The sequence below is a fragment of the Schistocerca cancellata genome, chromosome 9, assembly GCF_023864275.1.
Source record: "Schistocerca cancellata isolate TAMUIC-IGC-003103 chromosome 9, iqSchCanc2.1, whole genome shotgun sequence".
Taxonomy (NCBI): Eukaryota; Metazoa; Arthropoda; class Insecta; order Orthoptera; family Acrididae; genus Schistocerca; species Schistocerca cancellata.
The window spans coordinates 443830021-443974199 of NC_064634.1; positions in this window are offsets into that span (position 1 = coordinate 443830021).

Sequence of the window (144179 nt, forward strand, 5' to 3'; positions counted from 1 at the left end):
TCCTACTACTTACCCAGTAAACATAAAATCATCATCAAATTGAAAACCCTTTTTTGTACATAACCTATATATCAACAAACACATCACATACTAGAGTCTTAGCATCCAAAGAAAATGTCAACATTTGGTTTTCTTAACCTAGTTATATTGTCAAAATATGAAATACAAAAAAAATCATTTATTTGTCATGATTAAAAAAAAAGTATTGTTAATAAAAAGCTGTTTCTTACACTAAATTCTTCAAAAATTAAATATTTTTAAACAATAACAAACTCTGTGTGTCCATAAATTTTTCTCAGTTTAACCAGATACATGTTATTCTGTCACAGACGGTCTTTACTCATATATCTTCAATGTAGTTCATTGAATTCGTCATTCTCATGTTCATGCACCTCAACTTGTCTTGAGCATGGAATGACAGTCGGCAGAGAGAAAGATTGCAGAAAGTTTGAGTGAATTGCGAAATTATATTGGAGATCTAAAAACTTATATTCTTCGTCAATTCTCAAATCTTTAGTCGAATCCTTCGTTGGTTAATTCGTCTGCCATTTCATGTATGAATAGTCGTCTCTCATCTCTCGGTGTGAGATTTGAAAGTGTTGCAATTTTCCATAAGGAATATACTGGACATTTTGATTTCTAGAACAGTTACAATGGACTTTTTGTTGGTAGGTAGATGCAATAATGGTCTTGTATAGGAAGGGATCTAGATAGTTTTCTTGGTTTCTTCTGGTCCAGGTCTTCTTTCGTCCTAATCTTCTGCATTGTATGTTCTTTTTCTATTGAATATTGGTACCATCTGATTTTTGTCTGCGTTCTTCCCTGGACTGGGAATATGGGTCTAAGACCTGCTTAACCTCGCTATTGTATAGTCCATTCATATAGTATTTTCATTCAAATCGTTGTGTATCCTTTACTGTACCAGGTTGTTCTTGAGGATAAAATGGACATCCTTCCATCGTTCTCTTGCTAACTCCCATGAGTGTTCAGGGAATGTTCCGCAATTGCTGGATTACGTACGGTACGACGATAATTTCAGGCGTTCCGTATCTTGGGTTACAGAAACGTGCCTCTTGCCTCTTCTTCTTCCGCTGAATTCAAACATTTGTTTGTCATTGATGTACCATGTTCGGCTCCAATCCGGTTTAGTGGGCATCCATCATATCTCCTAATGCTGCTCTAAACAGTTTGCACCCGAAGTGGTAAGTATCTATCACTTTACCAAAACTGGTGTTATGAAGATCGCTTATGACTTCCACATGAATAAAGACCGCGCGCCATGTCACATGTCGACTCTATCCAAGCTTCGTCGTAGATCTCCATAATTTTCCACAGTGGTGCTGTGCTCTAGGACCATTGCTTCTTCAAAGGCATTTCCTTTCGTCGTCTTGAAAGCTGACATACCAGGCACACACACTCAGTGTTCCTTCCTCTCATGCCTAACCGCTCTACTCAGTTCTGCCATCGATATGACTGTGATGACGGTGCATTGTTCTTGATGACTTCGTGTATAATGCAACATTGTGCACACCTTTGCCCATCTTACACCCCTAAATTTCTCTCATTTACATATTATTACCACCTATCAAAGTTTTTATGTTGCACTACTAATCGTTATCAAATCAAAATGATTATCAAAAACCCCTTCTCCCTCAAGAAAAATTACTACTAAGAGACTTTACAAAAATTCTGTATTAAAAACTATACATATGTTTCTCCTTATTAAAACTCTTCATAACTTTACATCTATTTTAACAAGTCAAACTTCTTTTATCCCCATTCTATACATACTTTCTTTTTTCTTTTCACTATTAATATAACGGTAATGCTCTCTTCCTCGTCATCACGATGAATAGTAAGAGAAAAATTCACATGTATACATGTTATATAAGTGGAATCCAAGCCCACTTTTATAGTGTTTTCTGTCCTCCCTAGATCCGATGATGGCGGCTTTAGTTTCGCCGAAACCGGTAATCATGGAATAAAAAGAAATCCTGCGATCTTGGCAACCAGTTGATTGTTTTACAAGGATCTAGATCGCTCCCACATGAGCACAATGTGCTCCCTATACAATAGTAACTGATTACTGCCCCGTCCACAATCGTAACCGAAAACTGCCTTCCCGAATACTATATATGTATGCAAAGCATGCAGTGAACAAAGATAATAAAAGACAAAAAAAATACCAAGGGTACACATTTTAATTAATACTTATTACAAATTTACGTACAACAGGAAATAATTTCCACTTACGTCGACATGTATTTTGAGACATTTCTATGAAAATAAAATTTCTGCATAATTACTCTGAAAATAATTGTTTTATAGATAAAGAACGATAAACTAAAAACAAATGCACTTACCTGCATAAGTTCCACCACAGAATGGTACAAACAAACCAACAGCTAAATCGCAACCTACGTTCAATGCAGAGTGCCGGGGTACGGACTGAAGCAAATACGATCCACACAATAAACAAAACGTAGCTAGACTGCGCCGATAGAACAAGCTAGGCGTGGCGTCGGCCACCTGCCCTTCCCAGAGCTACCAAGCCTTGAAGGGTGCAGGTACTGAACATGTTAATAGCATTCTTTAAATTTTTCTATGTTGTTGTCGTTGTGGTCTTCAGTCCTGAGACTAGTTTGATGCAGCTCTCCGTGCTACTCCATCCTGTGCAAGCTTCTTCATTTCCCAGTACCTACTGCAGCCTACATCCTTCTGAATCTGCTTAGTGTATTCATCTCTTGGTCTCCCTCTACGATTTTTACCCTCCACGCTGCCCTCCAATACTAAATTGGTGATCCCTTGCTGCCTCAGAACATGTCCTACCAACCGATCCCTTCTTCTAGTCAAGTTGTGCCACAAACTTCTCTTCTCCCCAATCCTATTCAATACCTCTCATTAGTTATGTGATCTACCCATCTAAGCTTCAGCAGTCTTCTGTAGCACCACATTTCGAAAGCTTCTATTCTCTTCTTGTCTAAACTATTTATTGTCCATGTCTCACTTCCATACATGGTTACACTCCATACAAAAACTTTCAGAAATGACTTCCTGACACTTAAATCTATAGTCGATGTTAACAAATTTATCTTCTTGAGAAAGGTTTTCCTTGCCATTGCCAGTTTACATTTTATATCCTCTCGACTTCGATCATCATCAGTTATTTTGCTCCCCAAATAGCATAAATCCTTTACTTTTTAATTGTCTCATTTCCTAATCTAATTCCCTCAGCATCACCCGACTTAATTCGATTACATTCCATTATCCTCGTTTTGCTTTTGTTGATGTTCATCTTATATCCTCCCTTCAAGACACCATCCATTCCGTTCAACTGCTCTTCCACGTCCTTTGCTGTCTCTGACAGAATTACGATGTCATCGGCGAACCTCAAAGTTTTTATTTCTTCTCCATGGATTTTAATTCCTACTCCAAATTTTTCTTTTGTTTCCTTCACTGCTTGCTCAATATACAGATTGAATAACATCGGGAAGAGGCTACAACCCTGTCTCACTCCCTTCCCAACCACTGCTTCCCTTTCATGTCCCTCGACTCTTATAACTGCCATCTGATTTCTGTACAAATTGTAAATAGCCTTTCGCTCCCTGTATTTTACCCCTGCCACCTTCAGAATTTTTAAAGAGAGTATTCCAGTCAACATTGTCAAAAGCTTTCTCTAAGTCTACAAATGCTAGAAACGTTGGTTTGCCTTTCCTTAATCTAGCTTCTAAGACAAGTCGTAGGGTCAGTATTGCCACACGTGTTCCAATATTTTTACGGAATCCAAACTGATCTTCCCCGAGGTCGGCTTCTACTAGTTTTTCCATTCGTCTGTAAACAATTCGCGTTAGTATTTTGCAGCAGTGACTTATTAATCTGATAGTTCGGTAATTTTCACATCTGTCAACACCGGCTTTCTTTGGGATTGGAATTATTACATTCTTCTTGAAGTCTGAGAGTATTTCACCTGTCTCATACATCTTGCTCACAAGATGGTAGAGTTTTGTCAGGACTGGCTCTCCCAAGGCCGTCAGTAGTTCTAATGGAATGTTGTCTACTTCCGGGGCCTTGTTTCGACGCAGGTCTTTCAGTGCTCTGTCGAACTCTTCACGCAATATCATATCTCCCATTTCATCTTCATCTACATCCTCTTCCATTTCCATAATATTGTTCTCAAGTACATCGCCCTTGTATAGACCCTCTATATACTCCTTCCACCTTTCTGCTTTCCCTTCTTTGCTTATAACTGGGTTTCCATCTGAGCTCTTGATATTCATACAAATGGTTCTGTTTTCTCCAAAGGTCTCTTTAATTTTCCTGTAGGCAGTATCTATCTTACCCCTAGTGAGATAAGCCTCTACATCTTTACATTTACCCTCTAGCCATCCCTGCTTAGCCATTTTTTGCACTTCCTGTCGATCTCATTTTTGAGATTTTTGTATTACTTTTCGCCTGCTTCATTTACTGCGTTTTTATATTTTCTCCTTTCATCAATTAAATTCAATATTTCTTCTGTTACCCAAGGATCTCTACTAGCCCTCGTCTTTTTGCCTACTTGATCCTCTGCTGCCTTCACTACTTCATCCCTCAAAGCTACCCATTCTTCTTCTGCTGTTTTTCGTTCCCCCATTCCTGTCAGTTGTTCCCTTATGCTCTCCCTGAAACTCTGTACAACCTCTGGTTTAGTCAGTTTATGCAGGTCCCATCTCCTTAAATTCCCACCTTTTTGCAGTTTCTTCAGTTTTAATCTACAGTTCATAACTAATAGATTGTGGTCAGAGTCCACATCTGCCCCTGGAAATGTCTTACAATTTAAAACCTGGTTCCTAAATCTTACCATTATATATTCTATCTGAAACCTGTCAGTATCTCCAGGCTTCTTCCATGTATACAACCTTCTTTTATGATTCTTGAACCAAGTGTTAGCTATGATTAAGTTGTGCTCTGTGCAAAATTCTACCAGGCGGCTTCCTCTTTCATTTCTTACCCCCAATCCATAGTCACCTACTACGTTTCCTTCTCTCCCTTTTCCTACTAGCGAATTCCAGTCACCCATGACTATTAAATTTTTGTCTCCCTTCACTATCTGAATAATTTCGTTTATTTCATCATACATTTCTCCAATTTCTTCGTCATCGGCAGAGTTAGTTGGCATATAAACTAGTACTACTGTAGTAGGCGTGGGCTTTGTGTCTATCTTGGCCACAATAATGCGTTCATTATGCTGTTTGTAGTAGCTTACCCGCACTCTTATTTTTTTTTATTCATTATTAAACTAACTCCTGCATTACCCCTATTTGATTTTGTATTTATAACCCTGTATTCACCTGACCAAAAGTCTTGTTCCTCCTGCCACCGAACTTCACTAATTCCCACTATATCTAACTTTAACCTATCCATTTCCCTTTTTAAATTTTCTAACCTACCTGCCCGATTAAGGGATCTGACATTCCACGCTCCGATGCGTAGAACGCCAGTTTTCTTTCTCCTGATAATGAAGTCCTCTTGAGTAGTCCCCACCCGGAGATCCGAATGGGGGACTATTTTACCTCCAGAATATTTTACCCAAGAGGACGCGATCATCATTTAACCATACAGTAAAGCTGCATGCCCTCAGGAAAAATTACGGCCGTAGGTTCTCCTTGCTTTCAACCGTTCGCAGTACCAGCACAGCAAGGCCGTTTTGGTTAGTGTTACAAGGCCAGATCAGTCAATCATCCAGACTGTTGCCCCTGCAACTACTGAAAAGGCTGCTGCCCCTCTTCAGGAACCACACGTTTGTCTACCCTCTCAACAGATACCCCTCCGTTGTGGTTGCGCCTTCGGTACGGCTATCTGTATCGCTGAGGCAGGCAAATTTTTCTATAAGGAACCGAAGTACGTGACACTGTAAGTAGGCCGTTTAGGATTTTATGCTGGTAACGCCACGTAGAACTCTGTATGAAAATTGCTGACTTGGACTCATTGCTGGAATATTCGCTTGTGTAGTGCTGGCCAGTTGGATGTGAACAGCACATAGCGTTGGGGACTTGGATGTGAAGTGGTTCATGGACTTGCTGTATTATACGCAAGACTCTTCGATGGTGATTGTGCACCGGCACAGTCGCAACGGATAGCTGCTAGCCATCTCTACAAGGACTACAGTGGGTCTGCATCTTTGGTGGCCCACCAATACCATTATCTCTACAAGAAAAACTGTGAGTCTTCTCTGTGATGACCTACCTACCAAGTTTCTTCTAAACTTCGATTGACTCTGCTGTGGGTTTGCTCTGTTGTGGCCCCTTACCTGTTTGCATGTCAAGAGTCAGCACTGGCTTTCCGTTGGAAGGACAACACTAATTCTTCAAGACTGCATGGAAATCCACTATTTCCGTGTGCATTTTCTTTTACTGCCCAAACTTTGTGCATAAAACCGCAATTATTGAAAGTCAGATTGCATTGTGCTAAAATACTGTGTGTCAGTTTAGTGATGATCAGAATAAGTAAAGAGAGAACTGTCTGAATACGTTCAGTTTTGCTCAGCTGTTGGAAAATCAAATAACATAAGAGTTTTTCCAGCACTGTCATTCTTTACATACAAAGGGGAAGAATCAACATTTTTCACTCCATTATGTGGTGAGAAATCATTCCTCTTCCTGTAAACATAAGCAAATATATTCTTCATTAAGTAGAACGAATAATTTATTAATTTAAAGAGATTCACTTCAGTTGTACTAATTACTAATTCAAAGCCCGCCTTAAGGTGTCTAAAATAACTGTAAGGAAACAAAAGAAACACCGTCCGAACAGGCCTTGAATAACCAACAGTTCCAACCGTCTGAGTGTCGTTGACAACCCTAAGACGTCACCGAGTGTGGATACAGCGGAACATGTGGTCAGCACACCGCTCTCCTTGTCGTTCTAAGTTTTCGTGGTCAGTGCCGCTACTTCTCAATCAAGTAGCTCCACGAGGACTGAGTGCACCCCGCTTGCTAATAACACTCAGCAGGCCCGGACGGTGATCCAACCAAGTGCTAGCCGAGCCCGGTAGTGTTTAACATGCGCGATCTGACGGGAGCAGGTGTTACCCCTGCGGCAAGGGCGTTGGCTAAAATTTTTGTATTTGGTAACATGCGGTTGGGCCAGTGAGTGGTGGCATCGGGCAGCTACACAGTATGAACACCAACCATGGCTAGTGAAGGGTCCCATCCGTTAACTCTCCACCAGTTAGCTTCAGCCATCATTGGATTTCAGTTATGCATTGTTGTATCAAAGTATTATAAAGAAGACACTGGTCATATGCACGACAACTACTGCAACAATCTAAAACAAAGTAAGTGAATGTTACTCTACTGATTTCCTAGATTCAGTCTAATTGTCATGTGCGTTATTTTAGACGTACGAAACTACAGCTGCATCTACATGGATACTGTACAAATCACATTTAAGTGCTTGGCAGAGGGTTCATTGAACCACCTTCACAATTCTCTGTTATTCCAATCTCGCACAGTTCAAATGGCTCTAAGCACTATGGGACTTAACATCGGATGTCATCAGTCCCCTAGACTTCTTAGAACTACTTAAACCTAACCAACTTAAGGACATCACACACATCCATGCCCGAGGCAGGATTCGAACCTGCGAGCGTAGCAGAAGCGCGGTTCCGGACTGAAGCGCCTAGAACCGTTCGGCCACCGCAGCCGGCTCCATTCTCGTATAGAATGAACACCTATATCTTTCCGTACGAGTTCTGATTTCCCTAATTTTATCGGTGTCAATAAAATATTTTCGCATTCGGGGGAGAAAGCTGATGATTGGAATTTTGTGAGAAGATTCCGTCGCAACGTAAAACGCCTTTCTTTGAATGATGTCCAGCCCAAATCCAGTATCATTTCTGTGACACATTCTCACATATTTCGCGATAATACAAAACGTGCTGCCTTTCTTTGAACTTTTTTGATGTACTCCGTCAGTCTGATCCGGTAAGGATGCTACATCGCGCAGCAGTATTCTAAAAGAGGACGGACAATTGCAGTGTAGGCAGTGTCCTTAGTAGGCCTGTTACATTTTCTAAGTGTCCTCCCAACAAAACGCAGTCTTTGGGTATCCTTCCCACAACATTTTCTATGTGTTCCTTCCAATTTAAGTTGTTCATAATTGTAATACCTAGGTATTTTGTTGAATCTACGGCTTTTAGATTAGACTGATTTATCATGTAACCGAAGTTTAACGAGTTCCTTTCAGCAGTCATGTGGATGACCTCACACTTTTCGTTATTTAGGGTCAACTGCCAATTTTCGCACCATTCAGGTATCTTTTCTAAATCGTTTTGCAGTTTGTTTCGATCTTCTGATGACTTTATTAGTAGATAAACGACAGCATCATCTACAAACAACCTAAGAGGACTGCTCTGATTGTCTCCCACATCGTTTATATAAATAAGGAACAGCAAACGACCTACAGTTAATTTGCTTTTAACCTTGAATATTTACCTGCGTTGTTACGATTAGCTGGTCGAACACCTCGCCTATAGCTAAATATGTGTAATGATAAATAAACTGTTTTAACAAGTTCATAACATCTGGCTACATTGGTAGACCAACATGCCTGTCAAAGATCCTTCTCTGTTCTCCAAGACCAGCCCTAAAACAATCAAACTTTTCTTCCTCTCGATTACAAAGGTTAATTAGAAGGAAACACAACGAACAATATTGTCGTCAACGTCCTGATTTCTCCACGCAGGCCACACCAAATCTATATTGATAACGATACGCAGTGCAGCACTATAATTTTCCCCCTTCCCATTCCATTTACTGCTGGTACGCGGGAAAAAAGACTGCGTGTACATCTCGGAATGAATCCAAATGTATCTGATTTTAGCGTCCCTATCATGTTGCGAGATCTGTGTTGGAATAACTAGCATGTCTCTCGCCTTATTTCGGAGCGTGAATGCTCGGAATTCTATCTGTAAAGCTCCCCGAGATGCTAACGATGTCCCTGTAGCGTTTCTAAACAGTAATATGTTGCGAATCTCTGTAACACTTTCGCGCTCACCAAACAAACAAGTGACGAATCGCAGGTCTGTTCTCTAAACGCTTTCTCTCTCTTCCGTTAATATACGAGGGTTGGAACTGTTCTGTTGATGGTGCGAATGGAGCGGTCTACTGCCTGTCGAATCTCTGGAACAGTTCTGAAGCGAATGCCACGAAGTGGTTCCTTCATCTTCGGAATTAAATCAAAGTCACAAGGACTTAAGTCCGGGGAGTATGGTGGATCGTACAGTACTTCCCAGTCCGATCGACCGAACAGAGCAGGCACAGCCTGCGCTGTATGCGCCCGCGCGTTGTCGTCCAAAATGATGGGTGGGTTGCGCAGAAAGTGTCGCCGCTTCTTTCGCAAAGCTGTTCGCAGGTGATGCTCCAAAAACGAAGAGTAATACTGTGCACTGATGGTCTGCCGTGGAGGAACGTAATGCGTTACGATAACACCATCACAGTCGTACACGAGAATCACCATAACTTTCACCATACTGGGGCTCTGACGCACTTTCGACTTTCGCGGCGACCCACAGTGACGTCATTCGTTGGACTGGCGTTTCAGTTTTGGCTCGTACGATGTGGCCCATGTCTCATACAGCGCTACGATAAGAAAGCCTCTCACAAATGGTTCAAATGGCTCTGAGCACTATGGGACTCAACTGCTGTGATCATAAGTCCCCTAGAGCTTAGAACTACTTAAACCTAACTAACCTAAGGACATCACACACATCCATGCCCGAGGCAGGATTCGAACCTGCGACCGTAGCGGTCGTGTGGTTCCAGACTGTAGCGCCTTTAACCGCTCGGCCACTCCGGCCGGCCAAGAAAACCTCTCCTTCGCGCTCCAAGTGCGCCTGAGCAGCTTCGTAACGCATCCATTTCTGCATTTCCGTCAAGTCATGCGGAACCCATGGTAATGAGATTTTTCGCATGCCCAGGCGTTCCTTCAGGATGCGAAGCACAGTCGTATGCACTAATCCGGTTTCGTGGATGAGCTCCCGAATCGCATGGTGTCGGGCACTGTCCACTAACGCGGCAACAGAATGCACTTCTTCTTCAGAGACGCTAGGACGACCTGCCAGATGCATGTCTGCCACGGTTTGCCGACCTTCATTGAAGGCTTTCACACAACGTGCCACTGTTCTGTACGGCAACGCCTCTTGAAAACCTTGATGACACTGTCGTGCTGTACGACCTCTGGCACATTCAATCTTGATCCAACTCCGTTGTTCCTGTTTCGAAAACATAGTGACACCGTTACGTTAGACCGCTCGCTCACAAGTGACTGTGTTTCCCTCGATTGTGGGCACACCGGTGACGTGGGACGGGCGAGTCCATTTGCTCGGAGGTAACAGCAACGTGTGCTATCAGCGACAGTAGTAGATTCCATTGCATAGTGTCTCCACAGCAGTGTTGTCACTATTTAAGTTCCAACCTACGTAATTTGGTAAGGATTCCACACTGAAAACAATATTCAAGAGTTTGTCGACTGAGACCTCTTACATGCTTGAACTCCACTTACTGTACGATTCTTCCGACAAGTTTCCGTGTGAATTAGGGCTTTCTCACCGGTAGTCTTATTTCGTCAGTTAACCTTAAATCGCTCTGGACAAATACTCGTAGATACTTCAAGGTCCTGACGGATTCTTGTTTCGTAGTCAAACGAAATAGGGTATCTTCAAGTTACGCGCATTACATTACATTTATTTGCGTTCAGAGTCAGCCGTACAGATCAACCCAAGTTGCTGTCTGCAAGTCTCTTTGCATTTCGTGATAATTTTTAACGATGTGGTCTTGTGCAAAACTGCTCCTTCTACTTATACCGTCGCAGTGCTATACGTGTTATCCGCGAAATCATTTATTTTTATATCTTACCTTCCCTCTAACGATGAATCCCAATGAAGGACGACATACTGTTTGCTGGGATGTCTTCAGTGTAATTCAGCACCTTTTCCGGTATTCCGTATGCACTTATTTCGCTTTTCAGACGACTGTGTGGAACTGAATCGGAAGCTTACGCCTCTTTGCTCTAACTATCGACACCGATGCAAGCGATACGTGATGTTTACTACATTTTTGACAGAGTGGGGAATGGCGTACACTACCGGCCGGAGAGCCATTCAAACGGTCGTAACAACAGCACAAAAAATTTCCACATTCGACGTAATTTCTTGTCTCATCTGCATGTAGTTACATCACTGAATTTTTCTCTTACATTTTTTCCGTTCTAACGCAAAAATATCATAGGTCCAATTTTTAAAATGTCTGCTTTCGTAGCAAAGCGGTCGCAGGCACGGTAGCTCAGCATGTTCGGCCAGAGAGCTTGCTGGCTGGTCTCTATAGTAAAAAAAACTGTGTGAAGGGATCAACAACGAACTTCAGTGGATATCATGCGACGTCCGCTACGACCAAATAGAACGAAAAAAAGCGGTTACTGCGGCAGACTTTCATGGGGAGGACCCGGGTTCGATTCTTGGCACTGTCAGTAATTTTTCCTTGTTGGAAAGACTGGAACGGGGTTCACTAAGTCTAAAGATGCAAACTGAAGAGCTACTTGAGCGAACAGCAGTGGCTTCAGGTAATGAAAAGTGACAACGGGTGGGAGAGCGGTGTGCTTCAAACTGCACCCAAAGACACCGTTGGTATAGGATGATACGATGGTCGGTCGGTACCGTTGGGTCCACCAGGGCCTGTGGTCGGAGAGATTTTATTTAAAAGAATTGGCTACTGACTGTTACATTTTTTAGAATGTGTCGTTGAAGTAATTTTCGGTACAGTAATCAGACGGGTTTTAGAGCCAAACAAACGCTGAACCATTCTCACATCAAAAACGACGTAATTATTGCAGATGCAGCCTATTTAGGGTGTACTATAATTAATATGGAAACTTGCACGACTAAAAGTACAGGATGAAATAAGCAAAAAAGTTGCAGTAAACAAGAATCTGTGAATGAGCCGCTTACGAAATAACGCAAAAGTATGGTTACGAGCCTCCGTTCAGTTCACTAAAATGCATCGTCGTAGTCAGTACAAATATATTTGAAACGTAAACTTGCAGATTGAGTTCACACGTAACTGGGCTGAAATTTCACCCATTGTCAGTGGCTAGGCAATGTGGTACGTGCAAGATTGGGCCCGGCACATTTTGTGCTGATGTAAGACGATACCTAACGCGAGAATATGGACAAGATGGATAGGTCTTGCATGGATTATTTCTTGGCTTCCAACATTACCTAACCTCAGTCTTCTGGTTTTTAATGTCTGGGGTCACATCAAAAGTGAAATGTGCAACAGTCCCATTGATAACATTGAAGAACTGGCGCAATGATTTGTACAATCTTGATAACATTTTCGACACGATCCGGAGCTGTTACAAAGAATTCGTAACCCACTGCAGAGACTAATGCAGAATTTCATCGAAATGCGTTGGCTACATTTTGAACACTCATTTAACTAGTACGACCGTACAGAAAATAGTAAGATTCTGAAGCACTATTGCATATATCGTGAAGGTAGGGCACAGATGAAATTTGAGCACAATTAGATGCGCCTTCAGCAAAAAGCTAACACTTCAAATACATTTGTATTAAGTAGGAGAGTATGTCGTACTGAAGTTAATGGAGGCTCCTAACTGTGCATCTCATTTAACTGGCAAAATGCTCGTTTGCGGACCTGTGGAACGTTTCTGCTTTTGCTGTCGTATAGTTTCATCCATGTCACTTTTTGCTGTTTATTATGATACACTCTGTACATTCCAAGATTATACAAGAAACTACCGTCAGTGAGAAAGGTCTTTGGTTATTCGTATCGGTCTTTGTGACCCTACTTATGCAGATATTGGACAAAAAATATGGAAACATGAAAAACACTGTACATTACCACATCAAATACGGTGAGGAAACTAGTTGGCACTGCAGATAGTTTCCAGCCGTCTCGGAATGGATAGACACATGTCCTGTAATCTTTTACTTTTTCCCTTCAAAATAGTGGCAAGGTGAGTCACAGTAATGGAGGTGGATAGAGATTACGTACAGTTCTCTCCAAAGTAGACCACAAAGACTCAATAACATTAGGATCTGATGACTGTGGTGGCCAGGGAGATACGACAATTGATCGTCGTGCTCACAAAATCATTTCTGAGCGATGCAAGTTGTGTGAACAGGACTTCAGCGGCCTTGGTGCACAGCAACACAATTCGGGCACAAAAATGATAAAATGAGATGGAGTTGATCAGCCCAAACGTTCACATAATCCTTAGCAGTAATGCTACCTTGCAGAGTAACCACGCGGCTCGTGAAATACCACGGTATGGCTACCCAAAACGTCATCGAGCCCACGACATGTTTCACTCTTCTACATCTACATTTATACTCCGCAAGCCACCCAAGGGTGTGTGGCGGAGGGCACTTTACATGCCACTGTCATTACCTCCCTTTTCTGTTCGAGTCGCGTATGGTTCGCGGGAAGAACGACTGTCTGAAAGCGTCCGTGCGCGCTCGAATCTCTCTAATTTTACATTCGTGATCTCCTCGGGAGGTATAAGTAGGGGGAAGCAATATATTCGATACCTCATCCAGAAACGCACCCTCTCGAAACCTGGCGAGCAAGCTACACCGCGATGCAGAGCGCCTCTCTTGCAGAGTCTGCCACTTGAGTTTGCTAAACATCTCCGTAACGCTATCACGCTTACCAAATAAGCCTGTGACGAAACGCGCCGCTCTTCTTTGGATCTTCTCTATCTCCTCCGTCAACCCGATCTGGTACGGATCCCACACTGATGAGCAATACTCAAGTATAGGTCGAACGAGTGTTTTGTAAGCCATCTCCTTTGTTGATGGACTACATTTTCTAAGGACTCTCCCAATGAATCTCAACCTGGTACCCGCCTTACCAACAATTAATTTTATGTGATCATTCCACGTCAAATCGTTCCGCACGCATACTCCCAGATATTTTACAGAAGTAACTGCTGCCAGTGTTTGTTCCGTTATCATATAATCATACAATAAAAGGTCCTTCTTTCTATGTATTCGCAATACATTACATTTGTCTATGTTAAGGGTCAGTTGCCACTCCCTGCACCAAGTGCCTATCCGCTGCAGATCTTCCTGCATTTCGCTACACTTTTCTAATGCTGCAACTTCTCTGTATACTACAGCATCATCCGTGAAAAGCCGCATGGAACTTCCGACACTATCTACTAGGTCATTTATATATATTGTGAAAAGCAATGGTCCCATAACACTCCCCTGTGGCACGCCAGAGGTTACCTTAACGTCTGTAGACGTCTCTCCAATGATAACAACATGCTGTGTTCTGTTTGCTAAAAACTCTTCAATCCAGCCACACAGCTGGTCTGATATTCCGTAGGCTCTTATTTTGTTTATCAGGCGACAGTGCGGAACTGTATGGAACGCCTTCCGGAAGTCAAGGAAAATAGCATCTACCTGGGAGCCTGTATCTAATATTTTCTGGGTCTCATGAACAAATAAAGCGAGTTGGGTCTCACACGATCGCTGTTTCCGGAATCCATGTTGATTCCTACATACTAGATTCTGAGTTTCCAAAAACGACATGATACTCGAGCAAAAGACATGTTCTAAAATTCTACAACAGATCGACGTCAGAGATATAGGTCTATAGTTTTGCGCATCTGCTCGACGACCCTTCTTGAAGACTGGGACTACCTGTGCTCTTTTCCAATCATTTGGAACCTTCCGTTCCTCTAGAGACTTGCGGTACGCGGCTGTTAGAAGGGGGGCAAGTTCTTTTGCGTACTCTGTGTAGAATCGAATTGGTATCCCGTCAGGTCCAGTGGACTTTCCTCTGTTGAGTGATTCCAGTTGCTTTTCTATTCCTTGGACACTTATTTCGATGTCAGCCATTTTTCGTTTGTGCGAGGATTTAGAGAAGGAACTGCCGTGCGGTCTTCCTGTGTGAAACAGCTTTGGAAAAAGGTGTTTAGTATTTCAGCTTTACGCTTGTCATCCTCTGTTTCAATGCCAGCATCATATGCTGTTTCGAGCCACTTACTGATTCAACGTAAGACCAGAACTTCCTAGGATTTTCTGTCAAGTCGGTACATAGAATTTTACTTTCGCATTCACTGAACGCTTCACGCATAACCCTCCTTACGCTAACTTGGACATTGTTTAGCTTCTGTTTGTCTGAGAGGTTTTGGCTGCGTTTAAACTTGGAGTGAAGCTCTCTTTGCTTTCGCAGTAGTTTCCTAACTTTGTTGTTGAACCACGGTGGGTTTTTCCCGTCTCTCACAGCTTTACTCGGCACGTACCTGTCTAAAACACATTTTACAATTGCCTTGAACTTTTTCCATAAACACTCAACATTGTCAGTGTCGGAAGAGAAATTTTCGTTTTGATCTGTTAGGTAGTCTGAAATCTGCCTTCTATTACTCTTGCTAAACAGATAAACTTTCCTCCCTTTTTTTATATTCCTATTAACTTCCATATTCAGGGATGCTGCAACGGCCTTATGATCACTGATTCCCTGTTCTACACTTACAGAGTCGAAAAGTTCGGATGTAAACACGGCCAAAAGCTGGAAACAACGTGAAACACGACTTATAAGACCAAATGACATATTTCCATTGCTCCATAGTCTAGGTTTTATGGCTTCGGTATACGTCTCGGATTTTTTGATGAATGATGAGTGTTTTTGGAATTCCAGCTCCCCGTACAGTTCCAGGCTCATGGAACCCTCTTCGAGCAATTTGGGTGCTGTCAGGATCCACAAGTGCGATGTTCAATTATGCAGTGACTTTTCCACTTGTTCTTCTCTTATTTTGCGTCACAATCGTCTTCAGTGACCGTCTGTCAGGATCATTCAACAGCCGGCCGGAGTGGCCGAGTGGTTCTAGGCGCTACAGTCTGGAACCGCGCGACCGCTACGGTCGCAGGTTAGAATCCTGCCTCGGGTATGGATGTGTGTGATGTCCTTAGGTTAGGTTTAAGTAGTTCTGAGTTCTAGGGGACTGATGACCTTCGAAGTTAAGTCCCATAGTGCTCAGAGCCATTTGATCATTCAACATACTCTTCAGTAAGCGTTGTGATTAGCGGATGACGTTCCTCCACTTTCCTGTTGTTGTCCGGTTTAATGCAGCTCTCTATGCTACTCTATCCAGTGCAAGCCTCTTCATCTCCGAGTAACTGCTGCAACCTACATCCTTCTGAATTCGCTTACTGAATTCACCTCTTGGCCTCTCTCTAAAATTTTGCCCCCCACCCCCCCTTGATGTATCAGAATGTGTCCTACCAACCGATCACTTTTTCTAGTCAGGTTGTGCCAAAAATTTATTTTCACCCCTATTCTATTCAGTACCTCCTCATTAGATACATGGTCTGCCAAATTAACCTTCAGCATTCTTCTGGAGCACCACGTTTCAAAAGCTTCTATTCTCTTCTTGCCTAACTGTTTATCGTCTATGTTTACTTCCATACATGGCTACACTCCTGACTCTTAAATCTATGTTGAATGTTAACAAAATTTACTTCTTCAGAAACACTTGTCTTGTCATTGCCAGTCTACATTTTATATCTTCTCTACCTCGGGTATCGTGTGTTGTTTCTCTGCCTAAGTAGTAAAACTCATCTACTACTTTAATTGTCTCATTAATCAAATTCCCTCAGCATCACCTGATTTTATTCGACCATATTCCACTATCCTTGGTTTTCTTTGGTTGCTGTTCATCTTATACCCTTCTTTCAAGTCACTGTCCGTTCTATTCAACTGCTCTTCCAAGTCCTCTGCTGTCTCTGACAGAATTAAAGTATCGTCAGCAAACTCAAAGTTTTTATTTCATGCGATATGGTTCAAATGGCTCTGAGCACTATGGGACTTGACATCTGAGGTCATCAGTCCCCTAGAACTTAGAACTACTTAAACTTATCTAACCCAAGGACATCACACACATCCATGCCCGAGGCAGGATTCGAACTTGCGACCGCAGCGGTCGCGCGGTTCCAGACTGTAGCGCCTAGGACCGCTCGGCCACCCCGGTCGGCTCATGCGATATAAATCTTCGATACTTCGTGAAATACCAAATACTTCCGCTCCCTTGGTTACGGAAGCACCAACCATTTGCCCACTTCCGAATTTTCTTAGCCCCGACACACAGTTAATGCACTCATACCTACACAGAACACTGTTCTGACCCCGACTGACACCTGCAAGTATTGAGGACATTGCACAGGTTTACTTTGTGGTCAAATAACACAGCGCATCCCGAAGGTTTGCCTATCACCTGCATTTATGTTCAAGCATGCACCTCCGGGTGTGTCTACATTTGAGACGATCTGCACCTTTTTCCATCCACTTGAATTTTCCGTTGTTCCAGCATCCTACGACCTACTGTACACTCCTGTTAACAGAGGTGCCATTTCCTCCGTGTATTCAATAAATCATTCCGATTTCACTTTCACGTAAGTAATATGTTTTCAAAAGTGGCCACGGTATGACCTTTTATCACTGTGAAATCGAATCACTTACCGTTAATTCCGACGCTACAGTGTAATTTTTCACCACATTACGTAAGTATTCAATTTCAGAATTACTATCATATCGTAATAAAATTAATGTGATCATCTTTGTGCTATTACAAGCAAAACAATGAACTTTCCATCTAAAAAGACATATGTGAAGGTATATTGATGTAATTGTGGACATACGTGATTTTGTACTATGACCTAACAGTCGGACAAAGAAGTGCAAAGGGAATTCCCTCACTGTATTCTCCTGAATGGACAATACACACATCAAAAAAAGTTTTGTATCACCTCGGTTCCGAGAGTTCCGGAACCCGTACAGAAAACAGGAATCGAGATCAACATAAACATCATTTACACCATTTTTATTGCTCATGAACACCACACATTACATGCTGTACCACCATACAGCGAGACCATTAGAGGTGGTTGTCCAGATTGCTGTACACACCGGTACCTATAAATACCCAGTAGCACGTCCTCTTGCGTTGATGCATGCCTGTATTCGTTGTGGTATATTATCCACAAGTTCATGAAGGCACTGTTGGTCCAGATTGCCCACTCCTCAACGGCGATTCGGCGTAGACCCCTCAGAGTGGTTGGTGGGTCACGCCGTCCATAAACAGACTTTTTCAATCTATCCGTCAGGTTCGATAGGGTTGTCTGGAGAACAAGCTGGCCATTCCATTCGAGCGATTTCGCTTTCCTGAAGGAAGTCATTCACAAGATGTGCACGATGGGGGCGTGAATTGTCGTCCAGGAAGACGAATGCCTCACCAATATGCTGCCGATATGGTTGCACTATCGGTCGAGAGATGGCATTCACGTATCGTACAGCCGTTACGGCGAATTCCATGACCACCAGCGGCGTACGTCGGCCACACTTAATGCCACCCGAAAACAACAGTGAACCTCCACCTTGCTGCACTCGCTGGACAGTGTGTCTAAGGCGTTCAGCTTCTCGGGGTTGCCTTGCCTCCAAACACGTTTCCGACGATTGTCTGGTTGAAGGAATATGCGACACTCATGAGTGAAGGGAACGTGATGCCAATCCAGAGCGGTCCATTCAGCATGTTGTTTGACCCATATGTACCGCGATGCACGGTTTCGTGGTTGCAAAGATGGACCTCGCCATGGGCGTCGGGAGTGAAGTTGCGCATCATGCAGCCTATTGTGTATACACTCCTGGAAATGGAAAAAAGAACACATTGACACCGGTGTGTCAGACCCACCATACTTGCTCCGGACACTGCGAGAGGGCTGTACAAGCAATGATCACACGCACGGCACAGCGGACACACCAGGAACCGCAGTGTTGGCCGTCGAATGGCGCTAGCTGCGCAGCATTTGTGCACCGCTGCCGTCAGTGTCAGCCAGTTTGCCGTGGCATACGGAGCTCCATCGCAGTCTTTAACACTGGTAGCATGCCGCGACAGCGTGGACGTGAACCGTATGTGCAGTTGACGGACTTTGAGCGAGGGCGTATAGTGGGCATGCGGGAGGCCGGGTGGGCGTACCGCCGAATTGCTCAACACGTGCGGCGTGAGGTCTCCACAGTACATCGATGTTGTCGCCAGTGGTCGGCGGAAGGTGCACGTGCCCGTCGACCTGGGACCGGACCGCAGCGACGCACGGATGCACGCCAAGACCGTAGGATCCTACGCAGTGCCGTAGGGGACCGCACCGCCACTTCCCAGCAAATTAGGGACACTGTTGCTCCTGGGGTATCGACGAGGACCATTCGCAACCGTCTCCATGAAGCTGGGCTACGGTCCCGCACACCGTTAGGCCGTCTCCCGCTCACGCCCCAACATCGTGCAGCCCGCCTCCAGTGGTGTCGCGACAGGCGTGAATGGAGGGACGAATGGAGACGTGTCGTCTTCAGCGATGAGAGTCGCTTCTGCCTTGGTGCCAATGATGGTCGTATGCGTGTTTGGCGCCGTGCAGGTGAGCGCCACAATCAGGACTGCATACGACCGAGGCACACAGGGCCAACACCCGGCATCATGGTGTGGGGAGCGATCTCCTACACTGGCCGTACACCACTGGTGATCGTCGTGGGGACACTGAATAGTGCACGGTACATCCAAACCGTCATCGAACCCATCGTTCTACCATTCCTAGACCGGCAAGGGAACTTGCTGTTCCAACAGGACAATGCACGTCCGCATGTATCCCGTGCCACCCAACGTGCTCTAGAAGGTGTAAGTCAACTACCCTGGCCAGCAAGATCTCCAGATCTGTCCCCCATTGAGCATGTTTGGGACAGGATGAAGCGTCGTCTCACGCGGTCTGCACGTCCAGCACGAACGCTGGTCCAACTGAGGCGCCAGGTGGAAATGGCATGGCAAGCCGTTCCACAGGACTACATCCAGCATCTCTACGATCGTCTCCATGGGAGAATAGCAGCCTGCATTGCTGCGAAAGGTGGATATACACTGTACTAGTGCCGACATTGTGCATGCTCTGTTGCCTGTGTCTATGTGCCTGTGGTTCTGTCAGTGTGATCATGTGATGTATCTGACCCCAGGAATGTGTCAATAAAGTTTCCCCTTCCTGGGACAATGAATTCACGGTGTTCTTATTTCAATTTCCAGGAGTGTAGTTTAAGTCGTAACGGGACACCCTGTTGCTGCATGAAAAGCATTGTTCAACATGCTGGCGTTGCTGTCAGCGTTCCTCCGTAGGTAGCGGTCATCCACTGCAGTAGTAACCCTTGGGCAGCCTGAGCGAGGCATGTCATCGACAGTTCCTGCCTCTCTTTATCTCCTCCATGTCTGGACAACATCGCTTTGGTTCACTCCGAGACGCCTGGATACTTCCCTTGTTGAGATCCATTTCTGGCAGGTAGTAACAATGCGGGCGTGATTGAGCCGCGGTATTGACCGTCTAGATATGGTTGAACTACAGACAACACGAGCCGTGTACCTCTTTCCTGGTGGAATGACTCGAACTGATCGGTCGTCGGACCCCCTGCGTCCAATAGGCGCTAATCATGCATGGTTGTTCACATCTTTCGGCGGGTTTAATGGCATCTATGAACAGTCAATCTTACTGTGTCTGTGATACAATATCCACAGTCAACGATCGTCTTCAGGAGTTTTTGGAACAGGGCTGATCTAAAACTTTTTTTGATGTGTGTATTGGTTAAGATTACAAATGCCAAAATTACTGCCCTGATAAAGTTTACGTTTGTAGGATAGCACTGACACTTTTTAGTTACAGGTGACTTCATTATTTGTAAAGTAATAATCACACAAAGATAAAGGAAAAATGCAGTGTAAAATAAAACCGCTTATTAGCACACTCTGCTTCGATTGCTTGCTTTCATAAATTAATAGCTTTAACTTCTGAATAAGGAGTTACTACAATAATTAGACTGGTCCTTAACAAAGCAATATTTCTGGAATAAGCAAGGAACAGGTTTTGAAATTCTCAAAAAGGTACAAAAACTTTAGGACTGAGTTATTATTTACCAATAAAGACGAACTTAAAATGTGTTTGCAACTGTATTTGATCCTCAGAGACTATTTTATAACTGGTACTAACGTAGTAGACATCACCTGATAACATTTCCGTTGGATGTCGCGCAGTTTTCTTGCGGCATACACCAATCATACCATCTTCGTCTGGTTGTTGTGGCCTTCTTCTTCCGTCGACACCGTATTTACAGTCGTGTATTTTATGTGGTGAGGTCTCAACAAACAGACTTTGTTAAAAAAATGGCTCTGAGCACTATGGGACTTAACATCTATGGTCATCAGTCCCCTAGAACTTAGAACTACTTAAACCTAACTAACCTAAGGACAGCACACAACACCCAGCCATCACGAGGCAGAGAAAATCCCTGACCCCGCCGGGAATCGAACCCGGGAACCCGGGCGTGGGAAGCGAGAACGCTACCACACGACCACGAGATACGGGCAGACTTTGTTAAATCTAGGTATTTGTGAAGATTTTCCTGCGCAGCACACATACCGCGTGACATTTCATTACATCCATATTAACAGTAATCAGGTACAAGCCAAAAAATAATAACGTGTTCAGAAACGTATTTTACGTAGTAATATGTAATTAACAAATTTCCCTGAAGGGAGACTACACGCTACTTCTTTTAACTGTACAAAAACTCTACAGATTTCGTTTCTGGTACAGATCAACAGAAACTGCTGTAAGTAGGAGGTCGTATTCAGCAAGACAAAAAAGGATCATATCTGTAGTGTGCCGTTACAGCAGGACTATTTCCACGAGCACTACACACTCTCTTTAAGAAGAGAATAATGCACTATTAAGATGAACTTTGGCTTCTCTTTCAAGGAGGATCTTTGTACGATACTGCTAAAGACCATATACAGTCAAATCGTGTAGCCAGTTAATAGTTATATTTGGAACGCGTGTCATAGCCGTTGAGCTGCGACGCGAAAAGCGAGCGTCACTGCTTCGACGCGCTCCTGTACCGTTACACTGACCATTAGTTCACTATCTTGCTATCGGCGATTACGGAAGGCTGCCCTGTTCCAAGACCATATAGCCTTCTGCGTCCTCAGTCATATCGCACTCTTGCTACACGAGTGACACAACTCAGAATGTCAGGTCTTCTGTAAATCAAGAACACCGTTTTCGGCAGTAACGAAATATTGTTAAGACACAAAAATTTGTAAGCTCTAAGGAAAACGGACATAACACCAGGATCAAAAGGTGTCTAGTAACTTCTAGCACTTGCACATTATTTTAGTAATGTCACTTTTAGTGTCTTATCAGACATATTGCTGTGATTATTTAGAGTTCTGACACTTTTCTAGAATAAAACGTTCAGATATGTTACTCTTGATGTTCCATTTGTACTTATTAACAAAGTTTTATTTCCAGTTAATTCGCACATTGTGTAAGACATATTTTGAGTAATCGGTTTTTGGTGTCCATTACTGCAAACGCACACTTAACAAAACCTTTCATAAACTCAGAATTATAAGTCATATGACAGTACTATTAACCATTATACATGTCCAACAGTGTTCAGTCACTAAAATGATGGAACCATGACGAACAGTTCAAATATTCAGCTAATACTGAGAACGTTTTTACGATAAGAGTTATAATAATTCTTTAGAATGATATGTTCATCGAGATGTTGTATATGTTTTTTCTTGGTCTCAGGTAGAGTGAACCGGTTAGAGAAAGCTTCTAACAATCTAGTATCTGATTTATATCTAACACCGGAAATGTGCATAATATACTGTTTGCGGAACATCCACAAGTGTTGCTAAAATTTTTCGTGATGAATAAGTCAGCACGTTTTACTTGGCTAATCTTTTATTTGGATAAAATAGTACCCACGACCCGAGTCTCAGGATGCAAAGACGCATCTCAGGCGCTACAAAAAAACAAGGAAAAATATGAAAGATTCTTCATAAAATTAATTAATATCAAAAGGACCCATAAAAATCTAAACATCAGGTTATAACTTGATTCAGTACAAGAAAGGCCGGTCATTTCAAAAATCTAGCGAATTTATCAAGTAGCATGTAAGATCCTATGCGGGTGACGCATGGAAAGGTTCTGTGAGTAAACCAGTACCGCGTCGGGTAAACAGGGCCTAACCGAAAAAAACATGAATGTAACAACAAATAACAACACACTGCCAGCCTAATGTAACCTATAAACCAACTGTGAACGACTAGACATGTGACATGGGCTTAAGAAACTAAAGGTGTATAAGCCTTAGAAAGCCAATTTGTGAACCTCAAAGGTAGCTTACCATGTAAGTACACAGCCGGCCGCATTACCGTAGAAGCCCAGCGAGACCGGTCAACAGACTGCCGCGCGAATCCCAATGAGACTTCTGTGTACACAAGGACGTCAGAGAACGGCAGCCACCGGAACTAATAACGGGGGCAGGAGGGACAACCGAAGAAATCACAGCTGACAGCACGGCTGCACCCTCTCGTTTTATCCCAAACGCAACCGCTGCTAACAACGCTAATAGCACCTACTTATGCATGGCAGTAACTTAGATAGGCCCAGTACAGAGCACACAGTAAAAGCAAGACATTCTATGTATAATGCAACTACCCATAAATCAGAATAATGTAAAGGAAAACGAAATTGTCAAAAAATAAAATTAATAAAAATATTCTACACAATATAAAATTAATGAAACCGTAGTGTATTATATAAAAGGGTCCAAACCGAAATGCCACAAATAAAAACGTAACAGTGGAAGATACACAGAGTAGGTCATATTAAGAATGCAAGGCTGTGGATGTAGGTAGTGCAACACCTATATACAGTATCATAGCGCATAAAATCTCCAGTAACGGAGAAGCCAACGTGACTACTAAACTCCATTCATATTTGTTTCAGTTAGGCCTCGTTTACCCAGCGCGGTATTGGTTCTCAGGAAACCATTTCATGCCCCACCCGCATGGGATTTCGCATGCTACTTGATAAATTTGCTAGTTTTTTTACATCATGTATAACCTGATGAGCCATTTTAATATTAATTAATTTTATGAAGACTCTCTCTTAGGTTTTTTTTTAGCGCCTGAAGAAGTAATTTACATCATAAAACCTGGGTCGTGTGTACGATTTTAAGCGAATAAAGGATTAGTGAAGTACAACTGGTGCGGATTTATTCATCATGAAAAAGTAAAAATGTGACTTCCATCCCACCGAAACTGTTAGCAGCAACTATTAATCGTATTTCATTACAGGAATTCACTATGGATGATGAATTTCTATGACAATGTAGTTCATAAAGTATTTTATTATGTTCTTCATTTTGATTTTTTCATGGGATCCTTTCCAGTTTAGCAGAATGTCCATCATCCGTATTATCCTGCAATATGACAGGCAAACGTCCTGACGACATTATCATGCATGAGAAGGGAACAGAAAAGGATGAGTATATTCTTGAAAAATGATATAGCTCAAAATAACCTAATCTACTTCTTCAAAACCAACACAACTGAGAACGCTAGAAAGTAATTCAGCTATAGTGAAGTAACTCAAAATAACAACAATACAACATCGTAAACAATACAATGCACCCCATGATCAAGGGTATCCAGTTTACTAGGAAGACCTGTTAGTCGTTAAATTAGAAAATGACCGGCTTTTTATGACAGAAGTACAGAAATTGAAAATTTCAGTTTATTCATTAAAACTGGCAAAACTTAAAATTCCCTGAAATGATTCTATAAAACCGTCATAATACAAATTATTTAACCGCACTACGTTTAGTTTGATTGATTAAAGTGACACAAATAGAAATACGAGGCTGATTTTTTGGGACTTCAAACCAAAGGAACGACACAACTCAAAATAACACAGTTTTGAACTTCTTAACAACGATTCGTTTGCTGTAGAATTCACTGATAATTAACAGTGCAACGCTTTTGTTGTCATGAGCGGGTTCCTGCTCAAAAAATTAAAAGTGACACAACAGCTCTCTGATGACCAAATTATGCAATTATGGGGACAAACTTTTGATGACTGATGAACAATCACTTCTTCAGCTCTGTCACATTAACAACCCAAAAATGAAGATTTTTTTTTAGTTGTATCACTTTTGTAGCAAGGGACCAATATCCTCTGTGTTTCGAATGGTTGTGCATGAAGAATTTTGGAATTTTTTTGCTGTTCATGAGTTTAATGTGAGAGGTTCATTCTAGTGTGTACTTATCTACGGTCTTCGTTAACGGCTGTGTACGAATTCGCTTCGGATATCCTAATTTCCAGTACACAGTCATCTTATCGCTGGAATTGCATTTCAGCTGAACTGAATCTTACTTTGTTATCTTTGCTATTTCACAACTTAAAATACATGAAAACTGTTTGTTGGATCAGGAACTGTAAGATCTGATACAGTTCTAAGTATGTAGTCCATTGAGGCCGCTCCTTAGTGGATGGAACGAGCGAGCTGATACCAAGACATGGTACTCCACATAGTGTTTAAGACAACCGTTGCGATATCGTCCAAATCATTATAAGGAAAAACAAAAACCTGACTGCTATTATGTTGTGCATAACTTCGCAGTGTTTTTGTTTTGCACGTTGGTATTCCGCTTGTTATTGGTTTATTTATCGATTGTGATATTTCATTTGTGGTTCACTTTTACAGTTTGAGATTACACATTGTCATTTGGAGACAGCGCGTGGAGCTGTGGACACTATAAAATGGAGTGTCAAGTCGAGGAATCGAAACATTTCCGACATATTTTCTTTTTGAGTTCAGTACAGGGGTGAAAAAAGAGCGGAGACAGCGAGAAACATTTGCGCCGTGTATGAGAATAATGTCATTGGGCACAGGACGGCAAGAAAATCATTTTCTCGCTTTAAGGAGCATCGTTTTGTTGTGAGTCTCCACGTTCAGGAAGACCTTCGATGTTTGAAGATCGTTTAAAAGCATTAATCCACAATGCTCCACGTCATTGTACTCGAAATTTGCATGAAGTGGGTTCAAATGGTTCAAATGGCTCTGACCACTGTGGGGCTTAACTTGCGAGGTCATCAGTCCCCTAGAATTTAGAACTACTTAAACCTAACTAACCTAAGGACATCACACACATCCATGCCCGAGGCAGGATTCGAACCTGCGACCGAAGCGGTCGCGCGGTTCCAGACTGCAGCGCCCAGAACCGCTCGGCCACCTCGACCCGGCCATGATGCGGGGGCTTGCTAGTAATCAATTGGCTCGTGAACAATACCGACCACATCATTACTGGTGACGAGAAATGGTGTGTTTATGCTAACATAAGGAAAAGAAGGGAATGGTTGAGGCCAACCAAAGCAGCGATTCCCCAAACAAAGAGCTGCACTCATCCACAAAAGATGGTGTAATGCATCTGGTGGAACAACGACGGTGTGGTGTACTACTATTCGCTTCCCCGATGCGTACCACCACTGCTGACATGTACTGGCAACAACTGAGAGATTTGCCAGACGCAATACTACAACAACGACCAAGAAGGCTAGGAGAAGTGATCCTACGATAACGCCCGCTCGCATTCTGCTAAACTCACAAAAAACATTCGCACCTACCTTATTCACCTTAAACAGCGCCGTCAGATTTTCGTTTTTTTCTGATATCTATCGAACAACTCCCAAGAAACATCCTTTCCTGATGAAAATGAGCTCCGAACATGGGTTTACGAGTTCTTTGCCTCAAAACCATGTGATTTCTACATTCGCTAAATCGAAAAGTTACCCCAGCGTTGGCAGGCTATTATAAACAGTGAAGGTTAATGTATTATCGATGTATGAAGACTCTGTTATGTGTGCTCCGTTGTGTTTATCAAACTTATGGAAAAACGCAAATACCTATGCACTAAACTAATATATAGCTAGAAGATTTGTGGAATATAATGTGAGGTAGTGCATCTGAGAACCAGCAGTATATACGACGGAGAATACGATCATGGGGCCCAGCGACTGAGGTCTAGAAAACCGTCCTAGCACGTAGCAATAAACCCACAGCACAGTCACTCCAGCATGCAAGAAGCCTGGGGTAATGAATTGCAGGAGTAATATTCCGCGAACTATCATCAACAAATCAATCTCCCTGAGAACACAAGCAGATTTGCATCTACCTCGACGACACTGGTGCATACTGAATCGGATCAGAACTAACCGGAGCATATTTGGATCACTGCTACAACATTGGGAATGGAATTCCTCCTCTGAATGTGACTGGGGTCAAGAGCAGCAATCGAATGTTCCCGTAGAGCATTGAAATGGACAATGGAAGATCTTCAAAACTTGTCTGCAGAAGTTTCTGACTGGATTTAAAACCTGTACTTATAGCTATGAACCCAAAATGAACCTGTGATTGTGTGTAGAAATGTATATATTTATTGTAAACAATTGTCTAATATTTCTCCTGTCATCATGCTATAAATAACGAACCTATTGTAGGTTTCAGCCATCTCAGTCCTATCTGTATGCATAACTCTGGGTCCTGAGGAAAGACTTTCAGTGTGTCTGCTGGTTCCTGTAGTGCGCTTCGTCGAACATGATGTAGTTAGGAAAAAGTTTCGATAATTGTTTGGACGATAATAGTAATAACTGCTTGTGGTTCAATGACCGAGTGTAAGTCTTTCAACTGGACGCCACTTCGGCGAATTGTGTGTCCCTGACCTTTTGCAGTTATCCAGCCGGGGAAAGGAGTCCTACAGTTTAACGTGGAATTTGATCAAAGTGTCGTTTCTGACGAATCTTAGCATCAATGGAAGGTGAAGGAGAGGATAAAAGCAGCCTGAAAATTTCCATCATTTGACAGGGATTCGATTTTGTGACCTTTCAGTTTACAGGCATGCACATTACCACCTTTTTTTTCTATCTGTTTCTTTGACGTTTGTCTGCTCCGTGGTGATCAGTTTTGTGCGGAAGTGACGTGGCGATGCTCGGTAGTCTAATGATGAGAACTTCACTCAGGTTTCTTTTCTTTTCTTTTTTTTATTATTATTATTAAAGAGAATGACCTGTTCCGCGACAGAACACGCTGAGCTACCTTGATGGTTATAGCATCACAGCAGCAGAAATTTGAAAAATATGTACGTTTTCCAACGCTTCTATCTGTTGACGATCCAATAATAGTACAAGAAACAGAAGTTAGAGAGGTATTCAAACTACATATCATACTTCCCACGCTCAATACGTGAATGAAACGGGAAGGAACCCTAGTAACTAGTACAATGGGAAATACCCTCTGCCAAGCACCTCACGATTGTTTGCCGAGTATAGATGTAGATGTAGATGGAAAGAGTGGCAGAATAATATTCTAACACCTCTTCATGTCCTTCGGACACTGTCTGTGCAGTTCGAGAGAACATAACTTGTTACATCGTCATCTATGTTTAAGACAAAAAAATCATAAAGCGTGGACACACGTAATTCCCCTACAACGTATCTGACCTTGAGATTCGCACCTTCACGAACAACTCTACATATTCATACTCTTTAATACTGTTTTACTCCCAGCCCAGAAAACACATTGTCCCACGGTATGTAAGCAGCCATTGGCTATATTAAATTATTGTGACTTTCAAGATTAGCTGTACGACAGCGTATTACATCACCTTATGTCGTGATGCTACATTGTTCGACCTGATCTCGTTCACACGCCCACATCTTGTGGGCATGCTGCCGCACAATAATATATAAAATAATATTGTTATTGTTATTAGGATTTCTTCTTCAGTACGTGTCCTTCGTATTGGATAAAGGCGTGTTTCAAGAGTTTTCTTGTTGTATTTGGTATCGATTTCGTGCAGTGCAGCATAGGGACTCATTTTGTACGTCCTCTGAAGTTTCTTCTCAGCACTCTCTCCTGTCCCAAGCAGCTCATTAGTAGATAATCGTTTACTGTTCTCGCTGTGTGTGCTGGCACTTTCCTCATTAGGCAACACAGTTGAGACTCCCAAACTATGTAGGTTCCTTGTTAGAGTAGGTTAATTAAAATAAGCAACAAACTAAGATACCATGCAGAGGAACCGCCACGCAAGTCAATAAGACTGATTAACCGTTTCAAAATATTTTGCTAGAGGCGGGGATGTAATACTAATTGTAATATGTTTCGTCATAAAATATAATAATTCAGATTTTATATGAAAATAGTCGTTACAGTGCAGAAGCTCTCTGTGCTCGGTTCCTATTTGAGGTAGGAATATGGAGTGAAAAGCTTTTTGGCTTAGCCCGGACGAGCGACCATTTGGATAACCATTATAACCTCTGTCTTACTGTAGCTATGTTACAGTATATTACGCAAGCATTGAACGACGAACCGGAGCTGGCGCCCAGGCAAATTGTGCGAATCGATTAATTCATTTTCCAAAAGATTTTAATTGGGCTGAAATTAATGCTCAGATAATGGCATCATTTTTCTGTGCACCGTTCGCATTTTACGTGAAAAAAAACCCTCGTTCGGATTTTATCTGCAAAAACGATTACCTTGAAATAACTCCGTACTGGAATGACTTCATGGTTCAAAATTCGTCCTCCGTCTGTCTGGTCTAAGATACGTTTTAACGGTGTAAAAACACCATCCTTCGTTTGGATTTTACACGTTCCTGTGGGAGGTTTTTGACTCACGCCACTCCTATACTTCAAATTTGTACGAATCGGTTCAAACTTTGCACGAAGGTAGATAAGTGGCTAAAGTCAAAACGAATTTTTTTGTCCAATAATCTTTGTCCATTGTTTGGCTACGATGGTTTAAATTCCAGCTAAATGTAGCACAAAAGATGAATTCCGACGTGAATGTAATGGACGGAAACTGTTTAAAGTAAATCAGGAAAATAAAAAATGAATTTTTACAATAGAACTGAAAATTCAATTTCAAAAATCTTGCTTCTTTCGGAATTCACCTTTAAAAATACGTTTTTTGTGAGAGTTTTCATTTGTGGGCTACTTCTATGTTTCACGCTTCTGCGAATTGGTTCAACTTTTGTAAGAAGGAAGACAAATACATTTAATTAATGGTTGTCTTGTTTTGTGGAAGCTTTATCCGTTATCACGATATCACCAACGTATAAACTGGCGAAACACTTGGCCTCTCTGCTCCAGCCGCACGTGGGAAAGACCGACACATACATAAGGACTCAGGACATTTCATTGAGAAGCTGAAGAAACTGAAACTTGCGCCCAACGACATCCTGGTCAGTTTTGATGTTGTTTCGTTATTTACGAAAGTGCCACTCAGCGACGCTCTGGAGCACATCGGTTCCATGTTCCCGCAAGACATCAAAAATCTCTTCCATGCATGTCTCACCACGAGCTATTTCACGTGGAATGGCGATTTCTACGAACAGCTGGAAGGCGTCGCCATGGGTAGACCTCTCAGTCCAGTGGTGGCCAACTTCTTCATGGAACAATTCGAAGCACAGGCACTGGACTCGGCGACTTGCAAACCTAAGGTGTGGTACAGGTACGTCGATGATACTTTCGTGGTGTGGAGCCATGGTGAAGAACAGCTCGGTGAATTTCTGAGACACTTGAACAGCCTCCATGCCAACATAACATTTACCATGGAAATAGAAAAGGACAAGAAACTGCCATTTCTAGATGTGCTGGTCACAAGGGACGGCGAAAACCTGGGACACAGCGTGTATCGAAAACCGACACACACGGACCGATACCTGCACAAACTGTCAAACCACCACCCGAGCCAGAAAAGAGGCATGATTAGTACGCTCGTAACGAGAGCAGGACGAATATGTGAGCCTCAACACCTCAAACGAGAAATGCAACACCTGGAAACTGTTCTGAGGAGCAATGGGTACTCCACAAATTACATTAGAAGTGTAACAGAGCCAAACACTCGGCGAAGTAAGGAACCAGAAAAAGAAATGTCGGGTACGGCCTTTCTGCCATACATTCCCAGAGTGACGGACAGAATCGGCCGTATATTGCGCAAACACGGCGTAAAGACGATTTTCAAACCGACAAGGAAGATCAAAGAGTGTCTTAGATCGGCGAAGGAGAAAAGAGACCCACTTACAATGTCGGGAATATACCGTATACCTTGCACATGCGGAAAAGTTTATGTCGGAATGACTGGACGATCCATTAACACCAAGATCAAAGAGCATAAGCGACATTGCAGGTTGGGGCAGGTGGAGAAATCGGCCGTGGCAGAGCACGCACTGAATGAGACCGACCACGTCATAAAATTCGCCGACACGGAAGTTGTGGCTGTAGAGAAGCACTATCACACGCGCTTGTTCAGAGAAGCTGTAGAAATCCAAAAACACGCGAACAGTTTCAACAAGAAAGAGGAAAGCCTTAAGGTAAACGGATCCTGGCTTCCCGTACTGCAGCGAACGACCGTCGCATGTAGCAAGAGGAGAACCGCACCGGAAATGACCGCGGAGAAGCCCTCGGACGTTGGCGCGCCAGGTACATATAGTCTGCGGCCGCGAGCTCGCCTCCAGTTCACCACCGGCAATGGAGGGTGAAGCTTTGACAATGCCAGCCACTCGTGCTGGCGAAACGTCAGAAAAATCATTAGATGAACGTCGGCCGAAGAACCCGAGACAGAAGCCAATAGGCAGTTTGTTAACAAGTGGCCACGAAAGCCTTAACAATTTTGTATAAGCAACATGGTTCGAATGACAGTAAAGAAAAAGCTTATGCGGGATCAGACGTCGCCCGAGCCAACAAAGATCTACATTGATTGCCAAACTAGGGCGGTCTAATGTCAAAGTTTTAGTAGAGTAAAAGTTGGGAATGAAAATAAGGAGTGCTCCTATCGTAGTACAAAATAGGTGAGTTTGTCCTGGACAGAGTCATTGGACATATTCTACCAATTGTTTTCTTGATCACAAAGACTCGATTCGCGTAATCTATCGGTAAATGAAAATATAATGTGATTAAGTTTTTCAGTTACTATCGAAAGTCTGCGACCTCTTTCTAACAACCGTTAAATAATTCTGTTCTATTGGTCGAATCTCACACTGATAATAGCAGAATATTTGGCAATTACATTAATACTCCACTACATGTAAAACTGGAAGTGCACCACAGAAATTGAAACAAGGATAGCAACGGCAAAAGAGGCGTTTTATAAGAAAAGGAGAATCTTCGGCAGCGGTCTGGACAGAGAACTCAGAAAGAGACTCATACATCTACATCTACACCCATACTCCGCAAGCCACCTGACGGTGTGTGGCGGAGGGTACCTTGAGTACCTCTATCGGTTCTCCCTTCTATTCCAGTCTCGTATTGTTCGTGGAAAGAAGGATTGTCGGTATGCCTCTGTGTGGGCTCTAATCTCTCTGATTTTATCCTCATGGTCTCTTCGCGAGATATACGTAGGAGGGAGCAATGTACTACTTGACTCTTCGGTGAAGGTATGCTCTCGAAACTTTGACAAAAGCCCGTACCGAGCTACTGAGCGTCTCTCCTGCAGAGTCTTCCACAGGTTATAAGATGAACAAGAGTAAACAAAGGTTAATGGAATGTAGTAAATTTGAGTGTTAGAAAGTATTTCCTAAAGGCATTTGTTTGGTGGGTAGCCTCCCACAGAAGTGAAATGTTGACAAGAAACTGTTGTAAGAAGAGAATAGTACTTTTGAAATGTGGTGCTATGAAAAGTGGATGGATAGGTCCAACAGCTGATGAGAGGCTATTGAATCGAACTGAGGAAAAAAGAAATTTTGTGGCACAACTTGAATAAAAGAAAGAATCTGTTGATTGGACACATGCTAATGCATCAAGGAATCGTCAATTCGGTAACGGAAGGATATATGGTGTGGGCGGGGGCAGTAAAATTGCAATAGACGAATGCAATAGGCAGTTAAATCTTGTTGCCAGTGCGATTTCAATGATCCCCTTTGTTTTCTTACAATCTCTCTCACTATCCCAATAAACGTGTTTTCTAGTTTTTTCTGCAATGAAAGATATATTTTTCGTCATTGTTTTCAACGTCTTTTTTTAAGCTAGGCCTCTACTTTCGTACACGCTCCTGTTAGCCATTATCATTCGTACTGTGTACAATAAATATTTAATATCAATGAATGACAAATTACTTCCAATGGTCAGTAATTTGGTATTCTCTCTTCTACAATATTCTACATAACGTGTGCTACTGTAACCAGTGTCGCTAAGGAATTATCGATAGCTGAATTAGTGTGGTTTGGAGGAGCTACTGTCATTTACCACAACAAAATTTTCTTCTTCTAAGATTTCTGTGAACAACGACGGACTGCCTCATTATGTTTGTAACTCGATAATGAACGTTGTGAATGAGATACCCCTAGGATCAAACAATCTTTTCTGATTCACGTAAATGAAATCCTTAGATATGTTTTTGTTGCATTTTCGACTGGTTCTTTCTAAGAAGATACTTACGTAACTATTCTACCTTCTATCATTATTATAAAACCACAGACACTGAATTTATCTCAGGTTGTGGAAAGCCAAGGGTTTCAAGTAGATTCTTCTTTCATGAAGGGCGCGTCTCCTTCATAACTGTCTATTCTGGTGTAACGATGCTCCTGTCATAAGCTAGGTTTCTTTTATTCCATAAAGTGATATGTGATAGTCGTTGAGACATTTTGATAAACTCTATTAAAATAGATTTAATTGGTATATGCCACAGAATAATTTTAATCCATCAGTTCGGGGTTACGAAGTGAGGTTTTCTTAAGACCATTTACAGTTATTGATACAAAGTCATGATGTGACGTCATAGATCACTTCCACAGAAAATCTTGCAGTTTGTCTGTCAAGACGTTTTGGAATATCGGTACTGTACGTAGAAAAACTATCGATGCTTAATTGTACATGTAATACAGATTCAGTGGATCATAACTGTACCCAGACCTTTACTCATGGCTGTACTGCTAAATTAAAATTTATCTGTGAAACAAATGAATGGTAGCCATCCTTGGTTGTTCGTGCACGGTTACGTGACTGAGCGTAAAGAAAATGTTTGTGTCATGTTAATAGTGACGCTCTGCGATTTAAAAGAAAAGCGTTGCATAGTGACCAAGAAAACTAACGAACCTCAGCCTACGGATACAAAATGTTGAAACAAAAAGGTGAGACTCTCCCTAAACTGGCGATGATATTTGTAAGGGCAACACTTTCTCTTTTATCCTTTGTTTATTCTAACTAAATCAGTTTTCCAAAAGTTCTAGAACGGGTATGCATTAAGAACCCTATGCCGTATCGGGTAAATTTTGATACTGTGTTTTGTGTGATTTTTCCACAGATGAATATTCTGTCCGATCCTCGTGTGAGGCTGTGACGTGCAGAACAATATTTTTCATTCATCAAATAACATAGGATGTTACGTACTGTCGTATTGTTCATACCATGGAGGTAAGAATAGAGGGAGACGCCGTGACGTCACAGCTGTGAAGCTATGTGAAGCCGAGGGTAGCCATCTCAATCCGACCAAAACATTGCTGCTGTAAGCTTGTGTGCATAGGCTTGTCGCTCGCTTTTGGAAGGATTTTGCGCTATTATGGTGACTTGTGTGGTGTTCGGATGTACGAATCGTTCTGATTGTGATGCGAAATCGAAGGGAATAACATTTCATGTGTAAGTTGTCTTGTTAAGTGTGATTTTACAACTTCATTGTGAATGAACGTGTGCTACATCGGTACTTGTACTATAGCGTGTTTTCCTCCTGTATGATTTTAGATTTCCTAAAAATGAAAGTCGGAAAGCTCTGTGGGAGAATGCCGTGAGGAGGAAGAATTGGCGTGCGTCTAAATGGAGCACTATATGTTCTCAGCATTTCCGAAAAGAGGACATAGACCAACTTCCCTTTCAACAGTAAGGCTCCGAGAAAATGCTGTACCATCAGTTTTCCCTACACACCCAAAACATTTGCAAAAGGTATGTTAATTCAAAGAATTAAATTCTTAGTTTTCAAGTTCACGTTTCAGTATAATACGTACGTATCGTCGATAATCGAAGTGTTGAGTAACTCACTTTGTCTTCATCATGTACCAAATTAAAAGCTAACACTGCATAAACTGGCGTAAAGTATAGGCCTAAACAGGACACTGTGTAGATTTGCCATTCTATGTACCGTATTTCAGTAAATATTGGTGGTAATGAACAGTGTTTCCCAGTAGTGTAACGTAACTGAAATGTCCCAGTACGTATTACAAACAAGATGTATTTATGGGACTTTGGAGGGAGGGTATAGCTAACTTAGTTTTCAGTTTCTATTATTTAGTTTGTGATACACGTTTATTACTGAATTAACAAAATTGTATCATTTACATTGAAGGCTAGCTATTCGTAATATTACATTAAAACTATTTTTAATAAGCAGAAACGCGGAATTTCGCCTTTACGAGATTTTATTTTAAACAAAAACTTTGAAACAACCAATCTGATGACGTTACATGCGTATATGGTGCAATTAGCGACTGTAATACACGCAGCGCTATAGCACACTGGCAATGTTTTGGTCAGAGTGTCATGGCAGCGAGCCATGCCCCCATGGCTTCAAAACGTAGTACGGCTGGGATACGTAGCGCCATCTCCCCTTATTCTTACCTCCATGGTTCATACAGCTTGGATGATGTTCAGCCGTACCAAAGATGCATGTGGCGCACTGCAAAGCTGTTCACCTATGAAGAGGTAGGTCTGCTTATAACTTCTTACTACTTCGACACTTCGTCATCTTGAGGCGGTAAATATGCATTTCAATTACGGATGTGCGTGTAAACTTCCTAGATGTTGCTACAGCACAATTATTACTTATAATTTCACGCCTTATTAAACAAAATTTGTAGGAACAGTCAGCAGATTCCGTATTCTATTCTTTTTCTCTTAAATTTCAGGGGTGTTAAGCTTAAGAAATATCATACTCAATACTCAATAACATACAGTAACAAATATTCAAAGGGTTAAGAAGCATCTTGTCAAATACTAGAACCTAACCTTCGTTAAGATGTTCAAGTACTAAGCAACTAAAACTACCCATAGATTTCAAAAGACGAGATGCAAAGTCATACAAGTACACTTCTCTAGTTTACCAAAAAGTGTGAGTAACGGGCATGAAGAATTCTAGTAACTAGAATGATCATTTATATACAATGATTTATTTATATCTCGTGTAATCTTTGCGCTGATGGTTTCTTTCGTTTGTTGGGTACGACGTAGCAAACTTGTGTTGGTCCTGTCTAGATCCCACTAAAATGGTAGCAGAATGAATATTTCATTTTCTCCATTAACTGGTTGGTGACTTGAGGTGTTTTGAATAGTACAGAAATAGTTGTCAGTCTCAGGCATCTTGCTAACAGAAGAATGAGAATAATAAAATCCACTGATTTAGTAAGAGGGTCAGAGGATGTGCTATGTTGCACTTCTGGAGATGGTGTACCAGACCGGTATGGGTTGATGAAACCACTTAAAGGTCGCACTTGGTCTGTTAAATATTTAGCTCAGTGATATAAACCGGTACGTTCAGTGATGTAAACCGGTACGTGGAACCCATCTTTGTGTTGTTCATTTGTCTACCTCGAAGAATAGATATTAAAAACAACGAACAGAAGCTATAACTGACAGTATCATACGTACAGCAAGAACAGTTGACAACGTCATTGTGATTATAGCTGAAATTTTTAATCGATTAATGTTGAGTACAACTTTACAAGATAAATACAAAACTATCTTCAATCGTCGTCATGCAGGCACCTGACGGTAGCTCAGCCTAAGTATGGATGTGGGAACGCTCCGGGGAAACCTGCAAAGGAAAGACGTAAATTATTGGCAGAACAAGTGAAATGAAACATTTATATGGCGAATCATTATTTGTCTTCTTTTAAGCAAATCTGTGGTGGCTAGCTCAAAAATCTAATACCCACTTGATGTTAAAAAGCTTTATTTAGCAATTTCGCTCCAAACTTACGTTGAAATTTCAAATTCTTGTTCTGATACATTGAATATCAATTTCATAGTAGGGCAGGAACGGCGATATGGAAAGCTCAGATCTAGAGCGTTCTTGACTAAAAATAATTAGTGATTACGTACTGTCTACTGCACTCTCTTAACATATCAGGAACTTAGAGTGAGAGCATGGCTCAACAAACATTAATCTTAATGCACTGTGGTATTCTTTTCTAATGAGTTCTAAAATTGAAAGCAGCGTGTATATTTGATAGACGCCCCGAATTGATACCTGAATGTCACAGATCATGTCTTTCTGTCGCCGAATTTATAAATATAAATAGAAGACTGCCTTGCTCATGTGTGGACTGTATATTTTAGTACTAATTGTTTTTGTAAAATAGTGTATTGCGTATTGGACACAAAGCAAGCATGGTACACAGGAAATACAAGGCAGCTTGTTACGTTATTCGTCCGAGGGATCTTTGTCTGACCAGTTTTGTGACTGTGACGCTCAGGAGGATATTTGTGCTAATAACAGCGACAATAAGTCGAATATATGGAAAACTTTCCAGGGTGTGATCTATTAGTTAATCCAGAATTCGGCACAAAAGTGGCGATATTGACCTCCAGTCTATTCGACCATAAAACGTGGATGATTGCACATTGTTTCGTGTTTTCTGTAATTAATGTGAAGTTGTTAAAAGTGGTAAAAACAACAGATTTTCTGTAGTTTATGCCATTGTGGGCATGCGATTTATAAGAATGATTCTCATTATAAATAATATTTAGCATTTTAGAAAAATAATGGAAGAACATTGGACATATCATTCCTCCATCAGGTCTGGGCAGTGCCATCAACTTAAAAACAGCGACCAATTCCAAAAGACATTCAAATTCTTGCGTAGGAGAATGCAATGAAAATATCAGTATCGCAAAACTCGAATCTAGAACAATGGAAGACAGCTGTTAGCTAAATGCTCTCTATGTCAGGAACAGAACTGTAAAGCGGAAACGGAAAACACTAGGAAAATACAAACGCTCTGCGGGAAAATGGAATTAAGAACGAGAACAGCACATTGCTAGCCGAAGGCGACAGGTTCATTGGTTCTGTATGCAAATTAGATTTGAAATTCGATGGTTATAGCTAGAGAACGGATAGTAGAGTCACCAAAAGACTGCCTAAGAAAATCAGTTCGAAGAGGGTTCTTATAATTGACTGGATGAAAGTAACAAAAAGTTGACAAGAAACGGAAAGCACACACGACATTTTGTTACCTGCGGCATGTTAGTAACTAAGCGTAGACTTGTAGCGAAACGTCAAACAGAAAACTTGCAATAAATGTTTATGAAACGAGTGAAGCAACTGTGTGAATTCTTGGAGAATTTTGGGAGGATAAGAAAGCGAAAGTCGCCAAGCATATTAACAAATTAAAATGCCCTTTGTTTCAATGGTCAAAACAATTGAAGAATGAAGACTAGATACAAACCTTCAAAAGCATGTTCAAATTATGACATTGAACTTATTTAAGAAACTACAGTTTTTCGATCAAATGTCCTAAGCATCCAGCAGATGGTTAAGCTATTTCAGTGATTCAGATAAATGATAAATATTTCATTTGTGGTATAGCTGGTGAAAGTGATCTCTCTCGCTTTTAAAGCGACTCAGAGCTTAGCAATTGGTGTGACGTGTTTTGCACCTACCGTATGGCCAGCCGCCCCACGGCCAACCTCCGAAGCCAAAACCAAAAGTGTTTGCCGTCACCAGGGATTCTTCTCTCGCGACGCGAGCGCCACCAACTGCGGCCATGGCCACGGTCACCACCATCGCCATCAGGACTGCCAACTGTACAAAATCACGTGTCATTCAAGCGTACTTTATCTGCTTCCATTCTTTTTTTTTTAAATGTCTACATGCTGAAATATGTATGCGTTAGTACATTGCTAAACGTCACATACACACACACACACACACACACACACACACACACACACACACAAATACACACACGCTAGCTGCCACCCTCACTACAAGGTGTTTCAAAATAAATATACGTGTTTTATGGTTTCGTTGCATTTATTACATTCACTTACAGTTATAAATAATTTATCGAATGAAAGAGCAACTGAAACAGCTTTTATTACAGGTGTTCAATGTGAGCACCATTCGTCACACATCGAGTCGATAGGTGTGGTCTTTCCAAACCTTGATCAGTGTGTCTTGAGTAATTGTTGCAACAATGCTGTTTGTAAAATCCGGTAGAGACACGTACACATGATCCATTATGAACGGCCAAAGGTAAAAATCGCATGGCATCAGATCGTGTGTGAGCGTGGAGGCCCTGAAAAATAAGTTGTGTCATTCGGCCCCTTGTGGACGGTTCAGCGGTTTCATATACCGCTGTTTAACCAGTCGCTACAGTTTTACGCCAGTGAGGGGGCACACTATCTTGCTGCCAAATGAAATTCTGTGTCTTATATTCTTCTTAGTGAGGAAAGAACCATAGTTATAGCACGTCAAGATAAGAAATACCAGTTACAGTTGCTTCACGGAAAATGAAAGGTCCATTAGCTTCTCGCCGAAATAAGGCACAAAAAACCTTCAATTTACAGGAGTCTCAGTGCAGCTGTACCATATCGTGGGGATTTGTTGAGCCCCAGATGCACACTTTATGTGTGTCCACGTTTCCAAAAAGGTGAAATGTTGATTCATCACTGAAGACGACACGATCCAGAAAAATTTTCATCGTCATGCAACAAAGTTTTGTTTGCACAGTTGGCACATAATCCGTAATTGGTGGATCTGTCATTTGTACTCAGGTGACCCATGCGAAAAATTTTTCGACGTCGTTATGGCCTCACCACGGGAATTGACTTTGAACGCTGAATGTAGTTGCAGCTAGACACATGGGACATTCTATTTCGAAAATCATTCGGGAATCTCCTTAAAAGTCTCAAAACAGACGTCACTGGTACTCCTAATTCACGACTAGCCTTGCCAACTGATTTCTTAGGGCTGCGCTTTAAAGACTCTCACTCGTTCAACACGTTCTTCACTCCTGTTCGTCTTTCCATACTCTTCCCTTTGCTTACAGATATAAAAATAAAACTATTGGAGTTGCTCTTTCATCTGATGTATTTTTTATAGTTGTTAGTTGAATGTAATGAAAGCTACAAAGCCTTAAAACACGTATATTCGTTTTGAAACACCTTGTACTTAGGAAGATTCACATTGATGCGTAAAACGTCAGTTCTGTTAGATATTTCAGCAAAACCCATTCGTATCCGGTATCATGTGCACGTCCCATATGGGTCCAGGTGAACTATTTTGAAAGTTTACATCAAGCAAGCTTAGAGAACGCAATTTAACAGATAATAAATCCTTAATTACAGCAAGCTAGTGAAAAAATAAAACGTCCTCAGCTCTCAGATTCGTTTGAACAACTAAGTGTTTTACTACACATGTTCCTGTTGGAAATGGTATGCCATTGCCTTCACCAGGCCTTTGAACTGACTTACCCAGTCAGTTACAGCAGACCTACAACGGACTCCGAACCACGGTGCAGCTGGGTATATATCCATCAGCAAACATCGTCAGAGGTGAAGGAAGTGAAATCATATGACTGTCGTGTCATCGAACCCGAGCCCTTTAAAACCATAGTGTGACAACCACACACCCACCGATTCACCATACAGGAAATAACACAGTGCTATTTTACAGGCAATGAGATTTTATCCCCACGAGGTACTAAGTAGTAAAATGGTGGTAACTAATTCAACGACAGCTAATAAAAGAATGCCCTTTGTTTGTGAATACAGTCGCTCACATGAAATTACTGTTTGATACTTACACTGAGGTGACAATAAGTCATGGGCTAGCGATGTGCACGTGTACAGCTGGCGCTAATATCGCAACACAGGAAACCAAAGTACTGTACACTGTTGGAGCTGTCACTTGTACTCAGTTAATTCATGTGAACAGGTTTCCGACGTGATTATGGCCGCACTGCTGCAATTAACAGACTTTCAACGCGGAATCGTAGTTGGAGGTAGACACTTCGAACATTATATTTTGAAAATCGTTAGGGAATTAAGTAATCCGAGATCCATAGTGTCAAGAGAGTGCGGAAAATATCAAATTTTTCACCACGGACAGCGCAGTGGCCGATGACCTTCACTTAACGACCAAGAGCAGCGGCGTTTGTGCACAGTTGTCAGTGCTAACAGACAAGCAACACTGCGTGAAATAACTTCAGAAACTGCTGTTGGACGTAGACGAACGTATGCGTTACGTCAGTGCGTCGAAATCTGGTAGTAATGGCCAATGGCAGCAAACGACGCACTCGGATGCCTTTAATAGCAGCATCGACTGCTGCCTATATCGGTTAGACCCTAGACGTCTGGAAAACCATTACCTGGGCAGATGTGTCCCAATTTCAGCTGGTAAGAGCTGGTGGTAGAGTTCGAGTGCGGCGCAGACCCCACGAAGCCATGGACACAAGTTGTCAAACAAAGTACTGTGCAAGCTGGTGGTAACTCCATAATGGTGTGGGATGTGTTTACTTGAAACGGACTGTGTCCTCTGGTCCAATTAAACCGCTCATTGACTGGAAATGGTTACGTTTGGATGCTGGGAGTCCATTTGCTGTCATTCATGGACTTCTCAAACAACGACGAAGTTTTTATGGATGACAACGCACCATGTCACCGGGCCACAATTGTTCGCGATTGGTTTATAGAACGTTTTGGACAATTTGAGCGAATTATTTGACCACCCAGATTGCCCGATGTGAATCCCATCGAAGATTTATGGGGCATAATCGAGAGGTCAGTTCGTGTACTAAATCCTGCACCGGCTACACTTCCGCAATTCTGGACAGGTATAGAGGCAGCATGGCTCAATATTTATGCAGGGGACTCCGTCGAGTTGATGCACTAAGCCGGGAAAAAGGTGTTCCGACACGATATTAGGAAGTATCTCATGACTTTTATCACCTCAGTGTACACTGTCGTTTACGTAATTAGTAAACAACTGGACCCGTGTTGTGGCTGTTATTCTTCGCTGCATGTAACTGTAATGATGCGTTAATCACCCAATAGTACCAGACTGAGGTCACAGGAAGTTGTAACTCTACACCTGTCTGTCGATTTCATGTCTGAGAAGTAGGCTAGTTTATTTCAATAGTTTTCTACGTTGTGAATGTCGGTGTTACGAGGTGACTACAACATCTTGATCAGATAACCAGTACATAGACTTGTGACGCAATGAAAGAGCTTACGATCTATTTAAAAAATAAAGAAAACCTTTCTGCGAAATGTAACAACAAATCTCTGTTACCGGCAGTTCGGCAAAAGTACCACAGTTCAGCTTCTGTGTCACGTCGATATAAATAAAATGAAGTAAACTGGCCCCTTGTTGATAACAGTCAAAGCCCTAGCTATTTCAACAAAAGAAGGCCTTCATTTGGTTCATGTTTTGCGGAATATAAATCACTTTATTTGGTTTAATTGTAACACAGCAGTATGCTTTTCCTAACATCGGTTACCCGCCTGTTGTTTGTTTCACAGTAGCAAGACAATATGTTAGTTTTTAGTGGCTGTAAGTTTTTGTCTGGCGGAAGGAACATCCGTTACGGTAATGCTCCAGAATAACACTATTATTTTCGAGATTGATTTGAGTTAATGAAGCAGCTGACATAATCCCACCGGCTGTTATTGATAATTTTCTGGTCCTCGAATGTTTTGTGTCGTACGCGGTGTGGAATGCGAATATGTATAGGACATTCCATAAATTTCATATTGTAGCTGCTTCCCAGCAAAACAATAGTGAGGTGACACCCAATCTATACAGACGGCATTTTGATCATATAATTGAAACGAGCACTATATTTTATATTGCGGTTTTTCAGCTACTTTGACACACAACTCTCTCTCTCTCTCTCTCTCTCTCACACACACACACACACACACACACACCAAACACAGTTATTATTAATATTGAAGGTCTAAAACGTTATTATATGACATAGAAAACTGAACACCAGGAAGAAAGTTGGAACACACACCAAACACAGTTATTATTAATATTGAAGGTCTAAAACGTTATTATATGACATAGTAAACTGAACACCAGGAAGAAAGTTGGAAAGCTATCACTTAAATTCAATTCATTAAATAGCAAAGAGGGTTGTATTTATGGTGAATTTGTTGCATTTGCATGTGACATCTATAACGTAATTATTATACTACCGAAGGTCTTGCACATAATTCACTGCACATGCACATGTGAATTTTTTCGTAAATTGCTCTGTACGTCCAATTCACAAGTGATGAGGTGCAAGTGGGCAAGTAGCGTCGAGTGTGGTTAATGCTCGTAACTGTCGTATCTACCGAAATTTTGAAACAATTATACCTTTCATTAAATGGGGCAATGTACTTATTCAATAGAAATTTCCGAAGAAAAGGCGATGAATGAGAGGTCCTAGCCTGCCTCCACAGAGGTTTCGCCCCTTTACATGACGTTTACTTACGACTTAAAACGCGAACTGCAAATAGACGTCAAGCAACGCCTTCAGTAACAAATATTCGTACTTAATTGTGATACACAATGCTATAGGTCCCTGTGAGTTCCTCCATTATCAGGTGTAGTATACTTCTAGCATTATTTATATTACTTGTGCGTGAGATGAAGCTATGAAAATCTGTTTCATTTTTACGCGAAGATAATACATTTTTTTAAAATTTTGAACCAAGAAATAAATGATAATGAACAAGGTTGAGAAGCTTACCAGAGAAGCTGAGTTCAACGTTGCTTCTTGTCAAAAATAAAAGTGTTCCCTTTTATGGGATTTTTATTTTCATAACTAATTGTTCTGGTGTAAAGTATAACGGGAGATAGAATTGTGTCTTCCGCTATAAACTTTTCTCCTCACCACTTCCCTTCTTTCTGATGCTCTTTGTTGTATTTACTATTCTGTTGCTATCTTTTTGTCTTTTCCGTCTCTTTTAGTGAACATTGTTTTACGTATTTCCTTCTCTCCTGATATCAGTATAATATTTTTTGGTACTGAAGTACATATTTCAGACTGCTACTCTTGCTGTTGTCATTATTGTTATATTACTCTTACACTTTCATCCCACCTAATTATATGTTTCATTGTTTGTTTTAAAACAGTGATGTCTTCTTCGATGTACTTTTGCCAGATAAATGACAACAGAAACAAATAACATTTTCTGAAAAAATGCACTTTATAACTTACCATAACTGCACGGGCTGCCATGATCCAAACGTGTTGCTGTCTTCTGAGAGCTGTTGGAGACTATGAGCCCCCTGCCTGGGCAGTCACCTTATATACATGCCACATCTGGTCACGACCAACTTTCGGCGTCTAACTCTTAATTACACTGTCGCTTCTCGCGAGTGTCTAACAGTATATTTTCGCGCGTATTCGAGACCTACCTGTCTGCAAGACAGCAAACACACACCTTAATTACCACTACTGCTATTGACTTGTAGCAGATGTTAAGCTATTTTACAGGATGGAGCATTTACTATTGTTTTGTAATTTAATTCTGGATCGATTGCAAAGTTGTTATACGTCGAATATTAAAAATTATGGTTCATTATGGATAGAACTAGATATTTGTCACGTTCGTGTTCGCTGGATAGAAATTCGGTGATGGAGGTCTGCTTTTTGTAAAAGACAATTATTTTTGCTATTTTGTACTCTTAAAATGCAGCAAGTTTTGTGTTGTATTCATTCGTCTAGGCGACCATTGTGTGTCTCATGTTACCAAGACGATGGTACTACGCATTTGATATTCTGTGTCGGGGTGATATTCCCTGCATTCTGCCGTATTTTAAATTGAAATACTGAGCCCTTGACGACTGCACTTTTTTATCGGTGAACTAAATTATGAAATAAGTTTGTATCCTTGAAGATGTAGCTGTAGCGCCGTGAAACTAATTGGTTCATTAATAAATATTTATCATGCAGCTGAAGCGGTCTTTTTCGTTATGATGTGTTTCGATACAGCTGTAATGTGTTCAACAGATACTCATCATTTAACGATATGAGAGTTTATTTTAACAACGAAAGCTTTGATATACTACAGTTGAACACAGAATGTCGTTTATCTTTAAATTTTCACGCGAAATGTTTCTAAGACACCCTGTTAGTCACTGTTCTCGTATTGTTCGAATGTTGACTGCGGCTATCGTCTATTTAGAAACAAGGTCAGAAGGATGTTTAAGGTTTAACTTTGTGTCAATGACGAAGTAATCATATATTTATCACTTCTTCGAAGAGGTCAGCTCAGATTTCTCAAATGGTTCAAATGGCTCTGAGCACTATGGAACTTAACATCTGAGGTCATCAGTCCCCTAGACTTAGAACTACTTACACCTAGCTAACCTAAGGACATCACACACATCCATGCCCGAGGCAGGATTTGAATCTGCGACCTTAGCGGTCGCGCGGTTCCAGACTGAAGCGCCTAGAACCGCTCGGCCACACTGGGCGGGTCCAGATTTCTCCTCATGTAATTTAGAAAAACTATGGAGAACGTAAATAGAATGGGATGACGCATGTTCTAACTTCACTATTCCGAAATCGTATTGCACTGCCTACATTATATTGTATAAGAATGAGAGACATAACATTGGCATCGGATTGTTCAGATATATTGCATGAACCTAAGTCACGACAGTGAGACCAGATTTTATAACTACGTTGTCCTCCAGGATAATGACGCAAAGGCGCTACTATATTGCAGAGCTACAGTCACTCTTTTCAGGGATAAGAAGTAAGAAAAAACTGCTCAGATTTCAGTCATATCGTTTTATTTTCTTTGTCTCTTAGCTGTTATGATATTGATCCTCCATTCACGAAAGGACATGCAGTTCTTTAGACCAAATGAAGTGGTGAAGTGGTCAAGACAATGACAACGTATTTAGGATGAGCAGAAATCAAATCCACCTGCAGGTTTCTTTTGGTTCCCCTAAATCACTTCTTGCGGATATCGATCGGTTTTTTTCAACAAGTTCGCAGTGAGTTCCTTCTGTTTGGTTTGAATTTTCAATCGTGATCGTCGTTTTTCATTCCTGCTTTACTGGCAAACAATACCTCTCTTTAAGAGCTCTGAAAAGTTCCATTGACTTATTCAGAGTTTAACTGTTCGTAGATATTCAATGTTTACGCCTAGGAGTCCCTATCGAATGCTCTCTCGGATCAGACTGGTGTTCAAGGAGAAGCCAATTGTCAGAAAGCTGAAATGTTAAATTCTACATTTAAAAATCTATTCACGTATGAGGCTACTACAGTATCAATGTTTGACCGTGTTCCCTTCCCCCCCCCCCCCCCGCCCCCTCCCACCGCCCACATTCACTCACAAATAAGAGATCTATATTGGTAATTGCCTGAAACGGGGCGCAATCCCACTTGCAAGATGTCTACACCAAGGTTTCCAGGGGCAACGAAGATTCTATTTTCAATATTTCACACAGTTTATTGACTGGATTTAAAAATTTGAGATGCTGTCATAATCTACTCATTATCATCTGTAATAGTAAGTTAAAGATTTAACACAGTAAATCAAGTATTGCAGTTAGAAACTGTGTATCTCGTGTCTTGCAGCTGTGTAACTCATGGAGCGCAAACTACGCAGACGATATTCATCCAGTATTAGAGAATGAGGGCATTTGCGACTTCCACAAACTTTATACATCAATTCAAATCTTTAAGATACATTCTCCCGTTGACATGCTCCACAAAATTACAAAAGAAAATAAGTTTATCATTTACTACAGTAAACTGCAGCAGCAGTCATGACGCTCAAATTTATTACGTGATTACTACATATGTATTCGCAACATTTTTTGCAGACTGTGTCCACATATACCACTGAACATACCTGCAAACTTATATCATGGTACGAAACATAGTTCGAGGTCATATGATATTTATACAAGGGAGATAGATTCTTTGAGGTATCGGGGGTGCTACTGAAATACGTAGCTTCCGAGGCGGCGAGGTGAGACGAACCCGAATCGAATCCGCAGATCAAATTGACGAACTTAGCTGGTACACCGCCCAGAGTGTGGTTTTTAGCCGGTTTCCCAGGCTCGTTTAGGCAAACGCTGAGTTGGTACACAAATTGTGCCTCAGAGAAAACGATATACAAAAGTTAAAATAGGACGACATACAGAATAAAGTTTACACTATTCACACACATATGAGTGCACTGGAATTCCGTTCTTTTATTGTAAATGGCGTCAGGAAGGGCATCCGACGACAAACTTAAAAAATGATTTAATTTTGCCAATGCCTCCGTACTAGGCGGGATCAACGGTAAACGCAATAAGAAATAATAGTTGAATAAAAGTTAAAACTATTCAAGACGAATAAGGAACTAGACCTCGGGGATTTCATTATTAGATTTTACATTCATATTAACAGAATCTTCCGTCGGTTCTTGGTAGAACAACATTACAATAAATGAAACGCACCAATTTGCTTTTATTCTACAATATTACTTTTATTGTTAACCGGTTTTCGGCTTACAAGGCCATCTTCAGACATTTACTGAGTAAATTTCACATTAATTACGCTTTAGAGTTAGCCGCTGTCGGGACCCTTATTGATGGAGAATCGCTTGCTCAATGGACAGTCCTATATAACTGGAAAAGAACACAAATCACTCTTCTGTTTACAAAAAGAGCAAAAGAACGGAAGTGCAGACTTATAGACTAAATCGCTAACGTACCGGAGGAGTAATAAATTCACTCAAAGAATCCGTACGGATTCAAGAAATAACACTCTGTGAAACACAGCTGAGTTTATTCACACAGGAAATCTTTCAAATATCAGGTGCAAATGAATACGTAGATTCAGTCTTTCTGGATTTCCGAAAGACGTTCGAGGCTGTACAAAGTCATAGAGGAATAACCAGGACACTATCGTACGGAACGTTTTCATAGATATGCCATTAGTTCATTTTTAATAACAAAACTCACTGCGTTGCACTGGGCGGTAAATAATCAAGAGAAACGAAAATACACTCGGGTGTGACAAAAGGAAATGTAGTACACATAACCGTTTTATAATCAGCAGCACTATAATACTATTCGCTGACGATGTCTACGGGAAAGCATCATCGTTGGGCGATTGTAAGGAAAGGTAGAATTTCTTGGACAAAACTTACATTTGGCGTAATGAATGTCATGTTCTGAGAGGGTGGATACTACGGAACCATCAATTTGATAAGTCACCGTTACAACACTGAAACAAATAACTTGCAGAAGGAGGGAATAACTAATAGAAGCCGATCTCGGAGAACGTCAGCTTGGGTTCAGGGGAAATGAAGAGACTTGCGAGGCAATGTTTACCCTACCACCTGTATTACACAGTCCAGTTACATTAATCTAACAGTATAAATAAGCACCTTTTGCGGCGTGGACGTGCAGAAAGAGTCAGTGAAGTTCTGAAAGGCACCGACCTGGATGTGGAGTCATGCCGACTCCAGTTAGGTTGAGGACCCATGGCGCCAACAGCCCGATCGAGGTGGTCCCACAGATTCTCGACTGGGTGTAAATCAGGGAAGTTTGGTAGCCAGGGGAATACAATCAACTCAGTCTGGTGCTCTTCGAACCACTCACGTACATTGCGAGCTGGATGACATGTTGCATTGTGTTGCTGGTAGATGCCGTTGTCTCGAGGAAAACCAGCTTGATGTAGGGGTGGACGTGGTCCCCAAGAATAGATACACACTTGTATTGATCAATTTTGCCTTCCAAAATCAAGAGATCACCCAGAGAATGCCACGAAAGTATTTTCCTGAGACTAACGATCTCTCTTCCGTTCTGGACCTGTCCGGCGATTGTCGCGAAGCCGTGCATGCCAAAGACCATCTATCCGATGAATCATAAAACGTGATTCATCTGCAAAGGCTACCTGTCGCCATTAAGTGGACATCCAGTTCTATGAACACCATTCAGCATGGGTGCAGTGGCCCATATTCAGCTATGTTTGCTGACCGGTCGATGAGGAGACAGTGTTAGTAGCCTCTTGGTTCATTTGAACGGCCAGTTGCTCAACAGCTCTACGTCTGTTTACCCGTACACATCTCCGCAGCCGTCGTTCATCTTTGTCATCTATGTCTCTGCTGCACCACAACAGCCTCGGCGCCGGTTTTGGATAGTGCCATTTCGCCAAGCACGATATACTTTAACCACGACTGCACGCGAACAGGTTACAGACTTAGTCGTTCGAAAATACTTCCACCCTTGGCCAAAAAGCCAATGATCAAGCCCTTTAGGGCGTCAGATATATCGCTCCGTATCCACATTACGACAACGACTGCACTGTTTCTGTGTCTTCCAGGACACTCTTTATATACCCTCAGCTGTTTAAAGCTGCTACCTATCGTCTGTGGGTAGTTACTGCACTTGGAGGTCGAACATAGGTGGAGGTCTTATTAAAGTGACTGGACTGTGTAAAAGATATGTTGAAGCAAAGAGAAACCTACGTTTATAGCACTGTAGATACAAAGAAATCTTTTGATAATATGGACTGGAATACACGCTTTGAAATTATGAAAGCGCCGGGAATAAAATACAAAAAGCGAAAAGGTACTTGCAACTTGTGCAGCAACCAGATTGTAAATGTAAGTGTCAAGGGAATGAAGGATGAGTTGTAGTTCAGGAGGAAGTGAGACAGGGTTGTAGTCTATCCCCAATGATATTCAGTTTGTAGATTGTACAAACAGTTAAGGAATCCAAAGAAAAGTTTGAAGAAGGAATTAAAGGTCAGGTACAAGAAATAAACACTTCGAGGTTTGCTGATGATGGCGTAATTCTGTCAGAGACAATTAAGTGCTTAGCAGTTGAACGGAATAAACAGTGTCTAGACCGAACGATAGAAGATGAATATCAACTAAAGGAAAAAATGGGTAAGGGAAAGTAGTCAATAAAATCAGGTGATCCTGAGGGAATTACATAACGAGATAAGTCATTATAGGTAGTAGATGAGGTTTGATATTTGGGCAGTAAAATTATTGACGATAGCTTAAATAGATAAAATTGGTGTATGGTAATGAAGTGTTCTTTCACCCCTAAAGCTCAATCTATACATCGAATAAGCAATGACGGAATTAAAATCAAGCTTCAAGAGTGGGATTAAAATTCCGTTCGGGAAATATAAATGATCAGAATCGCTGACATTGTTATGCTCTAAAGCATGTTGAATGGAATGGACAAATCAATAAGCACATAATATGGATTGGGAGAAAATCGAAGAAAGGAGAAAGTGATGAGAAACAGTAGGAATGAGACTGTTGATAATCTTAACATTTAATAGGTGACAACAAAGCAGACGAAGTTAAGGAACGCTGCTACCTTGGAATCGAAATAACACATGACGGATGAAGCGAGGAGAACATAAAAGGCAGACTAGCTCAGGCAAAGAGATCACTCCAGGCCAACAGACGTCTGCTAGTATCAAAACATTGGCCTTAATCTGACGAAGATTTTTTTGAAAATGTGCATCTGGAATACAGTGTTGTACGGTAGTGAATCGTGAACTATGATAAAACCAGAAAAGAAGTGATTCGAAGCATTTGAGATGTAGTGCTTATAAGGATGATGAAAAGTAGATAGACTTATAAGATAAGGAAAGAGGAGGTCGTCCGCAGAATTGGCTAAGAATAAAACGCTGACACGAAGAAGGTACAAGATGGTAGAACATTTTTTAAAACGTGACGGAGTAACTTCTATGGTAATAGAGTGAGCTGTAGAGGGGAAGATTGAGATTGGAATACATCCAACAAAGAATTGAGAATTCCGGGTGCAAAATGCTGCTTTGAAATGAAGAGATTGGCCCAAGGAATCAATTCGTGGCGGACTGCATCAGTAGATGGATGAGTTACTAACTTTCGGTGTACAAGACGTTACATTTGTTTTTGTTGATGCCTATTCTCACATATCTTACTACCTACCTGTCATGGGCTATAACACATCTGAATTTCTGCTAGAAAAATTTCCCAACCCATTTCCCAGAGCAAAATGTTTACTTTTGCCTGTTGTGAGCGTTTCTAATCGTGTTTTACCTTACTTGTTAAACAGAAATAGCTTTCTGCTTCTCCTAACGTTATTCGTTACACATTAGTGACAAACTGTGATCGCAGAACATTATCTGTACGGTCACCGAATCGAAATTTACCGGCTTATCCCCATAAGTGGGCTGTCTCATCAACTACTCACCATTAGAGTTGCATGCAGCGAGGAATAAAGTCACAAAATGGGTTCAGTTTATTACTAACCACATAAGCGACATAATAAACTGAGGTGACAAAAATCATTGGATACCCCCTAATATCGCGTAGGACCTCCTTTTGCCGCCGGCCGGAGTGGCCGAGCGGTTCTAGGCACTACAGTCTGGAACCGCGCGACCGTTGCGGTCGCTGGTTCGAATCCTGCCTTCGGCATGGATGTGTGTGATGTCCTTAGGTTGGTTAGGTTTAAGTAGGTCTAAGTCTAGGGGACTGATGACCTCATAAGTTAAGTCCCATATTGCTCAGAGCCGTTTGAGCTATTTCTGAACCTCCTTTTGCCGGACGTAGTGCAGTAACTCGACATGGCATGAACTCAACAAGTCGTTGGAAATCCCCTGCAAAAATAATGAGCCGTCCATAATTGCGAAAGTGTTGCAGGTACAGGATTTTTTGTACGAATGGATCTCTCGATTATGTCCCATAAATGTTCGATGGGATTCATATCAGTCGCTCAAATTGTCTAGAACTATCTTACAAACCAATCGTGAACAACTGTGGCCTAGCGACGTGGAGCATTGTCATCCATGAAAACTCCATCGGCTTTTGGAAATATGAAGTCCAAGAATGGCTGCAAATGGTCCCTAAGTAGTCGAATATAACCATTTCCAGCCAATGATTGGTTCCGTTAAACCAGAGGACCCCATCAATTCCATGTAAACACAGCCCACGCCACTATGGAGTCATCACCAGCTTGCACAGTGCCTTGTTAACAGTTTGGATCTATTGTTTCGTGGGGTCTGCCTGCGACTCACTCGAACGCTACCATCAGCTCTTAGCAGCTGAAATCGGGACTCACCCGACCGGCCACGGTTTTCTAGTAGTCTACGGTCCAACCGATGTGGTCACGAGCTCATGAGAGGCGCTGTAGGCGATTTCGTGCTGTTAGCAAAAGCACTCGCGTCTGTCGCCTGCTGCCACAGCCCATCAACGCCAAATTTAGCAAAATCTAGTGTGGCACATCCCACATAAATTTCTGCAGTTAATTCACGCAATGTTTCTTGTCTGTTAGCACTGACTACTCAACGCAAAAGCCGCTGCTCTCGGTCGTTAAGTGAAGGCCGTCGGTCGTAGTGAGGTAATGCCTCAGATTTGGTGGTCTGGGCACACTCTTGACACTGTCGACGTCGGAATATTGAATTCATTAACGATTTACAAAATCGAATGTCCTATGTCTATAGTTCCAACTGGCAATACCCCTTCAAAGCCTGTTAATTCCCGCCGTACGGCCGTGAATCACCTGAGTATAAATGACAGCTCTGCTAATGTACTGCCCTTTTATACCTTTTATACGCAATACTACCACCACCCACCTGTATATGTGCATATCGCTATCCCATGACTTTTGTCATCGCTGCGAACAAATCAATAGAAAATACAACATTGCTCGTTAGATATTTTATATGTATTGTGGAGAATAATAATTGTACAACAACATTCCCTTGTACTATACCGGCATAAACATCTGTTTCTAAACATTTCTCTCTAATTTCCAGAATGAGATTTTCACTCTGAAGCGGAGTGTGTGCTGATATGAAACTTCCTGACAGATTAAAACTGTGTGCCGGACCGAGACTCGAACTCGGGACCTTTGCCTTTCGCGGGAAAGTGCTCTGCCATCAGAGCTACCCAAGCACGACTCATGTCCCGTCCTCACAGCTTCACTTCCGCCAGTACATCGTCTCCTACTTTCCAAACTTCACAGAAGCTCTCCTGCGAACCTTGCAGAACTAGCACTCCTGGAAGAAAGGATATTGCGGAGACATGGCTGAGCCACAGCCTGGGGAATGTTTTCAGAATGAGATTATCACTCTGCAGCGGAGTGTGCGCTGATATGAAACTTCGTGGCAGATTAAAACTGTGTGCCGGACCGAGACTCGAACTCGGGACCTTTGCCTTTCGCGGGCAAGTGCTCTACCAACTGAGCTACCCAAGCACGACTCACGGCCCGTCCTCACAGCTTTAATTCCGCCAGTACCGCGTCTCCTACCTTCCAAACTTTCCAGAAGCTCTCCTGCGAAGCGCACACTCTGCTGAAGGCTGTGGCTAAGCCATGTCTCCGAAATATCCTTTCTTTCAGGAGTGTTAGTTCTGCAAGGTTGGGTAGCTCAGATGGCAGAGCACTTGCCCGCGAAAGGCAAAGGTCTCGAGTTCGAGTCTCGGTCCGACACACAGTTTTAATCTGCCACGAAGTTTCATTTTTCTCTGTTTGCTAGAAACTCTTCAAGCCATACCACTGCCCGACGATGCGAGGCGGGACCCATTGGCTCTGTCTCATTAAGAGCTGGAGGGGATGTCTCAAACCATTTCGATAGAGGTATATTTCGTCAATTAGCCACCTACATTCTTCCTCGTGATACAGCTCGAGATCTGGGAACGGCCTATTAGCCACCATCGGTTGACTGCCAAGCGCTGCGGTACCATTGCAACGGAAGACTGCCGGCCCAATATTAGCAGCGTCCAAATGAAACTGGTCGACGCTGCCCATTGTGTGAACAACAGCCAACACCTTCATGGTGATCTCGCAACGGCCACAATCCAAACCCATATCCAAACTTAACTCATTCAATGACAGAAAAGTGGAGTAATTAAATCGAAGGCTGGGTTGTGCTTATATAAGAGCTATTCCAGGAGCAATGTACAAACATAGGCTGTCGCAGCCTCAAGAGCGGATGTGCCTAAACCTGATACCAAAATACCTGAATTACTACTTTAGGTCACTGGTTCAAGCAATTAAATACAAAATCAAGTGTAGAAATAAGCATCTTTTTACTTTATATGGCAAACAGCTTATCGATCATACGCTTATTCTATGAGCCTCTTCCATTTCTTTCTGTCAAATACACTGTTGATCCATTTTCAGTCGATGTTCGTCCCAGATGTGTACTGTCGGATTGTTATCTTGCCACCAGTACTAAATCTTTCTCTTCCTCTCTTTCCATCTACTGCTCTGCAGCAGCCTATTCTAGGTGATGTCGCGCGTCATTCTAGCTATGTGACCAGCCCACCTCAGCCTTTCTTTAGTACTTCGATTATGTTGTGGTTTCTGTACAGCTCCCGTAGCTCTTCATTTTTTCGTATCCTCCATTCCATGTTATTTTCCTCAATGACAAGTCAAAAATTTTTCTTTCTGTTTTCTTTTGAATATCAACGGTTTTTCTTCATCCTTTTCTCTAAATGTTATTATTATTATTATTATGTGTGATTAGACTCTGTCGGATCACGCAAAGCTTCTTGATTCTCTTTCCTTTCTTTCCACACAGCTCTTATTTTTTCTGCATGGGCTCTCTTCCTTTCCCTGTCCATTTTGTTCCTGCTTTCTTCGGAGCTTCGTTCTCCGACTTAACTTCCCATCTGTCAACTTTCTGCTTAAATACTTTTCGGTCCAAAATATCTGACTAATTTATCTGAGCTTTTTGTAGGTCCTTTTTGACCTCTCACATCCAGGGACCAGTTTTAAGTCCTTCTATGTCTTTAAGAATTTTGTGTGTGAGTCTTGTTTTGAGAAGCCTAGAGACCTGCCCATACAATTTTAATCGCTTCTTTCTAATGTCTGCTCCAAGGTTGGACAATTTCTCAGTTCTTTGACGGGATTGTAGTCTATAGCCCTATTCTGTTTTCTTTGGCTCTAGTATCTTTTTGATGATTTTATGTTCTTCCTTTAATAAATTTGTAGATCACCTTTTATGTGGACTATCCGGGTTTCACTAGCACACAGGACTTCAGGTTTTAATACTGTATTATATTGCCTAATTTTAGTGTTTTTGGACAAGCATTTTTTATTGTACACTTTGTAGGTTTTTCCATAGGCTTCCTTTAGTTTTTGGAGGGGAATGTTTTGTGCTATTTTCTCTCGCTCCGTAGGTTCAAGGACTTCATTTAAGTATTTAAAACATGGAACTCTATTGAGATGACCGTATTTTTTAGTCAGATTTTAAGTGTCAGTTTTTGTGGCGAAGAACTCAGACTTTAGGAAAGCTATTTGCAGGCCAACTTTTCTCTGCCCATTTTTAAGGACTTAATCTGTTCGAGTGCCGTTATCTCATCATCCGTTAGTAAGGCTAAGTCGTCAGAAAAATCTAAACACGAAATTCCTATGTAATCCTTGACTCGCCCCATCGGTATACATTTCCAGCAGTTTTTATTCTTCTGTTCCTTCTCCCATTCGTGGATGACCTCGTCCAGCACAAGGTTGAATAGAAGAGGAGACAGACCATCACCTATTCGGACACCGTGGGTTTTTCACCCATGAATTTCACCTTGGAGGTAGGATCGGTCAATGTTTCTAAATATTAGTACTTAAAAAAATGTTCAAATGTGTGTGAAATCTTATGGGACATAACTGCTAAGGTCATCAGTCCCTAAGCTTACACACTACTTAACCTAAATTATCCTAAGGACAAACACACACATCCATGCCCGAGGGAGGACTCGAACCTCCGCCGGAATCAGCCGCACAGTCATGCCTGCAGCGCCTCAGACCGCTTGGCTAATCCCGCACGGCATTAGTTCTTACATCCGTAAAATGTTACCGGTGCTATAGTTAATGACACAAGGGAATTTTGATGTTAGTGCTATCTGATTTTATTTTTCTTCTTCATCTTCTTCTTCTTCAGTGCAGTATTCACCTAATGGGAGGTGGGAAAATGCCTAACAACTAAATACAGGCTCGGCGGCACACTGGTTTTCGTCGTGAATTAGGGGCTGTCGCACACCCTCGTCCCAGAAGCGGCTCTTTAACATGCACAGTTAATTGGGCGGGTGCTTTTCCTTAAGATATTATTACAACTAAGAATTTACCTGCTATTAGATGAGGAACAATGTGTTTATCACTTCTGTTGTCTTTATTAAGAAGACTCCCTGACTAATTGAAGCGCCCAAGTCTCTTAAAAGTGAATACATCTACAGTCTAAGTTGCATCACTCCGGATTGTCTCAATTGTGACCAGATATTCTGCCTTTATTTCATTCACAGATAATCTTGTTTTCTCTCCTATTTTGTTATAACTTTGCATCACTACTACACGCGCCAGAAAGGTATCCCTTCCATGTTAAATCCTGCCTAATCGTCGAATGTGGGGTGTCTAGGAAACCTACGTTCTCGGATCGCAACAACGTATTAATGAGTTGTATTACAAATGGAAATGATTACAATACTTAACTTTGTGTTACACAGAATAGTAGCAAGTAAAGGGTGACACGCAAAATAAGCAAGGTTCTGTAGTACAAACAATCCTAATACAAGCGAAGTAATAGAGTTGACGCTTCTATTTAGGTCGCTACTCATGAAGCTTCTCTTCGACTGGTCGTGACTAGTCGCGTGCGGCGCTTATACCTGTGTCTTCTTCGCATAGGGGCCGCTGCTGTCGCGTTGTCCTCCTGGAGAGTGTTCGGTCAGTGTGCAATTGGCTGACGTCTTGTCACAGCCCTCTCTGCTGTATCGTTCCCGACTGGCGTGCCGGCGTTTGACTTAATGCCGTAACGTTCCAGAAATCAAGAAACAAGGTTTGAACCTGGGCTCCGTTGTATACAGTTATCTGGATGTCATGGGCAAACAGAGAGAGAGGAGTTGCACATTTCTATTAGCGGAGTTTATTCGTACAGAGAAAATTTTAGTTCTTTTTAATGATAATTATACGCTAGCTCTAAGCGTATTCCATAATTCTACAGCAGACTGACGTCAGCAACGTGCCTCTTTTCAACGACATTCGTTTTAATTTGGGGTGATTCGCGCCTTTTTCCAGTCGCTTGGAACGCTTCGCTGCTTCAGCCGTGTAGCTCGTCAGACTGGTCTGTTAATAGAATCTGCTCACTAAGGCGTACACAAACCAAAATCTTACGAAGCAACGGTATAGCATTGACTGAGTTCAGGTCTCCTGCTCGATTTCAGTAGTGTAATTCAATGTAGAGATCTGTCGAAGACTGAGAGGTTGTATTAAGTGCGTGCGTAACTTATCCTGGCACACGTCGACAAGTATAACATGTCCTTTCGTTATAACTGTTTCTTCTGGTACGGTAAATCAAGTGCACTGTGCCTAGTTAATATTATGTGCAATGAAATTATATGTCTGTGCATACTATTGAATCTGAGTCATGGGCTGCTTCTAGGGTAGTTGTTGTTGGGGTTGGGTTCTTTTTGGGGGAGGAGACCAGACAGCGAGGTCATCGGTCTCATCGGATTAGGGAAGGCAGAGGAAGGAAGTCGGCTGTGCCCTTTCAAGAAACCATCCCGGCATTTGCCTGGAGCGATTTAGGGAGATCACGGAAAACCTAAATCAGGATGGCCGGACGTGGGATTGAACCGTCGTACTCCCGAATACGAGTCCAGTGTGCTAACTATTGCGCCACCTCGCTCGGTTTCTCGGGTAGTGCCGCTGTGCCGTGGCACTAATTGTATGAAAATGAAAGAATGATGATTCTATACGTATTGCGAATAAAACGTTATTGCGAGTATGTGTTCTCTGATTTCAAGTACCGTGTGAAGCCCTATATAGAAAGTAACGACAACCTTTTATGTATGAGTTGCCGACAATCGCATCTCTCCATTGGACAGCTAAACTTCAAGTGGTACGCGGCAGGCATTTCTGGGCCAATGTAAGCAAGAGAAGTACTAATTTAATATTTATTTCTTTGTATGAAGCCTTTGTGTCACACAAGAATGTTTTGTATGAACGGAACTTACTGAATTGGTTTTGTAGTATAGAAATTAAAGTTAGACACAAAAAATCACTGTTATGCACTATACAATATCGTTTTTATTTCTGTGTCTGGGGAAAATTTTAGTTAATTCACCTCTCTCTGATGTTTGATATTTTTATGCTGTCTTTTGCATAAACAAGAAATAACTGTGTAATTATATCGTTTCATGTAACTGTGTTCTTACAAAACCGTTTGCATATTACCTATCATTAGTGTGTATAAGGAACAATTTCGCAAGTGTGGTTGTAACGTAATCCGCAAGGTGCCTACTTTGTGAATCAGAATACGTTTAGCGTGCGTTTGATCTGGATGTAATAAGATTTTTTTAATGTGAAATAGTCAAAATAGGGGACAAAATAAGAAGTACTGAATAATAAGTATTTCCATTTAATCACCATTTTTTATAACTACAGGAGAATAAAATTTAGAATAACTGTCTCTGAGAGACAATTAACTAAGTACAGTAACGCGAACTTTTTCTCGCTCTTATTACTCTTTCAGGAATAATACCTCAGTTCTGCGCTGTTAATTTCAGCTCAGGACCAGATCGTGGGTACAAGCTAATCAAAATTCCACAAGGGGAAAGAAATGGGGAACATCGCTAGGTGTGGTTGCACAGAATATGAAGAAACGACCAGTATTCTAAACTGAGTGAGGTAAGAATCCACACCTATGTAAAACTTTTGTATTCCATGAAGGGATGACATCGCTTTCCTCCTTTGAGCTGAACTGTGACTGCGTTATTTAAGGAAGCCACGAATAAGTTCTGCTTTAATTTTTTTCCTTTCTCAGTTTCATTTTATACCAGACCAATTCGAAAATAATTGAGAGGATGTTATCTATCGTTCTGCAAAGGAGGGAAGAAACCCATTGAAAAAAGGGACTGTTCAAGATGATTTAGAGGGCACTTTAAATGCGGATCTCGAACCAGGTAAATTCTTTTCAGCATAGTTCGTACAAATAATCCTGTCCCTGATGCTGTGTCATTTAAAAGTACTTTACGCCTTAACGGTTGTTTTACAATGTTTTCGCTCAAGTCAGCATGAGAACTGTCAGAACGTAGTTGCTGGATTTTTACGCAAGAGCATCAGAATGTGAAGAAACCCGTAGATTAACAGAGCTTAAAAACTATACTGGCAGTGACCTTTTAGTGTATGCCTCAGAAGCAGTTTTCAGTGTGTTAAAAGTGTCGGAAAACATTTTTCGTGTGAATGAGAAACTTACTCTTGTCTCCAAATTGACAAAAAAAGTGTTAGAGAACGACAGTCACAGCAACAAGGAACTTGGCTCACATTATACGGTCCTGTCACTCAAATGGTTCAAATGGCACTGAGCACTATGGGACTTAACATCTGAGGTCATCAGTCCCCTAGAACTTAGAACTACTTAAACCTAACTAACCTAAGGACATCACACACACCCATGCCCGAGGCAGGATTCGAACCTACGACCGTAGCAGCACCGCGGTTCCGGACTTAAGCGCCTAGAACCGCTCGGGCACAACGGCCGTCTCCCTGTCAGTCTGTAGTAGAAAAACTGCTCACTTATTCATTACAACAAGGACATAGGCCTATATAATTTTGAAGAAGCATTATGGACTTGTTCATATGACAACAAAATCACATTACAGTAGCTGGAGTATGAGCATGAAAACTGCATATGAGATTGTAAATAACCGTAAACGTGATGGTAAGTGCCAGAACTTTAAAATAATTATTTGTTGGTATAATGCATTCTTTTCATTAATTTATTAGTAATAAAATATGTAAAAGTTAGTATAATTATAATCCGAAAGTTCCATTCTGGTCTTGCAGTGACGCATTTGTTAAAAACTTATAGTTTCATAAGTGTTACAGTACGACGCGTTATTTAAAATAATTGAAAATGTTTATTACAAAAATTTTTGACAGCGTTTAAGGATTGTATTACATATTCCTTGGCTCAAATATTTATTGCGATATCATTCCTACTAACATGGACGTAATGCCTGTGTTTAAGAACTTGTTCTGGTAGAAGGATTACAAATTCTATTGTGGTGACTGCTTCTGTTTGTAATTGTGACATTTAATAATAATAAACTGTACTGCAGAGCGTGATTGACGCCGTCTGCGCTCGTGAGCAGTGTGTAAAAGGCAAGGCTGTCGGTTTCTATACGCTGCATACCGCAGGGTGAAGGGAAGTTTGCCCTGACTCGGAAGTTTACCTTCTAACCGCCAGAGAGCAGTGAAGTGCAGAACCACGTTTAGCACGATTCTGCTATCTAGCGGCAATGTGAGAAAACATTCGGGCTGGAATTCATGTAACCGAGTATTAAAGTCTTCCTGAAAGTTAGTACTAATGCGTTAGGCAACGCAAATTAACTAAATCGGATACCAAAATAATACACTTAATTATAATTATAAATGGGTGCAATCAGTATTTGATTTGTAAAATAAAAGTTCCGGTACTGGAACATTACAAGGGATCATTTTGAAATGTAGAATTCTTAAAATATGTTGTTATTACGCCTTTCTGACCATTTTAAAAGTGTGAATACGATACCTGTTTTACATCACTTTGACCGCAGCAGAAGTTTTATAGTACCGCGCCTCAAAATTTGCGGTTCTGATTGATTTAGTCTGAGGTATCCGTTCGTCAAATACTGGTCTGGCTGTATATAATTTGAATATAATTATGCCGCTAGGTTTTTGAAACTAAGAGGCTTTGTTTGAATATTTGTATATTTTACAATAGCAGGGGTGTTTGGTCAGAACAAGGAACTAAATTACGCAACACATTTTGAGCACCTGTTTTCAAAACAACAGTATTGTATTTCTGTTTACGATTGTCCCTTTCGTGTAATACATTTGTGTCTAAACACGTTGTAGTTTATTTTGAGGTCAGGTAATTAAATCACTTTATCTGTGTGCATAGTGTTTTCTTTAAGTGAGAATTCAGTCGACTGAAAGTTACAAACATGAACAAAGTAAGTGAATTATTAAAAACACCATTTAGCGACAGGACTCTCAGTGAAGAAATTCAGTTAAAAACACTAGGTAGACTACTCCCGAATCTGACTCTACGGCAGCAAACAAAAAATCGATGCCTTAAGTTCAGTCCAGAAATTTTCCAAAAGAACAAATGGATTTGTGGTTGTGAAGAAAAAAATGCTGTTATTTGTTTTCCTTGTGTGGTATTTGGGGAAGCTGCTCATGGGTGAAAAACGGGAATAACTGATATTGAGCATATATGGTCTGAAATTAAAGTACATGAAATGTCAAAGCTACATGAATAACATTTTGAGGTTTCATTTCTATAAACCATCATTCAGCGGAAAGTAGATTCGCAGTATAGACAAACAATTGACGGCCACAACAAACAAGTAGAACAGAACAGATACGAATTGAATTTAATTGTACACTGTTCAGGCCCGTCGTGCCATTATCTTACACAACCATACATAAGAAAAACCATTCTTAAGACGGCACATAATGTATGAACAGTGAAGAATTGGGCGACCTACATGTGCATGTGCGAGTACATAGCTGTGTGACAGAGAGATTTTCGGAGTTGGTGTTACGTTTTATTTCTCATGGAGACATGTGACAGCCAGAGCGAGAGCACCAGCAGCAGCGAGTACTGTTTGTATAAAGCGTTTATTTTGCATTTTGTTTACGACCTTCCACTAAGGAAGGGATTCTATTTGTGTTTATCTGCTCTGCATAGTAACTAACAGTTCTTGATAAAACTTTACGTAGTTTTCGTGTAAGATTTCTTAGTGTTTTCTTGATCGTTTAGAACAGAAAGCGCCCTAAAACCGTCTTTTGTTTGTTTCGCGGCCGTTAGCCACTAGTCACTTGAATCAGCAGTTGTCTTGTGACAGCCAGAGCGAGAGCACCAGCAGCAGCGAGTACTGTTTGTATAAAGCGTTTATTTTGCATTTTGTTTACGACCTTCCACTAAGGAAGTGATTCTATTTGTGTTTATCTGCTCTGCATAGTAACTAACAGTTCTTGATAAAACTTTACGTAGTTTTCGTGTTAGATTTCTTAGTGTTTTCTTGATCGTTTAGAACAGAAAGCGCTCTAAAACCGTCTTTGTTTGTTTCGCGGCCGTTAGCCACTAGTCACTTGAATCAGCAGTTGTCTTGTGACAGCCAGAGCGAGAGCACCAGCAGCAGCGAGTACTGTTTGTATAAAGCGTTTATTTTGCATTTTGTTTACGACCTTCCACTAAGGAAGGGATTCTATTTGTGTTTATCTGCTCTGCATAGTAACTAACAGTTCTTGATAAAACTTTACGTAGTTTTCGTGTTAGATTTCTTAGTGTTTTCTTGATCGTTTAGAACAGAAAGCGCTCTAAAACCGTCTTTGTTTGTTTCGCGGCCGTTAGCCACTAGTCACTTGAATCAGCAGTTGTCTTGTGACAGCCAGAGCGAGAGCACCAGCAGCAGCGAGTAGTGTTTGTATAAAGCGTTTTTGTACTTATTTGCTGCGCTTAGCTTTTAAATAGTTTTTTCTGGGAAAACCTAGCGTAGTTTTCGCGCCTCGTATTTCAGTGAGTGTTTCTTGATTATCAGAGTAGCTCATCAGAAGATTATCTTGGGAATTTGTCACCGTATAGGGTAGGGTAAACATAGTCATGTGTAGGGACTGTGGTTGTTGTGAGCGGACGCAAGGAGAATTGGCCACTCTTCGGGGGCAGGTGGAGGCTTTGTCTGTTAGGCTCATCGAGCTCGAGGCGCAGGCGTCGGCTCGTAGTGGCGTTGGGGCAACTGTGGTGAGACCTATGCCTACTTCGGTGGCCTTGGAATCACATGGAGCCCCTGATGTCGCTGCGTCTTCCGGCAGTGAGCATCTTACCGGTCAGCCATCACTCCAGGGTGAATGGCGGACAGTGGTGGGCTCGCGCGTGCCTGGCCGAAAGGCGAAGGTGGGATCTGGCCGCGTGGCAGCTGCCTTACCCCTTTCCAACAGGTACGGGGTGCTTCCTAGTGGTGATGACATCGTTTCCGAGCCACCACAGGATGCCTCGCCTGTTGGGCCAGTGGCCGATTCTCCGGCAAGGTCCCGACAGTCACAGAGGGCGGGCCTATTAGTTATAGGGAGCTCCAACGTTAGGCGGGTTATGGAGCCCCTCAGGAAAATAGCGGGTAGGTCGGGGAAGAATGCCAGTGTGCACTCGGTGTGCTTGCCGGGGGGTCTCGTCCGTAATGTGGAGGAGGCCCTTCCGGCAGCTATTGAACGCACTGGGTGTGACCGGCTGCAGATAGTAGCACATGTCGGAACGAATGACGCCTGCCGCTTGGGTTCTGAGGCCATCCTTGGTTCCTTCCGGCGGCTGGCTGATTTGGTGAAGACAACCAGCATCGCACGCGGAGTGCAAGCTGAGCTTAATATCTGCAGCATAGTGCCCAGAGTCGATCGCGGTCCTCTGGTTTGGAGCCGTGTGGAGGGTCTAAACCAGAGGCTCAGACGACTCTGCGACTATAATGGTTGCAAATTCATCGACCTCCGTTATTGGGTGGAGAACTGTAGGGCCCCCCTAGACAGGTCAGGCGTGCACTACACACCGGAAGCAGCTACTAGGGTAGCAGAGTACGTGTGGCGTGCACACGGGGGTTTTGTAGGTTAGAGGGACCCCCCCTTGGGCGAAACGATAAAATACCTGACGGCTTACCAGAGAGGACATTATCATCGTTGATAAAGAACGTCCGTCCTCAGAGACCAAATACAGGAAAAGTTAACTTAATATTGGTAAACTGCAGGAGTATCCAGGGCAAGGTTCCTGAATTAGTATCTCTTATTGAAGGAAATAGTGCGCATATAGTATTAGGAACGGAAAGTTGGTTAAAACCGGAAGTGAACAGTAACGAAATCCTAGACACAGAATGGAATATATACCGCAAGGATAGGATAAACGCCAATGGTGGAGGAGTATTTATAGCAGTAAAGAATTCAATAATATCCAGTGAAGTTATTAGCGAATGCGAATGTGAAATAATCTGGGTTAAGCTAAGTATCAAGGGTGGGTCAGATATGATAGTCGGATGCTTCTATAGACCACCTGCATCAGCAACCGTAGTAGTTGAGCGCCTCAGAGAGAACCTGCAGAACGTCGTGAAGAAGTTTCGTGATCATACTATTGTAATAGGGGGAGACTTCAATCTACCAGGTATAGAATGGGATAGTCACACAATCAGAACTGGAGCCAGGGACAGAGACTCTTGTGACATTATCCTGACTGCCTTGTCCGAGAATTACTTCGAGCAGATAGTTAGAGAACCAACTCGTGAAGCTAACGTTTTAGACCTCATAGCAACAAATAGACCGGAACTTTTCGACTCCGTGAATGTAGAAGAGGGTATCAGTGATCATAAGTCAGTGGTTGCATCAATGACTACAAGTGTAATAAGAAATACCAAGAAAGGAAGGAAAATATATTTGCTTAACAAGAGTGATAGGGCACAAATCGCAGAATATCTGAGTGACCACCATCAAACGTTCATTTCTGAGGAAGAGGATGTGGAACAAAAATGGAAAAAATTCAGAAACATCGTCCAGTACGCCATAGATAAGTTCGTACCGACTAAGGTCCAAAGCGAGGGGAAAGATCCACCGTGGTATAACAATCATGTACGAAAGGTACTACGGAAACAAAGAAAGCTTCATCATAGGTTTAAGAGTAGTCGAATCATAGCTGATAAGGAAAAGCTGAACGAAGCGAAAAAGAGCGTAAAGAGAGCAATGAGAGAAGCATTCAACGAATTCGAACATAAAACATTGGCAAACAATCTAAACAAGAACCCTAAAAAGTTTTGGTCATATGTAAAATCGGTAAGCGGATCTAAATCCCCTATTCAGTCACTCGTTGACCACGATGGCACCGAAACAGAGGACGACCGAAGAAAGGCAGAAATACTGAATTCAGTGTTCCGAAACTGTTTCACTGCGGAAAATCGTAACACGGTCCCTGACTTCAGCCGTCGCACGGACGCCAAAATGGAAAATATTGAAATAAACGATATCGGAATTGAAAAACAACTGCTATCACTTAGTAGCGGAAAAGCATCCGGACCAGACGAGATACCCTTAAGATTCTACAGTGATTATGCTAAAGAACTTGCCCCCTTTCTATCAGCAATTTATCGTAGATCGCTGGAAGAACGTAAAGTACCTAGCGACTGGAAGAAAGCGCAGGTCGTTCCCATTTTCAAGAAGGGTCATAAAGCAGATGCGAATAATTATAGGCCTATTTCGCTTACGTCAATCTGTTGTAGAATAATGGAACATGTTTTGTGTTCTCGTATTATGACGTTCTTAGGTAATACAAATCTCCTTCATCATAACCAACATGGATTCCGCAAACAGAGATCATGTGAAACTCAGCTCGCCCTATTTGCCCAAGAAATTCACAGTGCCGTAGACACTGGCGAGCAGATTGATGCCGTATTCTTGGACTTCAGGAAGGCATTTGATACGGTTCCGCACTTACGTTTAGTGAAAAAAATACGAGCTTACGGAATATCGGGCCAGGTTTGTGATTGGATTCAGGATTTCCTAGAAGAAAGAACACAACATGTCATTCTTAACGGTTCAAAATCTGCAGATGTAGAGGTAATTTCGGGAGTACCGCAAGGAAGCGTGAGAGGACCTTTATTGTTTACAATATACATAAATGACTTAGTTGACAACATCGGTAGCTCCGTGAGGCTATTTGCAGATGACACGGTTGTCTACAAGAAAGTAGCAACATCAGAAGACTCGTACGTACTCCAGGAAGACCTGCAGAGGATTAATGCATGGTGCGACAGCTGGCAGCTTTCCCTAAACGTAGATAAATGTAATATAATGCGCATACATAGGGGCAGAAATCCATTCCAGTACGATTATGCCATAGGTGGTAAATCATTGGAAGCGGTAACGACCGTAAAATACTTGGGAGTTACTATCCGGAGCGATCTGAAGTGGAATGATCACATAAAACAAATAGTGGGAAAAGCAGGCGCCAGGTTGAGATTCATAGGAAGAATTCTAAGAAAATGTGACTCATCGACGAAAGAAGTAGCTTACAAAACGCTTGTTCGTCCGATTCTTGAGTATTGCTCATCAGTATGGGACCCTTACCAGGTTGGATTAATAGAAGAGATAGACATGATCCAGCGAAAAGCAGCGCGATTCGTCATGGGGACATTTAGTCAGCGCGAGAGCGTTACGGAGATGCTGAACAAGCTCCAGTGGCGGACACTTCAAGAAAGGCGTTACGCAATACGGAGAGGTTTATCATCGAAATTACGAGAGAGCACATTCCGGGAAGAGATGGGCAACATATTACTACCGCCCACATATATCTCGCGTAATGATCACAACGAAAAGATCCGAGAAATTAGAGCAAATACGGAGACTTACAAGCAGTCGTTCTTCCCACGCACAATTCGTGAATGGAACAGGGAAGGGGGGATCAGATAGTGGTACAATAAGTACCCTCCGCCACACACCGTAAGGTGGCTCGCGGAGTATAGATGTAGATGTAGATGTAGAAGAAAGTTAAGCAACGTCTCTCTCTTTCACTAAATCACTTCCTAAGATGTTCTCCGAGAAAGTATGAAACTCTTACTGTGCATAAGATCGGCGCCGTTGCCTTAAGTACTTTTTTTCAGCCAGCGGAACGCTGCAGCAGCAGTTACTTAGAAATCCTGCGACATGTAAGCAACACTGACAGTCCCAAGTCTTTAGCTTGGAAAGGTGTTACCGCCTGAAGAACTACGCTAAAGGAGGTCCGTTGCTTTCGAAGCTGCTATCACTAATGGTTGGGAAGTAAGAAACGATCCTTACCTTTACCTTTACTTGTTTATGGCTGATATTGGGGACGCCAGTGTTGGCTTCTACTCTTTTGTAACATTCGATCAACGTTCGTGTGGAGTCTTCTCTTTCACAATATCAGATAGATTTAATTGCACTGCTGAATTTACACAGGCAGTCGTGGTTAAATGGTTCATTACTTTTACGTAAATAGGTAGTATAGCCACTCACCGTATGTCCAAGGTTGTACTGAACCAACGTTAAAATGGCAGAGAAGGCCTAGTTGAACTGATAGTTAAAACAGGGCACACAACGGGAGAGAATTTGTGGGATACATTATGGTATAAGATGAAGATAAATTCTTTATTGATTCATTATTCAAGTCGATACTTAACACATGTCTCAGATGGTCTTGATATAAAAATGTCTTTAGGGGGAACAAGCTCGTGATACTAACGGAAGTGGAGAGTGGAAAGAGGATGAAGCAAATGGAGATAACCTCAAATGAAATCGACGTTTCTTGGACAGTACTCTCCTTACACATAGAAGAAGTCATTACGTCACGTACAAACATTAGTTCATTACCGTGCCTCACACATAGGAAATATTTATCTAATTGACTAAGTTAATCAGCAAGAATCATGCCTCGAGAGAACATGGGATATGATGCTTTGGAGTGAAAAAAAAATGGATGGGCCCAAATAATTACACAGGAAGGGGAGAAAATCCAAATCAAGCACTCCTGGTAAACCGAATTAATCACGTAAAGTATGATCCAAGGAACGATTGTCATACACATAGGGATTCATTACGCTCAGAATAATTAGTACCATGTGATTAGAGAGGAAGGCTTTGAATAAGTAAGAGAACCAGAGTCAACTAACGAATGTAGAACATGTCTGCTGCAGGAGATTATCATAATCGATAAAGAGGTTCGTAATACACAGCACACTGAGCTAATAGAAAGAATTACTAATCGTAAAACACATATTCGAAACTACGGGATTGTCAGTGCCACTTAAAGAACATGTTCAACTTACCAAACATATAGCATGGAAAGAAAAACACAACTGACCGCGGCTGAATGATAGCAGGGAAGCTCGCTAATGGTTATTAAATGAAGGAATGATAAGTGGAATTTAAACTTCAGGGAAACATCACTAAGGGTACACCAAAGTCCGTTACACTGGAGAAGTTCATTCACGCTGCATACGGACCAAATTAATACTTCACAAAACCAAAGGTATCACATAACAATTATGATAAAACACTAAACTTAGCAACAAACTAACATAATAGCAGATAATGCCTAAGGACTGAGAACGACCACAAGACCTTACCTTATACCCTAATTTACTTAGATTCAAACATAAGGTTAATACAAAACACTATTAATTACTAAGTCGACATGAACACAGAGCAACCCGGCTTAAACCAAACCATGCTCCAATGGAACAGACAAACTCACACCTTGGCAACTGCAGCCGGAGCGTCACAAAAAAACCAGGCGTCTGTTGGAAACGGAAACTCATTTTCTGCATGGAGAGGGAGGACACTGTTCGTCTGGCCAATGGTACGAAGATGAAAAAAGTGGGGAAGTTCAGGATTTGCCCCATGCTGTATTGCTCGACATCAGTAGCTGAAACGGGGAGATCGGTATTGGTGGGCATTGAGGGAGTGAAACTCCCCTAAACCACCGCGGTCCATATGAAAGCGCTCACCAACGCAATCATATAGTGCAGACAGTCGATTAGTGCATGGCAAGCGAAAAGGTTGCTAATCTGAAAAGAAATAGTAGCTTTCCATTGTATTCTTTTCTCAATTATCGGCACAGGCTGCAGTAGATAGCAAAAGCAACAAACATACGACTTTAGCAGTGTAGGAAATCGTAAAATACGGAAGGTGCAAAAGACTTGCTCTTTCAGAGCAATGAAGATCAGTTCTATGTTATCTTAAGTGAGGTTGAGCTGCGATGGAGTGCGTCGATTGATTCTTGAGGTAAATCTGTAGGAAAATGATTTATCGGGCAGAAAGCGACCGACAATCATTCCTTTTACACTATTGCATATTATTTCTACTGTTATGTTACGACTCCAACTGTTGCCATACACTGTAATTACCGGTTTCACCGCATGTTTTCACTATGTTACATTTGCAAAAATAAACTTGTTTGAGTATTTTTATATTCAGTATCCCGCACTGTCTTCCAAACTGAATATTCTTTCTGAGAACTGTTAAACTATTTCTTCACATAAGTCAAGGCCACTTACCAGTGTTCGCTTTCGACATCCAGCACCACTCTGGACCCTAACCTTGTCTCAACGTAGCGTCACTCTCGAGGGGATATCCTCTAGGTCGACATCACTGGGTAGCGTTGCTACGTCATGTGTAATGATTTTCACTGATTACAACATATGGATTTAGATGATTTGAAATTGAATCCATTACTTCTTCAATAGCTTCGTTTTCTGAGAGGTGCTTTCTTCTGACCAAACTCATACATATGCGTACTATGGGGTTCAAGTTCAGCTATGATTTACCTGTTACTTTAGACATACAAATTTTGTTTATCATTGAATGAAATGTAAGGTCACATCGAAGGTTCCCGGGGATATTGTGAACTTATAGTTACTACTAAAATGCTCTTTTTCTGTGACGAATCATGGCTGCTTTCTCCTGATAACGTGAACACATAGTTCAAGTAATACCGGTACATATGAAGATGGTATCTGTTCTTTCGGACATGTCCGAAAGAATAGATACCATCGGTGACCATGCATCTGTCTAGAATGAAATCATAATGAAATCAATACCCGAATTGTCGACAGGCGTTGATATACATCAAGGGGGACAGTTGAAAATGTGTGCCCCGACCGGACTTGAACCCGGGATCTCCTGCTTACATGGCAGACGCTCAATCCATCTGAGCTACTGAGGGCACAGAGGATAGTACGACTGCAGCGATTTATCCCTTGCACGCTCCCCGTGAGACCCACATTCCCAACTTAATGTCCACACACTACATTCGTAGTGTCCCTGCCCAATACACTCATTACTCGCGGCAGACAATCTTACCGAGTCCCGTAAGAGTTTGGGCAATGCGTGTGCCTCCGCACAGAAGAAGAAGGTCAATGGCTGGTTAGCCTTAACTATATGAAGATGGTATCTGTTCTTTCGTAGATGTCAGAAATATGTATATCATGTCCGAAAGAACAGATACCATCTTCATATAGTTAAGACTATATGATCCGGTAAGATTGCCTGTTGCGATTAACGAGTGTAGTGGGCTGGGGCACTATGAATGTAGCGTGTGGACATTAAGTTGGGAATGTGAGTCTCACGGGGAGCGTGCAAGGGATAAATCCCTGCAGACGTACTATTCTCTGTGCCGTCGGTAGCTGAGATGGATGCTGGTTGGCCTCTATAATAAAAGAACTGAGTAAAAGGATCAACAACGAACTTGGACGGATGTCGTGTGACGTCGGCAACGACCAAAAACAACGATAAAAGAAATATGGATAGGGCGTCTGCCATGTAAGCAGGAGATCCCGGGTTCGAATCCCGGTCGGGGACACATTTTCAATTGTCCCCGTTGATGTATATCAACGCCTGTCGACAGTTTAGGGTATTGATTTAATTATTAGTTCAAGCAATGTCGGAGTTACAAAAATACTTACACTTCGTATCAAGAGGCCTTATAAGAGGAAATATGTGTGTGGTGCGTAATTAATGCAATACGAATTACTAGACTGATCTTTTTCCACCAAATCATAACTTCTGGTAAGTATGTGAACAACATACCGCAAACTACCTTCATCTTCAGTAAACTGAAAAGGGAAAGACGATGAGAGTTTAATGGCCCTTCTACAGCTCATCATTAGAGATGTTTCGGAGAACCAACACTGAAGGAAAAGACCAAAAGACGTGTTACGAAATGTTTCTAATGATAGGGTAGATAAATGGCTTTCTCGTTTCCATAAATCTAAATTAACGTCATTTTTTATTTTAAATAATATCACCATACATTCGAAGAGTTAACACACAGTATACAGCTTGTGATTTCCAGAACTTCAGCAGCTGAAACTCGAGTAATCGACGATTTGTTATCAGGCTACTCTTACCACCACAGAGCATCGGATGTAAATAAAGGTACACATGATTTATTGCATCTTCGGGTGAAGTAGATACAGTAGGCTTTATTATACGTAAAAAAATTTAATAGCGTTGATCGCTTATTACATATTTCGGTTGACTAGCAACAGCCTCAGATAATGCTTATTAAGGTATATGGATAATGTTGACCACAACACCATTGTTACTAAGTGTAACTCACATGATGCTTACCAAAGAATTGATATCTAAGTATAGTAGTGTTGGTGACAATATCGTCATTACTAAACGTAACTTGACAGTATTCAAAAGTGGATCAAAGCGTGACTGTTAACGTACAAAACCAGCAGAAGACGGAGTCCGTTCATAAGTTAACAGTCAAGTTTTTATCGTTTTATTGATCAAAAATATCCGGACACCCCAAAAACATACGTTTTTCATATTAGGTGCATTGCGCTGCCACTTGCTGCCAGGTGCTGAATATCAGCGACCGCAGTAGTCATTAAACATCGTGAGAGAGCAGAATGGGGCTCTTCGCGGAACTCACGGACTTCGTACGTGGTCAGGTGATTCGGTGTCAGTTGTATCATACGTCTGTACCCGAGATTTCCACACTCCTAAACATCGCTAGGTACACTGTTTCCGATGTGACTGTGAAGTGAAAACGTGAAGGGACACGTACAGCACAAAAGCGTTTCAGGCCGATCTCGTCTCTTGAATGACAGACTGTCGACAGTTGAGGAGGGTCGTAATGTGTAATAGGCAGATATCTATCCAGACCATAACACAGGAATTCCAAACTGCATCAGGAGCCATTGCAAGTACTATGACAATTAGGCGGGGGGTGAGAAAACGGATTTCATGGTCGTGCGGCTGCTCATAAGCCACACGTCACGCTGGTAAATGCCAAACGATGCCTCACTTGGTGTAAAGAACTTAAACATTGGACGATTGAACTGTGGAAAAACGTTGTGTGGAGTGATGAATCACAGTACACAATGTGGCGATCCGATGGCAAGACGTGGGTATGGCGAATGCCCGGTGAACGGCATCTCCCAGCGTGTGTAGTGCCAACAGTAAAAGTCGGAGGCGGTGGTGGTATGGTGTGGTCATGTTTTTCATGGAAGGGACTTGCACTCCTTGTTGTTTTACGTGGCACTATCACAGCACAGGCCTACAGTGACATTTTAAGCACCTTCTTGCTTCCCACTTTTGAAGAGCAACTCGAGGATGGCGATTGCATCTTTCAACACGATCGAGTACCTGTTCATAATGCACGGCCTGTGGCGGAGTGGTTACACGACAATAACATCCCTGTAATGGACTGGCCTGACCTGAATCCTATAGAACACCTTTGGGATGTTTTGGAACGCTGACTTCGTTCCAGGCCTCACCGATCAACATCGGTACCTCTCCTCCACGCCGCAGCACTCCGTGAAGAATGGGCTGCTATTTCCCAAGAAACCTTCCAGCACCCAATTGAACGTATGCCACCGAGAGTGGGAGCTGTCATCAAGGCCAAGGGTGGGCCAACACCATGTTGAATCCCAGAATTACCGATGGAGGGCCCCATGAACTTGTAAGTCATTTTCAGCCAGGTATCAGGATACTTTTGATCGCATAGTGTAAGTTACATTTAGCAACGATGGTTCTGTGACCAACACTGTATTTAGAAACTGGGCATTTAGTAAGCATGATCTGATGATGTCAACAGAAACCGATAATCAGCCATTTGTTATTATATAGTACTGGCGAACGCGGCAGTGCTTCGCAATTGCTAAATATGTGTTGAAATACGTCCTAATCTCTTTCTCCCCCCTCTCTCTGTCCATCTCCTCCTCCCCCTCGTCTCTCAGTCCATTATTTTACCTGGCGTCTCTATCTCCTCCGGCTCCCATCTCTCTCCGTCTACTCCTCCCACCTCTCTTCGTCCATCTCCTTCTTCCCCCTCTCTTTGACCATACCGTCCCCCCTTCCGTCCATCTCCTCTTCCCTCCTTTCTCTGACTTTCAGCCTCGTTTATTGTTACCGCAAATTCGTATTCCGTAGTACTACTCTAATCATAAGCCAATAAGCCATATACAAACTTTTCTGTGTTCTGTGAAAACCGACTGCGAGGAAAAAAACAAAATTACACTTTGTTCTGCATACAATTTTTTAAAAGTACATATAATGAGAAAGAATGAGTATCGAACAAAAAAATTTCTCTGATTATGCGAAAGAAAATAAAACCGCACGTTTTCACAGCAAGCACACACAGGCTTTCCGTTCTCGGAGTCAGATTCCCCAGAAAACCTGTACATTTTTGTTTAAATTACGTTTGACCCATGTCCGTCCGGAAGTATATTACTCTATAGTGTAAAAGTTTAACGCAGAACGGAAAAAAGAACTTTTCAGGATTTGGGCAACAACGTTTCCCCTTTATGTATTACATGTATACTCATATATTACAAAAAATATATAACCAATATCCATCCAAATGTTCGTTAGAGTATCCTGTAAAAATCTGCAATAAATCGGTCATTGACAATGGAAGATTTTTCGTAACACCATTTCCTCTTTATTTGTTACGTATAAAATCATACATTAAAAAAAACTTAACCTATGGATGGTCGAATATTCGTTAGGTTATTGAGTAAAAATTTAAAGGAAATGAGTCAAAAACTTTTCAACATGTTTAGCAACAACATATTCTCTTTATACATAGCCTATACGTGTGCATATGTTAATTAGAGTATCCTACAAAAATTTAAAGTAAACTGGTCGAGAACATTTCGAGATTTTTGGTACTAACTTTTCGTCTTTTTATATTACACATATATATTTGTATTTTATATATATTAAAAATATTCATGTTCATCAGAGAATCCAACAAAAATTTGAAGTAAATTGGTCGAGAACATTTTGAGATTTTTGGTAACAACTTTTCCCCTTTTCATATTACACACATATATATATTTGTATGTTGTATAAGTTATATTAAAAATATATGTCCTATATCTCTCTGATTGTTTATTGCAGTATAACGTAAAAATTTGAAGCAATTGGCCAAAAACTTTTCCAGAATTTTGGTATCGTTTCCCCCCTTTACATTTTACATATAACTTAAAATATATGTTGCCTATGTAGTCAAAAAATTGAGTATCATGTAAAAATTTGAGTAAATCAGTGAAGAACATTTCAAGATTTTTGATAACAATGTTTCCCCTGTATGTATTGCGTGTATATAGACTGGAATTTCAGTCCCCATTCTCCTGACACTGCCTCCCACTTAAATGACTGTTAATCAGAAAGAGATTAAATATAACATGCCAATATGCAGAACCATGGTGGCTTCAAAAGATCAGATATCTTTCTATATTATCCTAAAGAAAATAGGATTGCATCACTTATTGCAAGAATTAGAATAAATCAGACAACTGTTCGCTTTAGTTTATCCAGTTTTGGGATGCATGCAGTCTAACCTCACAAATATTTCACTTGTATGGGTAAGAGAAAGGATATTGCGTACAGGGAGACAAATACTGGCAATTAGTTGTCTACTTGAAAGATAGCTTAGTTACCAAAATCAGCATTGAGCTTCGTGATTTTTCACTGGGATTCGCCACATACTCTTCTGTTCACTGTAGTTTCATATCATTACATCTACCTTCAAAATATTTGTGTAAACTTATGGAGTTTGAGAGTCAGTACAATATCCAGAATTTTATATAGATGAGAATGGTATAGAATAATTTGATATTAGTACAGATTTTTTAATTAAAAAGATGAAAGTTAACTGATGTGATTAGACATCAATTCTGATGATTCTAAAGTCATAGGAGTAAACTCATTAACATGCACTCTAAAACTTGATATAATGAACAGCACAAACTGCAATTATGTATTGCCATGTATCTATTTAAATTATAAATATACTGAAGGCACTGCAGTATGGGAATACACAACATCCAGATGTATGATCAGTATTGCTCAATTGACCGAATTAAATTTTAGGAGATGAAAAAATGTCCTTTTGTGTACAAAAACTCGTAGAATTACACGGTTTATCTACATCTACATCATAATCTGCAAGCCACCTAATGGTGTGTGGCGGAGTGTATTTTCGGTACCACTATCTGATCCCTGCAACCCTGCTCCACTCGCGAATAGCGCGTGGGAAGAATTATTGTCGGTAAGCCTCTGTATTGGCTCTAATTTCTCGAACTTCCTCCTTGTCAATACGCGAGATGTATGTGGGGGGAAGTAATATGTTGTCTGACTCCTCCTGAAACGTGCTGTCCCGAAATTTCAGTAGTAAATTTCTCCGTGATGCACAGTGCCTGTCTTGTAACGTCTGCCAGTGGAACTTGTTTAGCATCTCCGTAACGCAATCTCGCCAGCTAAACGATCCCCTGACGAAACGCGCCGCTCGTCTCTGTCTCCTCTATCAGTCCTACCTGATTGGGATCCCAGATAGATGAACAATACTGAAGAATCGGGCGAACAAGCACTTCTTTCGTGGCTTAGTTACATTTCCTTCGGATTCTTCCAATGAGTCTGAATCCAGTGTCTGTTATTCCCACTATTTGTTTTATATGGTCATTCCACTTAAGGTCGCTCTGGATAATTACGCCAAGATATTTTACGGCAGACGCTGTCTCCAGCTATTTTTCATCGATAATGTCACTGTATGGCAGTGGATTTCTATGTATGCGCAATACGTTAAATTTATTTACGTTCAGGGTCAACTGCCAGAGTCTGCACCATTCATCAATACTCTGCAGATCGTTCTGCAAATTCTTACTATCTTCTGGCAGTGCTACATCGTTATAAACAACTGCATCATCTGTGAATAGCCTTAAAGAGCATCCGACGCTTTCTACTATATACTCCGGATATTACTTTTACATCTGTCGATTTAGTTCCGTTAAGAGCGACGTGTTGAGTTCTATCTGCAAGAAGGTCTTGAATTCAATCGCAGGTCTGCTCCGATACTCCGTAAGCTCGTATTTTTTTCATTAAACGGCAATGCGTGACGGTGTTAAATGCCTTGCTGAAGTCAAGGAACATGGCATCAACCTGGACGTCGTTGTCCACTGCGCTGTGGATCTCATGGAGGAACGGAGCGAGCTGAGTTTCGCAGGATCTCTGTTTGCGGAATCCATGTTGATTTTTATAGAGGAGCTGTTTATTTTCCAAAAACGTCATAATTCTTGAGCATAAAACATTTTCCATAATTCTACTACAGATTGACGTCAACCATATAGGTCTATAATTGTGTGGATCTGTCTTACGGCCTTTCTTAAAAACGGGAATGACCTGTGCTTTTCTCCAGTCGTTACATACCTTTCGTTGCTCACGTGATCTACAATAAATTAGTCCTAGAAGGGGACCAAATTCTTTCGCTTAATGTTTATACAATCTTGTAGGCCCTGAAGCCTTTCCACTAATAAGCGATTGTAGGTGCTTTTCAACTGCGCGATCGGTTATCTCACTATATGCCATTTCGACATTCGCACGGCGATTGAAAGGAGGGACAGTGTTACGATCTTCCGCGGTGAAACAACTTCGGAAGACCGAATTCAGTATTTCGTCCTTTGTTATCTTCCGTTTCGGTGCCGATGTGGTCGCTGAGTGAACGAACAATTGACTTTGACCGACTGGCTGATTTTATATACGACCAAAATCTCTTAGGATTTTTAATCGGGTCGGTTGATAGCGTCTTACTTTCAGAATCATTGAACGCCTCTCTCATTTCTCTTCTTACGCTCATTTTCGCTTCGTTCAACTTTTGTTTGTTAGTTAGATTCAAAAAATGGCTCTGAGGACTATGGGACTTAACTGCTGTGGTCATCAGCCCCCTAGAACTTAGAACTACTTAAACCTAACTAACCTAAGGACATCACACACACCCATGCCCGAGGCAGGATTCGAACCTGAGACCGTAGCGGTCGCGCGGTTCCAGACTGTAGCGTCTCGAACCGCTCGGGCACTCCGGCCGGCTTGTCAATTAGATTTTTACTTGAATCTGAGATTAAGTGCTCTTTGTTTGCGTAGCGCTTTTCTAAGACGGCTATTAAACCATGGTGGATCTTTCTCATCCCATAAAACCTTACTTGGAACATATTAGGGCATCTTGAACGATGCCTCTGAATTTTTTCCATTCGTTCTCCACATCTTCGCCCTCTTCACGGAATATTAGATGCTGATTGCTGAAATATTCTGAAATTTATATCCTGTCAGCCCTGATGAGCAAATATATCTTTCTACCTTTCTTAACATCCTTGTAGGACCGACGTCATAGATGCTGTCACAGATAACTGATACCTTCCTCTACGTTAACAGATTCGATAAGTTCAGGTGTGTTTGTTGCCAGGAGATCTAAGACATTACCCTCACGAGTTGGTTCTCTAGCTATCTGCTCAAAGTAATTTTGGACAAGACATCCAGAACAATGCCACACGATTCCCTGTCTCTGGCACCAGTTTTGTTGGCATAACACTCCCAGTCTATACCTGGCAAGTTGAAGTCACCCCTATTACAACGGCGTGATCAGGAAAATTACTAATGATATTCTTCAAATTCTGTCTGAAGCGCTCTACAACGCCAAATCCTGACCCAAGGGGTCTATAAAAGCATCCGATCACCATTTTTGACGGAAATTTGATACTCAATTTCACCCAGATTAATTCACATTCGGAACCCGTGATAACCTCGCTAGATTTTATCAAATTTTTTACTGCAATGAGCACGCCACCACCATTGGCGACTAACCTATAAACACTTCAGTCTGAACAGGACTTCGTTGTCATTGACGTCTGGCTTCAACCTGCTTTCTCTTCCCAATACTGTCTGTGCATTACAACCTTCAGTAAGTGATACTAATTCTGGGACCTTTCCTTGGATGCTCCTGCAGTTTACTAAAATCATATTAATCTTTTCTATCTCTGATCTGCGAGAACCAAGATTTTCTGAGGTTGTTGCGGCTGATTTAACAGGAAAATCGTGTTTGCTCTCAAGGGAGGGGTCCTCTAACCTAAAAAAGCCCCATGTGCACGCCACACGTACTCCAATACTCTAATAGCCACTTCCTGCGTGTAGTGCACGCCTGACCTATTAAGAGGAACCCTACAATTCTGCACCCGATCTATAAAAACGTAGACGACATTATCTAAAAATTAACCGTTACAACAATAATAAAGAAGAGCTCATATAAAAGTCCTCTATCCACGATTAGTCTGCAGCGAAGATAAGTACATGCTTTAAGATTGCATCCAACCTGATGTTCCAAGTGTCTTACGGCTTCAAAATTGTTGCCGTAGTACTAACGTCACAACACGTACCAGCATATTGGTATGAAATATCATTCCTTTTTTAACCGTATTAATAATTTGAAAATGAAGGGTTTATATTGAAACGACTCGATCTGTTTCGTTTAATTTGTTTCATTTGCGCATTTATCGGATTTGCAATGCTAGTTTTTACCCTGGCAGTACGACACTAAACCTCTGGAGGAAAAATTGACCAAGCTTTCTGTTTTATTTCAGTTATCGCATTGGATACTATTTTTGTTTACCCTGTATTTCATAATGATTGTTATTGGATGAATGCATGGGTGTTTAAAAAAAGTAGAAGGAGGCAGAGAGGAGAATGGAGACTGACACGAATGAAAAAGCTGGGCATGTTCTGAGAGATTTGGTTTGGCATTTTAAATTCAACATATCTCTCCACTCCACTCCACATTTTAAACAGAGAACCGTTCTCTAGCTAACGTCCTTTTTGACACGACAGAAAAGGGAACAGCCCTGACAAGTATGAAAATGCTGTGCCTAGAGCAAGAGAGCTTGTTGGACATTTCAAACTCAGCTTATCTCTTCCCATTTTTTTTTTTTTTAGCAGAGTAGCCCTTTTCGCTAGCGGAGATGGTTTTCATACATTCCTGATTAGGCTCAGTAATTGAACAGACGTCCGTTTCGAAGCAGTCCTGTCTGGTCTTGGGAGGCAGGTGTCAGAATATGTTGATTTTGTGATATGTTGTTTGGAATTACCTTTACTTCAGTCTAAATATGATATGTATTCCATTGTCGACGGTATTTTGACGTGCTTAGGGAGATGTAGCGAGGTGACATTTGATCATAGCAGTAGTCATTCATAAGTGGGTAACTATCGTAGTTGATTATTGTCTGAGATCCCTCACTGCAAGGTCTGTCAAATTAACATGATGCGTATGAAAAGGCTTCAGCTGATTACCTTTCGTTGGTTTATTTATTGTTCATTGAAAGGACTGTCTGTGTTGGCGTCATTAACCAGTATATGTTGGTGATTCTCATGGTGCTAGATATTGTCACGATTGAATGGTGGAACTCGGTATATCGGACAGAATGAGTACACATACGGTGGGACAATTTCCGTATAGCTATCACTTTCCGGAGTTTTTAAGACTTTTGTGGGACTCCAGGTTTCCCCCTGTCAATACTTCTTCCCCACTGTTACCACTGAAGTACTGTATTGAACAGTAAGTAATAGAACGCCATGCCTTCTGTTTGTATCTTTGATGAATGCTAGTGATTTAGACCCCCTTCCTTTATCACAAGCGATCACCTCAGTCCCTCGGCAATGAGCACATTTCAAGTCGTTTTAAATCAAGTTACCAATAAATTTAAACCATTCTGTGTTAGGGAACTACGTGCCGTTGTTGGTGAATTCCTGATTTTTCATGTAAAGGGGTGCTGAAACACTTTCCCTTGTTGTCATAGGAAATTATAAAAGCATATCACCATTCAAGTAAAAACATCCCGAGCATTCCCGGAATTTCATCCCACACACCAACTTGTCTAATAAGAGAGAGAGAGTAAGAGGGCCTGAATATCCATTCGGTGTGCTACTATGTCACTACTGAGTTATGTGCAACACATCCGAATGTTGTAAGCGCTCCGCTGCGCTGTCACATTCCACACCACCTGTCGCATATAAGACGTTATTCCGTACCGCGAAATCAACCTAACGAGTTGTTCTTTTGACTTAATTGCTAATGCAACAGGGGAGGAAGATGACGTGAGAGAATAAAGCAAAGATCGTTGAGGTAGAATTACAAGCTTTCAGTGCTTGCGACAATAGTGGTTGTAACAATAGTTCATTGGGAAAACTGAAACTGCCTTATTTTTGTATGAAGAATTGATATATAAAGCAGTTACCCCTTAGCCATAAAGAAGTAATATTCTTCTGTGACTTAAAGCGTATATTTACAAACTGTGGATGTAATGTGTATGAACTTTCTGCCTATTTTTATCTGAACATATATCATACATGACTGCTGGCATCTTTGTATCTGTCTTACAATTTTTTTAAATGCTCTTAATCTGAAACTTACACGTTTTGGAGCTCTGCCTATAGGAGCATTTTCCTCTTGTTATACATATTGGTTAGTTATTATATGTGATGTTTTAGTGCTTAGTTATAAGTATAATAGTTGACTAATGGTGGTGCACTGCACAATGGAATTATATAAGCAGCTGAATGTCCAAGTGGTTAAAGCCAGACAAAAAAATAAATCTGTTCCATTGTTTACCGTGGACAAGGCAGAGGGTTCGTAATGGCAAGTTATGCTTGCATAAATCTGTCTTGTATGTACTATAAGGAGCAGAATTAAAGACATCAAACACACACACACGCACACACACACACACACACACACACACACACACACACACACACACACACACACACACACCAGTTAAACAAAGAACAAAACTAAGTAATTCACTCAAAAAATAATCGAAAAACATGAGTGTACTGTATTAAACCAAGTAACAAACATTTCTGAACAAACTCTAAATATTTCTTGGCACAGTTCATACCCACTCTTAATATGTTGAAAACAAATTATTCTCTATCATGAACTAACTTTTATCCTTTGAGGATTGTGACTGAAATATATGTCAACATAAGTGTCAAATCTTGACTTACGATTCGTCTCAAGCCAGGAAGAAAACACATGTTGAGCAATTCCAGTAGTTTTATTTAGCCAAAATAGGATTATGAAGTGTATCCTTAGACTTTCCAGTTAAGAAGTAATTGTTCAGTGTTGGATATTTAAGGACATATATGATAGTTTTTCATCATATATGTAACTTTATGATTCACCAGATTGGTACATTTTATGGACAAATTGGGTGAGGTATGATTGGGCAGTAATGTTAACTATATATATCACTATAGTTTATTTTTAAATAGCATTCGTACATCTTTCTTTTGTGTGTATTGTCTAAAGATAATTATGATGTTCTTTACAGTTTTTTCATCTGCGTCTTTTCATCACCACCAATCTGGAAGGGAAAACGAATAGATTAGCAAAGAAACTTAATGAATATAATATACTGTTGAAAAAAAGTCTGATGTACATAATACATTACTTAACAGTAATTTAATGAAAATATATTATTGCATCAAATATTGGATAGTTGAAAGGAAATTAAGAAATGAGGAAGAAAGATGGAAAGAATGTGATGAAAGTGGAAGGGAAGAGAACATTTAAAACGGGAGGAAACCTGTAATACATTCTGAAAAACTGAAAAGTAAATGTAGGTGGCTCAGGAAATCACCAGAAGATATGGAATAAGTTGGTGTAAATATCGAAGAATACTTAAATGAGCGAAATAAATTAGCATTGCACATAAGCAAAATTGTAACTTAAAAGGAAGCCCTCATCCAAGCCCCTTCATTTACAGTAACCAGATATCTGTGGTCATAGCATACCGCTACAGTTGTCCAGTGCTTACATTCAGTAAGTACATCAACATCATGAATATCACCTGAAAACTGCTAAAGAGTGTGGCAGCACATGCATGCTGACATGCAACCACTAGCAGGATTCTATATCTTTCACGTTGTTGTGCTCTATGAGTACATTCCTCTAGTGTCATTATCCTCCTGACTGGTTTGTTGCGGCTCACAATAATTTCTTCTGCTCTGACAATTTCTTCATCGCAGATTATCACTTATATGAAACTTCCTCTATCATTCATATACACATCCTCTCCCTTATTCTAGTCCGTACTTTCCACATACTTGACTCTTAAGAGTCTAACGAGGTCGTCCCCACTTGATAACTTGACAGACCACTAAATTCTCAGCTCCCTTTTGCAGTTTCATATCTCAGACTCTCCGATTATCTTCTTTTACGGTTTATTCAGAGTCCATGATTTGCTACCATATTAATAATCGCTAATGACGGTTTTTACATTCGTTACTGTTATTTGTGTCAACACTATCTCATGGTCATTACTAGAGCGCAGAGAACATATTCATTCAGTGACTTGTTGTTGCAAAACATCGTTTGTGCACTTAATTGTTTATAAGAAGAAAGACATTGTAGCAATTATGCATCTAAATACAGTGTCTCGGCCACTGATATCTGTTGGAGCACGGGTGAAGAGATTATGGAGATAGCACACAACGACTTAACTTCTTAAAGTTCTATGATATACATATCGTGACCGAAGTAACTAATGAATATTTGGACGAAGACCAGGATTCGAAACTGGCTCTCCTGAGCACTAGGCAGATACTCTAACGACTACGCCACCTGTGCACAGTGGCTTTCCACAACTCCACGGATTACCGTAGCACACGTCTCTCCTCAATCCAAATTACTATTCACGCCTCAGCCCAGTTGGTATTCGCCGTAATCTAGAATACCATTCCAGATTTCTCCAACTGTATTGGTATAGCACCTCAGCATCGAACATCTGCATTAAACTTCCATTTTAGCTGGCCTGAACGAAACTGATATGAATCTATTATGTGTTTAAATTAGTCAAATGATTGTGAATCATCAGTTACTGTTAGTTATTATAACAAAAATTCAGTCCCAACTTCAGCAGAATTTGGGCAACAGTGGCATGTTCTGTTGTGGGCTGTTAGAGGTGACAACGTCGCAGGTTGTCGATGCTCTAGTAGGACTGGTTACCTTGTGATGATGTAAAGCTCAGTCATAAAAGCTTGCGACTGAGACTGAAAATAATGTTGTTTTATAAGAAGACAAAGTTGTAGTTACCGAATACGCCCCAGGACCAGCTGCCCAAGTCCCACCCCCAATTCCAGAAGGGCCAGCCGAACCCAAAGCCAACCCAGGTAGTCTCCGAGCCCTCCTGGTCCTCATGGGATGCTGCTGCTGCATTTTGCGCCACCTCAGGGGACGCACAATGCACCAGTGCCGCCGCTGCCACCAGCACCACCAGCGCCTGAAACACGCACCATCATTCCGTTGCTCGCACAAACACATCTCTTCAGGCACAGTGTTTACGATTTGTTCAGCGACATGCTGGAATACTGAACTTAGGTCCCTCTACTTAAGGACAAAAACCTATTTTCCTAATAACACTGCTGTGGTCTGTTTTTATGATGGAGTAGCAGTATGAGTAATCTTTCTAATGATACTGAATAAGGATTAACAACAATTGTCTCAGGTAACAGTCACCACTTTATCCTTTTAAGTAATGAGAAAATATTGATAAATGGCCACACGAAGTATCAGTCTTTGTATAGAAGACATGTATCGAATGAATGCACGTATAAATACCTACTGCAGTCACAACAAATCTTCATCTAACAATGTGCATTGTAAATCTAAGGCTGCTATTTCCTTCAGCGTCAATATGTGCATTTAAAAGTCTGTTCTTATGATAAAGTTGCAGTGTCAGTGATCTTTCCTATGATACTGAATTAAGATCAACAACAATCGTCTCAGCTTAGAATTATATATTATGACACTATGTTTTTAAGTAATGCAGAAATATTGATAAATGAGCACACGACGACATGAACTATGAGTTTCTGAATAGAAGGCATGTATCGAATAAATGTGCGCCTAAATACTAATTGCTTCGTAACAAAACTTCATTTAATAATGTTCAATGTCATTATTAAGCTGCTTCTTTCCTTATGACTTCTATATCTGCATCTAATATGGTTTATACTGCTATTGTCATTCAGGAAACCATTTGTTAATACAAAAGAAGCACGTAATTTTTTCCACTGCTGCCAGAGTTACTGTTGTGGCCGTATTATTTTCGTAAAAGAAAAGTCGGCATTCTCAACTTGTAATTTTTTTTTTAGTGCACTTTTGATTTCGAGACCGGGAGCCTCATCTTCACTTGTTTGGTCAGTCTACACCAATTTTTGAATTTAGGTTACTATTGGTCCTGGTAAGAGTACATGGGTATAGTACTAGGTAGCACACTGAGATTAAAATTTTTACAAAACTAAGACAAAAACAAAAAAGTCCTTGAAACTTCCTGGCAGATTAAAGCTGTGTGCCGGACGGAGACTCGATCTCCGGATCTCACGATCTCGAGTCTCGGTCCGGCACACAGTTTGTATCTGCCAGGAAGTTTCATATCAGCACACACTCCGCTGCAGAGCGAAAATCTCATTCTGGAAAAAAGAACTTATCCTTTCCAACAGACATTAATATTGATACAAATAGGTCACTTACAAAGCGACTATTTTTGCAGATATCTGATGTGGGCTTATGTTGTAACGTAATTACAAAAATTACTTTTGTATTTTTAGGAAAAGGCAAACTTCCGAAATTTTTGAAAAGACTGTGACAGTTAAACTCCGTGTCTTCATTTAACATCTTTTCGGAATTATTTCTCTGTTTAACTATCTCTAATCGTTCTAGTAAATCAAGTCTTATACCATTATTTTATGTGTGTGGTGTAATTAGGCAGTTATGCGTCTCATTTCGTGTTCGGCTGCAAATTGATAGCTATTGGAGATTTATCTAAGTGACTGAACCTGAAAGCATGACTGAGCTACTTGTAACGTTTACGAAAAGCACTTTCTGTTTTTTCTATATAAAACGCTGGGCAAGTGCTCCACTGTAATGTATATATTCCATTGTGCTCTGTCATGAAATGTCTATTATGTGAAGCAAGCGGTGAAAAAAAAGCAATATAAAAATATCTTTCTACACAAACAACAAACTTGGCCACTACTTGTCTTACACTGAAACATAAACATACATAGAACTCAGAATAATATACCGTATAAATTACAGTAGAACATTTGCCCCCCGCTTTCTGCGATAGGGAAAACAGGAAGAACATTTCATCCAAGCACTTTTATAAATCTCCAGTAGCTAACTGTATGGAGATGAACAGATACATACCAAGTGACATCCACATCAGGAAGCTGTACAAATACAGAAGATAATGATGAATAAGTTGATCTGCTAGAAGACTTAGAAATACTGTTAGACACAGGAAAATTTTCCGAATAATTGTCAAACGAACAAACCGTCAACCACTCAGAAAGTTTGTTTTCTTCCTAAAGAAACAAAACATTAATCGTTGCAATCATTTCATAACAAAGTAATTTCTGATATCTCCAGAAATGACTGATTTTATAATGAATGGCATCTATGTGTCAATAATAATGTAACAATCTTGTATCACCTTAGAAATATCAACACCTGCGGATGTGTGGAAACGTTACATACTTATATTTGGATATTCTACGACTTTTTTGGACGTTGTTTACAAATGTCCTAAGAGACGAAAAATGTGTATGTAAATATTTCTACTCATTCCGTGCTTGGAAACCATGTAACCGCAGTTCGAAACAGAGCAATTTTCGTGTTTTTTTGTTTTGTAAAAATGGTATCACAATGTGCTATCTTGTAATACACTTATGTACTCTTAAGAGAATGAGTAGCAACCTAAATTAAAAAAAAACAGATGTAGATTGATCAGACAAGTGAAGATGAGTCCTAAGTGCTCGAAATGCTTCGTGTATTTAAATAAAAATTACCATTTGTGACAGACTGCGGTTTGTGTTTTTTTAACAAAAAAAAATCTGAAGATGGATACACAGGAAAGCAATGAGAAGGTGCAGAATTTAAATGAAGTTTTTGTGACTGAAGGCACTATGTATGCCTACATTTTTTCGAATTAATATAGTGACGTGTTTGCATCCTAATGGGTAGCATCAACAAAATAAATTTTTAGTGAACAGTGTTAACTGTAGTTCAGTAATATTCGCTTTCAGAAGTGGAATCATTTTGACTAAGTCTCAGCGTTACCTCACGTGTCAGTAATATTCTAACAAGGCAGTAGATGTACATTAGACTGTGGCCCTACCGTACTGAAAGGAGCGTAATGTACATCATTTACTGTTATTAAATAATGTTATGGTAAAATGAAATGAACAGCCTACAACTGATCACTTATTTCTGAAGTTCCGTGTAAAAGCTTGCACACAAACGGTTTTGGGAATGCCTGCGACTGTGAAAACAGTGGGTTTGTTTGTAAATATTTTTTATGTCACCAGTCACGATTTTCTTTTATTCATATTGTACAAGACGCGTTTCGTGAAATTAGTTCCATTTTCAATTGTGTTCTCTCTTTGTACTGTGCCTTTTTTACGAAATGTTTTCGATGTGTGAGGTTCTGCTTTGTTTTGTTGGCTTTACTGCAATATATAAAAAAGCGCAACTTTTAATTAGTTATCGATTTGTATATGTAGTTAGTGGCGAAATCTGGAGGAACTTGTACTTACAGTTTCCTTTTTAGATGTAGCTGACAGGGATAATGTTATAAGTCTTCCACTACTATGTGTTACTACTTATTGTTGACAAATTTGAAACAGCACACTGTACTCTCATCTACTGGCACACGCAGTCTGCAATTGGTTGAGCGCGCACTGACCAGGAAAAATTGCAAAAATTTACTTGTGGCCTTTCACGCTTTTCATTTTTTGCTTCTGTCGCATCTTCTGTCGTCGATACTGTATGCTTCAAGACTCTGGGAAACGAAAATGTAAGCTTCCAGTCTAGCACAGAACTCTGGATACGCTGTATTTCAAACTGTCACCACAATGTAGATTTCACTTTCGCATTCGTTGGCAATGCTGACTCACAACCAAAATGTCAAATCCCAGTTCGCAAATAGACATAGATACAGAAAAGTTGATTCCGTCTTTGAGACGAAATCGTTAGTGATATTTCTATGTAATGGGTGTAAATATGCTACACAGGGTGGTCACAAACAATCTGGAGAGCCTTTAAGGATGTGGCGGGGCAGGTTGTGCTGAGAAATACACTCCTGGAAATGGAAAAAATAACACATTGACACCGGTGTGTCAGACCCACCATACTTGCTCCGGACACTGCGAGAGGGCTGTACAAGCAATGATCACACGCACGGCACAGCGGACACACCAGGAACGGCGGTGTTGGCCGTCGAATGGCGCTAGCTGCGCAGCATTTGTGCACCGCCGCCGTCAGTGTCAGCCAGTTTGCCGTGGCATACGGAGCTCCATCGCAGTCTTTAACACTGGTAGCATGCCGCGACAGCGTGGACGTGAACCGTATGTGCAGTTGACGGACTTTGAGCGAGGGCGTATAGTGGGCATGCGGGAGGCCGGGTGGGCGTACCGCCGAATTGCTCAACACGTGCGGCGTGAGGTCTCCACAGTACATCGATGTTGTCGCCAGTGGTCGGCGGAAGGTGCACGTGCCCGTCGACCTGGGACCGGACCGCAGCGACGCACGGATGCACGCCAAGACCGTAGGATCCTACGCAGTGCCGTAGGGGACCGCACCGCCACTTCCCAGCAAATTAGGGACACTGTTGCTCCTGGGGTATCGACGAGGACCATTCGCAACCGTCTCCATGAAGCTGGGCTACGGTCCCGCACACCGTTAGGCCGTCTCCCGCTCACGCCCCAACATCGTGCAGCCCGCCTCCAGTGGTGTCGCGACAGGCGTGAATGGAGGGACGAATGGAGACGTGTCGTCTTCAGCGATGAGAGTCGCTTCTGCCTTGGTGCCAATGATGGTCGTATGCGTGTTTGGCGCCGTGCAGGTGAGCGCCACAATCAGGACTGCATACGACCGAGGCACACAGGGCCAACACCCGGCATCATGGTGTGGGGAGCGATCTCCTACACTGGCCGTACACCACTGGTGATCGTCGTGGGGACACTGAATAGTGCACGGTACATCCAAACCGTCATCGAACCCATCGTTCTACCATTCCTAGACCGGCAAGGGAACTTGCTGTTCCAACAGGACAATGCACGTCCGCATGTATCCCGTGCCACCCAACGTGCTCTAGAAGGTGTAAGTCAACTACCCTGGCCAGCAAGATCTCCAGATCTGTCCCCCATTGAGCATGTTTGGGACAGGATGAAGCGTCGTCTCACGCGGTCTGCACGTCCAGCACGAACGCTGGTCCAACTGAGGCGCCAGGTGGAAATGGCATGGCAAGCCGTTCCACAGGACTACATCCAGCATCTCTACGATCGTCTCCATGGGAGAATAGCAGCCTGCATTGCTGCGAAAGGCGGATATACACTGTACTAGTGCCGACATTGTGCATGCTCTGTTGCCTGTGTCTATGTGCCTGTGGTTCTGTCAGTGTGATCATGTGATGTATCTGACCCCAGGAATGTGTCAATAAAGTTTCCCCTTCCTGGGACAATGAATTCACGGTGTTCTTATTTCAATTTCCAGGAGTGTAACTTAAGAAAAATATTCGATCCGTTGCGCTGTTTCCGAGTTAATTAGCATTGAACTTAGCCAATAAGGGCGTTTCTACATCTACATCTACATGTTTACTCCGCAATTCACACTTAAGTGCCTGGCAGAGTTCATACTACTTCTCTACCATTCCACTCTCGAATGGCGCGTGAGAAAAGGAAACACCTAAATCTTTCCGTTCGAGCTTTGATTTCTCTTATTTTATTATGATTATCATTTCTCCCTACATAGGTATATGTCAACAAAATATTTTCGCATTCGGAAGAGAAAGTTGGTGATTGAAATTTCGTAAATAGATATCGCCGCAAAGAAAACTGTCTTTGTTTCAGTGACTGCCACCCTAACTCGCGTATCATATCAGTGACACTCTCACCCCTATTGCGCGATAACACGAAACGAGCTGCCCTTCTTTGCACTTTTCGATGTCCTCCGTCAATACTACCTGGTAAGGATCCCATACCGCGCAGCAATATTCCAGCAGAGGGCGGACAAGTGTACTGTAGACTGTCTCTTTAGTGGCTTTGTCGCGTATTCTAAGTGTTCTGCCAACAAAGCGCAGTCTTTGTTTCGCCTTCCTCACAATATTATCTATGTGGTCTTTCCAATTTAACTTGCTCGTAATTGTAATTCCTAGGTATTTAGTCGAACTGCCAGCCCTTAGATTTGTGTGATTTATTGAATACCCAAAATTTATCGGATTTCTTTGTTTAGTGCCAATTGCCACTTTTCGCACCATACAGAAATTTTCTCTAGATAATTTTGTAATTGGTATTGATCGTCTGATGATTTTACTAGACGGTAAACAACAGCGTCATCTGCAAACAATCTAAGGGGTCTGCTCAGATTATCATCTAGATCATTTATGTAAATCAGGAACAGCAGAGGGCCTATAACACTACCTTGCGGAACGCCAGAATTCACTTCTGTTCTACTCTATGATTTAGCGCGTCTATCACTACGAACTGTGACCTGTCTGAGAGGAAATCACGAATCCAGTCACACAACTGAGACGATGCTCCATATGCACGCAATTTGATTAACTAACAGCCGCTTGTGAGGAACGGTATCAAAAGCCTTCTGGAAATCTAGGAATATGGAATCGATCTGAGATCCCCTGTCGACAGCACTCATTACTTCATGGGAATAAAGAGCTAGCTGTGCTGCACAAGAACGATTTTTTCTGAATCCAAGTTGGTCATGCATCAATAAGTCATTTTCTTCAAGGTGATTCATAATGTAAGAGTACAGTAAATGCTCCAAAATCCTACTGCTAATTGAGGTCAGTGACATGCGTCTTAATTCAATGGGTTATCCCATTTCCTTTCTTGAAAATTGGTGTGATCTGTGCTACTTTACAGTCTTCAGGAACAGACTTTCGTCAAGTGAGCGGCTGTATATGATTTCTAAGAAAGGTGCTATTGTGTCTGCATACTCTGAAAGGAACCTGATTGGTATACCATCTGGTGATTTGAGTTGTTTCGCAATATATCTACTTTTATGTCAGTCTTGCTGTTTTGAATTCTGGAATATTTACTTCGTCTTCTTTCGTGATGGAATTACGGAAAACTATATCTAGTAACTCCGCTTTGGTGACAGCATCATCGGTAACATTTCCATCGCTGTCGCGCAGAGGCGGTATTGACATTTTTTGCCACTGGTGTACTTTACATACGACCAAAATCTCTTTGGGTTTTCAACCATATTTTGAGACAATGTTTCATTGCGAAAACTATTAAAAGCATCTTGCATTGACGTCCACACTAAATTTCGAGCTTCCGTGAAATTGTTCAAAGTAATTCTGAGAGAAAGAATTAGAACAATTTCGGAAGATGTTTTCTGTCTTCGACGGGATTTGAACATGTATTTTCGCCAACAAATCGAGGGTGGATTGAAGTCTCCATCAATTATAGCTGTATCAGTGGGGTACTTATTTGTAATGGGATTCAAGTTTTCTTTGAACCGTTCAGCTACTATATCATCTGAGTCGGGGAGGGGGGGGGGGGGGTTCGCTAGAAGGAGCCAATTATTATTTTGGTTCGGCTGTTGAGTATTACCTCTACCCATACCAACTTCAAGCAGCCTGCCAGATGAAATTATTGTCAGTTGTTGTCATAGAGTAGATGACAGCTCACAAGTTTGCTCAGCCTTTGGCACGGGTTCGACCATTACAACCGTCCCATGTTCAATTTTTGTGTCGCTCTCTTTTTCGGTTTTAGGAAACCAAACGATGCACACATTTGGCGACACCATCTCTGGCGAGCCACTTGTTTTGCGGGCAACGGCCTGTTTGCCTAATTTCAATTTTAATTAACTCGGAAACGGTGCAATGTATCAAAGCTTTTTCTTAACAGTTATTTCTCAGCACAATATACTCTGAAACACCCTTAAGAGACTTTTCAGACTGTTTCTGAACATCCTTCATATCAACAAGAGAGACATCAGTATGCGGGAAAATTGTGAAGGAAAGACCGTCCACAAAACGTGATTAATTCGTCAGCTAGACTCTCTGGTTAACAGTTGTTCATTATCTGGCGCCAACTTGACACGCAGGTACATTCTCATTGTCTCCTCTATACTGCAAACAAATTCACTACGTGAACGGCCCTTTGTAAGATTTAACTGTAAGAAAACCAAATAATCGTCACATTCAATACATTATGAATACTGCACATGTATTTCTTGTACTCGGCAAAACAGTTTATATTCAAGAGCAATGCAATTCATTGCCTGAAAAAAGTACTACTTGAAACATACAAAAAACACAGGAAGAAATTCTAATCTCTATATTTGTTAAAAATAAAGTATACCGTAATGATCATACCTCTAGCGGCAGATAAACGTCCTTTTCCATCAGCGAATTCGGAGGCAATTTTACAAAATTTTGACAAATTCCATCTTTCTCTTGATGAAACTTCATGTTCTTGGTTTTCAGGACTAAAAGATTTCCACCATTTAATGTACTTCTACCGTTCCAGACCAAGTCAGAACGCATTTCTGCTGACTACCATATCTGAACCTGTGCAAATTGGAATAGTCCCTTAGCCACACTCTAGAGTAGTAGTTACATCTTCTGTTACAGAATGGCCCATACATCTACATCTACGTGATTACTCTGCAGTTCACCATTAAGTGCCTGGCAGAGAGTTCATCGAACCACCTTCAAGCTGTTTCTGTGCAGTTACATTCTTGAATAGCGCAAAGGAAAAACGGACATTTATATCTTTCCGCGCGAGCTCTGATTTCTATTATGTTATTGTGATCTTCATTTCTTCTATACGTCGCGGACGCCAACAAAATATTTTCGTATTCAGAGCAGACAGTTGGTGATTGAAATTTCATGAGAAGATCCTGACGTAACCGAAAACGCCATTGTTTTAAATGACTGCCACCCAAATTCGCAAATCATACGCATGGTACTGTATCCCCTATTTTGCGATAACAAATCGAGCTGTACTCCGTCAATCCTATGTGATGCGGATTCCATACCGCACAGCAGTACTCCAGAAGAGGAAGGACAAGCGTAGTGCAGGAAGTCTTTTTTATAGATCCGTTGCATTTTCTAAGTGTTCTGCAAATAAGTAGCGGTCATTAGTTAGCTTTCCACACAACATCATCTATGTGATCGTTCCAATTTAAGTTATTCTGTTTGTAATCCCCAACTATTTTGTTGAATTCACAGACTCTAGATTTGTATGATTTATCGTGTAGCTGAAATTTAGCGGATTCCTTTTCGCACTTATGTGAATGACTTCATATCTTTCTTTATTTAGAGTCAATTGCAATGTTTCGCACCATGCAGTTAGCTTCTCTAAATCCGTGGAATTGGTTTTGGTCATTTGATGACTTTACAAGGCGGTAATTGGCAGCATTATCTGCAGATAACCTAAGATGGTTGCTCATATTGTGTCCTAAAACCTTATATAGATCAGGAACAGCAGAGGGCCTATAACTCTCCCAAGAGGAACTTCAGATATTGCTTCCGTTTTACTCGATGACTTTCCTTCAGTTACTACGAACGCTGACCTTTCTGAAGGGAAATCACGAATCCAGTTACACAACTGAGATGATACACCGTACTCAGGCAGTTTCGTTGGAAGTTGCTTGCGAGAAACGGTGTCAAAAGTATTGTGTAAATCTAAAAATATGGAATCAGTCTGACATCGATATCACTCATTACATCGTGAGAATAAACATCTAGTTGTTTTTCGCAAGAACGATACTTTCTAAATCCATGTTGGAATTTTGTCAATAAAACGTTTTCTTCGAGGTAGTTCATCGGGTTTGAAAATAAAATTTTAGTGCATTTCGACGTTAATGGTATGGTTCTGTGATTCAGCGGATTACTCCTATTTCCTTTCCTGGGTAGACTGGCGTGATCTGTGCCTCTTTCAAGTCTTTAGGTACGGATATTCCGACAAGTGAGCGGCTGAATATGATTGCTAATTATAGAGCTATTGTATCAGCATACTCTGAGAGGAACCTACCTGGTATATACGAGGTGCATTCAAGTTCTAAGGCCTCCGATTTTTTTTCTAATTAACTACTCACCCGAAACCCCTGTAGACGTACACATTTTTCACAACGCTGACGCCATGATTCCATGGCAGCGGCGAAGGCTTCTTTAGGAGTCTGTTTTGACCACTGGAAAATCGCTGAGGCAATAGCAGCACGGCTGGTGAATGTGCGGCCACGGAGAGTGTCTTTCATTGTTGGAAAAAGCCAAACGTCACTAGGAGCCAGGTCAGGTGAGTAGGGAGCATGAGGAATCACTTCAAAGTTGTTATCACGAAGAAACTGTTGCGTAACGTTAGCTCGATATGCGGTTGCGTTGTCTTGGTGAAACAGCACACGCGCAGCCCTTCCCGGACGTTTTTGTTGCAGTGCAGGAAGGAATTTGTTCTTTAAAACATTTTCGTAGGATGCACCTGTTACCGTAGTGCCCTTTGGAACGCAAAGGGTAAGGATTACGCCCTCGCTGTCCCAGAACATGGACACCATCATTTTTTCAGCACCCGAAATTTTTTTGGTGGCGGTGAATCTGTGTGCTTCCATTGAGCTGACTGGCGCTTTGTTTATGGATTGAAAAATGGCATCCACGTCTCATCCATTGTCACAACCGACGAAAAGAAAGTCCCATTCATGCTGTCGTTGCGCGTCAACATTGCTTGGCAACATGCCACACGGGCAGCCGTGTGGTCGTCCGTCAGCATTCGTGGCACCCACCTGGATGACACTTTTCGCATTTTCAGGTCGTCATGCAGGATTGTGTGCACAGAACCCACAGAAATGCCAACTCTGCAGGCAATCTGTTCAACAGTCATTCGGCGATCCCCCAAAACAATTCTCTCCACTTTCTCGATCATGTCGTCAGACCGCCTTGTGCGAGCCCGAGGTTGTTTCGGTTTGTTGTCACATGAAGTTCTGCCTTCATTAAACTGTCGCACCCACGAACGCACTTTTGACACATCCATAACTCCATCACCACATGTCTCCTTCAACTGTCGATGAATTTCAGTTGGTTTCACACCACGAAAATTCAGAAAACGAATGATTGCACGCTGTTCAAGTAAGGAAAACGTCGCCATTTTAAGTATTTAAAAAAGTTTCCATTCTCGCCGCTGGCGGTAAAATTCCATCTGCCGTACGGTGCTGCAATCTCTGGGACATATTGACAATGAACGCGGCCTCATTTTAAAACAATGCGCATGTTTCTATCTCTTTCCAGTCTGGAGAAAAGAAATCGGAGGCCTTAGAACTTGAATGCACCTCGTAATAGAATCTGGTCCGGGGCGTTGCGTTTGTTAAGTGATTTAATCTGCTTCGGTATACCGAGGATATCTACTTCTAAGTTATTCATGTTGACAGTTGTTCTTTGTTTGAATTCTGGATTATTTTCCTCGTCGTCTTTGATGAAGGTATTCTGGGAAACGTACGTTAATAAGATCACCCCTTCACAGAAGTTGGTCCACTCCTCAATTGCGTTCTATGAAACGTGGGATTTGCGTGAACTACGCGTCCGTATGTGGCCATACTAGTCGCACTGTAGAGAATTTTGCAGTGCTTACCTTGAGAAGAGTGTTGGTCATGCCGCAATGGTCCCTTTTCCACTTACTGCCGGCGGTGTTTACAGAGTGGCTTTTATACGCGGACCGTTCTCCCACTTAATGGCTAACCGCAGCCGGGCTCATCTGGGAAACACGGACAACCGTAACACTAGCGCCCGCAGCTCCGTGTGATTAACTTCCACGCCGCCGGGTACACCCACCCCTGATAGATGCCATGGAGTTGCGTTCTTCTGAAGCGCTTCTACGTTGATGCCGTATTTCTGGATTTCCAGAAGTATTCTGACATAGTTCCTCACTAGTGGCGTCTAATCAACTTGTGTGCCTACGTAATATCGACGCAGCTGTGTGACTGTACTCCATGATTTTCTGTCAGAAAGGTCGCAGTTGATAGTAACTAATGGCAAGCAATCTAATGAAGCCAAACTCATGTATATAATTTAGTTAATGAATTAATTCATGGATTAAGTTTTAATGTTTTTACATCAAATTTTACTGAAATAATCCCTCTCATTTTAGATCTAAATGAAACATAAACTATTGTCATCTTCTGAAATCAATGGACGTACTCTACAGTTGCACTATTTTAAAATCTTCGCTGCCATAAAATATACCATCACACAGACTTATCCTTGTACCTGAGAATGGTGTAACAGCCGAAAATCGGTTTGTAAAATAATATATGTTGTAGAATATTACACCATTTCGTGTGCTTTTCCATTCACACGTAAATTTTGTTCAGTGCTGCACTGCACCTCAAAGTGACATCGCCACATGACATTTTTTTAACAGTCATCAAGTGTGTGCAAAACAACTGTCGTAAAGTTCTGCCAATCTTTTCGATTCCTTGACGATAGAAATTCACTCCTTGCCCACCCAGCCGTTCGACAACCGCTGGTGTAACGTCCTCATCGGCGTAGAATGTGTGAATGCAGTGAATCAGTTCCTCGACTGGCTGGCCATTGTCGTCTGAGGGTCGAAGTCAATGGTCTCCATTACCGATCAGATCACCAACGCATGTGCAGCCTTGATCATATTGTTAACACCAATCCACCTGGTTGGACGTGAAATTGTATTCGGTCCAAATAAAACCAGACTTCATAATGAATCTGTGTGCAGTTTAGATGTTTAGCCAACAAGGATCGTACTCGTCGGTTCAAATGGCTCTAAGCACTATGGGACTTAACATCTGAGGTCACCAGTCCCCTGGACTTAAAACTACTTAAACCTGACTAACATAAGGACATCACACACGTCCATGCCCGAGACAGGATTCGAAACTGCCACCGTAGCAGCAGCGCGGTTCCGGACTGAAGCGACTAGAATCGCTCCGCCACAGCGGCCGGCGTACTCGCCGGGGTACTTCAACTTTGGAGTACGTTTCCAGTTGCTGCATTATTTCACTCCTACACCGTGATGCAACTGTTACCGGTAACGCAGCAGACTGTTTACAGCTATCTGTCGTCTTCTACTAGTGCAAGGTACTGGTAAGATCAGCTCCTTGAAAACTCTTTTCTGTGTTCCTAAATCTCAAGAGTGACTATGCAAGTAGGGCCTATGTTCGCTTCCCCCGAACAAGTACCAAACACAATATTTATGATTAATGGGTCCAATTTTTTTCAATATTAATTAATTAAACTGATAAAAAGGCGCCACCTCAAATACTGTATCATTTGATAATACTGCACAACCTAGGTTTCGGGTTATAAGATATTTTCAAGTACATGTACTTGAAGATGGGCTTATAACCCGAAACCTAGGTATTGCAGTATCATTAATAATAAAATTTGTGAAACAAGGCTAGAAACAGAGTTTGTTTAGTTAATTTGCGATGTTTCACCAAGAACCCACAGTTGATTCAATTAAAATCGTTTGACACTTTCATACATGACACACTTTCCACAATGCGTTCGACACATTCATACATGATACATGAAACTTACTAAAACTGTACATCACGTGACGGCACCGCTCGTCCACGCCAAGTGGCAGTTGCACAAAAGATCTTATCGAATGAGCTCAGTTTAATGAAATTCTAATGAAATTAATCCCGTTCCCTGACTGAAATAGTTGGTACGTCACCATTATCATTGCCTCACACCAGAGTGACTACCGGAAACTCAAACAAAACTAACTCTTACACATTTCAGCCTAGCAACTAGAGATACTACACAGAACATCCTTACTCACCGGCATCCTAGGGAAGAGTAAAACTAACCTGCTCCGTCACCGGGGTCTACACAGCAACCCGGAAGGACTCAGAGAGCGTAAGCGGCCTCGTGAATATCCTGCTAGATATTCTGGTCGACGTCATCCAGATAAAAATGTGTTTCGTCGTCTGGAGCTTCGCCTTCGGGAGACAGGTTCTCTCTGCTTCCACCATCACGTGACAGCGGTCGTTCACGGACTCATCGTACTCCAGCTTCCGAGGAAGTTATTCTGCAAGTCATACACCAAGAACCGCAACGAACCACACGTGGCGTAGCAAGGCAGCTGTATATATCGCAATGCACGGTCATTGACGCGATGCACGAGCGTGGGCTGCAGTTATGCAACACTTGCATCCTGCAGACTGCCCTTCGTTGCAGTTCTGTGGATGGTTCCATCAACAACAGGAATCAACTACGACTTCATAAACACTGTAAAATGGTTGGATGAAGCAGCGTTCACTCGCGACGGTATCTTTAATGAGCACAATGCCCATTATTGGTGTGATGTTAACCCGCAAGTTACTCGCGACCGTGGACATTAAGTCCGCTTTGGCATCAGTGTGTAGACTGGAACATTTGGAGACTGGAATTTGGGTCTCTACTTGTTGCCTCATCGGTTGATTGCACGAAGGTATCATGCATTCCTGTCAAACTATTTTCCTGACGCACTGGAAGATGCTCCATTTCATGTTTGGCAGAGGTTATGCTTCCAACATGATGGTGGACCACCAAATTTTGTAATTAATGTGCGACAGTATTTAGACAGATCATTTCCACGGAAAAGGCACGCACAGGGAGGTCTAGTTGTATGGTCTCGCATTCACTTGACCTAATATCCCTAGATTTGTTCCTGTGGGGACACGACATATGTGAAAGAACTGATGGCGGGTGTTCATGCTGCTCTTGTATTTGTGGATGTAGCCATGTTGCGAAGAGTCCACAGCTGTATGATCGAGCTGGGCGCGCAATGTTTAGACGCGCAGGGGGGTCCTTTGAGCATCTGTATTTTTTTAAAAGTCATGCTGTCATTAATATGGAAATTATATTGTCACTGGTAGACAATGTGTTACATCTGATCAGACGCACTGCATGTAGTATAAATGACTAGTAGATGTTGAGTAATTTAACTGTGCAGTCATCTTTAGGATCTCGAAATTGATATAGTTACTGTAGTTATTTTGTCCTATGACAGGTCATTTGTTTCAACTGTTTATTTATGACTCGTCTGGCCACGTTTTCGTTATGTTAACCTTCACAAAACACTGTGCTATGTAAATGTCGGATACGTATGCCTTAAGAAACTGTGTATACTACAGTATTATGTGGCAGAATGGAACTGGCAAATAAAAACATATATGCCTAATCTAAAATTGAACCCTCGACCTCCTGCATGCTAACCAAACCGCTGTCAATTGCACAGCACTACGCCTGTCAGCTGACAGAAGTAGTTACTGTACATGCACCTACAGTCAATGTTTGACGTCCGTTTACTGCCGGGAATATGCGCAGGACGAAATTTTGTGACAGACATTTTCGTATTGCTAGAATGTGAAGACTCGCCCTGCAAAGTCTGAGTACGCGAATTTTTCTTCACCCTGTTTATTGAAAATTCCAATCGTTTCTTCCAGTTTTGGAAAGTGGAACGCCTCCTGGAACACATTTCGTGGGATGGCGCGCAGGTATCTCGTCGTGTGTCTCCTCTATGGTATGCAAATGACGTCCTCTCAATGTGTTTTCCAGTTTGGGAAACAGGAAAAAGTATGCTGGAGCTAGGTCCGGAGAATACGGTGGATAGAGCACAACGGGAATGTAGTGTTTTGCTAGATAGCTGCAGACGAGGAGTAACGCGTGAGCTGGCGCATTGTCACGATGCAACATCCAACTGTGGTTTTTCCACAATTCAGGCCTCTTCCTGCGCACAGCATCCCTCATGCGATTCCCTGGTAGACTTCCCTGTTTACCATCTGACCACGTGGCAGAAATTCATGATAGATACTGCCTTTGTAGTCAAAAAACACAACCAACATCACCGTGATATTTGACCGACTGATGCGTGTTTTTTTTTTGGACGAGATGACTCTTTGCCCACCCACTGCGGCGACTGCATCTTCGTTTCAGCTTCATAGCCGTACACCCACATCCCATCGGCTGTTATGATGTTTTTAAGAAAGTTTTCATTGTCATTAACAGTGGCAAGCAGTTCCTCGCTCGTTTAGACACGGGTCTGTTTCTGATCTTCAGTCAACAAACGCGGTACGAATTTTGCACTGAAATGACGCATCTCAAGTTTTCCACTCAAAATTTTATTGCATGATCCTACGCTTACTCCCATATTCTCAGCAACTTCCCGAACAGTTAAACGTCGATTTCCGCGAATCACAGCGTGAACGCTAACCACGTGGCCATCATCTGTTGACGTGGAAGACTTAGAATCGTCACGGACCGACATTCTGCCCTGTTGAAAACTTTTAAACCACTCGTAGCTGGCGGCCGGAGTGGCCGAGCGGTTCTAGGCACTTCAGTTCGTAACCACGCGGCTGCTACCGTCGCAGGTTGGAATGCTGCCTCAGGCATGAATGTGTGTGGTGTCCTTAGGTTAGTTAGGTTTAAGTAGTTCTAAGTTCTAGGGGACTGGTGACCTCAGATGTTAAGTCCCATAGTGCTCAGAGCCCCACTCGTAACTGCGTGCGTAACACACATACGTTGTTCTTCAAGTTCCTTCACTACAAATGGTTCAAATGGCTCTAAGCGCTATGGGACTTAACATCTGTGGTCATCAGTCCCCTAGACTTAGAACTACGTTAACCTAACTAACCTAAGGACATCACACACATCCATGCCCGAGGCAGGATTCGAACCTGCGACGGTAGCAGCCGCGTGGTTACGGACTGAAGCGCCTTGAACCGGTCGACCACAGCTTCCGGCTTCATTGCACTATTTGACGAACAGACTGTAGACGTGCTTACTTCAGCGGCTGTGGTTCGCTTGCTAATTGTCCGAGCGACACGAGGCAAATGGCAGATTGTTGTCTAAACCTGTCGCTAGGTGTGATCAGTAGCCGCAGTGTGTTTCTTTCTGAACACACTTCGTATCACACCGCAATTCTGATTGTAGCGCTGTGCTGTTCCGGCTACTTCCGAGAAAGGCTGAGCAAAACCGAGACAGCCCAGACCTTGGCCCGCACATGGTCCGCACACTCTGGCCGGCCCTGTTCTACACAACGCAGTGCAGAGCCTTGCGTATAGTTACTGGGGCATTCATGTCAACGCCAACCAACGCATTACTGGTTGAACCGAATGAACCACCGTTAACGTTGCGAAGAATATTCCTCTACAAGTACTTCCTCCAGCGACTCTGTTTCGAAGAATCCGTGAATTAAAATCCTACTGTGTGTGAGGATGATATTGGATAAATAAGCAACTTCCATTCGCCGCGGATGAATACGTGGAGATGCAGGCATTAAGGCAGCAGGTGTGGAAAAGTCCTGCCACAGTACAACAGCACATATGAAACGTCGACTTTGCAGTTTGACGCCAGGACCAGTTTAACGTGTTAAAACCAGGACCCAAGTAGCGAAACGGCAATGGAATTCCTGTCTCACTACCCCGATGCGTGCGTGATGTACTATACAGTCTCGTCCAAGTCCAGAGAAGCCTCTGGTAGCGCTCTTTGGGTACCCCAAAGCAAACAACAACGCATTTACAGACTGGATCCACACTCCACTGTTATGACAGCCGAGCTGATTGCCATTTCGGAGGACTACCACAGAAGACACAATAGTCAGAACCTCTGATATTATGTCAGCCCTACAAACCATCACAATACTTGCAACAGCCTAATAGTTGCAGCAGTTGTCGCAGTTATGTTTCGGGTGGAGAGGAACTGTCGCAACATCTTTACTATATGGATGAAAGGCCACTCTGGGTACCTGCAAAAGAACAAGCAGATGGCCTGGCAAAGCACCCATGTCTACATTGAGCTATTAAATACGATAAACTCACTCTCACAGACATGATATCGATGCTCAGAAAGTGATTGTCCTTGGACTGGCAAGAGTAATGTTCGCGGACATGTAAAATCAAAGGCACGCACTAGTTCATCCCACGATTTCAAATGTGCCCTAGCACAATAAGGCACAAACATCGGAGCTTCACAACAGTTACAGCACAGCTGAAATTTAATCACTGGAAGTTCAACAAACACTTCTACGGGTCAACCTAAGCACCAGTCCTGTATGTTTTTGCGGAGAGGAAGAAGATCCAAACGATATATTTCTACAGTAAGGCGTACCACATAAAAATCCTTGCAAGTAATCTTCGGGCTCCTGGTCATCAGTTCCCATGTAGCCACCAAACCTTATTACCGTCCAGCTACATAGCAATGTATAAGCCACTGCACGAATTCTTCAACAGTGCTAACGTCAAGATATAGCTTCCTTCGCTGCTAATGTGCTGACCTTGGAACTTAGAATGCCAGCTCAATTTACTGACTATATCCGCATGTGTTATACTGCAGAATATGGAACACTCAGCCTCTAAATGTATGGGTCTGAATACCGGTGTATCTATATGTGTGGTTGTAATACACAACTCTGGTTCTCGTAAACTGTTTTTCCGTTCTGTCTAGATGGTACTTATAGACCTACACAAATATTCAATTTTTTATCAGCAGCTTTTGAAAGAATTTTCACAGTACGTGCCAAGAACGTTTAATAGTTAATTTGGATACATAGTCATTAATATGGACTGAACTGGGAATATCCCAAATGTGTACAAACGACGATTTATCATTTCGTACTGTGTTGCCAGTAGGATTTTTATGGTATATTACCACTGTGAAACTTCCTGGCAGATTAAAACTGTGTGCCGGACCGAGACTCGAACTCGGGACCTTTGCCTTTCGCGGGCAAGTGCTCTACCATTCTGGATACTACCACTGTGTTTCCTTCGTTGCATTTCTGTCTTTTTGACTCGTTTTAGTGTGCTCTGATTGTAAATCTTGTTTTATGTCGAACTAGCCCTGTGTTAACATTATGTAACGTCGTACGAAGGTATCGTTTAAAATAATGTCCACCATGAAACTTCAAAACAAATTGTAATATAACGTTACCTGTGATGAGACGGCTGTATCAGAATCTGTTTCAGGAAACCAAGGATAACTAAATCTGCATAGCTGGATGGGGTATGAACCATTAATGCGAGTACTGTGCCATCTCACTCAATCTTCTTTTCCCATGATAGATTCTGTGAAATATACCAGGCGATGACCGATCCACGCCTCAAACTCAGAATTAGGAAAGCATTTAACTATGACAAACGAAGAGAAATTAAAAAATCTCTACGAAAAGACTTCATCCCACGAGCGATACCCCTCGGATTAATTCACTGATCAGAATCCCGGCCAGAACCAAACGGAACACCTCTGGGATCAGTTAGAATGCCTACTTCGTTCCAGACCCCAGCATCCAACATCAGTACCTCTTCTGGTTTCGACTCTTGAGGAAGAATGGGCTGCCATTCCTCCACAGACAATCATTCCCTCATTGAAACTGTCCCTGGCATAGTTCACGGCATTTTAAAGGCGAAGGGTGGACACAGTACATATTAATATCCACTAATATTGTCCGGAAACTTTTCATCAGATAGTGTACACTACTGGGAAAGATAGAAAATATACAATACGTACACCGACGAAGTGAGTACATTAAGAACGGAAGACCAAGAGTGAAGTGCTCCTACTAAAAAGGCCATGAGGCTGATGCAGTCCTTCTCCTCTATTTTTCAATGTGTATGCCGAAGGTATAATGAAGAAATAAAATGAAGGTTCAGAAATGGGATATAAGTTGAGGGTAAAATGATGTTAAGAATCCATTGACGACAGGAAAGTGACCAAGACTTGTAGAATCTATTAAATAGAATGAACAGCATACTGAGCACGAAATATCGATTGAGTAGAAAGCAAAGAAAGACGAAAGTATGGAGGAGTACCAGAAATGAAATTAATGACATACTTGAGATCCGAATTTGCGGACCATATGGTCGAGCAAGTGTAAGTATTGCGCTACCTTGGAACGAAAATCACGCATAAGGGACGAAGCATGCAAATATAAGAAATAACTAGCATACGAAAAGTGAGCATTCTTCGCCAAAAGAATTCTAGTTGTATCGAAAAAAGCTGTTAATTTGGGAAGGAAATTTCTGAGAGTCTACAACTGAAACAGAGCATTGAATGAAAGCGAGCCATGGGCTGTGGAGGAGAAGGGTAATGAAGCGTTTCAAATGTGTTGCTACCAAAGGAAAATTAAGCGCAGTGATAAGAAATTAGCAAGTTCTTCACAGAAACCGTGAAGAAAAAAGTATTTGGAAAGCACTCATTAGACGAAAGAATATGATTATAGTGTTAAAATTTGAGTGACTATCTTCCATGGAACTGGGAAAGCCGTAGAGGGAAAATACATTGTAGATGAAGACAGAGAAAACATGTCCTACAAATAAAATATTATCCAAATATCCTTTCACTTTACTCGTTGTAAGATGTAATGCATTACACTGTACAAACAGATTCCAATCGTATGTAAAGTACACAAGTGACAAGCGTAATCAATACCTTCACTGCACGATAGCAACTGTAATGTTACTGATGCCAGTGCTACTAAAGCAAAGTTAGTAAACACGGTTTTTCGAAACTGCTTCACCAAAGAACACGAAGTAAATGTTCCAGAATTTGAATCAAGAATAACTGCCAACATGAGCAACTTAGACATACATATCCTTAATGTAGGGAAGCATCTCAAATCAGTTAATAGAACAAGGCTTTCAGTCCATATTGTACACCACTTAGGGTCTTTTCAGAGTACGCTGTTACATTAGCTCCTTACTTAGCAGTCATACAAGCCTAAAAACGCTCGCTCGTCGAAAGATCTATACCTAAGGACTGGAAAGTTGCGCAAGTCAAACAAATACACAGCAAAGGAAATAGGAGTAATCCACTGAATTACAGACCTATATCTCTGATTTGCAGTAGGATTTTGGAACGTATATTGTGTTCGAACACTACGAATTACCTCAAAAAAAAAAAAAAAAGGTTTATTGACAAACAGGTAGCACGAATTCAGAACATATCGTTCTTGTGATACACAACTAGCTCTTTATCTTGACATCGAAAGAGGATTTCAATTTGATTACGTAGTTTTAGCTTAACAGAAGGCGTTGGATACTTTTTCTCACAAACGATTTTTAATTCGATTACGTTCTTATGGAGTATCGTTTCAGCTGTACGGCTGGATTCGTGATTTCCTGTCAGAAAGGTCATCGAAAGAAATAGACATAATATGTGGCGTTCCCCAAGGAAGTGTTACAAGCCCTCTGCTGTTCCTGATCTACATAAAGTTGAGTGTTAGGAGACAATCTGCGCAGCCCTCTCAGATGTTTTGCAGATGGTGCTCTCATTTACCGCCTTGTGAGTCATTAGATACCAAAACAAGTAATACAGATAACTACAAAAACTGGTCGAAAGTGTCAGAGAGATAGACATACACTACATGATCTAAAGTACCCTGACATCTCTAAGTAATTTTCGTACAGTAACCATTGGATTCGCTCTTCACACCACCTCAAGTATCGCAGGCAATATATTTGTATCGTGCGAAAGGGGCAACTGACTTCAAATAATGAAAAATTTGAAGTCATCCACATGAGCACGAAAAGGAATCCGCTAAATTTCGGTTACACGACAAATTACACGAATCTAAAGTCTGTGAGTTCAACTAAATATTTAACGATTACAATTATGATCAGGTTTTTCTTAGAATGATCACGTAGATAATGCTGTGGTGAAAGCGACCAAAAGCTTCAATTTATTGAAGAACATTTTAAACATGCCACAGGTCTAGTACGGAGACTGCTTACTCTATAGTTGTTCGTCCTCATCTGGAGTACCGCTTCGCGGTGTGGAATCCACATGGGACGGGTTTGATGGAGGATATCGAAAAATTTAGTACTAAGACGGGCAGCTCGTTTTACATTTTCACGAAATAGGGGAGAGAGTAAAACGGCGTTTTTCGTCACCAAATTCCTCCTCCGAATCCGAAAATATTTTTCTGGCGCCCGTTTACATGGAAAGAAACGATCATCATAATAAAATAAGGGATATCAGCGCTCGCACGGAAAGATTTAAGTGTTTGTTTTTTCCTGCGAGCTTTTCGGGAGTGAAGCAGTAGAGAAATAGCTCGAAGATGATTCGATGAACCCTCTGTCTGGCACTTAATTGCGAACTGCAGAGTAATCATGTAGATGTAGCCGTAGATTACAAACAAAGTAACGCAAGTGTACTAACGTTTATGAACTACGCAACACGAAGGAAGTGAGAGTACAGAGAGACGACGTACGCGTGCTTCCAGCAGGGTGACTTAAAAAAAGAACTGGAAAAACAAGGAGTGGTATCTACCTACGTAACTGAAGATGTCTATAGATCCACATCTCTAGGGCAGGTCGTGAACGCTTGCCAGTACTGTGGCTATAGGCTCGGAGGTAGCCTGCTCGAATTCTGGTGGTGGAAGAAGTTTTCTTCTTCTTGTCGCTGGGGTCGCAAAGCTGTCGCCACATCCCTGTCCCCAGGCTTCTCTATCTCACGTCTTCCTTAGCCTCTTCTCTTCCTGTTCTCCCCTTCGCTTTTTGGGTACCCCGCAGACTCCCCTCTGTCCTTCCTTCAGATTGCTATGAAAGTGCTCTCTTTGGCCATTTTACATTTTACGTCACGTGATAGAATACTACCCAGATATTAATATAGGAAGTGAATGTCCTGTATGAGTCCGGGATCAAAAGGTTCTTCGTAAGCGTTAAAATTAGGCATAATTTTTAGTACTGACACGGAACCTTCTTTTATATGTTCTAACCTTTATAATATCTGATAATGGCAGTAGCCGAAACATTGTAACAAATAAAGAAATTTTATTAAGCGATCTATACGATTTCGTTCACAAAAACTACTCAGGTGCTTATACTCCTCACCGCATCTTAGATATTCTGTCTTCTCAAAATTACTTTTAAAACCCTACTTTTTATATTCTTCAGACTACTTCGTAAGCATGTACGATATATCCTCTTCATCGCTTGCCACAAGGACGTGATTATCAGCGTAGAAAAGTGTGGACATACACTTGTATATCAGCATTTGGCTGGCAAGGAGATGCGAGAAGGTGGCGTAAAGTTTCAAACCACAAGAATTTGCGTCAGTGTGCTGGATTACATTCGAAACCTCAATGTCTCCTCGTATCAGGGGCATTGTTCAGTGTTAATAGGACAAAAACTAGATATTTATTTATTTACATTTATTTGTTTACTTAGAGATCTGCTCCTAAGAAACCAAATCAGACTGTAACTTTTTACTGGTTGCAGTAAAGTAACTATTACTATTTAATTTCATTTCGAAGCTATTTTTAAAAAATTAGAACTTTCAAGCAAAAAATTAATTGATAACACTACTTACTAACTAAATGACCATCATTATTAATTAGTAAGTAAGGTTTCGAACCTTTCTTAACTGCACGTTACTTCGCAAAAGGCACCAATAAAGTTATAGCTCCCGACACTAACGTTGTGTTTCTGAGATCCGGGAGACGCTGACGGGCTAAAGAGTTCAAGTACCATTGGTTTTACGATATTTTCATAGTTCTCACTGATCTGCAATATATTCCCACAGTGCCATTTAGTGTCATCACACGCGTCGTTCTTTCTCCGCCTATGCAGTTACCTCCGCTGCAAGAACAGTCTTTTTGTGTCATATCTTAGCTGTTACTGCAACATGTCGCAGTACCACAGTGGTTTTAATTTCTGGCACTCACCAACGATTATCACCCCGCCACACACAGCTCAACGCAAGTGAATGCTACGATCTGCACTTGTATTTCTTTATATAATCAATTCTTTACGATGCTTTTGTGTTCTTGCTCTTTTTTCATTGAAGGTAAATCTCCAGCGCCCTCTTCGATACTTTTTTTCGGTTGTTTAACTTGTACCATTTTCATTCGTCCCATAAGATATTGTAAACTCTTCTATTCCCTATCTCATACCTTTAGTATGCGGTGATTTCTCTGAAAATAATAAAGTGCCAAACATTATGCTCCGGCTTTCGAATTTTTTCAGAGTCACTGTTACTATCCTGTGCAAATACGTGGGGTAAGGACCATATCATGTAAGGAAACGGATCACGCCACTCGACGGTAGAACGGATGTCATGTGTTATGCACGTAATGATTGCATCCATGAGGCTTAGTCTTTACCCTATTACTTTTGTCACTTTATATGTCAGTTCTTCGTGTCAGTTTTACGTTCCCTTGTTCCTGATAGCTTGCTCTAAGGGGTATATTTTTAAGGTAACGAGGAAATCATGTAGGTGTGACAAAGCCACGTAGAAGGCTAGCTAACATTCTAGTAAATATGCGTAGATCAGTAGTCAAGGTGGCTACGTCGCATAAAAACTCATAGTGCAGGTGAAGAATGACTGATCACAAAGTATGCATGACCCACTTCAAAATTTTTTCCATCGCCAAAAAACCTTGTACAGAGGTAGCAAAAGGAGAAGAGTGTTACCAGTTGTGTACGTAACATGAGTTCACAGACTACTAGTACTCTTTCATCTCAAGTTACGTACTTGGATTTCTGATGATAAAAATAATTCTGAAACGCGTCTTCCATACTTTATGATCAATTAAGTCAGTTTTCATCTGCTGTACGAATTTTCAGTGCGACCTAGCCAGCTTAACTACAGACTTACGCATATGTTTTTAATGGGAAAAGTTTCCTTAGAACTGGTCCTGTATGAAGCTGTAAATCTCACAAGTATACACTGTGCTTAGAGCTGGTTTAAAATTAAACAGTTGTGACCTATGTGTCCACATGTCTGCAGTTTTGTTCATCAGACTCACAGTTCTTCAGCTGACGATTTCAGTGTGATCATGAAAATTTTGGGTCTCATGAAGATGCAATTGCTACAGCACCTCTCTTAAGCGATTTCTTATTTATTTTTATATTTTTATTTTGCGCAGGAGTGTTTCATTCCGTGCACCAGATGTACTGTTCCACTTGCAGCTACTTTAGGCTTGGTTTCCGAACACAAAGTGCGAAGTACTGACATAAATTCTGGATTATTTTGTTCTAACTCTGCACTATCATTAGGACATTGTTCGGTATTCCCGGGTTTTTTATTATGATTTTCTTTCTTGGGACCGACTAGTTCCGTAAATTTTTTTCACAGTGTTTTCGCCATCTAATTTTCCCTTTGACGAAGAAACAAAATGCAGTGACATTCTGCGGATGTGCAGCTGCATCTGCCACATTCGCAAAGATAATTGATAATTTCTTTCTTGATGTTTTCCTCTCTTAGTTTCTTATTTTCCTTACCTAGTTTCGAAGTTCCCTTTGTGAGCGTCCGGCTTTTTCTAATTCTTCGATTCGGCCCTTTAGGTTGCCTTGCTCAATTACCTATCACGCTAATTTTCTCATGCTTTTCTTACACTTATATTGTAGTTCGTCGTTTGTAAATTTTGTTATCTCCAAGATATGTCTGTTTTCTGTGCTATTATTATGCTGGCCTGTATCCTATCTTCTTCAGATTTATTACGGGTACTGCCTCGTGTATGATCTCCACTACCCGTATCTCCACTGTCCGTATTTTCCTAAAGTGAGGTGAACAGTAGTAAGGCATAATGGTGACTCACTGTGAGATGTGTCGTTAGTGGGACCGTTACACTAGCCGCTGACGGCGCACCCCCGTCACCCAGGCGGACGTTCCAAGTGGCAAGGGGTGAGTCAGATGGTGCTGCTGCTGATGTAAGCTGCGCTCCACTAAGCAGAACGCTGAATCTTCGCCATCTGACCCCACTCGTAACGGTTGAGACGTTGGAGAGCAGATGATCGGTATCACGAAGAATAAGTCTCTATACAGCGCATGGTGGAGAGTATCTTGTACCACTACTAGTCATTCCCTTTCCTGTTCCACCCGTTTAACTTGAGACAATTAAATACACTGACGGAAAAAAAAGCAACACCAAGAAGGAGTTGTGCGACATAATCTAAAGCTTGTAGGCGTCTTTCTACATCTCAAAAATGATGCCTATTCTAATTCCGAACTAGTCGCGTAAGACTACTAGCGCCAGTATGATGAGAATGCAAATCAGGTTTGCTTTAAGCACACGCTGTAACGGTCGCGAGCGTTAGTTACCTTTGAAATTGGACATAGTGAGTTGATGTTATTCAAGAACGCCTGTCGGGCGACAAAGACGCCATTATTAATACCACACCGTGTTTGAGCGCGGTCGTGTAATAGGGCTACGAGAAGCTGGATGTTCCTTCTTGGACATTGCAGAAAGACCAGTCAGGAACGTAGCCATCGTACATGATTGCTGGCAGCGGTGGTCACGAGAATGTACTACGATTGTAAGAAGACCGGTCTCCTAATGGCCGAGTGACACTGCTGAGAGAGAAGACCGTCGTGTTCGGCGTATGCCTCTGGCGCATCGTACTGCGTTTGAGCAGCAGAGACACACCAGACTGTTACAAATCCGTTACTGCAAGAAGCTTCGAGCCAGACGCCCTGTAGCATGTAATTCCACTGATCCCAAACTACCGTCATATGCGACTTCGGCGGTGTCAAGCGAGTACCCAAAGGAGGGCTGAGTGGAGAACTGTTATGTTTTCTGAGGACAGCTGGTTCTGCCTCGATGCCAGTCATGGCCCTGTGCTGAGGACCTGTAATCAACCTGACTGTGTGCTGGTCAAACTGGACCTACCCCATGAGCTACCGTCTGGGGTGCGATTTAGTATGACAGCAGGAGTACTCTCTTAGTCATCCCGTGCACCCTGACTGCAGATTTGCACGTTAGTCTGGTGATTCTACGTGCTATTCATCAACAACATTCCAGGGAGTTTTCCAACACTATAACGCTCGCTCAGATGCCGCTGTTGTAACCCAAATTGCTCCACAGAGGGTAGACATGTTGCTTTGGCCGACTTGATCACCAGATCTGTTGGTACAAATGGCTCTGGCACTATGGGACTTAACTGCAGAGATCATCAGTCCCCTAGAACTTAGAACTACTTAAACCTAACTAACATGACAACACACACATCCATGCCCGAGGCAGGATTAGAAGCTGCGACCGTAGCGGTCGCGCGGCTCCAGACTGTAGCGCCTAGAACCGCTCGGCCACTCCGACCGGCGATCACCAGATCTGTCTCCAATTGGGTACATATGGGACATCATCGGACGACAACTGCAGCGACGTTCACAGACAGCATTAACGGTCCTGTATTGACGGACCAAGTGCAACAGACACGGAATTCCATCGCGCAATCTGACATCCAGCACCTTTACAACAAAATGCATGCACGTTTGCATGTTTGCATTCAACATTCTGGCGGTTACACCGGTTGTCTATGTACCAGCATTTCATATTCGAAATGGCATATCTCGGACTTACATTTGATCTTGCAACGTTAATCACTTAAATATGTTACCTAGACAAATATATTCCTGAAATTTCATTACTTTACATTAATAAATTTTTGGTGTTTTTTTTGCATCTAAGTATCTCGAAAACGACTTAAAGTACGAAAAAAATATACGAGGCGAAAAATTACTGTTATTAAAGGAGACATCAGTCTGTGCCACATAGGCCTTCATCTACCCATACCTCCTGTGCTGGCTGTGTCAACTTCGTATTTTCAAATGGGGAACCCCATTTTATTGCGTATCCGGATTCTACGCCAAAGAATCGTGCGGTTGTTTTCCATTCGTGGTAGATGGCGCTGTAATTGACGCATTTGATTCTTCGATTCATTTATGATGTAAATGTAAACCTTGTGTTCAAACGGTTGAAATTTATGTTCGAAATTTATTTTAGTGTTGCAAATGTGATTGTACAGTACAAATAATATGGCTAGAATTGTTATTTCTAGCAAATTAGCTACTTGTATCGTAATGTAGTTTTCTGTTGCGGGGTCAGGGATTTTCTCTGCCTCGTGATGACTGGGTGTTGTGTGACGTCCTTATGTTAGTTAGGTTTAAGTAGTTCTAAGTTCTAGGGGACTGATGACCATAGATGTTAAGTCCCATAGTGCTCAGAGCCATTATTTTCTGTTGCGTATGGGGTTGATTATGGTAAGTCCCCAGGCCATGGGAATGTTTGACTTTGGTGGCCGTCTTCGAACCCCACCATCAAGGTGACCGATTTCATGTGTGTTTTCATTCAACCACCGTAACTCTCGCGCTGGCCGCTATGCGGCTACTGGCGGAATACAAACCACAGCCATTGTAATGAGATAAATGTCCATGACGTGCCAGTGACAGGCGCACTTACTGAAACAAGCCTACCGATGGGAACAGGAAACTATTATACCCACGACATTGTTGCTGGATCACGCTAAACGTAGTTTCCAACCAGACGTTGAAATGGCTTATCACATTGTACAGTAAAATCAAATTTTTGCTTGCGAAAACAGGCACACTTGATATTTGTCTATTACAGCGCCGTCTAACATCAATGGATAACAATGGTTTGAGTAAACATCACCTATTTTTGGGCGAAGAATCCGCGTACGCAATTAAAAACGGAGTGGGTAGAAGATACACCCGGTATATGCCTCTGTATGGTGTCTAATTTCTCTTGTCTGGCGGCCGTAAAATCGTTCTGTAGAGAGCCACAAATGTCGGGTCTTCAAATTTCCTCAACAGCGTATAACGAAAAGAACGTCTTCCCCCTAGGAATTCCCATTTGAATTCACAAAGTATCTACGTAATACCCGCGTGTTCATCGAACCTGCCGGTAACAAACACAGCAGTACGCCTTTGAATACCTTCAGTGTCTTCCTTTAATTCGACCTTGTGAGGATCCCAAGCACTTCAGCATTAGGTCTACTCACGAGATATGGTCTCCATTACAGAGGAGCCATATAAGCCTTCCTATAAACCGAAGATGACCATTCGCTTTTCGTATTACCGACCTTTCATGCTCGTTCCATTTCATATCGCTTTGAAGCATTACTCCTAGACATTTAATCGAAATGATTGTATTAAGCAGCACACCACTAATGTCGTGTTCCAATCAAACAAAACTGTTTTTCCTGTTAACCTGTATTAACTTACATTTTTCTGTATTTTTAGCAAGCTGTCATTCATTCCACCAAATAGAAATTCTGTCAAAGTCATCGTGCGTACTTCGGCAGTTACTCAAGGACGACATTCTACCGTACGCTACAGCGTCATAATCGGCAGATTGCCGCTCACTTTATCCATATGATCGTTGATGTACACTCCTGGAAATTGAAATAAGAACACCGTGAATTCATTGTCCCAGGAAGGGGAAACTTTATTGACACATTCCTGGGGTCAGATACATCACATGATCACACTGACAGAACCACAGGCACATAGAACAGGCAACAGAGCATGCACAATGTCGGCACTAGTACAGTGTATATCCACCTTTCGCAGCAATGCAGGCTGCTATTCTCCCATGGAGACGATCGTAGAGATGCTGGATGTAATCCTGTTTAACGGCTTGCCATGCCATTTCCACCTGGCGCCTCAGTTGGACCAGCGTTCGTGCTGGACGTGCAGACCGCATGAGACGACGCTTCATCCAGTCCCAAACATGCTCAGTGGGGGACAGATCCGGAAATCTTGCTGGCCAGGGTAGTTGACTTACACCTTCTAGAGCACGTTGGGTGGCACGGGATACATGCGGACGTGCATTGTCCTGTTGGAACAGCAAGTTCCCTTGCCGGTCTAGGAATGGTAGAACGATGGGTTCGATGACGATTTGGATGTACCGTGCACTATTCAGTGTCCCCTCGACGATCACCAGTGGTGTACGGCCAGTGTAGGAGATCGCTCCCCACACCATGATGCCGGGTGTTGGCCCTGTGTGCCTCGGTCGTATGCAGTCCTGATTGTGGCGCTCACCTGCACGGCGCCAAACACGCATACGACCATCACTGGCACCAAGGCAGAAGCGACTCTCATCGCTGAAGAGGACACGACTCCATTCGTCCCTCCATTCACGCCTGTCGCGACACCACTGGAGGCGGGCTGCACGATGTTGGGGCGTGAGCGGAAGACGGCCTAACGGTGTGCGGGACCGTAGCCCAGCTTCATGGAGACGGTTGCGAATGGTCCTCGCCGATACCCCAGGAGCAACAGTGTCCCTAATTTGCTGGGAAGTGGCGGTGCGGTCCCCTACGGCACTGCGTAGGATCCTACGGTCTTGGCGTGCATCCGTGCGTCGCTGCGGTCCGGTCCGAGGTCGACGGGCACGTGCACCTTCCGCCGACCACTGGCGACAACATCGATGTACTGTGGAGACCTCACGCCCCACGTGTTGAGCAATTCGGCGGTACGTCCACCCGGCCTCCCGCATGCCCACTATACGCCCTCGCTCAAAGTCCGTCAACTGCACATACGGTTCACGTCCACGCTGTCGCGGCATGCTACCAGTGTTAAAGACTGCGATGGAGCTCCGTATGCCACGGCAAACTGGCTGACACTGACGGCGGCGGTGCACAAATGCTGCGCAGCTAGCGCCATTCGACGGCCAACACCGCGGTTCCTAGTGTGTCCGCTGTGCCGTGCGTGTGATCATTGCTTGTACAGCCCTCTCGCAGTGTCCGGAGCAAGTATGGTGGGTCTGACACACCGGTGTCAATGTGTTCTTTTTTTCCATTTCCAGGAGTGAATATAGAGAAAAAAGGGGTCCTGTCACACTCCCCTGCGGCACTCCTGGCGATACCCTTGCCTCTGATTAACGTTATCCGTCAAGGACTATGTAATGGCTCCTATTGCTTAAGAAGTATTCGAACCACTCCCATATCTGGGAACCTGTTCCGTGTGCTGGCAACTTCATTAACAGTCTACAGTAGGCACTGTTTCAAACGGTTTCCGGAATATGGAATTTTCCCGTTGCCCTTCATCCTTGATTCGCAGGATATCGTACGCGAAATGGGCAAGCTGAACTTCGGACGAGAGATGCTTTCTAAATCCGTACTGACTTGTGGACAGAAGCTTTTCCGTCTCAAGGTTGTATTTTTGAGAATATTCCTTGGAATTCCGCAGCAGACAGATGATGACGATGTTGATTTGTAATTTTGAGGCACAGTTCTCTTATCCTTCTTGCGGGAGTCGCATGCGCTTTTTTTCAGTCGCTCGAGACTTTGCGCCGATAGAGAGATTCGCGACAGATGCATGCTCAGCAAAAATGAGTTGGGATTCATCCGGACCTGGCGACGTATTTGCCTTCAAGTCTTTCGACTGCTTCTCAACGCCTGTGTTGTCTGGGCGAGAGCCTGTGCGACAGTTAAAAATTGTTGTCTGTACGATCCTCCTGAGTGAAGGATTTTTTAAACGCGACGTTTTGAAAATCTGCTTTTCTTTTGCGGTCTTCTATTGCCACATCAGACTGGTCAACGAGTAACTGAACAGATGTTTTGGTCCTGCATAGCGATTTTACATAGGATCAGAATTTTCTCTGGTCTTCGTCAAGGTCTTTGTCTAAGAGATGACGCTGAAAGTTTTCCTACGCCTTGCGCATCGATATTTTTATAGGCGCATGAATTTCTACTAGTATATGTCTGTATTCGTTACTCATCCACTTACTCGGCAAATACTTCTCCACAGCGAGATTTACAATGTTTTAAACTTTCCTCCATAATTCCTCTACGTCCATCATGTTGTAATTAAACAGTTTCATTACTTGTGTAAGTATGGTGCTAACAACTGTTTGATCTTCCCTCATAAAAACTCTAGTAGCATTCTTGATGGATTGACCAACTTCAGTAACCATAGACTCTATGACGACATCATAGTCACTAATCTTCCGCATAGTTCACATTGTCTCACATCTGGTATTAACACTACGACGTCTATTCAACAGGCGAACCCAAATGTTACTGGATTTCGTTTTCCACCACAAATACTTATACACCAGGAGCGGCTGATAAGCCGCAACTGTCGCGGCAGCCATCAAACATGACACCATACTCCGCTCAGCTTCATTATTAACTGACTCCACTTAGGAAACTGAATCTACCCATGGCAATTTCCCAGCCATCAATACGATTCTATTTCATAAACAATAAAGCTATAACTTCCAGTCGATTATAAAAGAGAGTGAAACGTTTAAAATCGTCAATCGGGTTTGGCAAGGTGACACCATTCCACCAGAACTTTTTTGTCGAATTGGAAGAGATCGTTGAATCATTAAGCAGCGATGCAGAAGGAATATGTATAAATCGAACTTATCATCAGAACCACCTCTGATTTGCAGATAATATTACACTGAAGACCCAAATAAACTGGTATACCTGCCTAATATCGAGTAGGGCCCCTGCGAGCACACAGAAGTGCCAAAACACTACGTGGCATAGACTCGACTAATGTCTGAAGTCCTGCTGGAGAGAAATGACGACGAATCCTGCAGATCTGTCCATAAATCCGTAAGAGTACCCGGGGGGGGGGGGGGGAGATCTCTTCTGAACAGCGCGTTGCAAGGCATTCCACACAAGCTCAATAATGTTCATGTCTGGGGAGATCTCTTCTGAACAGCGCGTTGCAAGGCATTCCACACAAGCTCAATAATGTTCATGTCTGGGGAGATTAGTGGCCAGCGGAAGTCTTAAACTCTCATAAGAGTGTTCCTGAAATTATTACGTAGCAATTCTGGAATTCTGGAAGTGTGGCATGTCGCATTGCCCTGCTGGAAGTACCCTAGTCCGTCGGAATGCATAATGGATATGAATGGATGCAGATGATCAGACCGGATGATTAAGTACGTGTGAGCTGTCAGATTCGTATCTAGACGAATCAGGAATTGCATATCACTCCATCTACACACGCCCCACACCATTACAGAGTCTCCACCAGCTTCAACAAACCCCTGCAGACATGCAGGGGTCATGGATTCATGAGGTTGTCTCCATACCCGCACACGTCCATCCACTCAATACAATTTGAAAAGAGACTCGCCCGATCAGGCAACACGTTTCCAGTCATCAACAGTCCAATAAGATGAGCGAGGCAAGTAGCAAGATGATGATGGCCGCGTGTACCGTGGTTACTCGTTACATAAAAATCCTGCAGAATATCATACAGTTCATCACGAACATAATACTTAATCTTACATTTTTCAGTGACACGTTCTATTAATTTCGTTATTCCGTTCACCTCGATCACTTCATACCTCCTCAAAAACATATAGTGATTTATCGTGGCTGATAAATGACTTGTACTTTTCTCTGTCCATGAAGACACAATTATAATTGGGGTTTCCCCGATCCACCCTAAGATGCTGGTGGAACTTCATTGTTTCAGCTATAGCTGCGCTGTTGTCAGCGATAACTGCACTGCTGTAGTACATGACAATAACCAACGGACGACAACTACATTCGTGCCGATGCTTAATACTATTGTTGGACGCACCGTTAATAATCAACTACTCACTAACTCACTAACTACTCACTACTCACTAACCATGGCCAGTGATGCAATAATGGTACACCTTCGCTAGTGGATGTCTTTTTTTTCATTTTATTTCACTGACCATTTAAGTGATGATATACGTGGACTATCGACAGTTTGCTTTTGCTTTCCCTAACCATCGACTTCCACTGTAACATATACAATATACGTAAAGGGAGAAAATTATTAGCAAAAATCTCGAGTTCTTGGCCGATTTACTTCAAATTTTTACACCATGTTCTGAAAAACATAGCGTCAGACATAGTCTATATATTTTTTCAAACAACAATATAGAGGTTTTCTGTCAAAACCTAGCACGAGAAACAAAATGAGCGTTTATCCTTCTCTTACTCACCAGGATGACCACAACATATGCCAAGACTACACGAAACATTTAAATGTCTATGTGTACTTGTGTTAAACGTTTATGCATTGCCGCTGCAGCCAGATGATGGAGATTAACCCCGAAACGTGTTGCAAACTAAATAATTTAAGTAGTCACAAAATGTTGCGAGTGATAGCAGTATTTGAAAAACACTTTCATGTTTATCAGAATTATTTACTTGTTTCGTTGTCCTCTACTTAATATGTGCTCAACAGGCTATTTGATACACTATGTTCTTCGTTAGATATATTTCGTTGACGCTTTGCAGTCTTCTTCATTCCTTACTTGATTATTTCATCTGATTTCAACAGCCTCCCACAAAACCACTTTTCAAAGTCTACTGGTTGTTTCTCTAGTGTCCACACTTCACATCCATACAGAGCTGCGTTCTATGCATGGCTTCGCAGAAATATTTTTGTGGTCTCAAAGTTTATATCTTTGAATAAACAAAGAAAGGTTAACATACTGCGAATCAGAGCGTGAAACGTCAGAAGTTTGAACACTGTAGGGAAGCCAGAAAATCTGAAAAGCGAGATGCAAATGCTCACTCTAGCTATACTGGGGTTCACTGAAGTGATATGGAAAGAAGGGAAGATTTTCTGGTCAAACGAATATAGGGTAGTATCAAAAAGAGCATGAAATGGTGTAACGGGAGCAGCATTCGTTGTGAATATAAAGGTTGATCAGAGCATAAGTAATACTGAACAATTCAGAGGTAGGATTATTCTCATATGCATCGACAGGAAAACAACGTCAACAGATATACATGCCGATGTCACGGGCAGAAGATGAAGGGTTGGATCGAGTATATGAGGATACTGAGCGGGTAATTTAGTATTTAAATGGAGAAGATAATCCAATAAACACGTGGGATTGAAACGCAGTAGTAGGGAAGGAATAGAAGAAGGAGTTAGCGGAGAACGTGGGTTTAGTAGAAGGGAATAAAGATAATTGTGTAGTGAAATAAATTTTATCCAGTAATACCGAATATACTGCACAAAAATCACAAGAGAAGAAGGTATACTTGGAAAAGAAATAATGATACGGGAACATTCGAGCTGGATTACATCATAGGCAGACAGAGATTAAGCACACAGAGAAGTCAAAACAACATTAAGACTGCAACGGGAAATCCAGCTGATATGTGTCTGATGATGAGATTGAGGAAAAAATGGGAATCGACATGAAAGACACAGGATATCCAGTGCTAGAGTCAGGGTTTACTGCAGCTTTGGAAGACATACAATCAAATAAGGCAGAAGGGAACTTCAGAAATGCCTGGGTGAAGTGGCTTCAAAAAATGGTTCAAATGGCTCTGAGCACTATGGGACTTAACATCTGAGGTCATCAGTCCCCTAGACCTTAGAACTACTTAAACCTAACTAAACTAAGGACATCACACACATCCATGCCCGAGGCAGTGTTCGAACCTTCGACGGTAGCGGTCGCGCTGTTCCAAACTGAAGCGCATAGAACCGCTCGACCACACCAGGCGGCAGGAAGTGGCGACCAAGCGACTATTCAAGTTGGTATCTAGACTTTTTGAGTCAGGAGACATGCCGTTACTAATACTGAGTATTCAAGTTTTTAAAATGCCACAAGGCTTTCAAAAAATAATATCCACACAACCCCGAAGACAGCAAGGGCAATAAATGCGAGAACTATCGCTCAATCAGGTTAACGGCTTATGCGTCCAAATTGGTGACTAATAATATAGAGAAGAATGGAAAAGAAAACTGAGGATAGATGACGACCAATTGGTTTTCGGAAAGGTAAGACCAACCGGGGTATCGTTCTGATCTTCTACTTCCTACAGAAGTAATACCCAAGAAAAATCCAGACTAATTCATTGAGTCTGTCGACCAGGAAAAATGGTTTGACAACGTAAAACGGTGCACGATGTTCGTACCTCTGAGGAAACGGGTAGTATAATATAGACATGAACCAAGAGGGAACAGTAACAACGGAAGACCAAGAACGAAGTGCTCGGATTAAAATGGGTGTAAGATACGAATATAGAATTTCTCCCCTATCATCCAATCTATATATGGAAGAATCACTGACGGAAATAAAACAAAGGTGCAAGTGTAGGATTTAAATTCAGGGTTAAGGAATCAATTATAAGATTCGATGATGATGCTGCTATCCTCGTCGAAAGTGAAGAAGAATTACAGGACGTGTTGAATCGGATGAGACTCCGAAGTAGACTAAATTAAGGAGTTCTGCTACCTTCGAAGCAAAATAACACATGTAGAACGAAACAATTAGGATTTAAAAAGCAGACGTGCACAGCAAAGAGGTTATTCCTGGCCAGAGAATGCCGCTAGTATCAAACATCGGCTTTAATCTGAGAAATATATTTCTGAGAATGTACGTGTTTAGCACAGTTTTGTATTGTAGTGAATCATTGACTGTGGACAAACAAGGAAATGAGAATGTACGTGTTTAGCACAGCATTGTTTTCTATCATTGTCTGTGGACAAACAAGAACATTGAGAATAGAAGCTTTTGAGACGTTGTACTATAGGAGGTTGTTGAAAATCAGCTGAAGTGACATGATATGTAATGAGAAGGCCTATGCTAAGCGTCAAAGAAAGGAAGAGGTTTCTGAGAATAAATGTGTCCAGCACAACATTGTAAGGTAATGGGTTGTGGACCGTGGGAAAACGGGAAAAGAACTCTGACAAGAAGGGGGCACTTTGATAGGCCATGTGTTAAGACATCGGGGAGTAACCACCATGGTAATAGAGGGAAATGTGGAGGGTAAAAACTACAGCGGAAGGTAGAGACTGGAATACATCCAACTAGTAATTGAGGACGGAGGGTGCAAGCGATACTCTGAGTTGAAGACTTTGACACAAGAGAGGAATTCGTGACGGGCCGCATCAAACCAGTAAAAGACTGATGACTCAAAAAAGATGAAAAAAGATACGAGTTGAGTCATATTGTAGAAACCCTTTCGCTTCGTGCAATACGTGTTTTGTGTATATCTTGCATTTCTATTTTTCATGTATTTTACTTCTAAGATACAAAACTTTTTCTTTCTAACATAAATTAATCATTCAGGACCTAATATTGTGATGGTTTTATCGCTATACTTAGAGCATCAATTACTAACTGTTAAGTCTACTCTATGAACATGTAAAGGGGGCCGTGCAGTCGAAAGGCTTGCTTCCTTTAACAAGGACGTATTTTTTTATTACAACGATGCACAAATTTATAGAAACGCTGAGCTATGCAGCGACTGTTTGACAAAAAGATTTGCTGCCTCGCAGACTGCACATCTGAATATTGCCTGGCAGTTTAGCAAATTTCAGAAGCCGAGAGAAAATTTCCAGTTATTCGTTTCAGGGAACGAATGGAAACATCTAGTTAGTTTCTACTGCATCTACAAAGGTTAAAATTCTATTCGTGATTACTCAGACCATGTAGGAATGTAATGTGGCAATGAAGCAAAGGGATGACTTACCTCCCTAAGTACAGCGTGCAGATTTTTTACATGGTTTAATTTATATTTAATTCGTATATTTTAGTGGTTTCGTTTGACTTGGTTGCTCACTTTGAGCACAAACGTCTAGGACAGCATCAACATGAGCCTTAGGTTTTCATTTTTCATAGCCAACAAGAAAAAACTTAATGTTTGGCAAAGTTTTCTGTCGGAAAAAAATTCCGATACTGCTTGGGGGATCGGATTTCACTTGTACCTGTGTCCGTTCTTCTTGCGATAGAAAAATGAACTAGTTGTCCAGACCAACGTGAGAAAGGTAAGAGAATACCTCATATATGTACACAGAACAATCATCAAAATGTTTGTTACGTTATAGTTTCATTCTGTTCTATTCTCGATAGAAGGTTACAACACTAACTGTAAGTATTCGTCTGTTCGAACTATGGTTAAACTGATATTAATGTAATGATGTGTCCAGAATTCTGCAAGATCGGACTGAATATTTGTGAGCATTTGTGCTGCTCGTATTTTTATGTGTTCGATGTGTCTGATTAATTCAGCATGATACGAGTTATGAAAACTAGAGCAGCATTCAAAAGATGAGATTAGAGTTATAAGACACTCCGTTGTTAACGGATTCTTCTGCTTTTTCGCTCGAATATTCTTCGTCCGTATATTCTTTACTCGCAATGTATAAATCTCCGTTTTTGTATAGTCTATTACGAATAAATTTTTATGCAGTAAATAAGATCTTAAAACTCATATTCTCGAAAAATATTTTACTGTACACTGAAGAGCCAAAGAAATCGGTACACCTGCCTAATATCTTGTAGAGCCCCTGCGAGCACGCAGAGGTACCGCAACACGACTTGGCATGGACTCGACTAATGTCTGAAGTAGTGATGGAGGGAACTGACAGCATGAATCCTGTAGGGCTGTCCATAAATACGTAAGAGTAAGAGGGGGGGGGGGGTGGAGATCTCTTGAATAACACGTCGCAAGACATCACAGATGTGCTCAATAGCGCTCATATCAGTGGAAGTGTTTAAACTCAGAAGAGTGTTCCTGGAGCAACTCTGTAGCAATTCTGGACGTGTGGGGTGTTGCACTGTCCTGGTGGAATTGCCCAAGTCCGTCGGAATGCACAGTGGACATGAATGGATGCAGGTGATCAAACAGGATGCTTACATACGTGTCAGCTGCCAGAGATGTATCTAGATGTATCAGGGGCCCCATATCACTCCAACTTAACACATCCCACACCATTACAGAAGCTCCACCAGTTCGAACAGTCACCTGCTGACGTGCAGGGTCCATGCATTCATGAAGTTGTCTCCGTACCCGTACACGTCCATGCACTCGATACAATTTGAAACGAGCCTAGTCCGACCAGGCAATATGTATCCAATCATCAACAGTCCAGTTTCGATGCTGACGGGATCAGGCGAGGCGCAAAGCTTTGTGTCGTGCAGTCATCAAGGGTACACGAGTTTGCCTTCGGCTCCGAAAGCCCGTATCGATGATGTTTCGTTGAATGGTACGCACGCTGACACTTGCTGACGGCCCAGCATTGAAATCTGCAGCAATTTGCGGAAGGGTTGCAATTGTGTCACCTTGAACGATTCTCTTCAGCCGTCGTTGGTCCAGTTCTTGCTGGATCTATCTCCGACCGCATCGATGTCGGAGGTTTGATGTTTTACCGGATTCCTGATATTCACGGTACACTCGTCAAATGGTCGTACGAGAAAATGCCCACTTCATCGCAACCTTGGAGATGCTTCGTTCCATCGCTGTGCACCGACTATAACAACACGTTCAAACTCACCTAAATCTTGATAACCTGCGATTGCAGCAGCAGTAACCGATCTAACAACTGCGCCAGATACTTGTTGTCTTACATAGGCATTGCCGACGGCAGCGCCATATTCTGCATATTTACATATTTCTGTATTTGAATACGCATGCCTATACCAGTTTCTTTGGTGCTTCAGTGTAATTTCTTTAGTAATGTTGACTTTCTGCATGTTGGCAATGCTTGAGCTTGCAGACAGAGGCAACAGGCCATAATAATATTTTACGCTGCTTTCTCCAGCGTCTCCAGTTTGATTCAGGAGTGGTTCGGCGCGTATTTTTAATCCGGTAGTCTTCGCTAGAAAATTAGTAGTTAAAAATGCTACAGGACGAAATAGATCCATTATAGACTCCTCAACGAAAAAAGTTTAAATATCAAGGTAAATATAACCAAATATTTTTACCAGTGCCTGGATAGAGAGACCTTGCTAACGACCTTGCAGGTATACTAAATTTATGAAATTTATACACAATTGCGGAATCTTTCTGACATTAGCTGCTTGAGGTATGAAGCTACTACTTATTGGTGACACATCTTCATACCTAATGTCAGAAAGATTCCTCAATTGTGAATACATTTCATAAAAATAACCAAATAAATCTCAAGAACTGGCATGATTTTCGTGGCTTAAGCCAGGACCTTACTATTAGAATCTGTCTGAATCTGACTGACTAGCCCTCGGAAATGCTACATGTGTACTTTTTGTGTTATTTAGAGGGATGTTCCGCACTATTAATATTTTGTGCACTCTGTTAAATATATGGAAGGGTTATGTAACTTTTATTGTGATATAATATATATGTGTATCTTAGTTTCGAAAATATTGTTATAAACAAATAATGAGTCGTCACTCCCGGTAGATAAACGAAAACAATATCTGTGCCAATCACATTTACTCTCTCCCACGATGTGTTTCGAGCGCCAACATCCTCATATGTGGATCCGTGGAGCACATTACATTTTTGTTTGTTGGGTGTACCCAATTGCGTGTTTCCAGTTTCATTTCAGAGGTGTTCCAGTAGAAAGAATCCTGGCGGCCGTTATAAATTTACGTTATAAATTTACAAGATTACCAAACAAGAACATGACCATTTCAAAGACATCTGAACAAAAATGCAATATACTCCACTGATCCACCTGCAGATGAGGTTGTAAGCCCCTGAGAAAAGATAAGTGACTGACACAGATAATTGTGTCATTATTCTTTTATGTCATTAACAATCGTAGTTTTCAAGCCATGTCGAGATGGACGACATAAGGTTATGAGATGTGGGGTTTCAACACCTACCCGACAAAATGCGTGTAATGGTACAGTGATAAAACAATGAACTTTCACTCGGGACGACGAGACTGACCACCCAGCTCTAGGTATTCAGAATTCCCTCTGAACTGCTTAAGAGTAATGGCGGATTAGCTCACTTTTCTGCGAAAAGGACACAGTCAGTTTTTGCCTATCTTCCCCAATCCGAGTCTGTGTTCCGCTTGTAATGACGTTGTAGTTGACAGGACGGGAAGCGCTACTATTCATCGTTAAGGGGATAAATCATACCTTAAAAACAAATATGAGAACTTTTCCTAATAATTTTCTAACTAAAAACTGTGCGAAATTTTGGATACAGTTAAAAGCTAGACATATGAAGTGAATGGACGTATGAGAGATCAATAAGCGTATGCTATACCAGTTTGATTTTAAATAAATGAATATAGTGTATCACAAGAAAAAGTACAAAGGTACAACTATAGCATGAGGTTTCTTTTTAAAATGTGGCAAAGTTTGTTCAAATGGTTCAGATGGCTCTGAGCACTAAAGGACTTAACGTCTGAGGTCATCAGTCCCCTAGAACTTAGAACTACTTAACTAACCTAAGGACATCAGACACATCCATACCCGAGGCAGGATTCGAACCTGCGACCGTAGCGGTCGCGCGGTTCCAGACTGAAGAGCCTAGAATCGCTCGGCCGGGCAAAGTTTATCAAAAACTTTTTGAGCGAGAGCAGTCTTGTATTTGGAAATTTCTTAACTTTTGTATCACTAGAAGTGTTACGAGACTTAGTCAAAGCTGTAGTTATACCTTCAAAAATGAAGTAAGGTATTTAATTTTTTGTCAGTTTGCAACTACGGTTCAGCATTTCTGATATACATCGAAAAATACGCGCCATAGTACTGCAGCACGCCGCTAGAGAGCCAAAATAACGTGGTGCAGCTCGTTGATAAAGTGACAGTTCGATTCGGCAGGAGCAGTAATGTTGCAACTTTGTCAGGCCAGTAAAGACGGATGAAGATGTCATCAGTATTGACCTTACTCAAGTGCAACATTCACGCTGCTACCGAAAATGCATTACCGAACAACACTACACTTAAAAAAAAAAAAGTATAAAGGAACAGAGTCGAAACAAATCAGGCGATGCCGAGGAAATTAGTTTAGGAAACGAGACACTGAAAGTAGTAGATGCGTTTGCTATTTTGGCTGTAAAGTAACTGATGATGGCAGAAGTAGAGAGGATATAAAATGTAGACTATCAATAGCATGAAAAGCGTTTATGAAGAAGAGAAATTTGATAACATCGAATATAAATTTAAATATTTGGAAATCTTTTCTGAAGATTATCGCGTGGAGTTTAGGGTTGTACGGAATTGAAACGTGGACGATAAAAAGTTCACTCAAGAAGAGAATATAAGCTTTTCTAATGTGGTTCTACAGAAGAATGTCGAAAGATTAGATAGTGAGATAGCGTAACTAAAGAACTGACTGGAATTTAGGAGAAAAATTTGTGGCATAACTTAAGTAAAAGAAGGTATCGATTGGTAGGACACAGGCTAAGACTTCAAGGCATCATGAGTTTAGTACTGGAAGAAAGTGGTTGTGTGTGTGGGTGGGGGTGGGGGGGTGGGGGAGAGGAAGGGCGGGGGTGGAGCGGGGTGGTAAAACCGTATAGGGAGACCAAGAGACGAATACGAGTACGGTAAATGTTTGTAGATTGTAGAAGTCATTCGGAGATCGTGAGGCTTGCGCAGTATGGATTAGCATAGAGAGCTGCATCAAACCAGCGTTCTGACTAAAGACCACAACAGCTCAGTTTAGCCGAGCGGTCTGAAGCGCTGCAGTCATGGACTGTGCGACTGAGCCAGGCGGAGGTTCGAGTGCTCCCTCGGGCATGGGTGTGTGTGTTTGTCCTTAGGATAACTCTATCAAAACGCACGTTTCCTCCCTTTTCCATATGCTAGACATGTTCTGGCCATAGTATACGTAAATTAAAACTTCAATATCCATGAACATGTTACAAGGTAAAAAAGGAAAGTACCATGCCCAGGCAATAAGGACGTCTGCCTATAAAATGTTTCGTTACAAGTACTGTGATACAAGTTTACATTAGCCGATGAAATCTGGTCGGGCTTCCATCCGGGTAGCTGCGTCGAAAATCCGCGACGTTTCGATGAGTGTCATTCTCATCATCTTGTGGCGAAGAAGCCCGAGAAGATTTCATCAGCAGTATACACCGGGAAAGCCTACATTCACAAGTTTACATTAGTTCTCCGCGCAAGATAAAAATTATTACGCTCTCACGTTTTACCAAAACCCTCTGGTCATTGTTCTTCATCACAGTTCCTTTCCAGTAACAGAATCCTCACAATATGTGAAACAGAAGACTAGAAACAAGAAAGTTGAAAATATCTTACTTCAAGTAGTGCAAACTGTCTTGTAGATGAAGCCAATCGAAAAACTTTCTCCTCTGAGAGAAATGTTCAAATATGCGTGAATTCCTAAGGGACCAAACTGCTAAAGTCGTCGGTGCCTAGACTTACACACTACTTAAACTAACTTCTGCTAAGAACAACACACACACCCATGCCCGAGGGAGGACTCGAACCTCCGGCGGGAGGGATCCTCTGAGAGAAAGCACTAATATTCGCGTAACGCCGACTGTTATACAAAATACTTCTATTATATTAATATTGAAGTCTCAGACCTACTAGGAAACTCAGAGGCGAGTCAAAAATTGTCAGGTTATTGGTTGACGCGAACTAGCACGCATCACGTATGACATTGTTCTGCGTCTCTTCATGTGACACTGCATCTATCCGGTTTGGTATGTGACCATATTTAGTAAATCACATTTTCTAAAAGCTTTACTCGTAGATATGTTATTAACAGTTATTTAATTATAACAAATTGTACCAAGAACAATGCGCCGTTACCTTGAAATGAAGTGCTTTCATAGCAAAAAAATTACAGTTCGGAAATTCTTTGACCACCAATATGTTTCCCGTCATTTTACTACAACAAATCATAGAATTTACGACGGGTTTTCGAAGAGCCTCAATTTCCTGGTGCTTCATTCACATAAAATCCACCAAACATAAGCATCAGCTAATAGCAGATGGTGCACCTCCCGACTCTAGTACAGAAGAGAGATTGTGTCAGTGACGTAGATGCCGTTCTTCCATCTCATTGGTCCACGTTCGAACTCATGTACAGAATATCTGACACACTAGACGTTGCTCTGCACGTTCAGAAAGACTCCCTAACGTGCTTTTGCTGCCCTATGTCGTCAGAAACTGAGCACGCAAATGTTAACGTCCGAATGCACAGACCGAGTGCTGACGGCTTATGTAGGGACGAGAGCGCCGTCTGTCTGCCGTGATTGCAGTGTCGTCGTTCAGGCCCACAGTGGAAAGTTTATTTGTTGCAATTGATTTCTGGCTTTAATGACTTCCTCCAAGTAACGGACAGATGTACCTGTTAATGAAAGACCTGTTGTTCCGTTGTGTGGCGGAAAATGGCTACAGGCAAGCGCCGTCATTACGGCAATGAATGCTCACAGGGAACTCCAGCACATTAGCGTATATCTTGGATAGGCGAGCCAAGTACCGCTTCTAAGCTACATCTACGGTGTCTTGATTCCGCTTCATCATCCAGCAGAAATTTCATCACTGGAGGGCAAATGGAATCAGTTTTATAACAACTAGAACACCTCTCCTTCAGAAAATACCACGGGTTACTACCTGTAGAAGCAAAGGTTTTTAGACGTCATGATATTGTCGTGAATGGTGAACCCACTACCAGTAAAATCCAAGAACGTGAACTATTTCCAGCCATTAATGTAATGTAAATTCTAATCTTTTTCTACAGTGGTAGTACCGGCTGTGGCAGAGTCTTTCCGGCAGTCAATGATTTACGATTTACAATTTATTTTTCATTATATTCCGTGTCCGAATGTCTTTTCTGTCGCAACAGAACTTTCTTGACTACCGGAAATTCTTCAATGCAGTTCCACGTCGGCATCTAGTGAAAAAATACGTGCATACGAAATATGTGAACTGATATGTGACCGCACCGAAGACTGCTTGAAATACATGACTTGCTGTGGCGTTCTTAATGGAGAGGTATCGACAGAAGCGATGCCGCGTCTGCTGAATCGCAGGTTAGAGTCTCAGGACCGCTGCTGCTCACGATATTCATTGTCGGTCGTACGGGCAGCGGGTATTGTGAAGTGATTCTGAAAACATTTTCCGAAAAGTGTCTTGAGTACGTAGTCCGAAAATCCACATGCATTAGAAAATTGTAGAACTTGTCATTAGTCATCATGATGTCGTCATATCGATGATAGTTAAGATAATAAATCCATCAAGAAGTCTAGGAGGGTTTTCACACGAGAAAAAGTAGGTAACCAGTTGTTACCATCCTACTTAGACAGTGAATGGACATAATTTAGTTCCATTATGATGGATGTAGAAGAGATGTGATCGAAATTTAAACTGATTGTAAATCGCGCTTCCGATGAAGTATATGCCGAGTAAATGGAATAAAGACGGAAAAGACCCACAGTGGTTTAATAACAAAATTCAGAAAATACTGAACAAAAAGAAATTGCTTCACTTTCGGTTAAAAAAAACAGAAAAAGCGGACAGGCAAAGTTAGTAGAAATCCGTGTGTTTATAAAATACCGATGCGCAAAGCATTCAACATCCACAGTCATACGTTAGCGGAAAACCTGCCCATGGACCCAGGAAATTCTGGTTATACGTAAAATCACTAACGGAGTCAAAAACTTCTATCGAGTCAATCGTCACCCAGTTTGGTGTGACAATGTTTGAAGTTTTAAATTGTGTGTTTAAAAAAAATCATTCGTACAGCAGGATAGTAAAAATACGGTCGATTGCTCATTGCACAAACTCCCGCAAGGAGTGCATAGAAGTAGGCTTCCCTAAAGTTGAAAAGCAACCAAGAAATTTGAAAACAAATAAGCCGCCAGGACGGATGGAATCCTAATTCGGTTTCCATCGTGTACTCTTCGATACTGGCCCCGCACGTTGTTTGCATTTGTTGCAAATTTTTCCCCCAGCGGAAGGTACCAAGCAAGTGGAGAAAAACGCAGGTGAGTCCCGTATATAAGATGGGTAAGAGAACCGTACCGCTAAGTTACTGGCCAATATTCTTAACATCGGTTTGCGCTGAATTCTTGAGCATATTCTAAGTTCGAATATAATAAATTTCCTTGAGACAGGAAAGGTTCTGCATAGAAGTCAGTAAGGATTTAGAAAACGTCACTCGTGCTAAACTCAGCTTGCCTTTTGTCGCACGATACTCTGCGAAAGACAGATAAAAGGCAAGAGAGAGATTCCACAATCCTAGGAAAGCGTTTGACAAAATGCCCCACTGCAGACTACTTATGAAGATCCGAACTTATGGAACGGGTCGCAGATATGTCAGTGGCTCGAAGCATCCTCGAAAAATAGAAACCGTTATGGACAGGTTATGCACCAGTCTGCGGCTGTTTGATGATGACGCTGTAGTGTAAGTGTCGTCTTTGAGTGACAGTAGGAGTATACACGACGACTTTGATAGAATTTCTGTTTGGTGTGATCAATGGCAGCTCGCGATAAATATTGGTTCAAACGTCTCTGAGCACTATGGAGCTTAACATCTGAGGTCTTCAGTCTCCTAGAACTTAGAACTACTTAAACCTAGCTAACCTAAGGACATCACACGCATCTATGCCCGAGGCAGGATTCGAAACTGCTAGCGTAGCGGTCGCGCGGTTCCAGATTGAAGCGCCTAGAACCGCTCGGCCACACCGTCGCGATAGATATAGAAAAGTTTAATACATATGAGTAGGAAAAGCAATTGTGCAATGTTCGAATACAGTATTAGTGTTGTGCTACTAGACAAAGTAACGTCGATTAAATATCTGGGCGTAACATTGCAAACCAATAAGAAATGGAACGAAAGCGAACGGCCAGTAGTAGAGAAGGCGATTGGTCGACTTCGGGTTATTGGAGAAATTCTAGTAAAGTGTAGCTTATCTCTAAAGGAGCCCGTGTGTAGATCACTTGTACAACCCATTCTTGAGTACTACTCGAGACATCGCAGCAGTTCACATACATACTACTAGATTTGGCATCGGTACGTTCGATCAACGTTTAGTATCTGTGGAAATGTTCCGTGAACACAAATGGGAACCGCTGGAGGGAAGACGACGTTCCTCTCGAGAAACTATTGAGAAAATTTAGGGAACTGGAATCTTTAATGACTGCAGAACGATTCTATGCTGCCAACTTACGGTTCCAGTAAGGGCCACGGAGACAATTTAAGAGAAATTAAGGCTCTTAGGGAGGCATACAGACGATCGTTTATCAGTTGCTACATTAGCGAGTTGCATAGGAAAGAGAATAAGTAGCACCAGTACAAGGTACAGTCCGTCATGCTCTTTATGGTAGCTAGCGCAGTATGTATATGTATGTAGCTGTAGATATAGGGGGTAGTCATAAAACCACGATTCGTTTCTAAGAAATAGTAGATGCATTTGCATTATTGATGGTTATACTCATCTTCTGTGATAGCGACATAATACGTGCCTGTTGTTCACTATCCTCTATTTTTCCGCGGTTTATCTAGTCTGGAGGTGCAACAGAATTTCAGTCAGGATCCTCGGTTGCTCGACAGTAAGTTCCAAGGAACTGGAAACGTTTCCGACGAATGACACGCTGGGAGACCTACTGTCCACAAGAGACTGTCCAGCGAATTAGAGAAGTAAGTGAAAGGAGTCAAAATGCATCAAGTAGTCGTTGAAGCAACGAGTGAGAAATGCAAAAAATCAACGATGTAGAAGTCTTACACTTACGTTAAAGAAAAAAGCGTACGACATTTAAGTGTTTCATAAATTAAAGCCCGAAGATTACGCAGATTAGTTTGACAGAAGCTGCGCACAACGAACACTTTTTTTTCCAGATGAGGCCACATTCGCAGAAAAGTTAATAGCTTCACAAAGACTACAGTTTATGGATCCACATAAGTTTGATAATCTGGAGGAGTTCCTAGTACCAGAAGTCAGAGGTTCAGGAAGAAAGCAGACATGTAGAGCGTCCTCATCTTGTTCTGTTAGTAAAGGATTCCCTACATCGAAGATTGAGCAACAAATGGATAGGCAGAGGTACAGTAAGGCCGTGGCCATCACATTCACCTGACTGGACACTCGAATCTCTGCGCTTGGGAGTACATAAAAGTACGGGAGTACAAAACAAAGATAAGGAATCTCCAGGATCTCAGGGCTCGAATCCTGGATGCAGCGTCGGCTGCTTCACAAGACATGCTTCAAAATGTATGCAGGCCGGCTCCTCAACGATGGGGACAATACTTAGAAATGGAGGGAAACCTACATGAAGTCCTATGAAAATATATAGGTTGACAACATATATAAATGATTATTATGTAAGTACATCAATATTTCTTAGAAATGTATTTAGACATTATGACCACCACGCATACAGGGTGTTACAAAAACATACGGAACAAATTGCAGCACACGTTCCTCACACTTAGACGAAGAAATTATGTTATACGAACACGGATCTGGAAACGCTTTGGTTTCTTGTTACAACACATTTTCTCCAACGAACTTCAACGAGATCAGGCTAAATTTTCACAATTGGCATGTATGAGCACACGTCAATCCTCACGCAGCAGTTGAAGAAAATCATCAACAAATTCTCTTAATGTTTACGTCGGCATTATTGGTGACTGGTAGGGCCTCTCTTTCTTCCACCTACGCTCAGAGGACAAAGTTATCATCATTTCGTAGATAACGTACTACCTGAACTGTTAGCAGATGTACCTTTAGCTAGCGACAAAACATATACTTCATGCACAATGCAGCATCTCCTTATTTCAGTGTTAACGTCCGTCGGCTTCTAAATAACAGATTCGGTGATGGTTCAAATTGCTCTAAGTACTATGCGACTTAACATCTGAGGTCATCAGTTCCCTAGAACTTAGAACTACTTAAACCTACACCACAGGCGATTAAAATAGCTACACCACGAAGATGATGTGCTACAGACGCGAAATTTAACCGACAGGAAGAAGATGCTGTGATATGCAAATGATTAGCTTTTCAGAGCATTCATACAAGGTTGGCTCCGGTGGCGATACCTACAACGTGCTGCTGACATGAGGAAAGTTTCCAACCGATTTCTCATACAAAAACACCGGTTGACCGGCGTTGCCTGGTGAAACGTTGTTGTGATGCCTCGTGTAAGAAAGAGAAATGCGTACCATCACGTTTCCGACTTCGGTAAAAGTCGGATTGCAGCCTATCGCGATTGCGGTTTATCGTATCGCGACAATGCTGCTCGCGTTGCTCGAGATCCAATGACTGTTAGCAGAATATGGAATCGGTGGGTTCAGGAGGGTAATACGGAACGCCGTGCTGGATCCCAACGGCCTCGTATCACTAGCAGTCGAGATGACTCCGGCCGGCTGATTAGGTGACCGATGGATACATAGAGATGGACCAATTGCCTGGCCTCCACGCTCTTCGGACCTAAACCCACTGCACTTTTATTGGTGACGGCGTTTGAATGTTTTGTGCATGGAACCTCAGTACAAGAGTGTGCGTACCCTTATTATGGAAGGCTGCGAAACCATACGCCATACTCCAGGGATACATCAGCGCATCCGAGATTCAGTACGACGGCAGGTTGATGCATGTATCAATGCCCACAGAGGGTACATTGATTATGTGTGAGAAAAAGACTTGTAACAAGGAAACAAAGCCTTTCCAGACCCATGTTCATACAACATAATTTCTTCGTCTACGCGTGAGGAATGTGTCCTGGAATTTGTGCTGTACAGTTTTGTTGACCGTGTTTAAGTGCCCTGGCTGATAATGCCTGTAGCCCTATGAGACTCGTGTGCAGAAGACGCACTTGTGCAGTTAGTTACATTTACCATGTATCATATGAACGATTTTGTTACCGCAATGATGTGAAACGAATCGATTTATGGAACATGTATACATTATTAATTTTAAAATTAATGGATATATTTTTCAGCCTTACTCGTGCAATTACACTTAAAGATATTTTACAGATTACCAGTTTTAAGTAAAAATTCGAGTAGAAGGAGTAGTCGAGAAGAAATGATTGTAAGTTAGATTTAAACTTGCTTTACTACCTGTCAGATATTTTGTGGTACTGGGAAAACGACCAAAAGCTTTTTGAAAGTAGCACAAAGACGGTCAACATATTACGGAAAGAGACGCTACAAGAAAGGTAGTGTCCACAGCGCAGAGCTATACCAAACTGCGAGGGTGTACGTTTCCTAGACAGGTCAAACACGCTGCGTACTGCAGCATAAATCTCACGCAAAGACCACGACGCTAAGATTAGTGACTTCCGACCCCATACAGAGAGGCATCGAGTCTTTCTTCCCGCATATCATTCGCGAATGCTATAAGAAGGGGTGACGAGACAAAGAGCCGACCGGAGTGGCCGAGCGGTTCTAGGCGCAACAGTCTGGAACCGTGCGACCGCTATGGTCGCAGGTTCGAATCCTGCCTCGGGCATGGATGTGTGTGATGTCCTTAGGTTAGTTAGGTTTAAGTAGTTCTGAGTTCTAGGGGACTGATGACCTCAGCAGTTAAGTCTCATAGTGCTAAGAGCCATTTGAACCAGAGATTAAGATATTCTTCGCATCACACCGTTAAGTGGCTTGGGGAGTACTGCGGTGTAAATTCGCATTTTAACAATATATTGTACTCCTAAGGCGAAGATATTTTACCAAGCAAGTCGAGTTACCAGACAAAAGATGGTCAATCACGCAAGCGAATTCGATCCGAAAGAAGGAAACAGGAAAAAAATGGATCAAATGGCTCTAAGCACTATGGGAATGGTTCAAATGGCTCTGAGCACTATGGGACTCAACTGCTGTGGTCATAAGTCCCCTAGAACTTAGAACTACTTAAACCTAAATAACATAAGGACAGCACACAACACCCAGCCATCACGAGGCAGAGAAAATCCCTGACCCCGCCGGGAATCGAACCCGGGAACCCGGGCGTGGGAAGCGAGAACGCTACCGCACGACCACGAGATGCTTGCAAGCACTATGGGACTTAACATCTGAGGTCATTAGTCCCCTAGACTTAAAACTACTTAAACCTAACTTAACCTAAGAGCATCACACACATCCATGCCTGAGGCAGGATTCGAACCTGCGACCGTAGCAGCAGCGCGGTTCCGGACTGAGGCGCCTAGAACCGCTTGGCCACAGCGGCCGGCAGGAAACAGGAAAGCATGCTACTTTAAAGCCTCGTCGTGTAGGGTCCTGCGGTCGGCGGGAAAGTACTAACGATCAAGTTTGAATCGACTTTATTTACCTAAACGCTTTCTTGGCATGCACTAATTTTAAAACGCAAGAACACCAAGAAGCACAACAATTCTTGGGATGGCAAAAACCTGATAAGAGTACAAGACCACGAAAAGAAATAATAACCAAAATACTACTCTATACAATTACAAAGTGGCGTTACGCAACTTTCTACTGAAGGCTACGGCGAGTGCGAGTGTCCACTAGACTAGAGCCGGCGTAGGTATGGAGCGGAACCGTCAGAGCTGCAGGTACATAATACCAGTTTGACTGAGCTGGCGTGCTTATAAAACCGATTCGATGGAGTGCTACACTTAGTCACATTAGTTACAATTGTGTAGATCTCTGTCACATGGCTTTCACGAAGTAGTGTCGTGTTTATGCGGAATGTCTGTTGATGTTTACATCCACTGATGATGTTTTGCTCTGAGCTCTTGAAGGGAGGTCGGCAGCCCACCTTGATTGTCTATTGTGCGGGCCCTCTAACAGATAAAGGGGCCGCTACGACAGTTAGAGCCAGAACTGAAAATCGCAATTGGGAAGAAAGCTGGGCGCGTTTACCAAAGGAACTCTTCTGGCATTTGCCTTAAGTGCCTTAAGAGATTTAGGAACGCCACAAAAATCTCAGTCCGATGGCCGGATTTGAATCAGAATCCCAGTCCTCCCCAACGTTAGTCCATTGTATCAACCACAGACAAGGAGCCAACTCCCTCGGGACTGTCTCACTTCTGTGTCTCAGAAGGCAGTTAGCTACGAATTCTTGTTTTTGCTCTCTGTAAATTTTTACTGCCTCTATCTTCCACTTTTAGCCATTCCTACTGCTCGTTTCTATGGCTTGGACTTCTTCAAAATTTACGTTTGGTCAGTTGGAGGAGTGATATTCAACTGTCGATATTAATATCTTACATATCAATGACCAGTTCTCTTTAATGAGATTAATCATCAAAACGGTTATCTTTCAAATGAAATCAAGCATGGAACATTCCATCTACTACTTTATAAATAAAAAGTGCAGAATTAGAAATCTAAAACAAATGAATTTTTTTTGATAAAAATCTAAAACAACCTTCAGCAGTGTTACGCTTCATCGTCGATAGAGAGACAAAATTAATTTTTTTCTGTTCCATACGTTACAAATTAAGTCTATTGTTTCGGTAGAAAGCGAACAAATATTTTGTAAATGGATCAGCTCAAAATTTATCTTTTGAGAATGCTTTAGTATTTCAATGTTGGCCGGTGAATGTAATATCACGCGCTCGCTCTCACCGCGTGTTCGATAGCTGCCACGAATTTTATTATTACAGACTTCATTGTTTCTGTTAGAACGCGGATAAAACCTTGGCGTCGTTCTTTCGGGATCACACTTAGTATTCTTTCCTGCATTCCTGAACGTCTTGCATCCTTTCCCATGACCCTCCAGTACTCTTTATAAAATTGTTATTTATTGCTGTCAGGACCTAACTATTCTCTTGGATCCCATTTCCAAGGCGACAAAAACTTGCTACTATGGTGTAAATTACATCAGTGGGATTTTCTTCTTCACTAATGTCTACACGGATGTAGGCAAACAGTTTTTCTATTTCATCTTGTATCATCGGTTCTTCTGTTTGTAGATTGAACTGCCGTTTCTTCACTCTCTTCAGTGTTTCATATCGATTTGTTTTAATCCTTCAGTGCAGTTTTTTTACCGGTTATTAGCTTCTTTTTTGGAGTAACAGGTAACAGAAATCTGTAATGTGGGCTATACCTTGTCTATCAGTCGAGGAGCGAAAGTTCGCTACCTCGTGAATTTTATTGTCTTTGTCTTAATGCTTCTTCATTTGTGGAATTGTTTATGACGCTCTTTCCACCTTCTAATTATGAGAGTGATGTGACCAGAATAACGGGCGGCAATTTAAAGTTAAAGTTGTTCTATGGCTCGGCTTTGCAAGTATGAGCGTGACAGTCCATCTGTTTTGGGTTTCATTCTCGGGATGAGTTCCATTATCCGTCGCCTGTTCACTTCTCATAACCGTCGCGCTTAATTTCTACAGGTTTTTCCTGTCCGTAGATTTGTTGCCGCTGTCAATTTGACAGTGATAATATCTATAACCAAAAAAGCGTAACGGGTAGGTCTGTCAACTGGCATATTATGGTGTATTGTACCTTGTACTGCTGCTACTTGTACATACGGTTTAGTATGTTAAAGTCCAAAACCAAATTAACATCAAGATGCAACGGCCTTTATCAAGACCACCCCTCGTGACGATCTCGATAAATATTGAGGGATTCTCTAGTCATAAGAGTGTTTTATTAGCAGACATGTGCTACAAGCATAAATGTGACGTATTGGTGGTGCAGGAAACACACCGGAGAGTCACCAGCCACAGACCTAAAATAGCAGGAATGGATTTGGCCATTGAAAGACCTCACGACACGTATGGGAGTGCGATTTTCATCAGACCCGGGCTCAACGTAACATCAGCCGCAATGACAGAAGTAAATAACATTGAAGTACTTACCATTCGCGCCCAGAAGTTCTCTGTGACGTCTGTGTACAGACCACCTGATGTGGACTTTGTTTTCCATGAACCAAACAATTTCACATATGACCATATTAATTTTGTCATGGGTGATTTCAGCTGCCATGGTGAAGCATGGGGATATAATGAGACTGATGAGAATGGTGTACAGCTTGAATCCTGGGCTGACACTAATGACCTACAACTCATTCATGAGCCAAAACAGCCAGCGTCGTTCAACAGCAGAAGATGGAGAAGGGGATATAATCCTGACAACATCTTTGTGAGTAGGAAGTTGGCAGCACAGTGCATGAAGCTTGTTGATCCCAAGTACACATCACAGACTGTCATTTGTGTTGTGAATGCCATGGTTAAACCAGAGGAGGTGCCTTTCCGAAGACGGTTTAATTTCAAAAAGGCAGACTGGCAGAAATTTAAAGAGCAAATGGACGAAGAGTTTGAGAAAATCCCTCCTCGACCAGATGAGTATGGTAGATTTATCGATCTTGTGAAAGGGATCTCAAGGAAAAACATCCCAAGGGGTTGCCGTACCCAGTACATCCAGGGTCTGAACGGCAGCAGCAAGGTCTTACTTGACAGGTACCAAAAGCTGTTCACTCAGGACCCCTTCAGCGAAGATACGATGGAGGCTGGGGAGGAACTAATGCAGGCTATTGCTGAGGATAAGAGATCACGGTGGTGCAAACTAGTCGAGAATCTTGACATGAAACAAAACAGCAGACGTGCATGGAAATTATTGAAAAACTTAAGTGGGGACCCAACTGACCACCAGCAGAAGAACAACGGGGTAACAGCAAATCAGATTGCTAGCCAACTTCTGAAGAATAGGAAAACCAAAGGGAAAAGAGAAAGGGAAAGAGTTATACCCCTAGAACAAAAAGATTACGGACTCCTCAATACTTCATTCACAGCAACCGAACTGGAAGACGTCATTCAGAGTATGAAACTGAATAAGGCCGCTGGAACTGATGACCTTAGAACGGAGCAGATAAAACAGTTTGTGTCCAAAGCTCGAAACTGGTTACTACAAATGATGAACACCTGTATTAAAGAGCTGAATATTCCAAAACTATGGCGGCAGGCGAGAGTGGTGGCTTTACTGAAACCTGGCAAGGAGATAAAGGACGCCAAAAGTTACAGACCAGTGTCACTTCTATGCCATCTCTATAAGATACTGGAGCGGATGATTCTCAACCGGGTGGCAGAAACTATAGACGGAAAGCTAATAAAGGAACAAGCCAGTTTCAGACCAGGAAGATCTTGTTGTGGGCAAATACTTAATCTGACGCAACATATAGAAGATGGGTTTGAAAAAAAATTAATAACTGGAGCAGCTTTCGTGGATCTTACTGCTGCATACGACACGGTAAACCACAGAAAGCTATTGCGCAAATTATATCACCTCACAGGGGACTGTAGGTTGACGATGGTTATTGGTAGTCTTCTGCAGAATCGAAGGTTTTATGTCTCCCTAAATGGTAAGAACAGTAGATGGCGACTGCAGAAGAATGTGTTACTACAAGGAAGTGTACTTTCTCCCATTCTTTATAATGTGTACCCTAATGACCAATCTATACCTCAAGATGCGAGATTGTTCGTATATGCTGATGACACAGCTGTGGTGGTCCAGGGGTCCAATTTTGATGCAACATCTGGAAATCTCTCTAGAGCGCTTGAAGAATTGGCTCAATACTATGACGCCAATCACCTCAAGCCAAACCCTGACAAAACCCAAGTATGTGCTTTCCATCTGCGCAATAGAGATGCTCTCGTTGAGCTCGACGTTACATGGCAAGGTAAGAAGCTAAAGCACTGTCCAACACCTAAATACCTTGGGGTTGTACTTGACAGAACGCTTTCCTTCAAGCAGCATTGCCAAAACACCAAGGCTAAAGTCTGCCCCAGGAATAACATCATCCGCAGACTGACAAACTATGAATGGGGAGCTCAACCATCAGTACTGAGAACATCAGCACTTGCTCTGTGTGTTTCTGCAGCAGACTATGCAGCGCCAGTATGGGAAGCATCTGCACATGCTAAACAGGTTGATGTAAGTGTAAGTGAGACAATGAGAATTGTTACAGGCTGTCTCAGACCCACACCAACGGGTAATTTGTCCCTACTTGCTGGAATTGCCCCATCCAAGATCAGAAGGCAGGTGGCAGCAGACGCTGAGAGAACAAAGAAAGAAACAGATTCTCGACACCCACTGAATGGGCACGTGACTCAGGCTCTGAGGCTTAAGTCTAGAAATGGCTTTATTGCAAGAACCAAGATCCCTGACGGTCCACAGGAAGATAATAGAGTCCGTAAATGGGAGAATGAACAAACCGCACTGCATATAACACCAAAAGAGCAAATGGCACCTGGAAACAAACTTCCTTATACAGTGTGGAGAGCACTAAATAGGCTGAGAGCTGGTGTACCCAGATGCAAAACTAATCTGTGCAAGTGGGGACTGCTGACTAACGACGACGACGTTCTTTGCGGATGCGGAGAGGTACAAGAAGAGGCACGTCTGCTCACGTGCCGACTACTGCCGGAGCCCTGCAGTTTTAGTGACCTGCTACAAGCCAACGACAAAGCCGTAGCGGTGGCTAACTATTGGAAAAATAAAATTTGATCTGGACACGGAAAAGTAAAGTAAAGTAAAGAATGTTAGTCGATTTTTTGGTGCCGAAGGTGAAGGAGAACTTTCATCAATGAGTATGTTCCATGTGACCGTAAGATTCAGATTCGCAAAGGATTAATCTCGATCTTCGGTTCTATTTCGGAGGTTGGTCCTCTGGCCAAAAACATAGCGATGGCCCCTCGTTTTGTGACGCTCCTAATACTCTGAGTGTTTTGTGTTACTGCGTTCCCGGTCAAATACGTTTTAATTTCCTGGCGGAGCATATAATTATATCACTGGTACGTGATATACACTTACATACTCTGCATTGCGACCATTCGCTGACATTTACACTTATCAGATTGTTCTACGTAAGGACAGAAGTAAATTACATACCTCGTCTCAATCGAAGACCACTGTGTAATAAGAGGGACGCTTTGTACCTGTTCCGGTTTTCCTGCTGACACATTTCTGCTGGGATAAGGGTAACGGCGTGTCACAATGTCACAACGTCGTCGCCGGCGAATGCTGGTTTACAAATCAGTTGTCAATGTGGACGGCATTTTTGTTCTCTTTAGGCGCGCGATTCAAACTGGTCTGGAGGCAACACGGGGCCTAGTATGTCCGCCGCTCGTGGTCTCGCGGTAGCGTTCTCGCTTCCCGAGCACGGGATCCCGGGTTCGATTCCCGGCGGGGTCAGGGATTTTCACCTGCCTCGAGATGACTGGGTGTTTGTGTTGTCCTCATCATTTCATCATCATCCAGGAAAGTGGCGAAATTGGACTGAGCATAGGTTGGGAAATTGTACGGGCGCTGATAACCACGCAGTTGAGCGCCCCACAAACCAAACATCATCATCATCACGGGGCCTAGTATTACTAGACATATAACTTTCAGGAACGCGCTCGCTTATTGTTTATTTATTGAAGCATTCTTTTTTGTAGTATTAGGTGGTTTTGGTATAGGTGGTTATTGGTCGCGCCAGACCGCTCCGTGAGATTTTTTTTTTTATTTGACTTACAGTTACTGATTTAGGGTAGACAGATATAGCCTCAATAGAATAAAAATCTCAAAAGTCCTTCTCAGATGCACAGCCGAAGGCCTTCCTAGAAACTTCGAAGTTTAAGTGAGTGGGACAGTACGATTATTGTGGGCAAAATATCTCAGTTGCATACACATTCACCGTGAAGTTCTGGCGATGTGTTGACCAAATGCAATGTTGCCTCCAGCCGTAGTGAAATGGCGCAGCCAGTTTGACCGAGGCCGCACAGACATCGGTGATGCGATCACGAAGGAAGGCCATCGACATCGACTACAGTCGACAGTGTTGAGACAATGGCAAAAAGAAAGAACATCACCGGGGAAAGACATCTTCCAGCGATGAGGACGTTCACACTGTGATTCTCAAATGATTACGTAATCAAGGAACGAATTCCTGTCGTCAAGGAGGTGAACGGGTGGTAGAACAATTTTTGATGTTGCTGAGCAACATCCATACAGTTTTTTTTCATTAAATGAAGTTTCGCATTTTGTATTATCAATGGCACTTACTATATTCTTATATGTGATTTGCTGTCTTTGACTTCAGTTCCTCATAAAACTTACTGTAGGTTCACTTACAGTTACTGACGATGTGATGTTTACATGTTTATTCCAAAGATGATGAAGCACAACGCAGAATGCCACCCCAAAGGAAATTATATATACTCTGAAGATATTTAACATCAACATTCATATAGCTATGTCACTTTGCTATTTTAAGATTCAGTTGTTCTGTTAATCATACTCTTTGATTTCACTATCATTACGTTTTAAGGACACGTGTTTTTCTTTTATTTACCAACGTAAGCCTGTTTTTACTAAATGTGACGTGCTACCACGATTATTTACTGATCTGTTACAAGATTGTGATTTCACATCTGGAGCCAATATTTCTCTTCATTTACGGTTAACTTTGAGATAGACAACATGTTAAGTGTCCTGCAATATACACACAATAAAAAAAGTTTTGCATCACCCCGGTTCCCAGAACTCCTGACTGTGGATATTGTATCACAGACACAGTCCCTTTGATTGTTCAGAGATGTCACTAAACCCGCCCAAAGATGTAAACAACCATGCATGAGCAGCGCCTATTAGACGGAGGGGGTCCGACAGCCGATCAGTTCCAGTCATTTCACCAGGAAGGAAGTACACGACTCGAGTTTTCTGTAGTTCAACCATGCCTAGACGGGAAATATCGCAGTTCGATCGCGGCCGCATTGTTACTTTGTGGCTCTTAACAAGGGAAGTGTCCAGGCGTCTCGGAATGAACCAAAGTGTTGTCGTGCGGACATGGAGGAGATAAAGAGAGACAGGAACTGTCGATGACACGCCTCGCTCAGGCCTCCCAAGGGCTACTACTGCAGTGGATGACCGCTGCATACGGATTGTGGCTCGGAGGAACCCTGATAGCAACCATGTTGAATAATGCTTTTCGTGCAGCCACAGGACGTCGTGTTACGACTCAAACTGTGCGCAATAGGCTGCATGATGCGCAACTTCACTCCCGACGTCCATGGCGATGACCATCTTTGCAACCACGTCAGCATGCAGTGCGGTACAGATGGGTCTAAGAACATGGCGCATGGACCGCTGAGATTGGCATCACATTCTCTTCACCGATGAGTGTCGCATATGCCTGTTACCAGACAACTGTCGGCGACGTGTTTGGAGGCAACCCGGTCAAGCTGAACGCCATAGACGGACTGCCCAGGGAGTTCAGCAAGTTCCCTGCTGTTTTGGGATGGGGTTATGTGGGGATGACGTACGCCGCTGGTGGTCATGGAAGGCGCCATATCGGCTGTACGATACGTGAAAGCCATCCCCCGCCGGATAGTGCAACCACATCGGCAGCATATTGGCGAGAAATTCGTCTTCATGGACGACAATTCGCTGTCCCATCGTGCACGTCTTGTAAAGGACTTCCTTCAGAATAACGACATGGCTCGACTAGAATGTCCAACATGTTCTCCAGACATGAACCCTATCGAACATGCCTGGGGTAGATCTAAAATGGCTGTTTATGGACGACGTGATCCGCCAACCACTCTGAGGGATATACGCCAAAACGCCGTTGAGGAGTGGGACAATCTGGACCAACAGTGCCTTGATGAACTTGTTGATAGTATGCCACGACAGGCATGCATCAATGCAAGAGGACGTGCTACTGGGTATTAGAGGTACCGGTGTGTACAGCCAGCAGTCTGGACCATGACCTCTGAAGCTGTCGCTGTATGGTGGTACAACATGTGTGGTTTTCATGTGCCATAAAAAGGACAGAAATGATGTTTATGGTCCTCTCCATTCCAGTTTTCTGTACAGGCTCCAGAACTCTCAGAACCGAGGTGGTGCAAAACTTTTTTTGATATGTGTATGTTAAAGACATAAAATGTAAGTACATATTTTGTTATTACACACCAATTTACATTCATTGTTTAAAACATTTTACATCTTTTGAAATTGCACCTAGTGTTCTTGTATGCAATTTTTGCTTTTAGGCAGTACTTGAAAATGGCATAAGACGCCAAAACCTGGGTTGTACTCAAATAAACAATAAAACAGTCAAATGGCGATGTGTTCCTCTAAAAAGATTGGTAGAACGCTCCGACAGCTGTTTGCAGAAGTTTGGTGACTGAACTGAAAAACAATGTTAGACTGAAGTACAGTGCAACAGTCTATAAATGTTACTTGGCCTGCGATAATAATGTGTAAATTATTTTTAAATCCCCTCGTACCTTTCTAGCGGTCTTACCTTAGTCGGCAAAAACGAAACTCTTGCATGGTCACTTCGTTGTCCATCCGTCTGTCTGTCTTTCCCACTGTTACGACCACTTCTTCTCAGGAGCGGGTTGACGTGTGAAGTGGAAATTTATCTCGCGTACTAAGATCTACGCATCCTTGGCGGTGTAGAAAATTTAAGCCTCTAAGTCAATGCAGTCAGAAAGTAAGACCATTTAGCTCACATATTTTGGTAACCCCGCAAACTCACTCATCAAAACCCATTAACTTATAATCATGAAGCAAGATCTTACAGTATAAGTAAAGGAAAACAGCTAAAGATTATTAATTTGTAATTATACCACAAGAAAAACGTATTTCTTTCTCTTTTGTTATCCAGCTGTGTGCTTGGCCGTCCCTTACGACCCCTTTATTTCAGGAACGGACAGACGTATCAAGCTGAAATTTATATGACATAATAAGGTCTATGGTTTCTTACCGGTGTGGCAACATGAAGCTTCTAAGCCAATATAATCAGAAGGTATGACCATTTATGTCACATATTTTGATATTCGCTAACTCATGCATCAAAATATATAGGGTACCTCCCGTTGACCTAGAATCATCAAATTTGGCAAGAAGCAAGGATTCACAGCAAAAGTAAAGGGAAAAAATCTGAAAATTGTTAATATGTAATTATATTACACGAAGAAATACGTGATCACTCTCGGGTTAAGGATACCGATGGTGTAGTTATATGTTTTGGGCACTGTTTCTTTGGGACATATGTAAAAATAAAATATCTAGTTCTTGTTCCGTCGGAAATATCAGTCGCTGGACTAAACAAGAGCTTTGAAATGAAGTATGAGATTACGTTATCTATCAGTTAATTTGTACCATAGGTAAACCAAAAAGACTGAACTCCGTCCGAACAGGCGTCGGAAGACCCAACGGTACCGACCGACGGCTGTCATTCCCAGCCGATAGGCGTCAGCGAATGCTGATATCGAGAGGCGTATGGTCAGCACACCGCTCTCCTGACCGTTGTCAGTGTTCGTGGCTGGAGCCGTTACCTCTCCTTCAAGTATCTCCTCAACTGGCCTCAATAGGGCTGAGTGCATCCCGCTTGCCAACACCGCACGGCAGACAACGACGGTCATCCATCCAACGCCAGTCAAGCCCGACAGCAGTTAACTTAGATGATCTGCCGGGAGCCGGTGTTACCACTGCGGAAACACCGTTGGCTGTATTATATCTACATTACTTTACTTACTTTACTTTAATAGCATAAATGATGCCTTAGTGCGTAGGATCGCAAAAAGATGCACTCGCCGATCTTTAAACTTTGATTCAGCTAACTCAAAGAATATTCAGTTGCGAATTTTAAAAATGTTTCAATAATTGTGTGACTTAGGAAGTCGGGATGAGGGGTACACTTAGAATGGAAAGACAAGGCCCCTACTATGTCACTCCTCAACACAACAACTAGCACATCAATTATTAACAGTTTGTTCAAAACAAGCTTTCATAAAACAGATTAGAGGCAATCAACACGTGGCCGTTTTTAAGACAATATCAAAGTATACAGTTACAACAACTTACTTAAAAGATGAGCCACGGACTTACCTTAAAATGCCGGAAGCAGTAGACCAGCCGTCCAAAACAACACCTTAACGCCGGGGCCCAGCCGGGAGTCACTTCCCATTAGACGGCACGTCACAGCTTCTGTGCACCGAAGCGGGACGTGGCGCCGCTCCCACACACCCCAACTCGCAGGAAAACTGGAACAGACCGCAGAAAACACGGCATACACGAAGCAAACATTAATTAATATAAGTTAAGAGTTCAATAAATAGTATAAATGA